Source organism: Cetorhinus maximus, chromosome 9 (genome assembly GCF_964194155.1).
Source record: "Cetorhinus maximus chromosome 9, sCetMax3.hap1.1, whole genome shotgun sequence".
NCBI lineage: Eukaryota > Metazoa > Chordata > Chondrichthyes > Lamniformes > Cetorhinidae > Cetorhinus > Cetorhinus maximus.
In genome coordinates this window covers 39,219,095-39,340,990 of record NC_135887.1, presented here as the reverse complement: position 1 = coordinate 39,340,990, position 121,896 = coordinate 39,219,095, and the positions used below count along the sequence as shown (strand labels likewise).

Sequence of the window (121,896 nt, the reverse complement as noted above, 5' to 3'; positions counted from 1 at the left end):
CGCTTTTGTGAACCCTTACCTCACCTTCTCCAGCCATTGGGTCTGACCTCACTGCAGACTACCTGATACTGCGACGGGCTCCCATTCAAGGAGCTTGCCAGTTCTGTGTAAATGATGCCTGGCACTTGGAATAGTCTGGATCCTGAGCAGTCAGCTGGCTGTCTGCTTAAGTGAACAATTATACCCACCCCACCCCCACAACCCCGCTTCCTTCATTCCATTTCAATTTTCTATTCATTCATTTATCAAAACTCTTACCTGTACAGTTAGGTGGTGCAGAGTTTCATAGTCCGTTACTCAACATTTTATTGTATCCCCTCCCACCAGCTTGAATAAGACTCACAGGTGTACCAGACTGAGGATTTACAGATTGAGAAATGGGCATGGTCCACAACAGGGTCGGACCCACAGGGGGTCACTGTAAAAGGAACAAACAGACATTAATCAAGAGATGTTACAGGGAACATTTGAGCAACTATGGATGTCCAACCAGAGATTAAGCAGATTGACAGAAAGCTTTGTCAATGAGGTGAGTTTTAAGGGGAATCTTAAAGGAAATGAGAGAGATGATGAGGTGGAGAATTTAGGCAGGAAATTCCAGTGTATGAGGTCTGGACGACAGAAAATATAGCTGCTAATGAAGCTAAAGAAACTGAAGGCAGAGGAATGGCGAGCTCAGGGCAGGTGAGTAGTAGAGCTGGAGGAAGTGATAGAGATGAGGAGGAGATCCTTAAGCACAAGGATGAGAATTTTAAATTTGACAAACTGAGGGCCAATAGCCAGAGCAGGTCAGTCAAGACAGGAACGATGGGAAAGTGGTACTTTGTGCAGGATTGGATACTTGCAGATCAGTTGGTGTTTATGGAAAGTGAAAGATCAGAATTCCAGCAAGACAGCACTGGAGTAATTGAGGTTGAGGCAACAAATGCATGGATGAGGATTTCAGCAGTTGATATGCTGAGGTAAGGGCAGAGATGAATGATGTTTTGGAAGTGAAAGTAGGCTGTGTTTGTGTTGGAAAGGATATGGCATTGGAAATTAAGCTTAGGGTTAAAAGGGATGCAGAGTTTGCAAATAGTCTGGTGCAACCAGAGATGGTGACTTGGAAGGAGGTTTGTAGCAGGATCCAAGGACGATGTTTGCAGTCTTCCCAGTGTTTAACTGGAGGGAATTATGGATTATCCAGGACTGGATGCCAGAGAAGGAGTCTGATGGCACAGAGACATTGTGGGCGTCAAGAGAGGTAGTGGGGACATGGAGAATCATATGAGCAGCACAATTACTGTGGTGGTGGTGTGGAGTTTCACACATGAGCAGAGGGATAATTGGACAAAAGCAGGCTCATTAGAGCAGGAATGTTGCAATACAGTGCTTAAGGGCTGATTGTGAGAATGGAAGCTTAGGGTCAAAGTTGCAGGACTCTCAGATAAATGGGAAGTGCTGGCATAGTCACTGCACTAGAGACCCAGGGTAATGCTCTGAGTTCAAATCCCGCCATGGCAGATGGTGAAATTGGAATTCAATAAATGTCTGGAATTAAAGTCTAATAATGACCATGAAAACACTGTTGATCATTGTAAAAACCCATCTGGTTCACTGGTGCCCTTTAGGGAAGGAAATCAACCGTCCTTACCTGGCCTGGCCTACATATGACGTCTTCAACTGCTTCATCAATGACCTTCCTTCCATCGTAAGGCCAGAAATGGGTTAAAAGGGATGATGATTGCACAATGTTCAGCACCATTTGCGACTCCTCAGATACTGAAGCAGTCCATGTCCATAGGCAGCAAGACCTGGACAACTTCCAAGCTTGGGATGACAAATGGCAAGTAACATTTGCGCCACCCAACCATCGCCCCTTGATGTTCAATGGCATTACCATCACTGAATCCCCCCACTGACCACTGACCAGAAACTGAACTGGACTAGCCATATAAATACTGTGGCTACAAGAGCTGGTCAGAGGCTAGGAATAGTGTGACGAGTAACTCATTTCCTGATTCCCCAAAGCCTGTTGACCATCGACAAGGCACAAATCAGGAGTGTGATGGAATACTCCTCACTTGCCTGGATGAATGCAGCTCCTACAACACTCAAGAAGCTTGACACCGTCCAGGACAAAGCAGCCCACTTGATTGGCACCACATCCACAAACATTCATTCCGTCCAACACCAATGCACAGTAGCAGCAGTGTGTACCATCTTCAAGATGCACTGCAGAAATTCGCGAGACTCCTTCGACAGCACCTTCCAAACCCACAACCACTACCATCTAGAAGGACAAAGGCAGTAGATAGATGCAAACGCCACCACCTGGAAGTTCCCTTCCAAGTCACTCACCATCTTGACTTGGAAATATATCGTCAAGTTACTGGGTCAAAATCCTGGAACTCCCTCCCCAACAGCACTGTGGGTGTACCTACACCACATGGGCTGCAGCAGTTCAAGAAGACAGCTTACCACCACCTTCTCAAGGGCAACTAGGGATGGGCAATAAATGCTGGCCCAGCCAGCGAAGCTCACATCCCTTAAATTAATAAAAAAAATAAAAAAGATAAAGGTTGGGATAAAATGTCTGTCAGGGGTTCTCCTAACCTTATCCTATGACTAGGGCCGGTGCAACCATTAAGCAAGCTAGGTAGTCATCTAGGGTGGCAAAGTTTGGCAGCGGAGAGAGGGGGTGGGTGGAAAAAAGGAGGGAGCGCAAGGCTGAAGTTTCTTCTAGGGCACCTAATAATGCTGCACAGGCCCTGGGTATATCTTGAGCTGAAAACCTAGAGGGCAGCACTGATGGCATTTACAATTTCTCTGGGATTTTTGCTGAAACCCTACCTAAGTAACACTGGAAGATTGGGAGAACTGCTCTGGAAATGTTACCCTAATATAATGGTTTTTCACTCTTCGGCACTCCTCGCCTGCTACTCCAGCAGAGTGTAACGGAGGACTGGTACAGTCACCTCAGTGTCTGAGCTTTCATCTGGGGCCTCGTTTAAACAGAATAGGTGCACATCAGGGCCACGTGGCAGTGCACAATAAGGCATAACCCAACAGGGAAGAAGCATTCAGGGCTTCTTCTGGCATCTTGGCGGCACCAGTAACGATAAAGAGGTAAACACTGTAAAATCCTCATGTGAGAAATAGATGTATTTCATTGTTTGTTGAAGCTTGAAATTAAAAATTCCAGCCCCTCTTGAATAAGTGAATGTTGAAAGACATTAGGCCAGCCAGAAACAGTTCTTTATGCTTCTTGATTATTTTGACATGCTTCTTTTGTGAATGTATTCATGCGGGATGACATCAGTATCCCAAGCAGGAATTTGGGTTCATCTGCAGGGGGCCTTGAAAGGACTAGGCAGAAGGGAATCATCGTGGGATCAAGTGGTAGATGCACATGCACTTGTTTCAATATACCAAAGATTGTAATATATTCGTGATATTGGTGCATTTTGAATTTGAAAAACAGGATGAAAGAAGTATGAAGAATGATAGCAATAAAATGAGATGCTTGTTTGAGATTGAGCCATTTCTTTTTATTCAATTTGGGGATAGACTAATGGTATGGTCAGGAGAGGAGGGAATCTAATCTGTACTGAGGATACTATTGTGAGTGGCTCAGCAGAGGGTCAAGCAATTTTTTTCATCAGTTGTCAAGGACACTTAGGATTGTTTCCTCTCAACTGTCTCCAAAAATACCGTGGCTGGGATTTTCCGGTTGTCGAGTGGGCTCGGTGGGGGCGAGCGGGAGCGGCTGCTAATCGGACTGCTGTCCGTGATCGGGCCGCAACCACCATTTCACGCTGGCTGGCCAATTAACAAGCAGCCAGCATGAATCCCATGCTGCAACGCTGCCTGTGTGGCAGGGTGGGGGCGGGAGGAGGGCGAGTGCAGAGGTTCGTGCATGCATGTGGGTGAACGCAGTAAAAGCTCCCTGAGGCACAGAGCTGTCTCAGGGAGCTGAAGCTCTGAACATAAAAAATAAAGAATTAAAAAACGTTAATAACATGTCCCCTCTGTGACTCTGTTGCATGAGCAGGGACATGTTACAAATTAGTTTGAACATTTTAAATTTATTTTTAAATCACTGATTGAATCCTCATCCTGCCCATGGATGAGGTTCCGCAAAAAATCTAAAGGCCACTTGGCCTTTTCACCTGCCCACCAACTGTAAGGTTGGACGGGCAGCGAAAAGTGTCATTTAATTAATACTTTAATGGCCTTAATAGGCCTGTTAATTGCTGGCAGGCATGCTGCCAACTCCCGTGCGCGCCCGCTGACCGAAATATTGCAATGACGTCAGAACGCCCGCCCAACATCATCGCGCGTCATTTTATGCTCGTTTGAGTCGGGCACGCACCCGCCTAATGAGCACAACATTCTGCCTTATGTGATTAAAAGGGGATGGTGGTGCATGACAGACCACAGCCTCTGTTGCTAAATGCAAGAGACAAATAGTATTCAGCAACATTATTTAATGAAAAAGGCCAAAGATAAATCCTTTCTTCACAATATCAACCTGTCACTTTAAGACAGATAATGCCTAACTGGAAATTCAGGCAGCAGAAACACCAGGTTATTAATGGGGGCAGTCTGCTTCTGATCTACACCAATGCTATTGGAGGGAATCTGAATGCAGACCCATTTGGCATCCATTGTCATATAATTTACAGTGCTGCACCTTCTTCAGATGCAGACACCAGTAAAGCCCTAGAGGAAATTCAAGGACAGCGTTATTTAAGTGTTGAATGGAAAATAATGAATGCCTAATTCTTTTTGCATTGTACCCCTAATTTGGGAAATTTTTGGAAGCAGGGTAGAGAATAATCCACCCTTACATTCTAGGTATGTGGTCTAAAGCAGTGTAGTCCAATATATTAGCCGCTAGACTCACAATTAATTAGAAAGCTTGAAGTGGCTATTTGCATTTCTGACTTGTGAATAATAAAATAAATTTTAAAAGACACTGTCCTTCGGCAATATTCATATTCACATGCTGTATGCATGCCTACTTTATCCTTTTTGTGTTTGTTTTAAAATGGCAAGTCAAAAAAATTTGAGAAATTTTTTTAAATATTGCAATTGTTTTGGCTTTTTTAGTTGCTGAATGGTGGCTTGTTAAGTAAATATACACATGAAGTTTTAACACAAAAAGTTATTACATACACATGTACCCGAATTGTGCGAGTGTGTGCAAGGATTTTTTACCAAAATGACTGCATACAGATAAAATCGTATCATGTAGCCACACTTGTGATCAGTCAGCAATTTATATTGGACACTACAAATCTAATGGGTCACAGGCTTTAATTTGGACTGGTGGCTGAACAGTGTCTGAAGAATTTGGTGCTGCCCAGGGAAAATTCATTCAACTTTGTGAAAAGCTAACGGACAGATTTGCGCCATGACTAGATTTGCTCTTCATGTCCATTTTTAAGCCTTTACTGGATCCTTTCAATTATCTGGCAGTGATTCAGTGGCCGCAGAAATGACAGATGTTCTGTCTCAAAGTGTTCAGATGTTTATCCATTTTCACAGAGATGTGAATAAATTGAAAATAAAAATTCCAGGCCTTTGGTGCCTTCGCCAAGATTTTGGCATTATTGACCAATGACACATGAATGTTGCCTACGCTCAGCCATTATATTTGGTGCTGAATAAAATAACCCCATGGCCTAATTTCTGTTAGTGCATAAATGAGAAAGATTGAGGTCCAGAAATTACAGGTGGCTCACCCTACCATCAGAAAGCAGGGTGGCACACTAAAACACAGAAAAATAAAGCTCAGAGTTGCAGATTTTTAAAAATTTAATCTTTCATGGGATGTGGGCATTGCTGGCAAGGCCAGCATTTGTTGCCCATCCCTAACTGCCCTTGAAGTGAATAGCTTGCTAGGCCACTTGAGAGAGCAGTTATGAGTCAACAAAGTCCTGTGGGTCTGGAGTCACATGTAGGCCAGACCAGGTAAGGATGGCAGATTTCCTTCCCTAAAGGACATTAGTGAAACACATGGGTTTTTACAACAGTCAATGATAGTTGTCATAGTCACCATTATTATAAGACTAGCTTATATTCCAGATTTTTATTATTGGAGTTCAAATTGCACCAACTGCCATGATGAGATCTGAACCCCTGCCCCCAGCGCATTACGCTGGGCCTCTGAATTACTAGCCCCATAATATTAACACGATGCCATCATCTCCACAACCAAGTTTTCTGGTGCAAGAAACAATCTCAGTTTCTCTTTGCTTTTTTCTTACACCAGCAGATTTGGTTAATTTTGTACATAAATGTACATGAACTGTAATGTCAGCTTTCTGAAGGCTGGGCCCAATCCTGTAACACCGTACCTTGCACATCCTCCTTCCAGGCACTCAGGTCTACCTGTGGTATCTGGCTGCAGTTTACATATCCTCCTGGGAATGTTTGGAATTTAAAGGCATCCCGAGGAAGAAATTGAATCCTGGTGTTATCACAGATTATCCTGGACATGGAGATTTGACTAAGAGTCTGACATTGGCCAGGAGTAAAATCTCCTTCATTTTCCCACCAGTATCCAAAGGAAGAAAGAACTTGAATTTGTATGGCTCCTTTCACAACCTAAATGTCCCACAGCTAATGACAAACATTTAAATACAGCCACAGTTGTAGATTCAGAAACATAGCAGCTAATGCAAGGTCCCATAAACAACAATGAGATAAATAAGCATGTAGAATCATAGAGTCATAGAGTCATAGAGGTCAACAGCACAGAAAAAGGCCCTTTGGCCCATCGAGTCTGTGCCAGTCAAATAAGTGCCTAACTCTTCTAATCCCATTCTCTAGCACTAAACCAATAGCCTTGTATGCCATGGCATTGCAAGTGTACATCCAAATACTTCTTAAATGTTATGAGGGTTTCTGCCTCTACCATCCTTTCAGGCAGTGAGTTCCAGATCCCCACCACCCTCTGGGTGAAAAAAATTCTTCCACACATCCCCTCTAAACCTCCTGCCCCTTACCTTAAATCTATGCTCCCGGTTATTGATCCCTCCATCAAGGGGAAAAATTCCTTCCTGTCTACCCTATCTATGCCCCACATAATTTTATGCACCTCAATCATGTCCCCTCTCAATCTCCTCTGCTCCAGGGAAAATAACCCCAGTCTATCCAATCTCTCCTCATAACTAAAACTCTCCAGCCCAGGCAACATCCTGATAAATCTCCTCTGCACTCTCTCTAGTGCAATCACATCCTTCCTATAATGCGGATTCCAGAACTGCACGCAATACTCTAGTTGTGGCCTAATCAGCGTTTTATACAGTTCCAGCAAAACCTCCCTGCTCTTGTATTCTATGCCTCGGTTAATAAAGGCTAGTATCCCATATGCCTTCTTAACCACTATATCTACCTGTCCCACTACCTTAAGGGACCGATGGACATGTATACCAAGGTCCCTCTGATCCCCGGTACTTCCCAGGGTCCTACCATTCATCATGTATTCCCGTGCCTTGTTTGTCCTGCCTAAGTGCATCACCTCACGCTTATCCGGATTAAATTCCATTTGCCACCGATCAGCCCATCTGACCAGCCCGTCTATACCCTCCTGTAATCTAAGGCTATCCTCTCACTATTTACCACCCCACCAATTTTCGTGTCACCCGCGAACTTACTGATCAACCCTCCTATATTCAAGTTGTTTATATCTAAATTGTTTATATACCACAAACAGCAAGGGACCCAACACCGATCCCTGTGGAACCCCACTGGACGCAGGCATCCAGTCACAAAAACACCCCTTGACCATTACTCTCTGCTTCCTGCCACTTAGCCAATTTTGGATCCAACTTTTAGTGAAAGCTAGTAAAAACATTGTTTTTAGGGATATTAGTTGAAGGATAAATATTGGCTGGGACATAGAAAGCTTCCCTGAACTTCTTCATATAGGTGCTTTACATCCACCTGAAAGGGCCTTACTTTAACATCTCATCTGAAAGACAGCACCCCTTCAAAGTTACACTGAGGTGTAAATTATGTGTGTAGGTGTCTGGAGTGGGACTTGAACCAATGATAGTTTATCTCAGAGCTGAGAGTGCTGCGAGCAAGCCAAAACTGTCACCTGATTAATCCATGGGAAAATTATCATTGTGATGTTATTGAAATTCCTGAAATAGATAAGGTTGTAATGCGCATAGAGTTAACCACTTCCTGTTGCAATGCCTAGTGCAATCAATCGGTTTGTGTAAATCACTCAAACCTGAGGGAACTGAAAATTATGGGGGAAGCTCTTTGAGATTTGTAAATAATGAAAAGTTTGAGAGGGTAATCAATAAAGGGCTTTCCACAGGGTGTAAAATCAGTACCAACGGGTATAGTTTGAGGGTTAACAATGGAAGAATAATAGTTATGAGAGAATAAATATTTTCACAAAGGGAAAGGGCTGTGAGAATGTGGAGTGCTTTATCATCCATGACCATTAGGCAGAGACAACATACTCCTTTAAACAGGAACTGAATAATTATTTGAAAAGGAATAATATAAAATGATTCAGGTAAAATGTAGGAAAACGGGATTAGAATTGTTAGTTCTAGTTGAAGACCTAGCATTGATACGTGCATGAAGGACCAAAGGGCTGAATGGCCTCCTTTTGCACTGTAAATTCCATGACTTTTTCTAATTGAGTGCAAATGCAGAGCAGATAATGTGCACTTGCTATCATTACAAACATTAGCTGTGGACTTTCTGTGACCCTGGAGATAGTAGCTGTTTAATGAGGGTCAGACAGGAACAGCATTCAATGACTTCAAATGCAATGGCTGGATAACTCAGGAAGGGTTTTTGGGCTCTCTAGAATTGATCCGTAGTGTTCACTGTACAAGCTCGGGTAGCAACCAGCAAGACAGGAAGGAAGAGCAGGTCACCAAGTTAGAAAACTGCTGTCAATGCTTAAACAGTGACTCCCAGCAAACTGAAAACCCAAGCATGCCCTTAAGTGTTTATGTCCTTTGTTTCTCAAATGGCCTCTAGGCCAAAGCCTGAGCTCTATCAACTATATCTTCTGACAAACTTCCAATTATACGTGGAAATATATCACTGTTTCTCAACCCATTTATTGTGAGGTTGGTTCCACATTTTTTTACCTTCAAGTTCCCAGCTAATAGCTAGTGACGCAATCTTCACAGTTTCCTGCACGTTGGTTGTTATCATATTTTCACGCTCTTCTTTTGAAAGATGGCATGAGTGAATGAAAAGATTTGCAGATTGAATGATAACCTGACACTCCTTCCATGTCGTAACTAACTTTGTACTGTGCAATAGGGTTGTTATTGGAGGGTTTTACAGGATTTCACAATCCATATAATTTTGGATTGGAGGTGGAGGACACTGAATTCCAGATTTGTGCTGAATGTCAACCCAGAATTCAGAGCCAGAGCACTGGTCTCCACACACCATGTCTATCAAGGCCTAGTTCAAACCTTGCACATCCTGACTGAAAGGTGGAAATGCTACCATGAAGCCAAAAGTTCACATCATAGCCATCAACACAGTTTTAATTGGATCCGTCCAGTAGCACAATTGATTGACTAAATGCATCACGGTCAAGGCTGTCAGACTGGAGTACCAGGCAACCCAGCGTCTCTGAATCACGATCCCTTGAGTGTGAAAGTCTTATTTTACTGTAATGGAAACCCACAACTCAATGAATATCAAAGATTTCAGTTTCTGTGCTGGTAGACTTGTGCAATACCTGTCTCTATTTCTCAGTTTCTTGAATTGCTGACCTATTAAACAGGCCAACAAAGGGCCCACCTTCCACAAAGGGTTCAGAGATACCTCCCACCCACACATCGATATTATCTGGTGTTCCATACAAGTTGAGGAGTTTCTTTGCCAAATCCATGTTTTTGAGGACACAAGAAAGCGGAATGACATCCTTGGATTGCGAAAGGCCACAGAATTTCCTCCAAGAATTGTAACCTTGAAATTCAGAGAGCAAAATGTAAAAATACATGTGTCAACTACTGTGTGTTAATTATACTAGAAAAAGTACATGTTGAATAATTTTCTATCTAAGAGTCAGTCCTGATTTAAGAATATTTCCTTGCCTTTCCTTGGACTCTATTCCTGTCTCCCTTCACACCAGTCCCAAGAATGGCTGGTGGCTGATCAGCTGAGATAATACCGTCCTGAAGCCAACCTTGCTTGTGGAATGAACTGGAGTGACACAGACCAGCTCAGTGTTAGGGCCACTGCCTTTTTTTTGCTTGGATCTTGGCATATAGAGTAGAATTTGCCAATACCAAACTTGGAGGAGTGGCAAACAGTGAAGATGATATAAACTGCTTGCAATGTGACATAGATAAGCTAGCAGAAAGGGCAGGCAAGTGGCAGATGTAATTTAATACAGAGAAGTATGAGATGGGGGAGAATTTTCATTCTGGCGTGCGGGGGCGGGCCCGGCACACCAACATGTAAAATTACACGCGGTGACGTCGGGCGTGCGCCCCAATGTCACTGCACGTCATTCAGATCCTTTGTTTGGCGGGCGCGCAAGCCGCCTCCGGCGCGCGCCCGCTGAACTGTCAAAGGCCTGTTAAGGCCATTAGGGTGCCAATTTGGATAATTAACAGGGCTGCCCATCCAACCTTAAGGTTGGTGGGCAGGTGAAGAGGCCAAGCGGCCTTCACGTTTTTCAGGAAATCTCATCCATGGGCGGGATGAGGTTTCCTGAAGGTTTAATAAATTCCATGAATATTTTTTGAACAATTCATAAACATGTCCCAGCTCATGTGACACTGTCACATGAGGGGACATGTCTAAATAATTTTTATTTTTCTTTATTTATAGATTTCAACATGAACTTAATTCCCCTGAGGCAGCTCCGTACTTCATGGAGATTTCTGTGCTCTTTTGCGCACGTGCGTGTAAGGGCGCAGACCTCGACTCCCCCCACCCTCCCGCCCGCACAGGTAGCGCTAAGTGCTACTGGCTGTGCGTCATGCTGGGTAGGCCTTAATTGTCCCGCCCACGTAAAATGGTGGCACGGAGCTGATTGCGGGTGGCGATCATCTCCGTGCCCGCCCGTGCCTGCTCCTGACCGGCCCACCCGATATGGGGGATATTCTTATTTTGGCAGAAGGGATCAGGAGAGGCAATGTAGACTTAATGGTACAGTTCTACAGAGTGTGCAGGAATAGAGGGACCTGGGGGTACATGTGAATCAATCTTTGAAGGTGGCAGGGCATATTCAGAGAGTGGCTAGCAAAGCATATTGGATCTTGGGCTTCATAAATAGAGACATTGAGTACCAAGCAGGGGAGTTGTGCTGAACCTTTATAAAATCCTGGTTAGGCCCCAATGTGTGTGCTGGGAGCAGAAACAATCAATAATTTCTAAAGGAAATTGGATGGGTGCTTGAACAAAATAAACTTGCAGGGTTAAGGGGATTGAATGGGAGAATGGAACTGACTCAGTTGCCCTGCTGGGAGCTGCCATAGACTTGATGGGCCGATTGGCCCGCTTCTGTGTCATAAATGACTCTACGACTCTGTGACCTACTGATTTCACCTCATCTACAACCTAAAAAAAATAGGATCAATAAACACGATTTCTCTTTCATAAAACCCTGTTCACTCTCATATTGCAATTTTTTAAGTGTCCTATTACCATGACTTTAATAACAGGTCCTAGCATTTTCCTTACTGCTGATGCTGGGCTAACTGGCCTATAGCTCCTTGTTTTCTCTCTTCTTTTCTTGAACAGATAGGCTACATTTACTACCATCCAATCCACAAGGACAATTCTAAAATGTAGAACCTAGGGAACTCTCAAAGATGAAAAATTGATGCATTTGTTATCTCTGCAGCCACATCTTTTAGAACTCTAGAATGTAGGCCATCAAATCCAGGGGATTTTCTGCCACTTAGTCCTATTAAATTCTCCAGTGCTTTTTCTTTACTAATAATAATTACTTTAAGTCCTCAATCCCATTAGACCCTCATTTTCCCACACTTCCCAATACGTTCTTTGTGTTTTCTACTGTGAAGACAGGCAAAATATTTTCTAATTCTCTATCATAATTTCTCCTGACTCTGCTTCTAAGGGTCTTTTACTTTTTTTACTTTTTTTACTTTTACTAATCATTTCCTTTTTACATGCTTGTAAATTCTCTTACAACCCATTTATATTTCTTGCTAGTTTACTCTCATGTCCTATTTTTCCCTTTTTTATCACTTCCTTCGTAATACTTTGCTGATTTTGAAAAACCTTTTCAATTCCCGGGCTTACTACACTTGCTAGCAACATATTTTGCAAGCCCCAACTTTAATCTAATACTGCCCTTAACTTTTCTAGTTAGCCATGGTTGTATCACTTTCCAGTGGAGCTTTTATTCTCAGGGGAATGTACATTTGCTGAGAATTATGAATTATTTATTTAAATGTTCACCATTGCTTATCAACCATAATATCTTTTATTTTAATTTCTAAATCTAGCTCAGCCAATTTGCCTCTCATACCTCCAAACTGACATTGTTTTGGGCTTAACCACATCACCCTCAAACTCCTAGCCCCTAAAGTTTTTGTGGATTTGGGCCAGCTTCTCAAGAGCTCATGGTTCATGGCCCCGCAGAAGAGTTGTAAACCATAGTCTGGATATGGGAACCTTTTGAAGGATAACTTCAAATGGTCTTACCCTTGCCCCCCAAGCCAAGTCATACCCCCCATGGATTGGCATGGGAAGTGGGTGGAGAGGGTTGTGAGGGTGAGGACTAGAGGGCCTAATATTGAAGAAAACAACTGACTGGATTGCTCTGTAGGGAGCTGCCATAGACTCGATGGGCTGAATGGCCCGCTTCTGTGTCATAAATGACTCTACGACTCTGTGACTTACTGATTCCCCCTCATCTACAGCCTAAAAAAATCCCTTAATAGGATCAACAAACACAATTTCTCTTTCATAAAACCCTGTTCACTGCCTGCTCATATTGCAATTTTTAAGTGCCCTGTTACCATGACTTTAACAACAGCTCCTACCATTTTCCATACTGCTGATGCTGGGCTAACTGGCTGATAGCTCTGAAACGAAGTCTCAGAGAATCGAGGCAGGCCTTTTAACCATCCCACCTTGGCATCGGCAGCCCCTGTGGCCGCTTCCGCTCTGTGTCTGGGAGTGGCAGGTAGCCTGCACTCAACCCCCCATCCCTCCTGAATTAAACTGCACCATCAGGGGCAATTTCCTGAGTCGAGCTATTTGTCTCCACGATGAAATTCTGGCTCATTAATTTAGAAAACCATCTCAAAAGCATTCCATGCACCTGCCTCCAAGACTCTCTTGCCAACTTGGCTTGCCCAGTCTACAAGAAGACTAAAGTCCCACAGGGTTATTGCATAACCTTTGTTGCATGCTGCTCTAATTTCCTGATTTATACTTCATCTAACATATGACTTCTGTTAGGGGGCCTATAAACTGCTCCCACCAGTGTTTTCTACACTTTGTTTTTTTTCCCTCGATCTACCCATATTGATTCTGCATCTTTGTTTTCTAGGCTAACATGATTTCTCACTTTATCTCTTACTTTATTATCCAAACTACACCACCGACTTTTGCCTATCTTCTAGAAGTTAATTTCCTGGAATATTTAGTTCCCAACCTTGGTCACATTGCAATCATGTCTCAGTAATGGCTATTAGCTCAAACTCATCTTTCTCTGAAGAAGGGTCATACGGACTCGAAACATCAACTCTGTTTCTCTCTCCACAGATGCTGTCAGACCTGCTGAGTTTTTCTAGCATTTCCTGTTTTTGTTTCATTTATCTCTATTTGTGCCATTAATTTATCTATCTGGTTACAAATGCTTTGTGAATTAATATATCGGACCTTTAATTTTAACTTTTTTATATTTTTCCCTAATGTAGCCTTAGTTGTTGGTGTACCATTGTTAAACCCTGTCCCTTCCTGGCACAATCTACTTGATTTTGCTCAAGTCACTGCTTTGCTAAACAGACTTGACTTTTTTTCAATCGGAATTTTATGGGATGTGAATATCATGGGCACGGCCCATCTCTAAATGCTCTTGAGCTATAGAGCTTGCTAGGCCATTTCAGAGTTAAGAGTCAATGACATCGCTATGGGATTGGCGTCCCATGTAGGCCAGACCAGGAAAGGATGGCAGATTTCCTTCTCTGAAGGGCATTAGTGAACCAGATGGGTTTGTACAACAATTAATGATGGTCACCCAACTAGCTGTCAATTCCAGATTTATTAATTAATTGATGTCACCAGCTGCCATGGTCCCCAGAGTGTTAGCCTAGTCCAGAAACATTGCCACCAAACCACCTTCTCCCCTTCTCCAGGCTCAAAGGTTTACCCTTACCTGAATCCTCTCTGAACTTTCTCTGCTTTAAAAAAAATAACCCCAGCTTCTCCGTTTCTCCAGGCAACTCATCCCTGGTACCTTTCTTGTAAATCTCCTCTGCAGCCTTGAAATCCTTTCTAAATTGTGGTGCCCAGAATTGGGTGCATATACCAACTTAGGCTTAACCAATGATTTAAAGTTTAGAATAAAGTTAAAAACAAAGCACTGACAGCATCTGGGGAGAGAGAAACAGAGTTGACCTTTCAAGTCCGTATGACCTATAAAAGTTCTTGCTTTTGGTCTCTACTGATAATAACTGCGAGGCAGGAGGTGGGGCATGGGGAAATTCAGTGGTCAGGAAACTGCAAACACCTTTGCTATTCTTTTATTTTTAACTCACAGAGCACTTCCCAGCTCCTCAGCCAGTGCTTACCCAAACGCTACACTACACTGGACACCAATCAGCCTTTCCACATCATTTCTAATCAGTACTGGGGCAAAGCCACCATTCTCAGCGAGTGAAGCCAATAATTCCCTGTTGGCTTCTTGATAATGTAATTCTAGATAATGAAATTATTGGATTAACTGACAGTTTAACAACATGTTTTTCTAAGCTGCATTCTAAACTGTGTTGGTTTTCCTCTTACCTGGGAGTCCGTGATCCCGGGAATGCTGCAATTTCAAAGAACCAAGATCCAGGGCTAAACGAGTGGTCAATTCAAACAGCTTCTCCCGCAATTCACCTGGCATCATCTTGTCCTTTACCTGTAGTTTGGCAGGCCTGCCCAACAATCCTCGAATGAGGGGATTGACGCCACCTAATACACACACACACACACACACAAAGACACACACACACAGAAATACACCTACACACAAATACACACACAAAGACACAGTAAAACATCCTTTGATAATACATTTCCTGGTTAATCATTCCACTCTCTAAACTATACCTCGAAGGAAGTTAGAGTGACCAAGACCTCAACAGGAGCAGCAAAAAAATATCTATGATAAAGATTATTACCCAACAAAAACAGCATTGTTTAAGCAAGACACAAAATAATATTGCAAAAAGTATTGTTGTGAAACAGACAGGCCCCTGAATTTCTGAATGTGGTCTCCCAGCCTCTGTCAGAACTTCAGTGGAAATGCTGCAAAAAAGGCATAAATGGCCAATTTTAGCCATTCACAATATTTCTCCAGAAAATTCATCAGTCTTCCGCTGGGTTGGGGCAATGATATGGAAATTCTGGGTAATGCAGTTCGATTTAGTACTTTAAAGGGGCTGAGAAAATATATGATCATTTGAAGGCTATAAGAAAGAAAATAAATTGTTAGTTTGATGTGTTTGAAACAAGGCAGCTAAATGGGTATAAGGGTATAAGAAAGAGTGTAGTATGGTACAAAAGCAAACTATTGTGGTTGCTGGAAATTTGAAATAAAAACCAAAAATGCTGGAAATGTTAATTTTGTTTCTCTGTCCACAGATGTTGCCTGACCTGCTAAGTATTTCCAACATTTTCCATTTTAATATTTTATGGTAATTTGCTCTTTGTTTCTATATATTTCTCTGTTCCTAAGCTATCTCTGTCAGCTTTATAAAGATATCAGGCTCCAACTTTAAAGAGTAGTTCATCTGTTCTCCTGATTGTGGGAAACATTTAGCAGTCAAGCAAAGCAAGAGTTGGAGATTGAGCTGGAACACTGCAGCACCGATTCTATAACCATTCCTGTTTTCTTATATATTCTTTCACAGGATGTGGATATCTCTGGCTAGACCAGCATTTATTGCCCATCCCTAATTGCCCTTGAGAAGGTGGCGATGAGTCACCTTCTTGAACCGCTGTAGTCCATGTGGTGTGGGTACACCCACAGTGCTGTTAGGAAGGGAGTTCCAGGATTTTGACCCAGCCACAGTGAAAGAATGGTGATATATTTCCAAGTCAGGATGGTGTGTAGCTTGGAAGGGAACTTGCAGGTGGTGGTGTTCCCATGCACCTTCTGCTCTTGTCCTTTGGGGTGGTAGAGGTCACGAGTTTGGAAGGTGCTGTCGAAGGAGTCTTGGTGAGTTGCTGCTGTGGCCATCTTGTAGATGGTACACACTGCGGCCACTGTTTGTCAGTGGTGGAGGGACTGAATATTTAAGGTGGTGCATGTGGTGCCAATCAAGCGGGCTACTTTGTTCTGGATGGTGTTGAGCTTCTTGAGTGTTGTTAGAGCTGCACTTATCCAACCAAGTGGAGAATATTCCATCACACTCCTGCCTTGTGTCTTGTAGATGGTGGACAGGCTTTGGGGAGTCAGGAGATGAGTTACTCTGTAGAATTCCTAGCCTCTGACCTGCTGTTGCAGCCACAGTATTTATATGGCCTGTCCAGTTCAATTTCTGGTCAATGGTAACCCCCAGGATGTTGATAGTGGGGGAGTCAGTGATGGTAATGCCATTGAACACTGAAGAGGAGATGGTTAGCTTCTCTCTTGTTGGACGTGGTCATTGCCTAGTACTTGTGCAACATGAATGTTACCTGGATCTTATCAAATGAGGACTAAGGGTGAAATATTCTGGCCCAGACAGCGGTGGGAATCGTGGTGGATGGGGGATCTTAAGTTGGCGCGAGGCCAAAAATCAGTTTCCCAATGTCAGGATGAATGTTTGAAATTCTGTTCTTGTGACTTTAAAGGTCCCAAGTTTCCCAACAAACAATGTCGGGAAGCTCTTTAGCATGCATTAACTTGTCACGCATGGTCATTTAAAGGCCAGCTCGCTGGAATTAAGTTCTGTGCCAGTCAGAAATTAGGATGTTCACTTCACAACTGCACATAATTGGTCTGCACCTGGCAAGGTAGACTTTTCCCATGATTAACGGTGAGTTGCTGCTGCATTGTCTTCTTTGGGGTGCATCTGTAAATGCCAGCCTATGCTTGAGACTGGGTAGTGGCAGTGCAAGTTGCATGGAGGATGACCAAGGAAGGGAATAAAGGATGGTGGGGAATGGTGGAGCAGTGGCAGTATAAAGGTGGAATGGATAGTGCAGGCTGTCCAGTTGCTTGGAATTTCAGCCCCATAAGCTAACGTCAGGGATGGTGACTTCCTGCCTGCCCCTGCCGGAAGAATCAGCGAGTACTTCGTGGATGCATATTTAACAAGGTGACCAGTGCAAGATCTTGCATGGTCAGCCCTCCCAATGGGAATCGGGAATCCCAGTGGGAATCACTCCAAATTACACTCCCGCCACTGAACTTAGACTTCAGAGTGGAAGGTTCCACCCTAAATGTTGTCCCGGTCTTGCTGCATATGGTCGCAGGCTGCTTCAGTATCTGAGGAGTTGTGAATGGTGCTGAACATTGTGAAATCATCAGCGGACATTGCCACTTCTGACCTTACGACCGAGGAATTGTCATTGATGAAACAGTTGAAGATGGTTGGGCCTAGGCCACTAACGTTAGGAACACCTGCAGTAGTGTCCTGGGACTGAGAGGATTAATCTCCAACAACTACAACCATCTTCATTTGTGCTAGGTATGACTCCAACAAGTGGAGGGTTTTCCCCCTGACTCCCACTGACTTCAGCCTAGCCAGGGGTTCTTGATGCCACACTTGGTCAAATGCTGTCTTGATGTTAAGGGCAGTCACTCTCACCTCACCACTGGAGTTCAGCTCTTTTGTCCATGTTTGGACCGAGACTGTATTGAGGTCTGAAGCTGAGTGACCCTGGCAGAACCCAAACTGAGCGTCAGTGAGCAGTCTATTGCCGAGTAAGCATTGCATGATAGCACTGTTCACGTGCCCTTCCATCACCTTGCAACTTCAGTAGACTGATGGGGAGGTAATTGGCCCAGTTGTATTTGTCCTGCTTTTTGTCAACAGACATACCTGAATAATTTTCCACATTGTTCAGTTGATGTAACTGTTGTAACTGCACCGGAACAGCTTAACTACGGACACAACTAATTCTGGAGCATAAGTTTTCAGAACCATTGCCTGAATGTTGTCAGGGCCTATAGCCTTTGCAATATCTAGTATCTTCAGCTGTTAACCGTTGATATCATGTGGAGTGAATTGGATTGGCTGAAGAGTAGCATCTGTAATGCTGGGGACCTCAGGAGATGGCTTATTCACTCAGCACTGCTGTCTGAAGATGGTTGTAAATGCTTCAACCTTATCTTTTGCACTAATGTGGAGCCTCCTCCTCCAGTTAGTTGTTTAATTGTCAACCACCATTCATGACTGATAAAAGCAAAAAACTGTGGATGCTGGAAATCCAAAACAAAAACAAAAATACCTGGAAAAACTCAGCAGGTCTGATAGCATCTGCGGAGAGGAATACAATTAACGTTTCGAGTCCATTCATGACTGGATGTGGCAGGACTGCAGAGCTTAGATCTGACCTGTTGGTTGTGGGACCACTTAGCTCTGTCTATCATTTGCTGTTTCTGCTGTTTGACACACAAGTAGTCCTGTGATGTCGCTACACCAGGTTGATACCTCATTTTTAGGTATGCCTGGTGCTGCTCCTGGCATGCCCTCCTGCACTCTTCATTGAATACCACTCCTCCATGATGATGAGGGGCCGATGAATTTTTTTTTTGATGCAAAAACGCAAAGAGAAATTTGAACAAGCATCTCAAACTCTCCTACAATGAGTAATGTTATAACAAAATTGGTTTGAAACCATCAGAAATTAAAAATGGATTCCAACTCTAGGTGGGAAATATTAAAATGAATATTATTTAATATTACATGTCTGGATGAATTAGCTAATGTAATTTACATCAATGACCTTGAACTCTACCAACATTGAGCATTCTTCCTTCATAATTATTAAAGGCCCATTCACTGTCTTCTGGGCTGGCACTGGCACTGACTCTGGTACGAATATGACATGAAGACAAAAGGAAGTTAATTTCTTTTCCATCGACTTCAATAATTCCATGTATCAATATCAAATAGAATCACTGAAGTCAATGGAACAGAAAACTGGCAGAGGTGCATATACAGCTGTTCAGCCTGAATGTAACCAATTTTACCCTGTCGCCCAAAGTTAAAACTACCCCTCAATAAGTTTGTGTTGAGGGTGGAAATGAGTATCTGCACCTCCCTCACCCGCTATTACCCGTACAAATAACACAAGCACACAGCTGACATATTGAAGGCAGCAGCTAAGGGAAGCAGGTCCAGCAGAGAGCAAATGAAGGCAACAGAAATTCCAGCAACAGGGACTTGGGTTAAAGTCATCACGTACTAATAGCAGCAAAAGGGCAACTGAAGTGCTGGCACCCTAAGAGCTCCGTTCTGCATTGTTCAAAGTGCAAGCCCTAGGATGTTGCTTTGTGTTATCATTTATCCAATGGAATCATTTGCTACCAGATTCGTTTTTTTCTTTAAACAAGGGCACACTACAGACAAGTCAAAAATCTGAGGTCCACAGTGTTTGCATTATGGGGTGGCTGCTCTATATCATCTTTAGGCTGTGCACTGCAGGGTAAGGAGTATTTAGCTCTAAATCACATACCTCATTCACTCACAGCTAGAATCTAGTTACTGCAAACATGAGCCTATTTGCCCATTCAGGAAGTTGAACTCTGCTCTCAGTATCAGTGCAATGATTCAGGATGGGTGTGCTACAGTAATATTTACTTTTTTTTTTACCTACCTTCCCTGATCAGTCTCCAGGGAGTGAAGAAAGCCAGGTGCAGGTCAAGGTTTTTGAATTCAGGGTGTTCCTGGTAGTTTTCAGCAAGGCGGGACAGCTTTGGCTGAATGCTGAGGTGTCCAAACTGGAAAGTTGCTGTTGAGAAAACATTGGCAATACTGGGATCTACAGATTCATCGTATCCTTCATAAACTGGGAGAAATTTCTGCATTGCTTCAATCCCAAAAACCAGCGGGACAAAATCCCTGTAGTTTATTATCTGTAGCAGTGAGAAAAGTAAATATTCAGTGTAGTTTGATCTAAAAACAATAAACTCAAAAGGGATCAGTGAGTGTTGCATTGGAAAACAATCTGCGCATTGATTACAGGTCTGGCACAGACAGAGAGATTCAGCGTTTCTGCCACTGCTGGGGTTTGGGGGTGAGTGGTACAGAAAATTGCCTTCTCACCCCAGAACCTGGGCTAGTAAAGGGGATTCAGAAAGTAATAATCAGGTTCAGAAGCTCCAATGAATCATGGAATCACAGAATGGTTACAGCACAGAAGGAGGCCATTTGGCTAGTTGTGTCTGTGCCAGCTCTCTGAAGGAGCAGTAAACTTATTGACACTCCCCTGCATTTTCCCCAGAACCCTGCATATTTTTCCTTTATAGATATTAATCCAATTTCCTCCTGAACGTCTCATTTGAACCTGCCTCCACCATACTACAAGGAAGTGCTTTCCAGATCCTAACCATTCGTTGTGTGAAAAGGTTTTTCCTCATGTCGTCATTGTTTCTTTTGCCAATTACCTTTCATTTGTGGCCTCTGGTTCTCGATCCTTCCACCAATGAGAATAGTTTGTCCCTATCTACTCTGTCTAGACCTCTCGTAGTTTTGAATATCTCTATCCAATCTCCTCTCAATCTTCTCTAAGGAGAACAATCCCATCTTTCTCCCATCTATCTATATAGCTGAACTTCCTCATCCCTGAAGCCATTCTCATGAATCTTTTCTGCACCCTCTCTAATGCCTTCATATCCTTCCTAAAGAATGATGCCCAAAATCGAACACCAATCTCCAAGTGAGGCTGAACCAATGCTTTTACATGTTTAAAATAACTTCCTTGCTTCTGTATTATATGCCCCTATTGATAAAACCAATGATGTCATATGCTTTATGCTTCATTATGCATTATTGGCTGAGTGCTCAGACATCCATTACTCTCTTGAAACAGGTGTACCCAAGGGAAAACATTTATTGACTGTCAGCACTTTCTCTGCTTGATTCTGTCAATTGTGCAATGTTTATTTACACAAGATAAAGAGGTTTCAACTGCTTGTAGTTTCTGCTACTGACACTTTTGTTTGGCTTGAAGGGTATGAGGGGCCATAGGGGATTGGTAGGTGGATGGAACATCCAGCCATGTTCCAAAAAAGAAAGTAAAAATGCATTTCCTCATCTTGCATTTAAGTATAAATTCACTGAACTTGGCTTGGTTGTCTTATTTCATAATTGCTTCCAACATAGGCTTTAAGGGACTCCCACTGGTTATTGAATTTTGCTACTGCTTGCGAGAGACTGGGCCAGCTTGCTCCACCGTGTTTTATTAGTTAAAGCTCGACTGCATCACACCAGCGCTGGTATTACTTGCACTATTGTCTCGTTTTGGAAAGGTTGGCAAAGGGGCATGAGGAAGACCTATTGAACTTACCTGTGAAGGCTGGTGAAGCACAAGCCCTTGAGCAGGTGGCCCAACTCCATAAAAACTGGGGAGGGCTAGGAGATACCTCCTCCACCGACATGGAGCTGGCCACATTGGGAGCACAGGGTGTGGGCTCGTGCCCTGTACCAACCTGCATCCTTATCCCATCCTGGTGAACATTGGAGCACAGGGAGTCAACTGAGAACCCCAGAATCGGCTCTGGCTACATTTTCAAAGGTCCATGCGTTCTCCCCAACTTTTTGAAAACCTGATTCATATTCTCATGATGTGGTGAAAAGCTCCCAGGATTTTCCTCGACTCCAGATAGGTCGTATCCCCGCTCCAGTGTGGGTTAAGTCTTTTCAGCTTTCTCGCCACATGATGGTGTTCCCATAGAAATATTATATGGAACGATAAAGTCCCCATTCACACATACATCACTGCCAGATGACAATTATTGTCAAGTTTGCAAGTATTACTTCTACAATATTAATGAAAGAGGGTGAACATAAACAAAAGAAATAATGAATAGGACAAGAATCCGGGCATGGATTCATTAAAGGATGCTCTATGATCGGAGAGGTAGGGAATCTCAGTAGTTTCACAACACATGTGCCTTCTTCAGAATAGTGCCATGACATCATTTACATCCACTTGAGTGAGCGGATGAGATTTTGGATTAACATATCATCTGAAAATGACACCTCTGACAGTGCAGCACTCCCTCGGTATTGCACTAGACTGTCAGCCAGAACTATGTGCTCAAATCTTTGGAATGAGACTTGAACCTGTGATCTGTATGACATACAGCGCAACTGACATTAACTGATGACTAAGGATGCAGCTATCAAATGTAGCTTTTGCCCTGTGGTATCACTCCCATCACTGAATCAAAATGTAAAGCTCCACTCCAGACACCTGAGCAGTCTAGGCTAACATTGCAGTGCTGTACTAAGGGAATGCTAACTGTAGTAATTATGGTTTTATTTAGTATGTAATGTACCTTTAAGAATAATACTTGTTCGGCAAGATCACATGATCTGTAGTAACCAATAGGAGAGCAGTGTGGGCTACCTCAGCAGTCAGTGTAGAGACAGAGTTGGGGTAGAATATTGCTGTCGGCCTGTGGGGGCCGGCCTGACATGCCGACGCGCGATGATGTCGGGCGTGTGTCCTAACGTCATCGCACGTCATTGCGATATTTCATTCGGTGGGGGCGCGCGCCAGAGGCGGCTGCGCCCCCACCGAACTGTCGGCGGCCTATTAAGGCCATTAAAAAAGTAATTTAGCTTGTTAACAAAGCTGCCCGTCCAACCTTAAGGTTAGCAGGCAGGCGGAGAGCCCAAGCGGCCTTCGCCTTTTCCAGGAAGCCTCATCTACGGGCAGGATGAGGTTTCCTGAGGGTTTTATAAAATAATTAAATACATTTTCCACACTTCACAAACATGTCCCAGCTCATGTGACACTCTCACATGAGGGGACATGTTTAAAAATTTTTTTTACTTTATTTATGAAAACGTTTTATTATCTACTTAACCTCCCTGAGGCAGCTCTGTGCGTAAAATGGTGGTGTGCAACTGATCGCGGGTGGTGATCGGCTCTGCGCCCGCCTGTGCCCGTGCCCGCTCCCGCCCCTGCCTGCCATAGGAAAAATTCATCCCTTGGAGTTGAAAGCACACGTGTAGTTGCTGCTGAGTATATTGCAAATAAACTTAAAGTTTCCATCCAAGAAGTGTCTGCAGATCAACTCTATCATTAATAGTACAACTCATCCACCCTACAACACTAACATTGCAGTGCTGTACTGGGGGAATGCTAACTGTAGTAATTATGGGCAGAATTTTGCCCTTGTCGGGCGGGCTTGGCAGGGGTGGTTGGGAAGCTGCAGTTGAGGCCAGAAGGCAATTTCACACTGTGGGGCCAATTAAGGCCCACCCAGCATGAAACGTGAGTGGCAGAGCTCAGCGCTGCCCTGTGTGGGCGAGGGGAGGAAGGCAAGCGGGGTGAGCACGAACTTCAGGCATGCGCGCAAGTGCACGCTTGATAATCTCCCAGAGTCACAGAGCTGCTTCAGGGAGATGAAGTGTTTTAAAAAAAAAATAAAGATATTTAAAATGTTATAAAACATGATCCCTCATGTGACTCTGTTATATGAGCAGGGTCAGGTTATTAATTAAATTTTAACATTTTTACTTTAATTTTATTTGCTTTAGGAAACCTCATCCCGCCTCTGGATGAGGTTTCCTAAAAAGTGCAAAGGCCGGCCTTTTCGCCCGCCTGCCAACTGTAAGGGTTGGGCGTGCGCCCACCCGCCGAGGTAAAAATTTTGCCCTATGTTTTTCTTAACTTTGGACTGTACCTTTAAGAATAGTCCTGTGATGTAAAATCACACGATCTGTGTAAATCAATGTGTTAGCAGCACAGGCTACCTCCACACTCAGTGTAGAGATAGAGGTGGAGTGGAAAGCACACGTGTAGTTGCTGCTGGCTGTATTGTAAATAAATCTAAATTTTCCACTTAGAAAGTTGACTGCAAATCAACTCTATTACAAATAGATGACTTGGCCACACTACAACAAACTGGTGATGAGGATAAATCAAGATAAATCAGAATCGGTACTATACCTTGCCCAGTGATTGTGAGTATCAATGTCTGTTTAAAATAACAGAAGATATACTCACCCAAAATGCCACAATTTGGTAGAATCGATCCCTTTGAGCCAGCTACAGATGATTGGGTTGTGGCATTCTTCTTTCAACCAAACAAAATCACAGGAGAAGAGAAGAGACGAGCGATCCCCTTGAGTACTTGAGGGAGCAAAACCTACAGTTTTATTCAAAGTTTGATAGCACCCAGTGCCCCAGATTGAACGAGTTCAAAGAATTGGTGGACCTCTTGAAGGGAAATTTTCAACCCAAGCCCTCAGTCACGATGCAGAGGTTCTGGTTCAATTTGTGAAATAGAGCCCCAGGTGAGACAATTGCTAGCGACGCGGTGAATTTCAAGCAACTAACAGAACATTGTGAGTTCGGTAGGACTCTGAATGACATGCTCAGAGATTGTTAGTGTGTAGTGTGAAAGAAGACACTATTCAGAGAAGATTGAAAGCTGAAGTGAATCTGGATTTTAAGAAGGCGTTAGAAATAGCGCTGACCATGGAAAGCGCTGTAAGAGATTCACAAGCAATACAAGGGCCGCAAAATGGCACCGTACTCCAAATCGGGCGGGAATAGTCAGCTGAAAGTGGCACAAAAAAGCCAGACTCCGCCGCTAAGGGGGAAACAGCCCCCATTTACTGAAAAATAAGAAGAAATAATTTAGCAGCTAAATTGAAGAACAATATTAATCGATGTGGAAACAATCAGTCTTTTAGCGATTAGCAGTTTAAAAAAGTAGAATGTTACTCTTGTCACAGAAGTGGACATATAATGAGACAGTGCAAAGAGAGAGGTAAACAGGCTTGCAAACAACAGAAGCCCAATGAAATTTACAGTGCAGAAGAGCCTGAAACCAAAAATCCCAACGTTAATTTATTGTTTAACATGAAAGTTGGGAAGACAGAGCCAATATTTGTTACAGTGCAAGTGAATGGAAAACCAGTGAAATGGAAGTAGACATGGGAGCTTCCGATGCTGTAATTGGAGAACACACTTTCAGATATTTAAATAATGGTGAACATCAATTAAATTTGGAACAAACATCTGCCAAGCTGGGAATGTACACAGGCGAAGAAATCCAAATAAAAGGTACCAGCAGAGTAACTGTCCATTATAGAAACCAATCGGCACAGCTACCAGTGATGGTATTGAAAGGAGGAGGACCAAGCTTTCTAGGACAAAACTGGTTAAGAAAAATCAACTTTGGCCAGTGAGATTTCAAAAGGAAGCTGGAAGAGTTCATGTCCTGAAAAAGGAACAAGGCAAAGTATGGCAGAAAGAGTCTGGAGAGTTCAAGGACTGCAACAGGATGAGGAAGGAGTGTGTGAGGACTCAACAACCTGGAGAAATGCAGTCTATCTCAAACAAAAACATGGAAGAACAGCAGAAGAAACCCAAGGAGACCCTGCTGAATGACAGAATTCAAGATGAAGTGAGTAACCTTTGCAAGGAAAAGAAAAACCTGTTGAAAGATCTTCACACACGTCAGGATTCCCTAGGTCAAAGTTTGTGTCTTTGGAACAGTACGAAGAGAAACAGAAATAATTCAGCACCTCTCTGAAGAAAATAAAGAACCAGTTGGCAGAGATGATTCATCAATGTTCAAATTTCCAGGAGGCAGCCAACAAATACAAAAAAGAGACAGAAGAACTGAAGAATCAGCTAAATGAAGTCAAAAAGACTTTGAAAAGTAGAAGAGCTTTCCAAGAGGCGAGCATATAATGATGTTTTGGGAGACTCGGCTACTGAACTAAGACAAGTTGAGATTTCACCTGAGAGAAGTCTGGCCGACAGTGAAGTCAAAATGAAGGACAAGACTAAACTCTGTGGTAGAAAGAAGAAAACAAAAAGGAAGAAGGTTCTGAAAAGACAATAAAATGGTGGCTGGTAGCACCAGGAAGGAGGAGGCAATAAACAAATTATCGAACTGTGCCCTACATTGATATTATTCCAGTCCCTCAAAATGGCTTGTTGGATGATGATGCTGAAGATAAAATCAAAGAGGTACAAGTAGCTTCCAAGGCCTTATCTGGAAAGAATTCTAGATGCTGTAGACGGATATGAAGAATTTAACAGGTGATTCATTGGAGACCAAGCTTGCACACTTTCCTTTTCACTGCACAACAATACCCCACACGATGACAGGAGCAACACCTGCAGAATTGTTGATGAGACGCCGTCTTAGGACAAGACTGAGCCTAATATTTCCAAATTTGGACAGGAAAGTGGAGAAGAGACAAGGAAACCAAAAAGCTATGCATGGCTTGCATAGCCGTGAGAGACAATTTACTGTTGGAGAAGCAGTATATGTAAAGAATTTGGGTGGAGGACCGAAGTGGTTACTGGGTAAAGTAACTTCAGTGACCAGATCATTATCAGTACATGTGGAAGTGGAAAGCACGGTCACCTGTAAGCATGTGGACCATTTAAGAAAAAGAGAGATACCACAACAAGATATGGTTCCACCTGTAACCATTACTGAATCAGTGTTTCCTGTTCAAGATGCTCAACCAAGGACTGACATGCCCAATGTCTCTATCAGAGTGGAAGACACTGAACTGCAAGTGCCCACTGAGGTAACTGATGTTCATGCAGTTCCAGAGAATGTGGGTCCTGAAAAAGAATTTGAAGTTGTGGAGCTGTGATGTTCCACAATAATCAGGAAACCACCTGAAGGACTGGACTTGTAAATTTCATGAACTATGTAAATATTATAATGTCATGAGATAAGTGTACTTGTAAATACAATATGCACAGCAAAGTTAAAGGGGGAGGAATGGCGTAATTATGGTTTTGTTAAATGTTGGACTGTACCTTTAAGAATAGTCCTGTGACGTAAGATCACATGATCTGTGCTAACCAATGTGTTACCAGTGTGGGCTACCTCCACAGTCAATGTAGACAAAGAGATGGAGTTGGAAGTACACGTGTAGTTTCCGCTGGTTGTATTGTAAATAATCTAATGCTTCCGCTCAGAAAGTTGTCTGCAGATCAACTCTTACAAACAGGCGACTCCGCCACACTACAACACTAACATTGCAGTGCTGTACCGAGGGAACGTTAACATTGCAGTGCTGTACCGAGGGAATGTTAACATTGCAGTGCTGTACCAAGGGAACGCTAACATTGCAGTGCTGTACCGAGGGAACGTTAACATTGCAGTGCTGTACCAAGGGAACGCTAACATTGCAGTGCTGTACCAAGGGAACGCTAACATTGCAGTGCTGTACCGAGGGAATGTTAACATTGCAGTGCTGTACCGAGGGAATGTTAACATTGCAGTGCTGTACCGAGGGAATGTTAACATTGCAGTGCTGTACCGAGGGAATGTTAACATTGCAGTGCAGTACCGAGGGAATGTTAACATTGCAGTGCTGTACCGAGGGAATGTTAACATTGCAGTGCTGTACCGAGGGAACGTTAACATTGCAGTGCAGTACCGAGGGAATGTTAACATTGCAGTGCTGTACCGAGGGAATGTTAACATTGCAGTGCTGTACCGAGGGAATGTTAACATTGCAGTGCAGTACAGAGGGAATGTTAACATTGCAGTTCTGTACTGAGGGAAAGCTGCACTGCCAAAGATGCTATTTTTCAGATAAGTTATTAAACTGAGTCCCCATTGCCCCTCTCAGGTGGACATGTTATTTGAAGAAGGGCCCCTCAATAACCCTAGTGTCCAACATTTCGCTGTCAAGCAATATCACAAAAATAATCACACTATCTGCTTATTTCTTTCATTCCTATGGTGGTGAGGGTGAGTACAGATTTGCCAGCAGCAGGCTGGGATTTTATATATAGGGCTAAGAGTAGTATTCATGCTTCTCACAAAATCTTCAACTGAAAACCTGCCTTTACCTGAGTGGCCTTTTTACACATCACTGGTAAGACCGTATTGCATAATAACAATGGATGGAATGTGCATATACACACCACCATGGGTACCTCAAAATTGCAACTGACATTACACCCAATTCTCATTACAAGTATTACAGATAGTCTTGCACCTGGTGTGCCCGGCTGAAGAAAATGGCAGTGATCGTATGGGTAACAGGAACAGGCTGCAATGTGGTGTTGCCAATTTTGACCAGCTAATAGCCTGTTCGAACTGGGTGGCAATTTTCCCAGTATCCTTTATTTTATCTAATATTTCCATTATTTTTGTCTTTGGATGTCTTCCAACCCCTGCAAGATCATTTGTTACATGATAATCTCCTAACACCTTTCAATCTAAATTCCTGTGAAGGGTGTTATACAATTGCAAGGGTGAAGCTGTATATGTGAAAGGAATGCCCTGTATGAAGGTGGCATGTGACAGGATTTCTTGATCCAGCCGTTACTCACCAGCAATAAAACATGGAGTTGAATTTTGACCGGAGAAACAGCCTTCCCCCATGCCTCCACAAAGGTTGCTTGAAATGGTGCTAAATGGTAAATATTCCAATCCATTGTCAGAGTATTCCTCATTGACAGCCAACAGGCCAAGCTCATTGGTGAGGTTTCTGAGTTTGTTGGCCAGACACTCTGTGCTGCCATAGACTTCATTAACATCAAGGAAAGAGGTCAGGGCATTGATCTGCTGACGAGTGTTAAAGTCTCCAAATAATGAGCCCAGTTCACCACTTCCACACGCAGGAGCCGATCGGAAGAAAGGCAAGCAGGTGTTCCTATCCTTGATCCTGGTGTCCTTTGGGGGTATCTGTCAGGAAAGATATACAACACTTTTAGGTGTGATGGGAAGTGGAAGAAACTCTGTATGGAGTCAGTGGCTAGGGAAATTCCACAAGGAGTTGTCCTGTGTCCTGCTGGGTCCAGTCATTGTTTATCTGCTAAGGACACCAAGATACATGGCTTGGTAACTGGTGTAGGTAGGTGAATAGTATTCCACAGTGTTCAAACAGTTCTGAATAAATCAAGTGAATGGGCTAAGGGATTATTGCTTGGTTTGTAGAAATGTGAAATAATGCAGGTTGGTGTAGCAAATATGAACTACACATGGATAATGAATGAAGGCATATTTTCAAATTAAGCACAAGTCAATCATGCGGGAAAAAATATCCAAACAATATATAGCTGTGATAAGTTACAGTATGCAAATCAAGGACAGACACAGCTCAAGGTATTAGAGCAAAAGGAAAGATAAGTCACATTAACTCTAAATAACCCATTGACACCCACAGTTTTTGACCCTGGGCACTGACTACAGAAGGATGTTGCTTTGGTAGAGAGGGTGTAAAGAAGAGTGAAAATCAAGATTTCAAGAGCCCTTCTTCAATGTCCAGAACAAATTATGCAATATATCTTTACTAGAGCAATCCCACTAACCCTATTTCTTTCCAATGGTTTGCAATAGTTGATACCACATTGTTGCTGATCTGAAAGTGTAGTTCTACTCAATAACAGAGCCCCATCTTCATTTTCAGGAATACTTTTTCAATCAGATACAACATTTGATTCCTCACTATTCTTCATATTCCGCTTTATTTAATATTTCAGTTAATAAAAGACTCTATTCCTACTCTCCAAATCTATCACGTGTAAAGACTGCTGTTCAAGCCAGGTTAGAGAGTTTCCTATAGTTGAGAATTTTGAGGTGGATCTCCAGGAAAAGTGCTATTTTTGTAAATGTTTTTAATTTCACTGCTGAGCCTATGTAAAATGTATAGCTCATGGCTTTAGAGGAGGGAAAAGGACAAGTTATACAGAGAACTTCAGGAGCAGAATGGAGGCCTCACCCTTATTGGGAAACAGGGATATCCCTGAACACATGTTCTTTCACAATTGATGCCATCATTGAAGGTTTAGAGGCTGACATACACAGGACTTAAACCCATGTCGTGATTAATCCACTGACCCCACTGTCTAAGCAAATGACTTAACACTGAATCCAAGGGCGTCTTCGTTGGGTAGTTTCAGGATTTTGTTGGACATCTCTCGAACCTGGAGCAGAAGTGTAAAGCATTCATTACATAAAAACAAAACAAGGTTTATCCATCATTGAGCCAACTTTGCTGCTCCTCTGTGACATGTTAGTAATCGAAAAGGGCCCTGACAAAAGCTGAAGACATAACAACACCATACACAACAGGGCAGCTCCAGAGACACCCAATAGGAGGAGATATTTTTTATCCTGACTCACTAGTGCACTAATCAGCATTGCAGCCTTTCCAAATGATGCTGCAAATCTACAGCCAGTTATCACTGCACTTAGGAACAGTTTTGTGCCTGAAATCACAGGGAACTGCATTGACTCGATACAAAGATAACCCATAAAAGAATGTTAAAGGATGAGAAGAGAGAAGAGAGCTTCATCCTATCTGACTGGGCTGGATTTACCTCTAGGTGAAAGGACCCAGTACTAATGCACCTCATTGCCTGTCCCCAGTATGGTGGTGTTCACTACAACTGACAGTAATCAGAAACCTCTTCTATCAATCCCACAGCGAATTGGATTTATTTCTGCCTGCTGTGTGAACAGTTACCAGCGGCAGAGTGTATCCTGATAGTCTTTTATTTGGAGTCCAGCCCAGTGGAAGTGAAACCCCATCCTCATAGCGAGCAGGGAGCCATCAGGTGAGTGCTGGGTTAGACGCTCCCAGGCGAAACTTCCTCCTGGAAATCAAGGAAACAAAACATTCATTTCTTTTCCCCCAATTCGCCTGATCCAAAACTGTAACTTGATTTGAATAAAACTCACACAAGTGGCATCTCTATAAGCGAAGGACTGACAATAACATTCACAAAGTTTATTTGTCAATAGGAAGTTTGGCTAAATGGCAGGCAGGAAGTTTCTGCAGTAGTTTTGCTTTGTAGGAAAATTACAATCAACCTAACATTATAGATTTAATTTCGCTTCAAATATTTTGTTGTAGGGTTTCAGTGATTGGACCTATGACTGAAATTTTGATCCTAAAAGGATCTGAATAAGCAAAGAATCAGGCAGAAGTTTTAGTAGTTTTAGTAGTTTTACTATTTTATAGTTATAACGTGCTAAATGCCAAAACTATTTAGGCGAATATATTTATACAGTTTTAGCAAAAATGTCAATCTTGCTAATTCATGATTGAAAGATAAGATTGCCTGAAATAGCATTTTAATCTTGATAAGATATAAACATGGATGTTCTTGTACAATGTTTTAGAAGTTAAGGCTCGTGTGGAGAAGATACAGCAACTTCAAAGGTTGGAACCATTCAATTTCCATGTCATAATTTCTACATAATTTTAAATTGGTTCAGTAGTTTGAACAGTAAAAATCAGAGATGACAAGGGCAGTCATGGATACGTGAAGGAAAGACAAGCCAGGAAATGTCAGTGCTAACTTGGATTCCAGGGAAAATTCAAAGATTCATGCATCAATTGTGATATTTCAAAGAAGTATAATAACACTAACCACAGACAAGGTGTTAGTTTGAAATTGGAAAAGTGCTGACAAACCAGGTGAAAATTTACAGCTGAATTGCTGGAGGAGATGTTCAGAAAAACTGGGGAATTCATCACCTTTGCATCACAACAAGCTTTATGAGGTTGCTACTTTTCCCATAGTACAGGGGGCCATCATTGCCATCAGTGGGACCCAACAAAACATACTCTAAAATACTTCAGTAGGAAAGGCTCCACTTCCTCAATGTGCATCTACCCAAAGTAAAGAATATTCGTTACTGCAAACATGTCTATGGCTTGATGAAATCTTTTATAATCCACCTTGTTCTTTGCCAAACCTTTTCCTTTTCCACCTCTCGCTCTCTTCCTTTAAGACCCTTGCCAACATTTGAAGGATCCTACGTATCAATGTAATGCATGCATGGCTCTGATGAAAGGTTACGTTAATTCTGTTTCTCTCTCCACAGGTGCGGCCAGACCTGCTGAGTATTTGCAGCATTTTCTGTTTTTATTACAATTAATTAAATGCTTCTCAGGACAAGGTCCATTGATAATTATAAATCAATATTAATCAGAATGAGGATAGAAACATTTAGTGAATGGTTGCATTTTTTGAGCAGTTAATCACTGAAGTAGAGTAGACAGTGGTCACCAGCACCAGCAGTTCCTACCTGTTGTTGCACACAGAAGAGAAGGCCCTGTATCGGTCTGAAAAACAGTCACTTTTACAGGCTGGGGGCTGACGTATGGTTAGACAGCCTGTGACTTGTGCAATGGTGTCCAGGTCACTCGCTGTTAACAAATCTGCAGGAAACATACACTCATTATCAGCTCCAATCAGTGAAAAATTCACACACAAATTGCATCAATTAAATAACAATCTGACTTTCTGTTACAGCTGGAGCACTGACAGGTAGAGTTAGTAAATTCCTAGTGTTATCACCACAATCCAGGTTCTGTGTTGGTTGGTTTGAGCTATAATATGGCCTGCTGTTGTGTGCCACTAGCTGTTTGATCTCTGATCCACATAACCACTCATGTGAGAACTCCACCTGTTCTCAAACAGGCTGCTTACAGGGAATTTTTGTGAGTGTACAGCTTCTCACATTGAAGAACAGATGGAACTGACACTATCTTGTCTAATAGAAAAGCCCCTCACAGGAAATCTACCCTCTCCTCCTGCTGCTGAAAGGATGTGACAGAATTCGGCAATAACAGACTGACTGTAGACCCTCAGGGTAGGAATCTGAAACATGAAGACAAGAACTGAGGGAATCAGTAAAATGTTGGATGACTTTCTCGTGGTCAGACTATATGCAGAAAACTCTTGGTCAGACTGAGTTCAATCACTATCCTGCCTGCTCCATCCCAACCCTGGCCCCTGCCTGCATCATTTTCATGCAGGCACCACTTTTGTGAATGAAAGAGCTATCCTCACATGGTTCAGTTTGTTACACATTCGCAAAGTTACAGCAACCAACAACACAGCTGAGAAAGTGCAGAGTGGAAATAGATAAGGAGACTGGAACGACGAAAACTGTAAGTGTTTCCTCCAGATTTCTTTCCGATGCGAGTGATTAGCAGATGCTTACCTGTGACCAGAGAGGCCATATATTGATCACGTCAACGTCCTCCTTTAAGGTGCAATCAATTCTGTGCTGTTCTCAAAGTGAACAGTAACTGAGAGCCTCCGCCTGATTCCTTCACATCGAATGAATGTGGGATTGCTGCAGCCAGCACTGTGGGAGCGCACAGCTGGAAGAACTCAGCAAATGGGAGTCAAGCTCCAAAATCTTACATATTTTATAAAAAAAGACTAATATGTGCAACAGGCTGCAAAATTTTATGTTTCACCTCCGCATTTTTTTGGATAATAGGGCAGAGTGGCTAACAGTAGACTTGGATAGATCTCTACTTTAACTGACAGGATTTTTAACAACTGTTGAACGCACCAGATAGAAGCTGGCAAGAGCTCCTCACCTGCAGCACTTGGTAGGAAACAGGCCCCACAGACACTTGCTATTCAATTAAGGAGAGCAACAAGGGAGGCCTCATTCACCATTACATGGGAAAAAAGGCTCGGCAGTACTGGAAGATCTGATACCACAAAAAGAGATGGCATAGTCTGAGCAGCCTGAGTTTTACATTCAATGGTGGTTTCCCATTATACTAAGGAAATGTATCAACAGAGAATTAAACCATTCCATGCAAATAATAAGTGCAAAAATCAAACACTCCAAGTTTAATTTCAAATAGAACATAAGAACATGGGAGTAGGAGTAGGCCATTCAGCCCTTCTCCATTATTCATTAAGATCATGGCTGATCTGATTCTGCTTGGTCTCAGCTTCACTTTCCTGTCTGCCTCCCATAACCCTTGACTCCCTTGTCTATCAAAAATCTGTTTAACTCAGCCTTGAATAAATGCAATGACCCAGCCTCCACTGCTTTCTGGTTGGGTAAGTGTGTCAAACTGGATATATTCAATAGTGCTGATAAATAGTATTCAATAGTATTGATAAATGCTCCCAGCCCATTCATTGGTTGGATTTGATATGGACAGCTGGAAAGTGTGCTCAATTTCTATTAGTGCCTGACACATTTCAGGGTTAATTTGATCATTTTTCATCAAAAACTATTGGGAAAATGTATTGGTTTTAATGCTTTCTTTTAAAGTAAAGTGTATTCTCAAGTTTCTTTTCCAAAAAAAATCCACGCTGATGTAAATGAAACACATTTTCTTCATAGATTAAACAATAGATGATTTCTTGGCTTCTCTGAATAATAAATGCCTCTCACCCATTATGTTGGAAAACCTCTTGCTCTCTCTCTCTCTCTCTGTCTATTAAATGAGGGACAAGAAGGCACAAATATCTAAAAAGCAACCTGGGTTTGTCAATACAGAAAGGCAGGCTGAAAAAGGCAGAATACAGAGGGGGTTGTCCGCTTATATAAAGCAACATGACCCACTGAAGTGGGGCACTGTAATGTAGTCATTACCTTCATTATTACAGAGTTAAGTTGAATCGATTGAACCAGGGAAACCTGCTGATAACTATTTCTCTGTGCATTTGCCTTATGGTGGAATATGACAACTTAATTCAAACTAAGCCTCGTCTCATCCAATGTAAACGCAATCCACCATCAAAGAGATTGAAGAAAGCTGTTTGCAAAAGTCATGGATATGTGATTCCGGTTACAAGGCCACATTGTTACACTGTATAGGTAGATTTAAGGACAATTCCCTAAGAGTACACAGGGTGCTTATGGGAACAACTGAATTCAATGATTCCCATCAGTGAACATCCAGTCAATCTACCACAGACCCAAATTCATAACAATGCTTCTTCATAATATGTAGAGAAGTTGGAAATTCGTAAGTGCGGAGTCAGGATTCTCTGCCTGCCTGGAGATAAAGTAGGTGGGGCATGGGCACTAGGGTACATTAAACTACATTCATTGCTGCACCATCAGAGGAACTTTGGTTGACCGAAGGCATACAGCATGAAACAACAGCATCAACCAAGAATAGTAAGCTGACAGAAAAAGGTGGGCAGAAATTCTGAGAAATTATGAGAAAGGTGGCAAGGGCTGTTTGATTTGTATAACACAGCAAATGCAATTGAACAAGTCTGCTCCTGGGAAAGCCAGGGCAGATTTGCTATGGGCAAATTGTGTTTAATTGACTTGCTTCAGTTTTTCGATAAAACAACAAAGAGGGTTGATGAGGGTACTGCTGTTGATGTAATGTACATGGACTTCCAAAAAGTATTTGATAAAGTGCTGCACAACAGACTTGTCAGAAAGTTAGAGCTCATGGAATAAAAGGGACAGCAGCAACATGGACACAAAATTGGTTGAGTGATGGGAAACAGAGTAATGGGGTTAATGGTTGATTTTAGGACTAGAGGAAGATTTTTATGGAGTTTCCCAGGGGTCATTGTTAGGATCCCTGCTCTTCTTGACATATATTAATGACCTAGACCAATGGTGGGCAACCTGAGGCCCATCAGGGTTCTGATTGAGGCCTGCGAGACATTTTGTTGACCGTTGCCCACGTGCAGGATTCCTGTCTGTGTAGTTTTTTCCCTACAAGTATTATTAATGTGATACGCACACAAAGCAGGGGCACGTGAAGTGAGGTGCATGCTGATTGCACACAACATTGACTGTGAGTGCCGTGCGTCCAATTAAAGCGCTGCTACGGTTCAATTGGCAAGCCCCGCAAATTCTAGGCATGTGAGCGCAGTTAGCAAAGTTACCCTATCCTGGGAGACTGTCTTGTTTACAACACTGGTGGACGTAGGATGTTGCACTTTTTTATGTTAATTTGCCAGTAATTTAATTTGCTCCTAATTATATAATGGATCGCACATGCCTGATTTCAATCTTGCAGCACACTGAGATAAAGGAGGGCCACTCATGCGACCCACTCACTACCCTAGATTTCCCATCACTGACCTAGACCTTGGTGTACAGTGCACAATTTCAAAATTTGCAGATGATACAAAACTTGGAAGTATTGTGAACTGTGAGGAGAATAGTGTAGAAATTCAAACGGACACGGACAAGTTGGTAGAAGTGGCAGATGAAATTTAATACAGAGGAGTGTGAAGTGATTCATTTTGGTATGAAGAACAGGGAGAGACATTATAAAATAAAGGCTACAGTTCTAAAGTGGGTGCAGAGCAGAGGGGCCTTGGTCTGTGCATAAATCATTGGAGGATAAGTTGAGAGTGTGATTAATAACCACATGACATTTTTTGCTTTATCTACAGGGTTAACAGGAAGTTATGTTAAACCTGCATAAAACACTGGCTCGGCTGTCCTTTAGGAAGGATGTGAAGGCATCAGAGAGGGTGCAGAAAAGATTCACAAGAATGGTTCCAGGGAGGAGGAACTTCAGTTACATAGATAGATTGGAGAAGTTGGGACTGTTCACCTTGGATTGAGAAGGTTGAGAGGAGATTTGATAGAGATATTCAAAAGCATGAGGAGTCTGGATGGAGTAGATAGGGAGAAACTGTTCCCATTGGTGAAAGGATTGAGAACCGTGGGGCACAGATTCAAAGTAATTGGAAAAAGACGCAGTAGTGACATGGGGTAAAACTTTATTACATAGCGAATGGTTAGGAGTGGAATGCACCGCCTGAGAGTGTGGTGGAGGCAGGGTCAATCAAGGCTCTTGAGACGATTGGATTATTATCTGAAAAGAAAAAATGTGCAGGACTACAGGGAGAAGGTGGGGGAGTGGCGCTAGGTGAACTATTCCTTCAGAGAGCCAGCACAGGCATCACAGGCCGAATGGCCTACTTCTGTGCTGTAACTATCCCATGATTCTATGATTCCTGTTGCTGCCCAGCCACATTCACACCGTCTCTGTTGGGTTCAGCTTAGTTCAGTCTGAACTTCAATTGTCTGTAGCTGAAATCATTTCTAAACTGACCTGATGCATTCAGTGAGCATTTGTGGACTTGGTGAACATTGTGTTGTATGAGGTTCAGGGCAGTTTCCATGTACTCTGCAGATCGCACCGCAATCCTGGTCTCTGCCAGAGGTTGCTTAAAGAAATTCAGAAGGTCTATCGGTTTTAGGGACCTTTTGCTCAGTTTCTTTTTTTGTCTGGAAATGGAAGTGCTTAGATTAGATGGAGGAAGTCTGTTTATGAATATAAACTTAAGATACAATGCCACTCTGTTACAAAAGCAGCTCGTTATATAAGAACACCGATTACAGTCGCAAAGGATTACAGATTCCAGACGCTGATCATTATACAGCTCCTTAGTTCTCTTACCTGGTGTTTGAGAGATCTTGTGTACAAATTGATTGCAATGTTTACCTATATACCAACAGGCACATTTGAAAAATAAAAGTAATTTGTTTGTTGTGAGATATTTTGAAACTCTGGAAGCTTACCAAAGCAACATACTTCATTGATCAAAAACATGTCTAATGGTCACATGGTTTCATTCACTTTAATATTTTAATTGAGTCACTTCCAAGATTAATTTAAAGAGAAAAGCAAGTTACCCTTCCTTAATCTTTCCTCCTAAATTTCTGATAACCAACATTTATTCTGTGCTCCTTTTGACAAAGGAGGAATGTTCTTCTAGGATCAGAATTAATGCCCAAATCCAAAATTAGAGCCTTAAAAAGTTTGAACGCAAAAGGTGCACATTTGGTCACTGTTGCACCAAAATGTTTATCTTCAGGTCCTCGAAACTGAACAAACTGTGAGTAGAAGGACCTGTAGAGAACTGTACGGCTGTATTTATTATGAATGCTGGATTATGTTTTCAGAAATCAATCATTTCAATTTCAGAAAGTGAAATAGATAAATCTGTATTCATATTACAAGCTAGATGTCTCATAGAAATGGTAGTTAAGTCAGAGTTGTTGAGGTCGTTACTTACTGGTCTCTGGTCCATTTATAAGCTTTGCCCATCAGTTCGATGGCTTCACATACAGCTCTTTGTATAAACGGACTGCCCAGGGGTTTCTCAGCATCTGCAACATCTACCATAAAAACATAGCAGCTCTGAGCCGCACAGTATGCATCCTGAGAAAATTGAAATGATTTGTTATGGAATTTATTAATTGGATGAGTTGAATCAAAAACAAATTGGCCGCAATATTGTTGAAAGCATGGCCGAAACCTGCGGGAGTAGCTGCTTTCTGTTTAAACCTGTATGAAAGTGCTACATTGTGACAAGGGTATTAATTAACATGATGTGAAGTTATAACTGTTAATAGATGAAAGCCTAGAAATGTAATAGGGGACCAGGATAAGGCCACAGAGCCTCTGATCGGCATTAAACTGGGACATGCTGCCAGTGGAGCTCAATTTAAACAGCTTAATGTTACATTGAATTTATTGAGTGGCTCTCCTGGCACAAACCTGTAATTTGTTTGAACATCTGTGTCAAACTCCAGGAGTGTCCACAAGCTCTTTTTTTCAGCTATGCTAGGGATTGATCCATTGCCTGATTGATATGTGGCTCAAACCCTACCATAGGCACTTGCTGAACAGTACAAAGAAAATAAGCTGGAAAAACTGAATAAACTAGTCTGGAACAGAGTACCCAGCCTACAGGGTCTACAGAGACAACAGGGATTTAGAAATGCTTGTTTTTTGATGAACTGAACAGCTCTATTTCTATGAGGCATGACAGAAAAAACACCCAGAGCACTTTTACACCTTCCCCTTTGAATTAAATGCTGGAATTGAATATTTCAAACTAATAATCTCACTTATGTTAGACAGCGAAACGTGGTTATATGTAACTTTCTAAAGAATATAATAGAAGCATAAAACATGCAGATGAGTCCAAAATGGAGTCATAGAGTCATAGAGGTCTACAGCACAGAAAAAAGGCCCTTCGGCCTATCAAGTCTGCGCCGGTCAAACAAGTACCTAACTATTCTAATCCCATTTTCCAGCACTAGGCTCATTGCCTTGTATGCCATGGCATCGCAAGTGCACATCCAAATACTTCTTAAATGTTATGAGGGTTTCTGCCTCTACCACCCTTTCAGGCAGTGAGTTCCAGATTCCCATCACCCTTTGGGTGAAAAAAAATTCTTCCTCACATCCCTTCTAAACCTCCTGCCCCTTACCTTAAATCTATGCCCCCTAGTTATTGATCCCTCCACTGAGGGGATAAGTTCCTTCCTGTCTACCCTATCTATGCCCCTCATAATTTTATACACCTCAATCATGTCCCCCCTCAATTTCCTCTGCTCCAGGGAAAATAACCCCAGTCTATCCAATCTCTCCTCATAACTAAAACTCTCCAGCCCAGGCAACATCCTGGTAAATCTCCTCTGCACTCTCTCTAGTACAATCACATTCTTCCTATAATTCAGAACTGCATGCAATACGTTAGATGTGGCCTAACCAGCATTTTATATAGTTCCATCATAACCTCCCTGCTCTTATATTCTATGCCTCAGCTAATAAAGGCAAGTATCCCATATACCTTCTTAACCACCTTATCTACCTGTCCCGCTACCTTTAGGGACTGGTGGACATGCACACCAAGGTCCCTCTGATCCTCGGTAGTTCCCAGGGTCCTACCATTTATCCTGTATTCCCGTGCCTTGTTTGTCCTACCCAAGTGCATCACCTCACACTTATCCGGATTAAATTCCATTTGCCACTGGTCAGCCCATCTGACCAGCCCGTCTACATCCTCCTGTAATCTAAGGCTATCCTCCTTACTATTTACCACCCCACTAATTTTCGTGTCATCCACGAACTTACTGATCAACCCTCCTACATTCAAGTCTAAATCGTTTATATATACCGCAAACAGCAAGGGACCCAACACCGATGACTGTCGAACCCCACTGGACACAGGCACCCAGTCACAAAAGCACCCCTCGACCATCACCCTCTGCTTCCTACCATTCAGCCAATTCTGGTTCCAATTTGCCAAACTGCCTTGGATCCCATGGGCTCTTTTCTTGGTTATCAGTCTCCCATGCGGGACCTTATCAAAAACCTTGCTGAAGCCCAAGTAGACTATGTCAAATGCATTGCCCTCATCTACACACCTGGTCACCTCTTTGAAAAATTCAATCAAATTGGTCAGACATGACCTCCCCTTAACAAAACCATGCTGACTGTCCTTGATTAATCCCTACCTCTCCAAGCGTAGACAATTCTGTCCCTCAGAATTGCTTCCAATAGTTTCCCCACCACTGAGGTTAGACTGACTGGCCTGTAGTTCCCTGGTTTATCCCTTCCTCCCTTCTTGAATAACGTTACCACATTGGCTGTCCTCCAGTCCTCTGGCACCTCTCCTGTGGCCAGAGAGGTATTGAAAGTTATTGCCAGTGCCGCTGCTATCTCCTCCCTTGCCTCACCCAACAGCCTGGGATACATTTCATCCGGGCCTGGAGATTTATCTACTTTTAAGCCTGCCAAACCACATAGAACCTCCTCCCTTTCTGTGCTAATTTCTTTAATTATATCACAGTCCTTCTGCCTGATTTCCATACCCACGTCGCCCTTCTCATTTGTGAACATCGACACAAAGTATTCATTTAGAACCCTACCTACGTCTTCCGGCTCCATACACAAATTACCACTATGGTCCTTAATGGGCCCTACTCTTTCCCTAGTTATCCTCTTACTCTTAATGTACTTGTAAAATAACTGTGGATTTTCCTTTATTTTATCTGCCAATGTTTTTTCATGCCCCCTTTTTGCTCTCCTAATTTCCTTTTTAAGTTCCCCCCTACACATTCTATAATCCTCTAGACCTTCCATTGTTTTGAGCCCTTGGTATCTGCCATAAGCCTTCCTTTTTTTCTTTATCCAATCCTGTATATCCCTCGACATCCAGGGTTCCCTGGATTTGTTGGTCCCACCCTTTGTCTTTACTGGAATATGTTGGCCCTGTACTCTCCCTATTTCCTTCTTGAATGAGTCCCACTGCTCTGACGCAGATTTACCTAAAAGTAGCTGCTCCCAGTCCACTCTGGCTAAATCATATCTGATCTTATTAAAATTGGCCTTCCCCCAATTTAGAACTCTGATTTCTGGCCCATCCTTGTCCTTTTTCATAACAACCTTGAATCTAATAGAGTAATGATCACTATCTGCAAAATGCTCCCCCACTGATACCTCTATCACTTGCCTGGCTTCATTCCCTAAAATTAAGTCCCGGACCGCCCCCTCTCTTGTAGGACCTTTTACGTACTGGCTTAAAAAGCTCTCCTGGATGCATTTTAAGAATTCCGCTCCCTCTAAACCTATTACACTATGACTAACCCGGTAAATGTTGGGGAAGTTAAAATCCCCCACTATTACTACCCTATTATTTTTACACTTCTTTGAAATTTGCCTACATATCTGCTCTTCTTTTTCTCCCTGGCTGTTTGGGGGCCTATAGTACACTCCCAGCAATGTGATTGCTCCTTTCTTGTTTTTAAGTTCTACCCATATGGCTTCATTTGAGGAGCCTTCTAAGTTGTTATCCCTCCTTACTGATGTTATTGATTCCTTAATCAATATTGCGATACCCGCTCCTCTTTTACCTCCTTCCCTGTCTTGCCTGAAGACCTATATCGTGGAATATTGAGCTGCCAATCCTGCCCCTCTCTCAACAATGTCTCTGTTACAGCAATGACATCATAGTTCCATGTGTTAATTTGTGCCCTCAACTCATCTGCTTTATTCGTCATTAAAATAAATACCATCCAACCTTGCCAAACTCCCTTGTGTCTTAACTGGCCTATAATTTCTATTACTTCCAGACTAACTTGCTCTCTCTTCTAATTTTGGCTGTGCATCCCCCCCTTCTCTCAGGATCTCATCCCCCTGCCGTGTTAGTTTAAACTCTCCCCAACAGCTCCCCGCAAGGATGTTCGTCCCATTCCAGCTTATGTGCAACCTGTCTGCCTTGTACAGGTCCTACCAGCCCCAGAAATTGTTCCAATGTCTCTGAAATCTAACGTCCTCCCCCCTGCACCATCTCTCCAGCCACACATTCATCTGGACTAACCTCCTATTTCTGTACTCACTAGCGCATGGCACCGGAAGTAATCCAGAAATTACTACCTTTGAGGTCCTGTTTTTTAATCTGTTTCCTAGCTCCCTAAATTCTGCTTGCAGGACCTCATCCTTCTTTCTATCTATGTTGTTGGTACCAATATGTACCACCATCTCTGTCTGTTTGCCCTCCCCCTTTAGAATGCCATGCAGCCGTTCAGTGACATCCTTGACCCTGGCACCAGGGAGGCAACATACCTTCCTAGAGTCACGTTTACGGCTGCAGAAACACCTGTCTGTTCCCCTTACTATCGAGTCTCCTACCACTATTGCTCTTCCCCTCTTTTTCCTCCCCCCACTGTGCAGCTGAGCCAAACACAACGCCATGAGCATGGCTGTACTCCCCAGAGGAACCGTCACTCTCACTGTTTTCCAACACAGAGAGACGGTTCTCAAGCGAGATGCACCCTGGGAATTCCCTGACTACCTGCCTGACACCTTTCTTCTGACTGATGGTCACTCATTCCCTCTCCGTCTGCACTTCCGTAAGCTGTGGGGTGACCACGTCTAATAACGCGCTATCCGTGAAACTCTCAGCCTCGCAGATGCACCTCAGTGCCTCCAGCTGCCGCTCAAGCTCCAAAACTCATAGTTCAAGTAGCTGCAGCTGGTGGCACTTCCTGCACATGTGGTCGGTCAGGGCGCAAGGAGCGTCTAGGACTTCCCACATGTTGCAGGTGGTACATAACACGGGACTGATCCACCCTGCTATGCCTCTAGTTGAAAAAAAAACCCTTACTTTAAGTTAAATACAGTAAAAAAAGTTAAATTATTTATGTACTTTAAATAAAAACTAGAACCTTTACCTTTCCTTAGCTTAATCTATTTTAAACTGGAGAAAAAAACTTACCCACCACTCACCAATCAGCTCTCATCTTTGTGCTGACATCACTTTTTTAAGCTTCCCTGCACTCGCGCTGGTTCTGATCTCTCCACCACTCTCTTGTGCTGTCTTGCGATGTCACTCTTGTTATTTTCAACAAGAGCTGACTGCAGAACACTCTTCCCAGACTGCTTCACTGCGATGCTGACTGCAGGAAACTCTTCCCAGACTGCTTCACAGAGATGCTGACTGCAGGACACTTCCCAGACTGCTTCACTGCGATGCTGAATGCAGGACACCCTTCCCAGACTGCTTCACCGTGATGCTGACTGCAGGACACTCTTCCCAGACTGCTTCACCGTGATGCTGACTGCAGGATGCTCTTCGCAGCGATATCAGTTGTATATTTATTTCTTTGAAAAAAGTTGCATAGTTGTTATTTTTCATTGACATTTAAAGTGGCCTGGATTTTCTGGTTCCAATAACAAAGAACGCTGACACATTCACTGATATTAAGGACTACAGCATTCAGGGATCCGGCTTTCCCTAAAGCGGAAGTTGAGTATTCCTCAATGGGTTCTGGTGGAGCACACACTGCTCATCCCGCAGGGCCAGTTTGTAAAGCAGCAGGGAGCAGTATTGAGGCAATTTGGGGCTGATTGTCCAGAAAAAGTTATGCTAATTTTCACCAATTTTTTGGGGATTGATGCTAGTCGCTCAGAACCTGCTCAGGTGCACATCCACCAATAGAAAGACACTGGTGGCACAAAGTTGACAAATTTGATGATCATGTTGGTTCTCTTTTTGTATATCAAATTAATTAAAAATTTTCACTGTAATTTGCAAAAGGAAAATGAATAGCTAAATCTTGAGATTCTGCATTACAAATGTGTTGCAAACTGGATTTATAAAGATGTTTATTTAGTTGCACTTTCCAAAGTAATGAATGCAAAATTATCTTTAGATAGCTTAAAAAGTTCACCTTAAAAGTTTAAAGTTAATCAAGCACAGTGACTTTGAATGTTACAGAACAATCCAGCAGGCTCCAAATTAATTTCAGATCATTTCCTGGCTGAAAATGATTGTCTCACAACTCAATGTAGCTGAGGGTGTATTCACTTTACATACATAGGATTACATTGGATACATGGCACAGAAAGAGGCTATTTATCCCAATCAGTCCACGCCGATGTTTGTGCTCCATCCTCTGCATCAGTTAGTAAAATCTGGCTTTCTGAGACAGAATCCTGAACAAAGTAAAACAAAAAACAAATAATTATGAATAGAAATTGCATGGAAGATCTTTGTATCTTTTCTAGATGGCACTGAGTGTGCAGAAGGAAATCTTTGAAATATATTAGCTTACAATGTTGCCAGTTTGGGAAATATGATCTCAGCAGGAGTTCAAATCAATGTTTGAAGTAGGATACACTCACCGATAAGCACCTGTTAACACCATTAAACTATATGCAAGGCTGTCTGTGGAAAGAATGACATGGGGAGATGATTTAATCAGGGATATTAAAATTCAATAAACCATTTGTTTCCCAAAGCCTTCTTTTCTGAAAGTACTTTGTGTTAGTGGTGAAATCTATTTATCTACCTACCATATATATAAAAGTGAAATGTCTGGCTGTCTTTGTTTGTTGACAAACTCCTCTGAGGTCTCAACCAAACTTGGTGGATCATGCCTTGGACCAAGGGGCATATCACAGGGGAGTTTACATCAAAGCACCCCCATCAGGGGCTTTGGCCTCTGAGCAGGGGATCCCACGGCAGTGTCCCCACTGACACTGTAACTCAGTTGTGCTTTAACCAACCTCAACCATACATTCCAAGAAGGAATGCAACAAATTTATAACAAAAACCCCTGGCCTTCTTTCATATTTCATTTGTTTTCACAGCAAAGGCAAGGGGTGACTCTCAGCGACCCCGCCCCACTCAATGCTGGGTCCCTCGACCAGGCACTGAGTGCCTTTGAATAAAGGGTCCTCCGGGCAACCTGCAAGGAGCCCTGACAGGGTTTGCTTTTCGGGCTCCTGCCATTGTGAGTACAACGCCCGCTGCTGGATTAATGCCAATGATGGTGGGATGAGGCCTTTAAGTGGGCATTAGTTGCCCACTTAAGTGCCTCAATTGGCAGTAGGTGGGAAGGCTCAAACCTTCCCCACCCCAGACTCAATCAGGTTAGAGGTGGGAAGGCAGTGGGGTCCCCACCCGCCACCCTCCTGCCAATTAAATGTCCCCTGCCACCAAACTCGCCACAGGGAGAGCATTAAATTTCTCCCATATGTCAGTAGGTGAATGTCTCAGCTTTTTAAAAATTCATTCATGGGATGTGGCGCCGCTGGCTAGGCCAGCATTTATTGCCCATCCCTAATTGCCCTTGATCAGGTCGTAGTGATCTGCCTTCTTGAACTGCTGCAGTCCATGCGATGTAGGTACACCCACAGTGCTGTTAAGGAGGGAGTTCCGGGATTTTGACCCAGTGACAGTGAAGGAACGGCGATATATTTCCAAATCAGGATCGTGAGTGGCTTGGAGGGGAGCTTTCAGGTGGTGATATTCCCATGTATCTGCTGCCCTTGTCCTTGTAGATAGTACTGGTCATGGGTTTGGAAGGTGCTGTCTAAGGAGGCCTGGGGAGTTCTTGCCATCTGCCATACTGGCAGCTGTGTGTACCATCATGTAGATGGAACACACTGCTGCCACTGTGCATCGGTGGTGGAGGGAGGAAATGTTTGTGGTTGTGGTGCCAATCATGCGTGCTGTTTTGTCTCGGATGTTGTCAAGCTTATTGAGTGTTGTTGGAGCTACATTCATCTAGGCAAGTGGAGAGTATTCCATCACACTCCTGGCTTGTGCCTTGTAGATGGTGGACAGGTTCTGGGGAGTCAGGAGGTGAGTTACTTGCTGCAGGATTCATAACCTCTGACCTGCTCTTGTAGCCGCTGTATTTATATGGCTAGTCCAGTTCAGTTTCTGGTCAATGGTAACTCTCAGGCTGTTGATAATTGGGGTTTAGCAATGGTAATGCCATTGAATGTCAAGGGGCAATGGTTAGATTCTGTCTTGGAGGTGGTCATTGCCTGGCACTTGTGTGGTGTGAATCTTACTTGCCACTGGTCAGCCCAAGCCTGGATATTGTCCAGGTCTTGCTGCATTTGGACATGGACTGCTTCAGTATCTGAGGAGTCGTGAATGGTGCTGAACATTGTGCAATCATCAGCGAACATCCCCACTTCTGACCTTATGATGGAAAGAAGGTCATTGATGTGAGTTAGGACACGGGAAACAGAGTTTTGGGTAAGCTCAAGTGTGTGAAATTTTTAGGTGCATAAGTCACACCCTTAGCTATACATTCTAAAAATGTTATGTCCTTTTCTATTGTTTGTGAAGACTAAATTAATTATTTTACAACCTGTTCTCAGAAACAAGGGGAAGAATTTTCCCGTAGGTGAATGGGGGCGGGGCCCACTCACCGACACATAAAATGACGCATGGTGACATCGGGCTGGCGTCATTTAGATTCCTGCTGAACTGTCAAAGGCCTATTAAGGCCATTAAGAAAGTAATTAAAGTTGTTAGAATGCTGCCCGTCCAACCTTAAGATTGGTGGGCAGGCGAAGAGCCCAGGCGGCTTTTGCATTTTTCATGAAACCTCATCCACGGGCAGGATGAGGTTTCATGAAGTGTTTATTAATTAAATAAAAATTTTTGAAAAAGTTAATGGACATGTCCCAGCTCATGTGACAGTTTCACATGAGGGGACATGTCCTTCAAATTTTTTTCACCTTTATTAAATGTTCCAGAGCTTAAACTAATCTCCCTGAGGCACCTCCATGTCGCAGGGGGATTTCCTGCGCACGAAAGATCGCAGGCCCCGGCTCATGGAATCCCCCCCGCCCAAGCAGGGAGTGCACAGCGCATCTGGGTGTGCGTTACGCTGGGTGGGCCTTAATTGGCCCGCCCACGTACAATGGCGGCGCGCACCCTATTGGGGGCACCGATTGGGTTAATGCTTGCTCCCGCCCGCCCCCACACAACCACCCACCCGATGGGAGGAAAATTCAGCCCATGTAGTCCTTTTTCTGCTTTCACTTCATTAACATTGCCATTTAATATGTAATCCACTTTCTTGGTTCTCCATAATCTCATAACTTTACACTTATTCCTGTTGAATTTCACTGACCACCTCTCAATTGATCATGCAAAACCTTTTGGATTATCAAACATTGGTTAGTATCATTGCCATTGCTCTCAATTAGGTGTCATTTGCAAACTGTAGAATTATTTAAGAGTTTGCATTTTACGACTGTCCTCGCATAGTCTCGTGCTCACGGTCTCAAAAGCCAGAAACATTTTCTTCTTCATTGCTAATGCTCACATTAGCTAATTCATTGTTACTTCTCAAAAACCTCATATATAAAACTTTAGTAAATTTTTCCTTTAAGTTGTATTAATTAGATGTACCTCTGCTCTTAATTCAAAGACTTCAACAGACTCATGTTGGACACAATTCCAATCTCTGGATGAACATTCCATTAAGTAAAACCTGATTCAAACTCTTGGTCGCTTTATAAATATCAATGTTGCAACATTGTACTCCAGAACTTGAGCACTACACCTGGGAATTATTACCCACTGCATAGATTAACTCAGTTTGACCAACTATGGAATTTATCCAATGTCCTTATCTAAGAAGAGTGCTGTCAAAGTTTTATGTATCAGCCTTTCCATGTCGTAAATGACTTGGCATTTGTACTCAACTTTTTATTATGACATCTAGTTTCATATATAGTGACAAGAGATTCTTCAAGTTTCTCTGTTTGCTTTCTCCTATTCATCTTATTGCTCCTTTCTCAAGCTGAGGTATATTTGGGGAACACCAGCCTCTTTTATTCTGATGTTACACAATACAATGCAGTAGAGCCAGATTCAATCTCTCATATTCTGTGAGTTTACGTGAGATAGAACAGATCAGTTGGGTTCGGCCTCTTACCCAATGCAACTCCATCAGTCTCAGATAACAAAGTCCCAACGAGCAACACACCCAGGAACCACATGAGTGCCATTCTGAAAGAAAAAACATTCAGTCGTGAGTTAAGGACAAGACTGGTCATTCAGAACTGATGTTAGTAGTTACATTCGATTTAAATGAGTTGAGATGGGAATAAGCTGAAGGAATCCTTTGACACTGGATTTCATGCTACCAACAACTAAATGTTACTAAGTCACTAAACAACTTCATTAACTAATAGGAACTAAAATTCATCTGTGTTATATCAATAATCACTTACAGAAATTTTAAAAAAATCTTATAAATGCTATAAACATGGCTGACACACATAAAGATACATATAAAGATTTGCTTTGCATGTCTAGTCATTAATTCATTGGATATTTTCACTATAAGAGTTCCACTCACCTTAACTATATACAAATGGACCTAAGGTCCTTACAAGGATCAAGTAATGAAAAAATAAATAAATTTGACTCAATAATAAAATATGTGCAATGATTAACAACCAACTTCATTTACGTACATTAATTGCAAAACTTGAGGTTAGCAGCCAGACTGATACTTGCCTTGGAATCCCTGGGTCCGTTCTGCAAGAAAATGTCTGAAACTTCACCTTATAAGTCATTTATGTGTCCCAACATTTGCATAGGATGTTTGAAGTTCCAGTTAATCCAGTTAAGTAACAGATGGAGTACTAATTTATTGCATTTTTGTTTATTATTTTTTAGAAATTTGCTAACTGTGGATTTTTACACATCCTATTATTGTAGGTGTGAAGCAGTTGTTCAATTATTGGCGTCAGAAGTCAAAATTAAGAATTTCAACTTGAATATTAACCCTTTCACCACTACTTCCTGTAACCCAGACTAAGATTCCTCAGTATGCCATTGCTCTGAAGGTAACTTCATATTATATGCTTTCAGCCTGCTTTATTGGTTTGCAATCTTCCATGCTAAAATTAAGCAAATTAATTTTAGCATGGAAGATTGCAAACTAATACAGATCCAAATGGAGAAGTCTCTCACATCAAACAATTTCAACATTCAGACCCCTGCAGGACAAGTGAGTACTCTGTAAAGCAGCCCTTTCAACAGTGTCTTCATATGTAATATTTGCCATCAGATCTGCAAATCATGGTTTGGTTTAACATTACAGGTGAAATGACAACAACATACATGGTGAACAATCGATCTCCTTTTGAACTTTCATCTGTTGAAGCAAAGGGAGAATCCATTATCAGGCATACAAAGCCAAACAAATCTGTGGATCTTAGGGTGATCTAAGAATCTTATCTGACATTGTATCCATCTTTGATCAGGGCTTTCCTCATAGCGTTTATTTCTCTGTTTATCTTTCTTGATGTTCCATTCTGTTGAGCTCCCAATGGCAGGTAGTAGTCAACTATTACATTTTGGTAGGAGAAATAAGGGGCAGAATTTCACCCATGTCAGGTGGGCTCGGCGGGGGCGGGTGGGGGTGGTCGGGAAACCGGCCGCCGCCCGCGATCGGGGCCGGAAGGCAATTTCATGCTGGTGGGTTGGGCGGGTGGGGGGGGGTGCGAGTGGGCCGAGCACATGTGCGCGAGTACCATTTGCAAATCTTCCTGAGGCACACAGCTCCCTCAGGGAGATGAACTGATTTAAAAAAAAAATTAAAGATTTTACAAATGTTATAAAACATGTCCCCTCATGTGACTCATGTGACTCTGCCACATGAGCAGGGACATGCTATTAATGAAAAGATTACGTTTTATTCCATTTTTATTTGCTTTTGGAAACCTCGTTCCGCCCATGGATGAGTGGGTGAGGTTTCCAAAAAAGTGCAAAGGCCGCTTAGCCTTTTCGCCTGCCCGGCAACTGTAAGGGTGGATGGGCAGCGAAAAATGTCTTTTGATTAAATTTTTAATGGCCTTAATAGGCCTTTTCATTGTTGGCAGGCGCACTGCCGACTCTGGCGTCCGCTCGCCGACCAAAATATCGCGCAATGACGTTGGGATGCATGCCCGATGTCATCGCCCGTCATTTTATGCTCGGTTGGGTTGGGTGCGTGCCCGCCCGCCCGCCGAGCTAAAAATTTTACCCAAGGAGATCACATTTTATTTGGGAGCGAAGGGACCTGGGAGTAAAAATACAAAATCACTAAATGTTGTGACGCAGGCCAGTAAGGTCATATCAGAAAAATACAAACACTTGGGTTTATTTCTGGACAGGTAAAACTGAAAAGTAAAAATGTTTTACAAAATGTGTTAGACCATACTTGGAGTACCGTGTACAGTCTGGTCACCATACTAGAAAATGATATAGAGGCACTGGATAGGATGCAAAAGTAATTTACAAGGATGATAACAGAACTATGAAGTTATCCCTATCAGGAAAGGATGAACAGTCTTGGTCTTTTTACCCTTGAAAGGTGACCTAATGGAGGTCTTTAAAATTATGGATGGCTTTGACAGAGCGGGCAGAGAGAGAATGTTTACATTTGCGGAGAAGAGGAAAACTAGAAGCTGACAAATGCAATAGTCACCAAGAAATCAAATTGGGAATTCACAAGAAACTTGTTTATGCAGAGAATGGTAAGAATGTGAAACTCGCTACTGAAGGGAGTAGCGAGGCAAATAGTAGAGATGCATTTAAAGGGAAGCTAATGAACATATGAACATATGAGGGAGAAGGAAATTGAAGGTTATGCTGATAGAGTTGGATGAGGAAGGATGGAGGAGGCATGATTTGAAAATAACCCTGGCCTATTTCTGTGCTGCATATTCTATGCAATCGCTTCAGCCAATATGAGGCACTATGACATTAAAAAAAAAAGAAAAATAAATAAATCTACAGAGAAACAAACATTGCAGGAACAGACAGCAGATCGGTTAGCCACCCTGGAGAGAAAATCTGGTGTAATGTCTTGGCTTCTGAGGTGAGGACTGACATGGCCTGCTCTATATTTTCAGAAGTTTCCATTTTTACTCTAGAGTATTACAAACAGCAACTCCTGTTTATCAAATTAAACTAATACATCCATTTATGTGATGTAAACTGAGCAGCCATTGATAATATATAGGCTATACACTACTTGTCACATATATGCCAAAAGCTCCTGGTGTTTATAATCTATATGTGCCATGACTCCAATAATTCATGTTGATAAACTGCTCAGTACATTCTTGACACAACAACAGACATATCCAGCTCCAGATAAGCTTTAATATGGGGTAATGCTTCATTATGCGCTGAATTATATGTTGATATAAGGTTCTTTCAGGTTCTTTTAAAGTCATTTTTAATTAATTATAATTTATTAATAATAGCACATGTTGCAATTTTGCAGGACCATGTTACACAGGACATAAAAGAAGCAATAATCGGAATTTAAAGCATTGAAGTGCTCCTTAAAGTTTCAAATTGAAGTAAAGGATGTAGGATGGGGCTAAAGTATTTAACACAGAACTAGGATGTGTAACACAGGAGTAAAGTATTAAATTCAAGACCAACTAATTGAATGCTTCCAATGCATTAGGACAATTAAACAACTAATAGAAGGACAGGGGTCCTGAAACATTCCCAGTCTCAATGATGGTGGTGCCCAGCATGTAAGTGCAAAAGACAAGCGTTTTCAACCATCTCCAGCCAGAGGTGCTGAGTGGTCCACCTTGGCTCCTCCTGTGCTTTCTGCCATCACAGAAGCCAATTCAATTTACTCTGTATGATATCAAATGCACTAGATACAACAAAGGCTATGGGCCCTGACAACAGCCCAGGTGTAGTGCTAAGGCTTGGCTTCAGAACTAGCCGTAATTCTAGTCAAGCAACTCCAGTACAGCTAAACACTGGCATCTATCTGAAAATGTGAAAAATTGCCCAGATTAGTCCTGTCCATAAAAAAACAGGACAAATCCAGTCAGCTGAATTACTGCCCCATCAGCCTATTCTCAATCACCAGCAAAGTGATGGAAGGCATCATTCACAGTGCTGTCAAGTGGCACTTACTCACTATTAGCCTGCTTACCGGTGCCCATTTGGGTTTCACCAGGACCACACAGCTTCAGACCTCATTACAGCCTTAAATAAAATCAAGAAGTGCTGGAAATATTTGCAGCAGGTCAGGCAGCATCTGGAAGAGAAGCAGAGTTATTACTGTTTATTATGTTCTATACCTCAATGAGCTCCTGCTTTTGCCACCTTCTTCCTAGATTGATAATGGGAGAAATGGATGAAACATGATCCTGAACATTAGCAACTTGAGTTCTGGAGGAAAGATTATGGATGTTTTGCTGCTCTTGTTTTGCAAAAGGGAGGCAAAAATAATCCTGACAATTTAATTAAGTATGAGAGGTTCAAATCCAGGGGGTCACCGCCACACACAATCATGAAACCGCTTTACTGTATTAAAATATCTGAAGGTGCATGTGGAAAGGGGTGAGAGACAGACAAAAGCTAGGGGAGAGAACCAAAAACTTTGTTTAAGGCATAGGTTTCGAGAAGGCAATGGAAGGTGGGACAATGCTGAATGGTCTGGGAAGAGAATCCCAGAGCAATGGTTGAAGGTTAGAATACAAAATTAGGAGTAAGGAGGGAAATCAGATGGACATTTTTAAACAGCTCATGCAATAAGTCATTGGGTAAGTTCATTGAAGCTAATTGTGTAACTGAGCTCAAGAGGAAGTAAATGGTATCAGATGGTGGCTGTAAAGAAAAGGGATCGAGACATATAATGAGATAGCGTGTAGATGAGACCAAACAAAAATGAATAGGTTTGTGTTCTTACATATATTATAGTTTACAAGGAAGCCAGGAGATTAGAAATATATACCAGACCATTACTTTTCTATAGAGAGATTGTATTTTCTGGCCCTGTGGCTAGGATCCCATGGGACTCTTGGTTGTTTCCAGAAACTGTTGGCTTAGACTCCCAATTGCAAAGTTAATCCATAACTTTGACTCCCCCTGGGTACAGGTTCCACAAACACTGACTCTCACGGGGGGAAGGGTACCACAGGCATGTGGTATAGGTCCCATCACTGATCATTTTTCAGCATATTTGAAAGTAAAATGTTATCAATTTTTGTGTCAAATAATCTGCAGTGTGTAAAAGAATTACGCTGACAACCAGTCAGTCAGGCTCGCAGTGTGGTGCATTTGCGTGTACTGGAAGCTACATATATTAATTAAAAGAACCCTGCTCTTTGAAGACAGAAAGAACATTGAGCCTGTTTCAGCTAAACAAAATAAGTGACAGCCATTCACTGGTTCATTCCCCAGGGCAATGCCTTGATCAATCAGAGTCAATTTCAAACAATACTTGGCAGTTAACGGTTAGTCACCATCCACTGGTGCATTCTCCATGGCAATGCCCCTACCAATCTGAATCCACTTGCCAACCAATCAGCACTCTCTTTTCAGATAGTATAAATATGTTGCTTCCCCTGACATTGGTATTTTTTGTGAATTGTCCTGACGAGTACAAGATGAAAAGCTTCAACAAGATATGACTCTTTTTTCAGCATTACTGTTGTCATTTTTTTTTGATTGGAGAGGTGTCAGTTCACATCCTACCATAGCAAGAAATGAAATTGAAATCATTTGTCATTTGTGAATGAGCCCCAGAAAAAATGGCCATAGGTGTCAGCCTTGGCTCAGTGGAAGCATTCCCACCTCTAAATTAGAAGGTCTTGTGTTCAAAAAATTCTTTCGAGTTATCAACAGTCACAGATTGCAACTCTTTTGAGTACAATCACAGTTCTTGGTTTCCGGGAGTGGGACATGAACCCACAACCCTCTGATTCAAAGGCGAGGGTGCTATGTGTTCAAGTTCCACTCCTGATGCTCACTCGCATAATCTAGGCTGACAATCCAGTGCAATACTGAGAGAGTAGTGCATTCATGTTGCATTCCCCCAAACAACTTCCCCAAACATTTCAGCCTTCCTCTTGCTGCCACTCCAGGCTTGACTCCATTTGATAAGCTTACATCTTCCCTCTGTCCCTCCCTTGGCATTGTCTGAAGGGACTATTGAGGCTTCCATTACTGCCTCCTTACAAAAAGCAAGCTACTCTCTTCTGTCCAGCATGCCACTGGGAAATAATCTTTCTCATCTCCTTCCTTTCACACTCACCATTCTCAGAGCTGACCATGTGCAACCCGCCAATAGATCAACTCTCACTGTCCTTCTCCACATCTCCCTCTAGAATGTGAGCAAAGCTCCTGCCGTCCATGAGCTAATTTTGGATGATTGCTTTGACACTATGGACTTGATGGAAACTTGGCTTGCAGGTGATGACAGTTTCTGCGGTATTGAAGACTCCCCACCTAGCTATGCCTTCACTACTTTCCCTGTCCAGACTGCCGTAATGGCAGTGTAGACTGATCACCCCATCACTTTCAAGGATTCCTTTTACTACCTCTACTCCTCCAGCATCTTTTCTTATCTGGGGTGGGGTGCTGGAGTGTGCCCCCTTCCAGGCATTCGAAGCGCATCTTGAGAAGACCAATGACTCTCTCCACCACAGCCCTTGTGGAGTCGGGGCTCCTATTGTACCGCTGCTCAGCTTCTGTTCCTGGATGGCAGAGAGGCGTCATAAGCCACATTCTGAGGGGATAGCCCTTGTCACCCAGCAGCCATCCATCAAGCCAGGCTGGAGCACTGAAGAGCCCCGGCACCTGGGGGTGTCTAAGGATGTAGGTGTCGTAGGAGCTGCCTGGGTACCTTGCACAGACTTGAAGAATCAGCATCCTGTGATCACACACTATCTGCACGTTCATGGAGTGGAAGCCCTTCCTGTTGACGAAGGCACCGGGCTCACCTGCTGGCGCCTTGATGGCCACATGTGTACAGTCTATTGCACCCTGGACACAGGGGAACCCAGCAATGGCCGCGAAGCCTCTGGCTCGCTGTGTCTGGCTGGCCTGGTCCCAATGGTAGTGGATGAAGGTCAATGCATGGCTGAACAGAGCGTCTGTAACCTTCTTGACACAAGTGTGGACAGGTAATTGTAAGACACCGCAAAGATCATCCACCAACCCTTGGAAGGAGCCAGAGGCATAGAAGTTGAGGGCAGCTATGACCTTTAGAACCATGGAGTGTCCACCCACACAGTTAGCGGAGATCTCAGGGCCAATCATCTGACAGATATAGTTGACTGTCTCCCTTGAGAGACGGATCCTCCTTCGGCACTGCACCTCAGATATATTGAGGTAGTTGATTCGCTGCCTATATACCCTCGCAGCAGGATAGTGGCATCTTCTACGGCCCCTTCCGCCTTGGACTACCTCTTGGCCCTGCACCTCTTGTGCCTGTGCCTGTTCTCCCAAAGGTGGCTTCGTTGGAGGCTGAATGTGCACTCCTGGCCTCCTCCCACTTCTAGCCCTCCCTTCCTCCTCAGAGGAGGTGCCTCCAGGGGAGGGCTCAGCTCCTATTCCCAGGCTAAGGGAAGGCTTCCTGAAACCTGCAGGCCCAATAAAGATTCCTCAATGCAGAGTGCTGACCTGAAGGTTGTGAGTCCAGATCAAGCAGCTGGTATGTGTTTTGAAGTTTTGCAGATCACACAGGCAAGTATCAGTAACTTTGGAAAAACAATATTTGACAGAGCTCACTCATGACCACTGAGCCCTCTTATCCCGCCTGTAAATGAGGTTTATATAAATGTGTCCTACCCGCCTGCCCGTTGTGCCCGTGCACCGACCCAAAGATTGCACGGGCGCCGAAAAATCACCGTCGATTGGCACCCCATGGGCCTTAAGTGGCCTGTTAATTAATGGCGGGTGCGCATCGGATATCAACGCACGCTTGCTCAATGAAATATCGCGATGATGTGCAGTGACGTCAGGACGCTTGCCCGACATCACCGTGCATCGTTTTACGGGGCTGGCCCACACGCCAACAGGAAAATTCTGGCCATAGAGAAGTTTGAGAGGAGACTTGTTCAAAACCATGAGGGTCTTAGAGAGAAACTGTTCCCATTGACGGAAGGATCAAGAACCGGAGGAGATTAACTTAAGGTGATATGCAAAAGAAACAACAGCAAGCACTGAGGAAAACCTTTTACACAATGTGTGTTTGGGATCTGGAATGCATTGCCTGAAAGTGTGGTGGAGGCAGATTCAAACTTGGCTTTCAATGGGAAATTGGATACGCACTTGAAGAGAGAAAATTTTCAGGGCCAGAGTAAAAGGGTGGGGGAGTGGGACTAGCTGAGTTGCTCTTAGAGGGAGCCAGCACAGACATGACAGGCTGAATGGCCTTCCTCTGTGCCTTAAACATTCTATGATACTTCATTTGATTTGATTTGAACGATTTGGAACATCGTGAGATTGTGAAAAACTCTATATAAATGTAAGTTCTTTCTAAATCTTCCAATAAGCTCCAGATGTTGTAAAAAAAACCCATAGGCCCATGAATATTTTTCAAGGAAGGGAATCTATTACTACTACCCCCTCCAATCTACGTGTGCCCTCAGCCCACATTAAGTGGTTGACTCAAAATACTCCTTGAACTAGCCTAGCTAGCCATTTAGTTTTACATTATTTCAGATTGAAGGGCATCTTGGGATGGACAATAAATGTGGCTTTGCTATTCCTTTGCACACCTGGGAAACAAATGTAAAAAAGATAACTGTGTTTGCTAATGCCTATTTCAGTTAACCTCGGGTACATTCCTGTGATTTAACACTTAACATGATCTGTTTTGGGAATCTCCCTCAATAAAATCTCACAGCAATCTGAAGGTCTTGAATGAACTATATTCTTCACTGGCTGTATGATCTTTTTGTTTGGTTCTGTGATATCAGCAAACTGTGCTAACTTCAAAACATCAGCAGCAGAACAAAGAATGTGCTTTCTAGCTTTTCCAAGGTGTGGAAAGTAATTTCTATTGCAACCACAATCCATTAGCTCATGTAAAGCCAAGGATTACAGTCTTTTTAACACTTTTTCTATGTCCCTTCTTTTTAGTGGCAAGGCAGAATGGAAGGGAAGTGTTACATTTCTGTGCTTATGCTCTACATTCCTTGTGTCTAATGGGCCATAAGTGAATCCTGACCCCCTACGAACTAGAATATGCTTTTAGCTATCCAAATATTGTCATGGCCATGGATCACAACCCCGAATTACTAACGGACATATTGGACGTTTAAGTAAGATGTGATTTTTTAAAAAAGGACCTACAACCAAAAGCTGGCTGAGACTGTAAAGGAACCACTTGCTGGAAAATTTCTATCTGGATTACACATGACCAGGGGGAACAGAATTTCCTACCTAAAAAGGTGTCGAGGCCTCCTTCAGATAGAGAAACTTCAAAGAAGGAGATGCAATGCAAAAATATTGATGACCATCTCAGCAGAAACCACCTTCTGTTGAGTCATATCCCAGACTATGGACATGATTTGAGTTGAAAGAAAGCAGTTTCTGGGTGCAAGACATGTTTGTTTATCCCTTCCAGTGGAAGTCTCCTGTGTCTCTGTGTGTGAGTTTGGTGTTCTAGTTCTACTGTGCTAGTGTGTGCTGTGAAGGTCACAGTGAAGAACATCAATTAAGCATTGCAGGTAAAAAAGTCTCTCTCTCTGATTGCTGGAAGCAAGTCACAAGTCAGCAAAGCCACAGTCAAAAAGGAAACAGAACAATTCCTTTCAGCTAACCTGCAGAACCACGAATTGTGGTGGCCTAGACAAATAGGAAACCCACTTAGTACTGAAAGGGTTAATGGAGAAATTGAATTAAATGCTTAGGCCTAAGAGAAAAATACTGCAACCTTGAAGAACAATACCATCTTGTCTGACTACTGTAGGATGAGCCCTGAGACATTCCATGTGTCTCTCTCTCGGGCCAAATGTAGTCAAAGTTGTGATAACCAAGTGTGTAGGCACTGCACCTGTTGTGTAGGAATGGAAATTAACTAAAACATGGATTGGTCAGTTAACGTATGCAAATAAATGGATTGAGATGTGCAAAATTTATTGATTGGTTGTAAAATGCTTTTAAGCAAGTGTTTGTGTATTCTGCTTTGAGACGGCACAATAGCTCTCATTGTATTGTTCTCCCTTGTGCACAAGTAATAAATGGGGTTTCTATGTATTAATGATGCCTCGGTGTGATTAATCTCCGACAGTTTCTGGAGGTCCCACCGAGATGACTAACCCCTGGGATTGAGTCACTGAGCGCCAGCGTTAGGACCTCGCGGTTCAAGGACTCCTCAGTCAGCGGCAGCCCCATTTGGGCTTCTGGGGTTCGTTGGCCTGCGATCTGCCTTCGCCTGCTTGTGGCTGACTCTCAGGGTAAGTCGTCTGTTTAAATATTTGGGAGATTAATTTGGCCAGTAATTTAGTGTAAGTTAGTAGTAGTATACCCAGGGATTTGAGTCCCCTGGAGGTGAAAAAATAGTAGTAGTATTCCCAGGGGTTCGAGTCCCCTGGAGGTGAAAAAATTGTAGTAGTATTCCCAGGGGTTCGAGTCCCCTGGAGGTGAAAAAGTAGTAGTAGTATACCCAGGGGTTCGAGTCCCCTGGAGGTGAAAAGTAAGTAATTTCTGTGTTTTCTTTTGTGTATATTATTAAGTAAAAATGGGAAATATGGCACCAAAAAAACCCCAGGTTCCCCTTTTGAAGGGAACCTCAAATGCTTATATGTATGTCCATTACGGTCCTGAAATTGTCCAATATGTTTCTGATTGGGTTAAATGGTCTCAAAGTAAAGGAGAGAGCTTCCCACCAGCTGGAACTTTTAATCGGGACAGAATTGAGCGCTTATATTATGTTTTCAGGGAGGTAGATAGTTCGCTACTGAATTTTCTGTAACTTAAAAAAAAATGAATTGATCTAAGTTACAAGAGCTGTTTGTGCTGAAGAGAGAGAGAGAGAGAGAGAGGTACCCCTAGGGGGTTAATGAGCAATTGACAAGCAGCAGCAGAGAAAATGTGAGCTTTCATCAGTTTGAAGGTTCCTATAGGTGGAGCCTTCAAGATCCCTTTATTCCCCCATTGCTACTCGAAGCTTCGTTTAGAGTTAAGTTCAATATTATAGGAGTATCGATACATACCTTTATCTCTGTGTTTGTTTGTGTGCAATGAAGCATTTGTATGTGAGCTTTAATGTGTTTTCTTCCCTGAATTGTCTTTTGTGTTTGTAGTTGTTCTTCCCTGAATTGTCTTTTGTGTGTGTAGTTGAGCACTTTAGAGTCGAAAGCCCCATATTAGATTAAAGGAAAAGTTTATTCAAATATTCCAAAGTTTTGAGTATAAGGTTTGAGTTGAGATTTTTGGCAAAAATCGTAATTTGAAGGTAGCGTAAAGATAAAACAGAGCTTGCCTTTGTTTGAGATGAACCAACCCTTGTACCACCCCCTTGCAGACTAGTAAGGAATAACCCTCATCATCAGCTGCCAAACTGATTGGGATTAATACATATGAGTTAGTATTCTAAGATTCTGAGGAAAAAAAAATTACTTGAAATTCAGAAAGATTCTAGGAAAACCAAAAGACATAAACACAAGGTCTAGGTGGTTCCAATGGGTAAAAAGGGGTTTCTTATGAAGAGATGAATTAAATATTAAAGGAAATCTGCTTTCCAAAAGCACTGGAATTTGAATTTGGGACAATCTTGAGATGTAAAGTGCAGTGTAATTTAACAGGTTACTTTTGAATAACGAGGATGCTATCTAAGATAAAGAATGTGTCAATAAACATATGGAAATTATAACTTGGATACAAATCATTACACATGAAAAAGAGGTTATTTTAATTTTGATAGTGTAAATTACAGTTCTTACAAGGTTTAAGAAAATTGAGGTTTGGTTCTTGATAAAGTTCTCAAAAGGGAATTTTCATTTTAAAAGGTTTGACAACAATTGGCACTAATTCGAATGCTGCAAGCTTTAGTGTTTGTATGTCAGTTCTCAAAAATTAAGCTCAAGACCTTGACAAAGTTTGGCAGAAATCTATTTTTTGGCCGAGTTAATGAATCTGGGATAATGCAAAAAAAAAAGTCAGACATAATTTAGTGGGACAATAAGATGTTGTTTGAGAAGAAGATAAGGAAGCAAAACATGTCAATGCTTGATTGCTGTTTTAAAACTGTTATGAGAATACTTTATTGGACTGTAAAGTCTCTCCAGACAACCTGAACAAGATAAGATGGTAGCTGTTGCATGTGTAAACTGGTATGAGGAAAGTAGGAGAAAGATTTAGGGAAAGAGGAAATAACGTACAAACTGTTTTAAGGGAAATGAATTTGATAATATGGCCATCAACTGAGGCATTGGAACTGCGTAAAGATTAAAGAAACATTTTAAACAATCAAGACAATAGAGAAACTGACTTCAAGAGAATCAAGATGATCATGGTCAAAAAAAAAACTTAGAGGTAAAACTATGTGGAATCTGTAGTTCAGGAATTGAAATGTAAGGAGAAATAATACTTAACAACAATTTACCACAAGATGGATACAGGTAAAGGGAAAGCTGGAAAAAGGCTAAATAGATGTATTACTGATTATATTAATGTGCCTGTGAGCTACAAAAAGTAAGACCACAGGATTAACACCTTGATGACAGGCGGAGTTAAGCGGTTCCCAGAGAGAACCATCACTGGAAGTGAAGATACTGAGCCATTGAAAGATAGGATAAGAAGGTGCACTGTAGAGTTGTGTTGGCAGTTTAAGGAATTGAGGTCTGACATGAGACAGCAGCAGGAGAGAGTAAACTGGAAGGAGTGAGGGTGCCTACCCAGATGGATTCAGATCAGGGAACTCATTTCACAGGGAGAGTCATTAAAGAAGTGTGTAATCTTATGGAGATTAAACAGAAATTCCATATTCCTTACCACCCCCAGAGTCCAGGGATGGTGGAAAGGATGAACTGAACTTTAAAAACATCTATAGCCTAAACAATTCAGGAGACAGGCAACAGCTGGGCCACAGTATTGCCCAGCATTCTGATGCGCCTTAGGGCTACACCAAATAAGACTACCAGGTTCACCGCATTGAATTGATAACAGGAAGGGCTATGCAATTACCTGAAGGCATTATAGTAGGAGGTGTAGGGCCACTGAAAGGAAAAATACAGGACAATGTAAGGGAATTAAGTAGGCAATTACATTAGTTGAGAGAGGAAGTTAGAGACTGACAGATGATTAAGGATATGGAAACAGCCAAATCCAAAGAGCAACAACGGACCCCCCAAGTTGGGAATAAGGTGATGGTCAGGGTGAGCTCGGAGCGAACAGGCATGGACCATACGAGGTAATTATGACAGGTGATACATGCGCACTTGTAGATATGAGAACGAGAGCCGATGTTAATGTCTCCACAGATCTACGATCCTGGTCATGGGCGTATCAGTACTGGCAACAAGGTCGGGGATCATCACTGCTCATCCCGCACTGCAGGAGGAACTTTGGTACAGCATGGACAGTGCCGAATGCGACACGCAATGGGGAATGATAAATGTAACAGTAGGAGAACAAGTGCTTTCAAATTGTAGTAAGGGTTTGCTTCAGATCGGGCATGGGAGGTCCGCCCAAAAGAGCCACTACCCAGCCATCTCCCATCTATATTTTAACAGTCCGAGTAGAGATAATTGAAGACCCTCAAACCACACCGACTGACCCATCTTGTCCGACTATGCATCCAGGACCGACGAATGGTTTGGTACTGGTTAATCAGAAGTTTTGTATGATAATGTACACCATGAGCTGGTACCTGTAGTCTTGAACATATCCGCAATCGTCCTGCCCCAGTGGTGCTCAACCCATACCCAAGCACTCTATACGGCTCTGATGTGCCAATTGATGACTGAAGCAGTTCAGTTCAATGGCGAGATGCGATCAGGTTTGGGAGGGAACCGCGTTAAGCGCAGCCTGATAAATGATGCCGCTATGATATTCAATATAGGGACATCAGTGGCTAATCCAAAGCCTGGCTACTGTGCTCGAAAGTCATGCGGGGACTATCAATAAATTAATTGAAATAGGGAAAGATATTTCAGACGAAGAGAGCAGAAATGATGTATGCAGCACCTATGGATCTTGGGCACTGGAACAAGCCTGAGAAAATTTAAGACAGATTAAAGAAGGGGTAATCCCTTTATGGGTAACTAATGAGCATTTATTGAACCTCTCATGACACAAGAATCATGACTTGACCGGTTGCCAGCTCAGAGGTTTAACACGTGTACATAGAATGAATGTTGAATGTATAGTGAATAGTAATATGCTAATAGGCATTGTATTAGTAATACCTGTCATACCTATGTCAATGACATAACCCAGGCAAGACGCCCACAGTGACTGCTGGTACGGGACCCCAGCCATGGGGCCCGTTTGTACACCCACAAATGGACTTTATACAAATGCCTAAATGTATGGGATATAATTATGTTATAGTTATAGTATGTATGTTCTCGTGATGGGTGGAGGCGTATCCCACCCGACGGAATGATGCTATTATTGTTGCAAAATTGTTGTTGCGTGAATACGTACCCAGGTTTGGGATACCAGAGATTTTATCAAGTGATAATGGACCTCATTTTACCACCAAAGTGATAAAGGAACTGTTTTAGGCCTTACAATGCAACCATCACCTTTCCTGCCCATACCACCCTCAGTCTACTGGAGCGGTGGAAAGACAAAATGGTATTCTGAAAAACAAACTAGCTAAATTATATGAAGAAACCGGTTTGAAATGGCCTGAAACTCTACCCTTGGCGCTCATGACTATGCGCTCTCACCCTTACGGTACCACTTCCCTTTCCCCTTATGAAGTTGTAATGGGACGTCCTATGCACCTCCCAGTGGCCCCACCCTTGTCTGCTAGGGAAATGGACATCCACGCTATGGATGAGGGAATGATTTCATACTGTATAGCGCTTACTGATTCTTTCAAAAGCTTGCATATACAGGTAGTAGAAGCTCAGAAAAAGCCCACCATTGAAGATTACCATCAATACCAGCCCGGGGATCTAGTCCTGATAAAGACCTTCAGGAGAAAAGAACTATTTAGAACCTCGATGGGAGGGGCCTTTCCAAGTCCTGCTCACTACCCATACGGCCATGAAGGTTGAAGGACGACCCTTGTGGATCCACGCATCACACGTCAAGCGGACGTTGACCTCAGACGGAAGTGCTTGTGCAAGAACTTTAACTGAGCCGTCAGAATGCTGACTCTGATTTGGATCCTTCCGTCGCTTCACAAGTTAATCAGACTAAATGTTGTATTTGTACTAATTTTCCTGTTAACCCCTCCTCCTCAGAGATGCATTTTTTGGCTTTTCCCTCAGATTCTACATGGTCCCTAGGTAATACAGGGGCCCTCGTTCATCGAACGCCCATTTGGAGACGGGAGCCTACCTTTGTGGTCGCTAAGGGCCCGGCCTGGCTATGCGTCAGGAGGAATTATACCAAGGTACTTGGGTGGGTGAGTTGCCATTGGGTTCCTGTGCCTACCTTGCTGATTCAAGCCAGCTATCTATTCCCTCCCTATGCTCTGGAATCAGGATTCCACTGAGGAAGAAGCCTGGCGACCAGGATACATAAAACTTGGCTAAGGGTGGTGAATTATCCTTTTAGGACAAAAGGGGGGAAGTGTGGTGGCCTAGACAAATAGGGAACCCACTTAGTACTGAAAGGGTTAATGGAGAAATTGAATTAAATGCTTAGGCCTAAGAGAAAAATACTGCAACCTTGAAGAGCAATACCATCTTGTCTGACTACCGTAGAATGAGCCCTGAGACATTCCATGTGTCTCTCTCTCGGGCTGAATGTAATCAAAGTTGTGATAACCAAGTGTGTAGGCACTGCACCTGTTGTGTAGGAATGGAAGTTAACTAAAACATGGATTGGTCAGTTAACGTATGCAAATAAGTGGATTGAGATGTGCAAAATTTACTGATTGGTTGTAAAATGCTTTTTAGCAAGTATTTGTGTATTCTGCTTTGAGATGGCACAATAGCTCTCGTTGTATTGTTCTCCCTTGTGCACAAGTAATAAATGGGGTTTCTATGTATTAATGATGTCTCGGAGTGATTAATCTCCGACAGAATCTCCAAACCTATTGCTCAATTGCCCAAAGTCAGCTCTACCGGAATCATCCAACTTAACGGCCATGACGTTTCATCATCTACTCCTCACGGCCACGCCAAAGACTGATCCATATTTCTCTTTAAACTTCTATTTCTAGACTCAATTCTCATTTCCAATCTGTGTGTATGCGTGCTGCATTTTTATTATTTCTTCTCACGTTTTATTAACTAATAAACTCACTCTTTCTTTGACTTAAGAAAGTCTGATTAAATTGGCTCCTTTTAAAACATAAATACATTTGGGCCGGGAAAAGGTATCCATGAGGGAAGGGGTCCTTTTAAAATTAGCCTTGTTGCGACCAACTGAGGAGGTTGAATAAAGAAGGGGAGCCAGTTTATCCCTCCCCACGTAGGAGCATAACAATTTGGGTTACCTCGTCCAGGATCATAACAAATTGGGGGAACCTTGCCTGGGGACCAGTCGTAATAATGTCTAGGTAAATATAATGAGAGCCAGGAATTGAACTGAGCTCATAACCCTACATTGCCTCACTGAGACATATCATGGAGCCTATATGCTATCAGTTATAAAGCAATAGAAAAAATTGTGGAGCATTCTCTTCAAAATCAAAACCACGAATTTCTCCTCCTGCAATAACTTGAGAAAAATTAGCCAGTGGAATGTGAATGTTTACTACACCTGCATAGCCTCCGCCTAGTCACTGCCAAAGCTGGCTTTGACTCAATGCTGTCTGAATGGAATGCAACAAAGATGTAGCTCCAAAGATATCGTGGATTACTAGAAAATAAAAACTGCTGCTGGGAATTTCTCCAAAGGTTTTCGCATTCAGCTGTCGTAACTTCGGCAGAAGGTCAGCAAAAATTATGGTCCATCTGGGAGTTCTGGTGATCACTCACCAAAGTCCCTCAGTTGCTTGAGAGGGTCCCTGGGGAAATTCTCAGCATGCATTTCTCCAAAATATATTAGCTTGCCAGACATTCACACGATTCAAAATGTGTATGTCCACACAGATTTAGTAATCAAAGGTGGACTGGAAACAGCCCTGCTAGGAACTTGATCAATTCTTTATGTTTTACATGATTTGTGTGATCGATCCCTCTCAAGGACAATTGGTTCTTTCTTTTCATGGATGGCTCCCTGGCAACAGTTGATCCTGGAACCTGAGCAGCTATGGCTTTTTTCTCAAGAACACCCCATCTTCACCAGAAACCCTTTACAATACAACTCGCAGCAGATTGAGAGTTCACATCAAGCAGACATTTGGGATTCTCAACATATGTTCCCATGGCCAGACCTGGTTAGGGGAAGGGACTTTTCCATACTTGAATATGTTGGGAAGATTGTGACCGTTTTCTGTATCAGTACTCCGTAATAATGCACAAAAATGTGGATGAAGAGAACAATGAGGATGTACAATGGACAACAGCTGCAGGTGAGAGATTATCTCAAAATAGACTGATTCTCCAGAATTTGTTCCAAGGGTTTTGTAGTGTTGATCAAAATAACTCCAAAAAACTGTTAACCAGGAGCACAGAGGGCCCTTTAACCAGGTGGCAAATTTTGGGGTGCCAGAGCTCTAAGAAAATGTGTTGGCCACATCATTTCTAAATCTACTATTACATTGTTTTCCTATGTATTAATCATTTGAGTCCCCAAACATTGGTAAACCATGTTTTTCAAGCGAAAAACATTAGGACTGGTAGGCCTTTTATTTCGAACCATGTGGTATTTTAAATCATTAGCATTATGCAATAGTTTAATTATTTAATTCAAGCCTATTAAAAACATGAATTATGGAAAACTTTATTTACTTCTGACTGGGGGATGGTATATAGCAGGCCCACTGCTTTTCTTGATTTATATTAATAACCTAGACCTGGGGGTACAGGGCACAATTTCAAAATTTGAAGATGATGCAAGCCTAGGGAGTATTGTGAACTGTGAGGAGGATAGTGATAGACTTCAAGGGGATATAGACAGGCTGGTGGAATGGGCAGACACGTGACAGACGAAATATAATGCAGTAAAGTGTGAAGTGATACATTTTGGTCAGAAGAATGAGGAGAGATGACATAAAATAAAGGGCACAGTTCTAAAGGAAATGCAGGAGCAGAGGGACCAGGGTGTTTATGTGCGTAACTCAATGAAGGGGGCAGGGCAGGTTGAAAAAGGAGTTAATAAATTATACTGAATCCCGAGTTTTATAAATAGGGGCACAGAGTACAAAAGCAAGCAAGTTATGAATCTTCATAAAACACTGGTTCAGCCTCAACGGGAAGAATGTGAAGGTTTTAGAAAGGGTGCAGAAAAGATTTACGAGAATGGTTCCGAGGATGACAGATTTTAGTTATGTGAATAGATTGCAAAGCTGGGTTGTTCTCCTTGGAGAAGAGAAGATGAAACAGCAACTCAGCTAGACCTACTCCTCCATCTTTTCCATGTAAAATCTTTTCCCTTCAGTAATTATTCAGTTCCCTTTTGAAAATTGCAATTGAATCTGTCTCCACACACGCTCAGGCAAATCCAAACTGTTTGTTGCATAAAAACTTTCTCCCTCATGTCACCTCTGGTTTTTTATTAATCATCTTAGGGTTCTCAACATTTTGCTGATGGGAACAGTTTCTCCCCATTTACCCATCCAGACCTCTCATAATTTTGAACACATCTAACACGAGTTCCCAGAGCTTGAATTCAGGCTGAATGGTAAGTATTGGCTCTTATACAACTGGTCCCCGGGTGAGGTACTCCAAATTGTTATGATCCCGGACGAGGTACCCCAAATTGTTGTGCTCCTGGGTGAGGAGGGATGCACTGACTCCCCTTCTTTATTCAACCCTCTTGTTGCTGGTTGCAACGAGGTTAGTTTAAAAAAGATCCCTTTCCTTGTGGATACCTTTTCCCAGTCCAAATGTATTTGTTTTTTGAAAGAGCCAATTTAACCAGGCTTTCTTGAGTTAAAAAAAGGTGAGCTTAATGGTTACTAAAATGTGAGAAAAAAGTAATAAAAATGTAACACACTTACACACAGAAATGAAAAGTGAGTCCAGAAATTAAAGTTAGAAACATATACAAATCAATCCTTGGCTTGTCTGTGAGGAATAGATGATGAGATGTTGCGACCATTGAGTTGGATGATTCTGGTAGAGCTGCCTTTGGCAGTTGAGCAGTTGGTTTGGAGATTCTTGGTTCTGCATGTTAACTGAGAGGAATTGTCCTGTTTCCTTTTCGATTGTGGCTTTGCTGACTTGTTACTTGCTTTTAACAATCAGGGAGCGAGGACATTTTTACCTGCAAGCGCAGGGATGCCTAGCTGATGTTCTTCAGCTGTGACCTTCGCAGTACACCCTCACACACCAGGCCTGGAGCACCAAAACTAGCATGTAGAGATCAGGGTTGCAGTTGGCTTTTGAACCCTATTTCTTGTGTATTCTTGGAAGGGCGAAACAAACATGTCTTTCACCTAGACAGCTTTCTTTTCAACTCACATCATGTCCACAGTCTGGGATATAACTCACAGGAGATAGTTTCTGCTGAGATGGTAATCAGCCTCCATTATCCCCATAACCACAGGAGATTACAGTTCAGTTTGTGCATTGTATCTTTTCCTTTGAAGTGTCTCTGTCTGAAGTAGGCCTTGACATTTTTTAGGTGCAACATTCCATTCTCTGGTCTAGCTGGTCAAGTGTAATCTACATAGGAATTTTCAAACAAGTGGTCACTCTACAGTCTCAGCCAGCTTTTGCTTGTATGTCCTTTTTTTAAAAAACATATGCCTTACTTAAAAGTTCAACATGTCTGTAAGCAATTTGGGGCTATGATTTGTGGTCATGATGCCATTGACTGAGAGACATTCAGCAGCAGCAAACATGAGGCCCTGGACCCGAGGCATGGCCTTCAATCCACCACCTCCTAACCTCCCCGGGCTCCAGATTCATAGCCACAGTGCAAGCTCCAGACATTCTGGTCAACTCTTACAATCTGGCCTGAATTCAAGCTCTGGGAACTCGTGGCCAAACCTGCCCTCGTGCCCCACATAATAGCGCAGGTAGAAATCACTCAGCATGATCCCAATGCTGGCTGCCTCTGCATCACAAGTGACATATCTCTACGTGGTTACGACAGGATTTCCCTCCAGTTCTGATTGTTGCCATCAGTGAGCCAAACCCCTCTGCATATGGAAACAGGTAGCTTCAATATTGGGGGCAGTGAGGATTAAGATCAACACCAATCTTACCGATTGAAAATCCAGTCAGATAATTAATGGAGTGGATTCCACTGGGCTGGCTCAGACAGTTAGCGCTCATGTTCAGGCTGCTGAGCTGCTCCAGGAGGCCCAGGCTGTTGGGCAGGGAGCTGAGCTGATTCCCAGACACATCGAGGATCCACAGGACCTGCAGGTGGCCTAGCTCGCTGGAGAGGCCAGCCAGCCAGTTTGACCTGAATGCCAGGCTCTGGAGCTGGCTCAGGCTGCACAGCTCAGGAGGCAGTTGCCATAGGCTGGTCCCCAGCTTCAGGTAATTGAGCAGTGGGAGCTGGTACAGCCCGGGGTCTAGGCTGCCCTCCTAGGCCTGCTCCTCTAGCTCTGGACCCTGTAGCACCAGTTTCCATTGCCGCTTGAACAGATCCAACCAGATCTCTGGCCACATCGCCCTAGGCCACTGCTGCCATCACAATTGGATATGGAGCAGCAGAACGGGTGGTCAAACAACAGAGTTTACCATCCGACAGTGCTCAGGAGATGCTGGAGCGGTGCTCCAGTGCGACCAGCAGCACTATGCTCCTGCCATTAGCCATGACATACTTGCCTTTGATCTCTAAAATTTCAATCTCTGTAGTTAGCACACCTTCGATTGCAATCTCTAAATAAATTTCATATGCGGGTGAATTGGGTCGGAGTGGGATCTGTAAATGGATTAGGCTGGCTGAGAACCTGTCTGTTTATTAGGATTAGCTGCTACCTCTAGATTTTGCATTCTTTTATGAGGATCTGCAGGTGTGCTTGGAGCTGTGGCTGCTTCACTGGTAGGAGCTTCTTACCGCTCTTAGGCACCTTTGTACTGACTTGCACAGAGCCATAGGATGGTATCAAAGATGGCATCATGCAGTACAGGCACTTGATGCTGCAGCTCTGCTTGACTCTGTTTGCTGGTGGCTAGATCCTTAGCATAGCCCCTGAATTTGTGCATTCAGAGCACTGACCATTACTGACCTCAGTACCTGCTTGAAGAACTGTTTAACTATCAACACAGCTCCCATTATCTGTGGCGCACTTTCTGTTTATCTCTGAACTTTCCACACCCACAGGTGTCACACCTTGAATAGATGGCCTGCAATCTGTAGGGGGATTGGGATATGACGTTGAAGCTGCACAGGTGGCTTTAGTAGGTGTTAGCAGAAGGCCTGAATCTAGCTTCCTTCTAATCCAATCAGTCCTTTCCATGGCATGGATTGTTCACTGTTCCCAGTGATTTAACTGTGCATTTATCTGCCAATATAAAATGCCCTCAGTGCAGTTGATGGTTAACAATTGAAACTTTGACTTCTTAAACCGTGTAGTGGTGAAGCAATGTTAATTGTGATAAGTAATGTATCCCGACTGCCTGACCTGAAGTTGCTCATCCTGATGGAATGTATCAGAATAGAGATGATAAAAATTCCAGAGGTTGGAGGAGATTGTGGTCTATTCTTGGAAGCAAGGAGGATGTATGAGCAGGGCAGGAATTACCTGGAAAATGCATTAAAAAGAACAACTGGGAAGTAGGAAGTTGAAATCAAACAGTTGCTAGGTGTGGCTGGAATGGGGTCTGGGCCAACACAAGATCAGACTAAGTTTCAAGCATTTAACCCAGGCTGCTTGGAGAAGTAGGCAAATTCAGCAAACATTTATTTCCTATATCCCTCTAACTGTACAACAGAGAATACTAAACTGTATTAGGGACACTCTTCTTACTCAGTCTTGACCAACTGTCCTTATTTTAATTCTTTCATGAAACATGGGCGTCACCAGCAAGGCCAGCATTTGTTGCCCATCCCTAATCGCCCTTGAGAAGGTGGTGGTGAACCACCTTCTCGAACTATCTTGTCAACATGGTTAGAAGGACACATACTCAGCAACATGTCTGATTTGGTTGAGAAATAATATCACATTATTTCGGAAGGTTAATATGCCAGTGACTGAGTACTGGTTTTTAACCGTTGACAAAATCGGCTGAAATGTCAAAAATTACAATTTGCAATCAACATGCCCACACACCTCAAATTCTTCTCCTCATCAGCTGCTTTCAAAAACATGCATGACCTTTAATCTTTGATAAAGTGCTTGTTCCTTCCAACTTTTTGCTTCACTCCCTGGGAGTGACTAATCTCGCTGCCTTTTTTTTTTGCAAAAATATGCTTTACTCGTAAAAGATCTAAAAGAACATTACAAAACATTTCAAAGTAGCCACCACAGAACGTGCAATTACAATCAAATTTTCCGAATAGATCATGTTGCAATTGGAGGTGCTTCAATGCAATTGTGATACCTGTAATATTGGCTGTATACATTCAATGTGAGTCATACAGCTCAAGGAGTTCATACAATTTCCAGCCCCTCGGTGCACTATGGCTGAAAGGCCTTAGACAGCGACCTTTCCCCATTGCACCTCTGTGGCACTTGCCCCAAGCTTTTGTGCATCCCTCAGCACGTAGTCCTGGACCTTGGAATGTGTTGGTCTGCAACACTCAGTCACGGACAACTCTTTGCACTGGAAGACCATCAAGTTTCGGGCAGACCAAAGGGTGTCTTTCACTGAGTTCTCCAGCTGCGGTTGATGTTTGTCTTGGTGTGCATCCCTGGGAATAGCCCGTAGAGCACAGAGTCCTGTGTCACCGAACTGGTCGGGATGAACCTCAACAAATACCACTGCATGTCCCTCTTCAGACCTTCTTTGCAAAGGCACATTCCAGAAGGAGGTGGACAATGATCTCTTCCCCACCATGCCCAAGGGTAACGTGCGAGGGGATGAGACTGGAAGAGGGTGAGGAAGGATCTGAAGGGGAGGGCCTTTCCCACCATTAGCCAAGCTATATCTTGGTGCTTGTTTGAAAGTTCTGGCCATGAGGCATTCTGCCAAATGACTTTGACAGTCTGCTCAGTGAACCATACAACAGGATCCACCATCTTCTTTTCCTGCAGGGTCTCGAGGATGTTACATGCAGACCACTGCCTGATGGACTTGTAGACCTTCCTGCTGCTATGCCAGGGCCAGTCCTACCTCCAAAAATAATGTCAGGACAAAGCATTTGGGGGCAATTTCTCATCAATTCAGAGAAGGCATACTAGACTAATATCTGGAATGTGAGGATTGTTTTATGAGGAAAGGTTGGATAGGCTAGACTTGATTCCGCTGGAGTTTAGGAGAGTAAGAGGTGACTCGATCGAAACATGTAAAATCCTGAGGGGTCTTGATAGGGTGAATGTGGAAAGGATGTTTCCTCTTGTGGGAGAATCTAGATTCCAGAACTAGGGGTCACTGTTTAAAAATAAGGGGTCACCCATTTAAGACAGAGATGAGGAGAAAATATTTCTCTCAGAGGATTGTGAGTCTTTGGAACTCTCTTCCCCAAATGGCAGTGGAAGCAGAGTCTTTGAGTATTTTTAAGGCAGAGCTAGATAGATTTGTGATAAGCAAGGGGTAAAAGGCTATCGGGGTTCGGCGGGAATGTGGACTGTGATTACACTCAGATCAGCTATGATGTTATTGAATGGTGGGCAGGCTTGAATTTCTGCCTCTCTGCTCCCAGATTGGTAAAACTCTTGGAACTCCCTCCCTAATAACACAGGTTAGACAAAAATAAAAGCACCTTTTTAACTCTCCCATAGAGGAGTCCCAGTTTACCTACCTCAGATGGACTGGAACAGTTCAAGAAGCCTACTCACCACCACCTTCTCAAGTGCAATTAGGGATGGACAATACCTTGCCAGTGACACTCACAGTCCATGAACAAGCATAAATACAGAAAGAAAGTGAAGGATCAGATGATAAATCAACAATGATCGGAGGATGCATTGGTTATGTTGGCTCAGTCACAACTGACAGGTATCGGTGATACAACCCGAGGCTTGGAGAGTTGGCAGGCAATACATGATTGGGATATTTTACTGAGAACAGGGGTTAGAACATGCTTGAGGAGCCTTGCTTGAGCTGATGACTCAGCCAATGAGATGTGTGGATCACAGGCAATGTGAATTAAAAGTTGATGAGCTGAAGGGAACTGAGTCACTCTTGCACTGATGGAGGGTGAAAAATTGTTTAAAACAGTGAGAAACCAAGTGAGTGATCCAGTGAAGGATAAAACGTTCTTTGTTAAGAAAGAACAAAATATGTTGAGCTTTGCTGCTTATGTGTGCAGTGAGAATGGCAAATGATGTGGCCATTGTGTGGTCACATATGGGAACATTCCCTTTAGAAAATACAATTGTGTGGAAGTGGGTTCAGCTTGTGGGTTCACTGGAGTCAACGACTGCTGTTGCTTATGGGATTTTACAAAACATAATAAACAGGAACAGTTAGAAATCGAAGCACTGGAGAAGGAGGTTTAGAGATTCAAAGATAAGATGGTTGACCAACCAACAGCAGTGACATATTCAGGAGAATTTATAGTTTCGGTAAAAAGAAACCATCTCGAAACTTGAGTGTGAAAAAGGGACACTTGGAGCATTTGTAGCAGGCAAATATCAGAGATTGCAGTTATGGTGAGGAAACAAGATTGAAGTAACAGACCAACAGACTTTCCTTTGTGCTGCATGTACATTAAATGTACTGTATCTTTAAATGTGTTTTGCATTTTGATTTTTTATAGTGCAGTGGTTTACAGAAATAAAATCAGTTTAACTCTCTTTTTGTCCCTTCTCCTATTAACAGCATTGTAAGCATTTTGATCAATGTTTTTTCCTATGTGAACACATTGATTTATGTTTGTTAATTATTTTTTCAGTGTGTACATACAAATGTTGTATTTGTGACATTGAGTTCTTCTGGTTTGGGCTTTGGAAACTGAAATAAACAGATGGTGTATCTGATCAAAGTATCAAATTATGAATCCTGGCTGTTGATGGATGGTCACTACGGGCAAATTGGGGGTTAAGGTCTGATTCCAGAGATTTGAGCATAGAAATCTGAGTTGACACTCCAGTGCAGCACTGAGGGCTGGTTGCAGAGTTGGAGGTGCAGTCTTTGAGATGAGGTGTTAAACTGAAGCCAGTGTGCCCTCTCAGGTCGATGTAAAATATCACATGGCATTATTTTGAAGAAGAGAAAGAGCAGTTCGTCCCGGTGTCCTGGCCAATATTAATCCCACAATCAACATCACTGAAAAACGGATAATCTGCTCATGATCACATTCCTGTTTATGGGAGCTTGGTGTTTGCTCATTGGCTGTTGCGTTTCCTACATACCAACAATGACTAGATTTCAAAAGTTCTTCATGTGAAGTGCTTTGGGACACCTTAATTACTGAAAGGCACCAAATCAATGCAAGTCTCCCTTCATGTAAACTATGTTGACATTCCTTGTGTTTATGGCTGGTTTGGCACTTTTGAGACAATCAACGCACAGCAAGGAATAAGTATTTTAAGGTGGATGAAAACAAATAAGGTTTAAATGAGTGCGATTAAGGTACATGGAGCTGTTATCGGATTAGAGTGTGCATGTATTTGACAAAATTACTACATGCTCAGTTTAATTTAAGATTATATCCCCAAAGGATTGGGGGATTAAAGGAAGCCCTTGTACATTGTACAAAAAAAAAGTGCAGACTTTTAGCTTTGGCAAAAGTAAAAGCAGCTTTGGAGAGTTACAAAGTTATAGTTTGAGTATTTTTTATCCACTCCATAGCAGATCTGAAACTGCTATTGTGTTGACTGACTCTTCCCCCAAATTGAATGTGTCGTGGGATTTTTCGGCCCCGTTGGTGTCGTGCGTAATGGTCGGGCGGGGGTTGAACAATATGGTGAGACAGCCTAAAATCGGTTTTATGCCATTGTCAAACCAGTTTGCGATCTTCCACTCCACCCGTCAATTGCCTGCAGCCTTTCCCACCACCGCACATCGGGAAGGAATTGTAATATATTTGCACGTAATTATAAGCCCTGATTGCCGGAATTATCTCCCTACGTGAAATTTACCGCCCGCATTGGCATGAGTTCAGAACAGCGTGCTTCACGACTGCCTTTAAAAGGCATGCACTTGGCGACCTGAACTTCGAGGGGAACTCAGAGGTGAGTGCACACAATCTTGGGCAGTGATTGCAAACATCAGCCATAAGACATCAAGGAAGAGGTGCTGAGCATTCGTAGCGGGCACAGGCAAGCTGCTTTTTCTCACCGGCTTTCAGTCCAGTGCCAGGGCAAGGGCTCCAGTGCAGGTAAGGCTGGGGTTGGGTGTTGGGTGGTGGGCAAGGTGGCACAGACTGAAGGAAGTACATAAGCACATGCCAGGGGGCGTTAGCGTTAGGGTGAGGGGGGTGAGGGAAGCGGCCATACACTTGGGAAAGCTTGTCAAAAGTGAGCATTCTTCTGCAGCTGAGACTGTTTAGCTGCAGCTCCATTGACATGCCTGGAGTCAGGCCTCTGAAGCTTATCTGCCCACTCAAACAACACAAAAGCATGAAAGTGTCACCAAATACTCCAGAACTTTTCGCCCCTCGGGCGCAGACTGCAAATTAATGTGCGTTTTAGGGGGCAGCAGAGCAATTGGTCGACTAGGCAAGTTGTACAATCCCCTTGTGAAAGGTGGCCATGCTGCAGTCACTGGTGGAAGCGCTCACAGCCCCTTGCAATGTCTTTATTAAGGTTTGAACCAGTATCCATCTTGTTTCAAGCTAACAGTGCAGCCTTGCAGTGTGGGTTAGGAGAATGCCTACACCTGAGCTGAGAGCACAGCATGCAGTCCAGTGGCCAAAGCTGCCGCCAATCGGTCAAGTGGAGTGGGGCGGAGGTGGGTGGGGTTTCGGACAGCCGATGAGCACAGTACTCACTGGCCATCCAAGTGGTGGCCAGCACTCTCCTGCATGTGTGAAGGGGCCTACAGACTTAACCAAGAGAGGTTCTTAGTATACCCATGCAAACCCACGCGTCTCTTTGATCCTGCTGGAGGAGAACACCAGGATCATGGAGCCTGGTGATTTAGTGGTATGCCTCATGGCTTACAGACACCAGAGAAGAAGAAGAAGAGAGCGGCGGAAGCGACTGGCTGAGCAAAGGGAGGGGCACCTCCTTCAAGATGAAGGGGCGGCAGGGCCTGCTGCTCTCACACTGAAGATCCCCAATAAGCCGGCGCTCGTAGGCACCTCACTAGACCCAGTGTCCAAAGGCGGTGCCTGTTATTCCTGAAGATGACTGACAACCAGTATCGCTGAAGACTGCGCATGTCTAGGGAACTGGTCAGTCACATATGCCACCTACTGCAAGATTTGGCGCCGCAGGGACATGTAGGGCATCCACTGCCAGTGGTCGTGAAAGTGACCGCAGCGCTCAATTCGTACATTAATGACTCTTTCCCAGGGCTCCACAGGTGATCTGTGTGGGATCTCACAAGCCTTAATGCACAAGTGTATCCAGGAGGTCACAGGAGCCATCTTAGCGAAGGCACAGAACTTTGTGCATTTAGCTTGGGACCAGGAAAGCCAGGAAGCAAGAGCGCTGGGATTTGTGGCAATCGCTAGTCTTCCCATGGGTGCAGGGTGCCATCGACTGCACTCACATGGCACTTAGATCTCCATGGCAACAAGCAGTCAATTATGTCAACTGCAAGGGCTTTCTTCAGCTGATATGTGACCACTACAAACACATCCAACAGGTCTGCACAATATTCCCAGGGAGTGTCCACGACTCCTAAATCCAGAGTAGATCTCAGATTCCTGACATCTCCCAGAGTCCAGAGAGGCTGCAGGGATGGCTCCTCAGGGACAAGGTCTCCCCACAGTGGACGTGGCTGATGACACCCGTGCGGCAGTTTCAGACTGCAGCAGAGCGACGGTTTAACGAGGCTTATGCCATGACCTGAACTTTGGTGGAGTAAACGATAGGCATTTTGAAAATGAGGTCCCGGTTCCTCGACAGGTCCGGTGGAGACCTGCAATACAGTCCCCAGAGTGTCGCGCATCATCATCACTTGCTGCGCGCTCCACAACCTGGATCTACAACAGGGGGAGGACCTGGCTGAGGAGGAGATGGAGGAGCTGTACGTATCCTCTGATGAGGAGGACTTTGAAGCAGAAGATGATCATGAGGTCCTTGAAGGCGAGGATGCTGGTGATGAGGCCATCGCACTGGCCAGGGGAGGCAGAGGTGCTTGGGAGGCCCTCATAGCCGCAAGATTCGTGGATGATGATGACAAGATGCAGTGAGGTCAGTCCTGACATCCTCACTCTGCATCTGTGAATGTTTGACTCCTGTGTGGTTGCTGGCAGCGCACATACCCTCAGTGCTCAGGCTCATGTCATGGAGATGCAGTGGAGGCCCTAATAGTCGCTAGATTCCAGGAGGATGGTGATGACATGCAGTGTGTACACTACATAGACCTTAATATTGCCTCTGTGAGTGTCTGACTTCTGTCTGGCTGAGGGAAGCTCGCTTACGCTCTGTGATCAGGGTCATATTATGGAGATGCAGCTGTGAAGCTTTAAATGCACCTGATCCTTTGTCAGCCTTCAGCACCTGTCCCCTTCAGGAGCACAGCATCAACGGACACAGATGCTGAAGGGATGGGGGCCAGCTCCACCTCAAAGGTGCTGAGAGCACACAGAGAGAATGATGGAACTCTGTTACGCCTGCCCGTGACACTCCGGCAGCAATGACCAGCACCATCGATGTGCAGGCAGCACTAATGCGTCCAGTGAGTGTGAAGCCGGACCATCACTTTGGTCTGAAGGTTACACACTGCACAGGGAAGAGGCCCTGGACTGAGACACCTGCTTTTATCTTGTGCAGGAACCAAGGTTTCACACCTGAGTGACACGAACACTGCTCATCAGAATAAAGGGGCATAGGCACCCAGAAGGAAAAAAACAGTGAAAACTGGGAAATAAGAATACTGGTCTGAACTGGCCTTGTATACCTTAAAATGGAACACCAATAAAAACTGGGAAATAAGAATACTGGTCCAAACTGTTTTTTCCTTTTGGGCAAGGAGGCATTCTTGGGAGTTTATTTACAATAGTGAACATTAAGTGTAAACCATGCCCAGGCTGTTCTAATACATAGTCTTAACCTTCCTAATCCTGCGGCTACACCTGTGTGCTCCCCTGACACCCACAGTGGAGGTGCAGGCAGCCTGCTGACTGCCACGTCCTGTCTGTGATGACCGTGATGGGCGTCCTGTGGAGGGCCGAGATCTGGAGGGCCACAGCCTGCTTTCGGGGTCCTGCTGTGTGGGAGTGGCACCCTCCTCGGTTTTAGCAGATTTCTGGTCTCCAGCAGTCCTCCAAGTGCTGCAAACCTGGCAAGTCCCTGCTGCTGCCTGCTGTGGATCAGACAGTGTGATGTGCTCACCAGATTGTGACCTGGAGGCTACTCTAGAACCAGGTCCCACCGAGGTGTGTGTCTCTGCACTGTTAGAGGGTGTGGGTGAGCGCTGTGATGGTTCTTCAATTAGGGTGTCATCAGATTCTTCTTCCAAGGTGTCTTCGGGGCTTGAGTCGAGGGTCTGGCTCGTGGACCCCCTGTGAAAGCAAGGAGAGATAATTAGTGCATGGTAGGGGACTGAGGAACAGGGGAACTCACTCGCAGCATGTTTGTCTGATGGATGTTGCACTGCTGGATCCTCACTTGGTTGAGCACCACCGAGCTCACCATCAGCACAGGAGCGGCCCAGATCCTCGCCGATCAGCTGAATGAGTCTATTTTCAAAGCCCGTGAGGACCTTGATGTCAGGCAATTCTCCACCAGTCTGCGACCTCTGCCTTTTGTTGTGTGTCAGCTTGTCCTGCATGAAGACAGATGGAGAGACTGTAAGCGGGATGCCTGCCAGGCCAGATGAGAAGGATGCCTGGCATGTGTGGGTAGTGAGTGTTGCCATGGACAGGATGAGGGCACAATCTGCAGGGCAGATGAAGGTGTGTGTGAGAGAGTAAATGGTGATGTCCCTTAAACAGGCAGTGAGCGAGATCTTGTGGATGTGTGATGAGTTTGTGAGTGTGTGTGTGTTGAGAGTGATGGGAAAAGTGACTTACCCTGGTGGAACGGGCAGGTGTCCTCTTTTGCAGGGCGTTGGCACTGACCACTGTCTCCCATGCTGGATTGGTGACCTTGCTTGCTGGTCCTCGCCCAGAGTGCGAATAGAGGACTTCACGGCCAACATCCGCTGCATCCAATAGGCACCCAAGGGAGGCATCACTAAATTTGGGGGCAGCCATGACTTGGCAGCAACTTCCGAAGCCTTAGAGAGTACTAGCTCTGTTCAAGGGCACCCTTTAAATATAGCGCCCAGGTCACTGACAGCCTGAGGTCTGCATCAGAGGCCTTCAGTGATCCAGCATGTTTCCCGGGAATGCATTGTTAATGAGGCGAAGCGCCAGGAAGGGGAAGATGTGGCGCGAAAACCCACCATTGCAGCCAGCAAGTAAAACGTCCTTTTTCCCACCCACTACTGCCATTGGTGTAAATCTGGGATGATTCCTCCATGTGTTTTTCTCAGGGAAGAAGTAATTAACCTTTTGTCCTGAATTTTACCCTTGGCGTGTATGTGTGATCGGAGGGCCCGGGACCGGTTGGGAAACAGGCCCCTGACCACGATCGGCTCATGACCGCGATTTCGTGCTGGCTGGCCAATAAAGGCCTGCCCAACGTGAAACGCACCTTCCCAATGGTCAGGAAGGGCCGGCTGGGGGCGCTGGGTCCAATGGCGACTTGGCAGGCGGTTTAAAAACAGCACAGGCAGCTCCTTGAAGGCTGCCAGGGTAGAATCACATATTCTGCATTCTGGAGCGTGAAGCTGTGGCCTCAAAAGTGGCTGGAGATGCCAAGCAGGAGGACAGGTCGTGTGGGCATTCGGCCCCTCATTTTTTAGATGAGTACGTCGTGTTGGTCCTGGAGGAGGGGGCTGTCAGGAGGGACACCCTGGTTCCCAGAGGTGGAAGGAGGAGGCCACCACACCTGACAAAGAAAGCTTGGGAGGAGGTGGCAGCCAAGTTCAGCAGCCACAATGTTGTACAGCATACATGGGTGCAGTGCCGCAAAAGGCTCAACGACCTGCTGTGCTCAGGAAGGGTGAGTACAGTGTTAGTATGGATCAGTGAGGTGAAGTGTTAAGGGCTGGCTGTCCCCTGGTGGAGCTCAGGGGTGTTAGAATCTGAGTGTCAACTGTCAATGATGCCGAAGCTGGCCAAGGGGGTGAGCCCTGGCTGCTTGGGCTGAGTACCTTGCGGCTCGAGGGCCACGACTCGGATGTGCCCTGTGAGGTGGTCCTCAGGTGGGGTTGGCCAGGCTGCAATGGTGCTGCAGGTATAGAGGGGACTAATCAATGCTCCTCTGTCCTTTCAGGAGAAGATGAGCCATAACAATATTGAGAGGTCACGGACAGGCGAAGGTGCCCCAAACCTCCTAATACTGACCAGGTTCGAGCAGGAGGCCTTGGATCTGGAGAGGTGCCACACACCTCGGTCAGCCGGTCGTGGAGAGGCTGGGGTATTAGATGAAGGTAAGTGTGCAGTGCACAGAGGTGAGAGTTTCAGGTTCTAGTGTAGCCCCTTAATTGATAGGAGCCTCAAAACTGGAGTCCCCATCGACCATTGAAAGACTATGGCACCATGTTGCAAATCTCCATTGTCTCACCAGCATGCCTGGCATGTACAGTGACAGTGTGATGACTTAACTAATGACATGTCCTTGTTTTCCCTTAGATTCACCAGCTGGCACTTGTTTGCAGGACCCCGAAGAGCCACCCCTGAGGACTGCCAGAGGACCGCTGGGCTTCAGCTGCACCTGCACACCCCCTCTCTGAACCAGGCACCAGCACAGATACCAGCACCTTGGTGGGCGTTCGGTCAATGGCTAGAATGTCAGTGCACATTGGTGAGGCCGCTTCACACTCGCTTGAGGAGCAGGCGGAGGCAGAGAGTGCCCAAGGTTCTGGCTGTTGGAGGACTGGTGGAGACCAGAACGATGCTGAATCAAAAGCAGATGATGAGCCTCTGGAGTCGTCCATTGGGCAGCAGATGCTGGATGTCCAGTGGATGTGCGGGAGGATCTGACGGAGATCCATGGGGGTATACGTGGCATTGTCTCTTGTGGAGGAGTCCAAGTGGATCATGAGCACTGCATTGACCCTCATGGCCGAGCGCATTGCCTCCTTCATTGAGAGAGTGGCGACTCCATGGAAAGGCAGCTCCAAGGACAGAATCAGGGGTTCCTGGGGTTGCACTTGGATCTGCAAGCCCTCACACAGGCACTGACCTCAGTGTGGGAGATGGATGAGGCACCCAGTGTCCCAGGTAGGTGCCTGTCCATCAGTGGCGAGCAGGGAGGTCTGGAGCGACCTCACATTGGTGCACGAGCTGCCTATCGTCTCTGTGGGCTCCTCTCAGGACCCTCTGGATGACGGCAGCTCCTCCGCCCCTCTGATGAGGCTGTGGTGACTGGGGAGAAGCCAGCCTTGGCACTGGCTGCTCCCTCCCAGGCGGGGCCAGCACAGGCTCCACTGACCAGAGGACAACTGCCAAGGTCATCGAGGCCAACAAGACAGCAGAGTGAGCAGGCTGCCTCCAATGCCAGTGCCAGCGAGGGGGGAGCACCAAGACGTGGCACTCACAAACCTAAGTTTAAGGCACCATGAGCACCAAATGGACTGTTCACAGGTGATCTTCTGTTCTACAATGTTTTGTTTATATGTTTACTGGTGTGGGTATAAACACCAGAGAAGGTAATCTTAATTTGTTTTGAGTGTGATAATTTTGTAATCTTTGCTTTTGTCGTAATGGCCTGAGTATGCTTCACCTTTACTTTTGGTGCAGGATACGCCAGTATGTAACGCTGGAAGCGAGTAGCTCTAAATTTTATTGCACAGGCACTGAGTGGGCTTTGGGTTCAAATGAAAGGGTCATTTCAAACATTGGGATGGAGGTGGCAGCCCTGGCATGAGATGGGAGCAGATCTTTGGCAGCCTCGCTGAAGAAGCGTTGGATCAAGGCGTCCCTGGTGTCCCTGCCTCCCTGGAGGTTACAGAGGTCTGCCTCCATGCCCTCAGCATTCTCCTCACCATGCTCCTCTTCTGATTCACTACTGGATTCATCCTCTGTGGCCTGTGGAGCTGCCTCAAGACCCTGTTCCTCCAGTTGGACCCCCCTTGCCAGTGCCAGATTGTGGAGAGCACAGCATGCAACCACTATCAGTGACACTGCTCAGGGGGGTTTTGTAGTGCTCCCCCTGAATGGCCCAGGCATCAGAAGCACATCTTCAGAAGACCTATGTTCCTCCCTATCTCCACCCTTGTGGAGGTATGGCTCTTATTATAATGCTACTCTGCCTCTGTTCTTGGGTGGTGGAGAGGAATCACAAGCCACCTTTTCAATGGATAGCCCTTGTTACCCAGCAGCCATCCATCCAGTCGGGCTGGAGCACTGAAGAGCCTCGGCACCTGGGGGTGTCTCAGGATGTAAGCGTCATGGGAGCTGCCAGGGTACCTTGCACAGACTTGCAGAATCTGCATCCTGTGATCACACACTATCTGCACGTTCATGGAGTGGAAGCCCTGCCTGTTGACGAAGGCAATGGGCTGACCCATTGGCACCTTGATGGCCATGTGTGCAGTCGATGGACCCGGGGGAACCCAACAATCGCTGCAAAGCCTCTGGCTCGCTCAGCCTGGCTGCCTCATACATATGGAAATGAATAAATGTCATTACCCGCCTGAATAGAGCTTCAGTCACCATCTTGACACAACTGTGGACAGCTGATTGGGAGACTCCACACAGACCAGCCACTGAGCCCTGGAAAGAGCCGGAGGCATTGAAGTTGAGGGCAACTTCAGAGCCTTTGGCATGGGGTGTCCACCCACACAGTCAGAGCTGATCTCAGGACCAATCATCTGACTGATGGAGGTCACAGTCTCCCTTGAGAGACGGACCCTCCTTCGGTATTGCACCTCGGACATATTGAGGTAGCTGCATCACCGCCTGTAAACTCTGGCAGCAGAATAGTAGCATCTTCTGCGGCCCCTTCCGCCTTGGACTACCTGCTGGCCCTGCACCCCTTGTGTCTGTGCCTCTCCTCCCATAGGTTGCTCCCCTGGAAGCTGCATTGGAACACCTGGCCTCCTCTCCCTTCTGCCCCTCTCCTCCTCTTCAGAGGAGGTGCCTCCAGCAGAGACCACAATCCCCATTACCAGGGTAACGGAAGGTTGTCTGATACCTGGAAGGGTCCACACGGTCTGAATCCTCCGGGGTTCTTGGAGACACCAATGCTTCCTGAAATGAAGCCTGGAAATGCTAAGACTGAAGCTCAGAACAGAGATAAAGCTGTCAAATTCAAATAAGCAACCAACAGCAAACTATCTCCAAAACTCCTCACTACTCACACTGGCAATGCTGCTGATCCTTTTTATCCTGCCCTTGGATGAGATTTTGCAAAAAGAGGGCAACCCGCCTGCCCATTTTGCCCGTGCGACAGGCACGAAATTGGATGGGCAACATAAAATCGGGATCACTTGGGTTTTTAATGGCCTTATGTGGCCTTTTGATTGATGGCAGGTGGGGCTCTGATACCTGTGTGTGGCTGCTGACCTGAAGATTGCGCGCGTGTGGGATGATGTAGGCACACTCGCCCGATGTCATCTCGCGCGATTTTGCGCACACCCGTGAGGCGTAAAATTCTGACCACAAACACTGGCCCCTCAAACACACACACACACACACACTCAGCCCTTCCTCTCTTACACACACTCACCTTCTCTCTCTCTCACACACTCACCCTCTCTCTTTCTCTTACACACACACTCAGCCCTCCACCTCTCTCTCATACACACACTCACCTTCTCTCTCTCACACACATACTCAGCCCTCCCTCTCTCTCTCTTAAACACACTCAACTTCTCTCTCTCACACTTCACACTCACCCCTCATACACACTCAATCCTCATACACACACACTCACTTGTCTATCACACACACACACCCCTCCTTCTCTCTCTCACCCACACACACTCACCCCCCTCACACACACACACTCAGCCCTCCCTGTCTCTCTCTCACTCTCACTCACCCTTTCTCTCACACACATAGTCAATCTTCTCTCTCTCACACATACACACACTCACCCCTCTCACACACACACTCACCTTCTCTCTCACACACACACACACTCATCGTCTCTCTCTCCCACACATACTCAACCTTTCTCCCTCTCACACACCCACACACACACTCACCACACACACACACACACACACACTTGTCCCTCACACACACGAACACTCAGCCCTCCCTCTCTGTCTCACACAGACACACACCCTCTCTCTCTCCCACATACTCACCCTCTCTCTCGCTCTTACACACACACTCACCCCTATCTCTCTCTTACACACATACACACACACTCAGCCCTCCCAATCTCTCTCTCTCTCACACGTACTCACCTTCCCTCTCTCACACACACACAAACTTAGGTTTGTCGGGGCTAAAGGATCCGGGTTGCACGCTTTTATTGGGGTGACTGAGCTATTACAAAGACAGAGAACATCAGGAGGTTGTTGTTAAAATAAACACATGCTGTTTATTTACCAACTAAACTCTGCAGCTGTGTTTGTGTGCTCACAATATAAAACTCTGTCTTCACTCATCACTGACTTACTCAAGACTCTGCACAGATAGGTAGCCTGTGCTACTCTGCTCTTGGGTATTAAGATCATGCGACCTTACATTACAATATTTATCTTAAAGGTATATTACATATGAGATTACTACTCACATTCACCCCTTCTCTCTCTTACACACACACACCTTCACTCTCTCTTCCACACACACACTCACACTCAACCCTCCCTCTCTTTCTCTCTCACACAATCACACACTCTCCCTCTCACAAACACACATACACTCCCTTACCCCACTCTTTCACACATACTCACCCCTCTCACACACACACACACTCACCCCTCTCTCACACACATGAACACACACACCCCTTGTACGCACACACACCACCCCCTTATACACACATACTCTCTTTCTCACACACCCACACATACTCACCCCTCTCTCACACACATGAACACACACACCCCTTGTACACACACCACCCCCTTATACACACACACACTCTCTTTCACACACACCCATACACACTCACCCCTCACACACAAACACATTCAACCCTCATTGTCAGGAAGATATAGGGCAGAATTTTACGGCAGCGGGATTTTACGCTCCCGCTGAAGTCAATGGGGTTTAGAATGTCTCACTGCATTTAATGTCCCTGGCCCCGCTGAAAAGAGGCCATAAAATTCTGCCCATAATAATTTTCACAATGTTACTGGAATTTATTGTAAAGCAGAGTAATAGTGGGATATGTGTCTATGGTTCTGTGTGGCTTAATTAAATTAAAGGCAGCTGGTCTGAAGGCTTTGATGTATCAGAAGACAAGCTAAGTTTAAAATGTTAAGTAGGTAGACATGGGGGAAGTTTTAGAATGTGACGTGTAAAGGGGACATTTGCATTTTTAAATAAACCAGACTAGTTTGAATTCAAAAGAGGGAGTGAAATATTATACCTAGCCGGGAGAAGTTAAGAAACAGTGTGTTTATTTTTCCCAAAGATTACTGGTAAAATTGGTACTATGATAGATTATTATTAGAGACGTAAAGTCCAAAGACATAGTGAAACAATGGGATTTTGCATTCAAAGGGGAAATTATGTATATAGGAGAGAAGGCTAAGATCTAACAAGTGTGAAAAGCCTCCAGTATCCAAGCCTCAAATTACTGTCTACAAGGAACTGAAGCTGAGAAAAGCTCACTTTGAATTTAGCTGCTCAGGGTATTGTCTATAACTTTGCCTGTGTCTTTTAACATCTATGTGTATCACTGTTGCCTTAATGAAGGTGTAACTGGGGTTTAGATTAATGAGGGGATTTAGAAGTTATCATAGTAGTACTTTGTAGACCTATGTATGTGCTTAAAATCATTTCTTCTATTAATAAAGGTTTAATTTAGTTTTGTAAAAAGCCTACAAGATTTGGTGGCCTTTTTACAGGATTCAAAGCCCACATCCCAAAATAAGTACAAATTGCAAAAATAGTTGTGGCAGTTGCTTCAGGTTTCCCTCTGGGATTTTGGCAGCTTGGCATTTACCATCCACCTGCCATAACACAAATAGGGGGCTCTTTACGGGATATATTTGAGATTCCTTGATTGGTTTGGAGTTGGTGAATCTTAAGGTTATGAGTATGAGAAGTATTTTGAATTCAGGAGTTGGTGTGAGGGATTTTAAGTGGTGAGACTGCAATATGGCTTTGGCAGCTGCTAAGACTTGTCTGGGAGTTGAAGTTATAACTTTGGCTGGTTTACAAAGGGTAACTAAAGTTAAGTTAATGGAATTAGTGGAGAAGTTACAATTGGGGTTATCTGCAGGGGCATGGAAATCAGATATAATTGAAGGTATAGCACATCATTTAAAGTTGGAAGTGATACCTGACACTAGTGAGTCACAGATGGAGGTAGTGAGACTTCAGTTAGAAATGAAGAAGCTTGAATTTGAACAAGCAAAGGAACTGAAAAAATTGGAACTAGAGGCAGCAGAAAAAGAAAGGGCAGAAAAAGAAAAATGGAAGGACATTTCAAAGGGAGCAAGCAGAAAGGTAGGAGAAAGAAAGGAAGCTGGAAATGGAATTCCAGACAACAGAGAAGGATAAAGCAAGAGAAGCTAGGGGCAGAGAGAAGGAACGAAAAAGGGAATACCAGCATAAAAGGCTGGAAGTTAAAAAAGAGATCTCAGATTCTGAGGAAAGTTCTGATGATGAAAAATCCTTTAACTTAAAACCCAGTGGGGAGATGTTTAAATTTGTACAAGCTCTTCCAAAGTTTGAGGAAAGGGATGTTGATGCATTCTTTATTTCATTCGAGAAGATAGCTAAACAGATGAAATGACCACAGGAAAACTGGACATTGTAGTTACAATCCAGGTTGGTGGGTTGAAGACATGAGGTTTCTGCTTCACTGTCAGAAGATATGTCGGTGAACTATGTGGTGAAAAAAAGGCTATTCTGAATGCATATGAGTTGGTTCCTGAGGCATACAGGCAGAAATTTAGGAATATGAGATAACAGCCTGGGCAAACTTATATTGAGTTTGAGAGAGTAAAACAAAGCAATTTTGGCTGGTGGATACAGGCATTAAAGGTAACAATGACATATGCAGCTCTTAGAGAGGTAATTTCTTTTGGCAGAATTTAAAAATCCAATTCCTTCAGTAGTGAGAACTCATGTGGAGGAACAGAGGGTTCAAATGGCAAGACAAGGAGCAGAGATAGCTGATGATTATGAATTAGTTCATAGAGCTAAACCTTTTTTTCATCACCTTTTTAGAAGAGTAGAAAGTGGGAAGGTGAAAGGAAGGAGGGTAGTCAGGGAAGAGGAGTAGATGGAAATTCCCAGGAAGCTTTTTCTTAAAATAAAAAGGAAGGTGCTGAGGGTAGAAGTGACATTTGAAAATTGAGGAGTTTTCATTGTAATAAAGCTGTACATACAAAGTCAGTATGTTGGAAATTGCAGGGAAAATCTGTTGGATTCACCCCTCACCCACATGCACTCATGCCCCCACCCACCCCCCACACACACTCTCAGCCCTCCCTCTCTCTATTTCACACACACACTCACCCTCTCTCTCTCTTACAAACACACACACGGTCAGCCCTCCCTCTCTGTCTCTCATGCACACACTCACCTTCTTACTCTCATACACACTCACCCTCTCTCCCTCTCTTACACACACAAACACTCAGCCCTCTCTCGCTCTCTCTCTTACGCACACACAATCAGTCCTCCCCCTCTTTCTCTCTCTTACGCACACACTCTGTCTGCCCTCCCTCTCTCACACACAGTCACCCTCTCTCTCTCTTACACACAAGCACACACACTCAGCCCTCCCTCTCTCTTTCACCCTCTCTCTCACACACACCATCTCTCACACGAACACACACTCACCTCCCTCTCTCTCTCTTTCACACACACACTCTCATCTTCTCTCCCTCTCTCTCTTAAACACACATACACACACACACACACACACACACTCTCAGCCCTCCCCCTCTTTCTCTCTCTTTCTCTTACACACACTCACTCTGCCCTCCCTCTCTCACACATACTCACCCTCTCTCTCTTACACATAAACGCAGCCCCCTCTCTCTCTCACCCTCTCTCTCACACACCCTCCCTCTCACACACATACTCTCTCTCACACACACTCACTCTCTCTCACACACTCTCGCATACACACATGCCCTCTCCCTCACACAAACACATACACTCTCACCCCTCTCTTTCACACACACTCATCCCTCTCATATACACCCCTCATACACACACACACATGCACACACTCATCTCACACACGCACTCACCTCTCTCACATACACCCAGACTCACCCCCCATACACACACACATACGCATACGTACACATGCAATCCTCCCTCACACACATACACACAAACAGTCTCACACCTCACACACACACTCTCACACCTCACACATACACACTCAGCTCTCTCACACACTCACCCCTCTTACACACGCTCAGCTCTCACACAATCAGTGCTGAACCAGACACATACACAATCACCCTTCACACAAACACTCACCCCTCACACAAACACATACCCCTCACTTCTCTCTCTCACACACACACACACACACACACACACACTCATCTCTCACACACATGCACAAATACTTGCCCCTCAAAAACGCACTCATATAGTCAGCCCTCCCTCTATCTCACACACACAAACACACATTCATTCTCTCTCACACACACTCAACCTTCTCTCTCTCCCACACACACACACACACAAACCCCCCTCTCTCACACACATGCACACACATTCACACTCACCACTCTCTCACACACACTCACCCCTTACACACACTCACCCCCACACACACAGTCACCCCTTACACACACACAGACACACATAAACACACACACTCATACAGAAATAACTCACCCCCCTCACACACACACACACACCCTCTCTCTCTCACAGACACACTCACCCTTCTCTCTCTTTTTGTCTCTCTCACACACACATACACAAACACTGTCTCACCCCTCTCTTTCACACACACTCACCCCTCTCACATACATCCCTCTCTCTCCCTCTCTCACACACACACACTCATCTCACATACACACTCACCTCTCTCACACAAACACACAGACTCACCTCTCACACCCTCACATACAGACATGCACACACACAACCCTCCCCCTCTCTCTCACTCGTGTGCACGTGCATGCACGCACACAAACACACTCACTCCTCTCTCTTTTACACACACACTCTTCTCTCTTTCTCTTTTTGTCTCTCTCACACACATACACACACTCTCTCAGCCCTCTCACACACACTCACCCCTCACATACACAGACGCACCTATCACAGAGATACACTCACCTCTCACACAGACACACCCGTCACACACACTCACCCCCATCCGCACACACACACACATACCCCTCATACTCACACACTCACCCCTCACAATCACACAGTCACCTCTCACACATACACATTCACCCCTCACAAACACTCATCTCTCACACATGCACACTCACCTCTCATACACACACACTCTCTCACCCTTCTCACTTACACACACTCTCACCTCTCCCACACACACACACACTCTCTCACCTCTCCCACACACACACACACTTTCTCACCCCACACACAAACACTTACCCCACCCCCCACACATGCACACACACACACGTGCACGCACACACACACACACACACACACTCACCCCTCATACTCACAGACACTCACCTCTCACACTCACCTCTCACACATGCACACACTCATCCAACACAAACACACACTCACTCCCACAATTAACATTATAACAGTGGTCAGCCCTGTATTTGGATGGGTAATAATAGTAAAAATTAGATCAGTCAGGTATCTGGATTGGATATTTACAATAAAAATGATGACAGACAATCTTAGTTGAAAATCCACCTGCTACATGGCTCAGGGACACTGGGCAGAATTTTCCCATCCCACCCACAGCAGGTTTCACGGTGGGTGGGAGCAGAGAATCTAGCCGCAGGCAAAAAGTCAGAAATCCGCCAGCATAAAAACAGTTTGCAATTCTCCTGACGGTGGGTTAATGGTGGGTCAGTTATTCTGCCGACTAGTGGTGTGAACACCATTTGCATTCATTAACATCTCATGAATGCTCATTAAAACAGCTGCTCACTGGAATTTTGTCACGTCTTCCAATCTTGCCTCCACTTTCAGACAGTGACCAGTACTGCAGCCGGGGTTGGGGAGTACAGGGGTCTTCCACTCTCAGTGGCTGAGACTATTGCCCACAAGGACACCATGATGCAGTGGTAGTCAGGCAGAACTCCACTTTGCAAACTAGCTCTTCAACTGGGGGTGGGCTGTGAGGTGAGGGTGGGGATGATGAACACAAGGTGGGCAAAGGGGAGGGGAGGTTGTGGAATGGCAGTGAGGGGGAGGGGCGAACACGAGGGGGCAAAGGGGAGGGAGAGGGAAGAGTGAACAGGAGGAGGACAACGGAGAGGGAAGGCTATGGAATGGCAGTGAGGAGGAGGGGTGAAGACGAGTGGACTTCTGGGGTCGCCCTCGAACATCTTGTTGCTGCAGGAGTGAACAGGAGTCTGCTTAGAAAGAAAGAAGGAAGACCTCCTTGCGATGAAAGCCATTGGCTTCATTAGCACTGTTAAAGGGCCGCTCAGAACTCAGTGGCTTCACATCACAGTCGCTGCATCTCAAGAGTAACACATAGGAATGTGGAATTTGGGAATGCAGGCAATAGCGAAGGAGGCATGGCTATATCATGTATGACATTTCATTAATGAAGGCTGCCAACTGTTCACCAGAATTGACACTCCTAATGGACCAAAGAGCATCCACTCATTGACCATGATCAGCTGATTGGTCATCAATATACCACACCAGAGACTGGAGCACAGAGCTACATTGGGTCACTCATCTCAATTAAACCTTAACATCCCACGCAGGGCTCAAGATGTTGCATATCTGCAATACCATCATGGTCACCTCGACGTGTATGCTAGTGTCTCAGGGACAAGGCGGCATCAGCCACCAGGCAAGTAGGGCAGAAAAAACTACGGATCCTTACAGTTTCCAAATGTGTCATCTTCTGAGCTTCACTTTGTTGCCCCTTGAACCACTAATGTCTTCAATGTTTCCTTTCAGAGAGAAGACAAAAGCAGATATGGACCCAGGACTCAATGCTGCCTTTGTCAGAGACCTAATGCAATGGAGGAGGCGAAGGAGGGAGAGGTGACTCCGCACGCAGCTCCAGAAGGAGGCTTTGCCTAAGGGACATGGTCAAGAAGAGCCAGAGCATGAACAGGAGGGTCAGGAGGAGAGACCCAGAAAACAGAGGTGAATTACCAGACCTAGGATTTATCGTAGAAGAGTCTCCTATTTACAAATGAGCGAGAGGCAATGCCATGCGTGTCTGTGCTTGTCCCGAGCTCTGGTACATCAACATATGCCACATTCTTCGAGAAGACCTGATGCCACATGGAGTTGGAGGGTATCCCCTGCCAGTGGCTTTGAAGGTGACCAAGCACTCAATTTCTTTGCCCCTGGGTCTTTCCAAGGATCAGTAGGGGACCTGGGCAGCATCTCTCAGTCCGCAACACATCGCTGCATAAAGGAGGTCACAGATGCCCTTTACAGGGAGGCCCATCATAATGTCAGGTTTGTTCTGGACGAAGATAGCCAGGCTGAGAGATTCACCGGCTTCACCACCATTTCAGGCTTCCCAAGAGTGTAGGGTGCAATAGACTGCACCCCTGTGGCTATATGGGCTCCATGGCAGCAGCCCTTAATGTTTATAAACCGCAAGCATTATCATTCCATCAATGTACAACTGGTGTGTGATCACCGGAAGCACATACTGCACGTTTGTGCACGGTACCCTGGGAGTTGCCATGACTCCTACATCCTGAGTCACTCCCAGGTGCCTGAGATTTTTGAGGGGCATGAACATCTATAGGGATGGCTGCTTGGAGATAAGGGGTACCCACTGAAACACTGGCTGATGACACCAATGCGCCACCCTCAGAGTCATTCTGAGAAGAGGTACAAAGCTGCTCACAGCTCCACATGCTCCCTTAAAGAGCAGCACATAGGGCTTCTGAAGATGCGTTTCGGATTCTTGGACCGCTCAGGTGGCTCACTGCAATACACTCCTGACAGGGTTTCCCACATCATTGCAGTGTTTTGCACCCTGCACGATCTGGCAATGCAAAGAGGTGAACCCCTGCCAGAGAATAAACTGGAAGAGGATGAGAGCTCATTGGAGGATGAAGGTCTAGAGGCCCAGGAACCTCAGGAGGCTGCTGAGGATCAGTATGAGTGCGATCACGCCATGGAGGAAGGAAGACGTGGGAGACGTGCCCATGATACGTTAATTGCTGACAGGTTCCAGGAAGAGTAAAGTTAAGTGAGGGCATATGGCCACATCTCTCCTAGCCCTCAAAACCATTTCCTTTCATCTCAGGGGATGTCCAACCACTCGCAGCTAGACGGGTCCCACATTCACACTTGTGCATTCTGGCCTCATGAATCACCAGGCAATGATCTTTGCTTTGGTCCATGGTGCCTTGTGAGCGAGCTCGCTCTGGGAACTGAAAGTCCACTGAGGAACCAAGAGCGATGTGAGAGAAGACTTGAAGCCTTCGCTACCGTCTAATGATGTAACACCGCTGCGACTGAGATGTGGATATGCCTAGGGATCTCCTCCTCCCGTGTATGTCGTTTCTTTTTCCACTCCCACTGAGAAGACACAAATGCCACTAGAATATCAGTGATGATGAGATTTTCTCCAGAAAGTGAGCCCGAGCCTAATCTATATCTGTGCCCTACTGACGTGTGTGTCTCTGAGCTGGTGGAGGGTGCGTGTGAGTGCTGTGACAGTTTTTCCAGAGCTTCCTCTTTGGACGTTGGCTTGGACTGGTGCTCGACTGCCTTGTGGGCCTTGATCTGCTGGTGCCTAGAAAATAGAAAATAGAGTTCCAGTTAATGAGTTTGAGCTGTATAAGACTGCATGTGTGGCACTGTGATTGTCAGGATTGACGTGAGGAAGCTGTGGTCCATACTAGATTGCTGTGTTATGATCCCAGCTGATGTTATTACTGGACAAGCCAGATGTCAGGGTGGAACCCGGCTTGGTAGATCCTAACTTTTATTTTTCCTTTAGAAACGTGGAGAGTGGCTACTGAACAGAGTCACAGGAGTCAGCTGATGGGCTTCTAACAAAAGAATAAAACATTTATTAAACAAGAAAAAATGAACAAATATTACAATGCTCCTTCACACACAACCATACCTTTATAGCTATATATAGATTTGTAAGGATAGTACAAGGTACAAAAGCTATCTTATACTCTAATGTTCATGGTAAGTACACTGTCTATGTAAACCAATAGACAATCTGTGGTCAGACACAACATGCTCTGAAACCAAGTGACAGATGCCACCCCAACCAGATGCTGTGGATCTCTCCCCAACTCCCCCCAGATGCTTGTCACACCATGAGCCAACCGGTCTCACTGAACTCCATCATACACACGAGGGATTCCAATCTCCACTCTTGAAGAACTCGCCTTGGAATCTTCTCCCAAAGCAACGCTTTCTCTCAGACGCCCTCCACAAGGGTCCACCTCCAGGAGTTTGAACTCTCCTTCTGATGTTCCTCTTCCCTGGATCACCACGTGCATTTCTTCCATGCACTCTCACTGATTCAGCGGTGCTAACAGAACACCACTGCTTCATATACTCAAAGTAAAGAGTTACAGACCTTCAGCTGTCCCCTTGGAACTTCTGACTTCTTGCAAGCCTATATTGCTTTATATCTGCATCCTGCAGCTTTCTTTTCTTTATGCTTGAAGCGCGGAGCCTTTGTCACTTCTCCTCACTCTTAACGTCACTTAACAGGACCCTTCCATATTCCTGTCCTTTGACTAGGCAGTCCTCTTGGGTCTTTTCCTGTTCCACTCCCCTGGATTTGAGGACTTTCTCTTTAGTTTCTGCGACCTCAGTTTCCTCTCCTGTCCAGCTTCCCTGGAATCCTGGTTTCAACAGAGCTGAAATCGCTTTTCTAGTTTTCTCTGTCTCTGTGGGTCCCTCTCTCTGGACCCCTGTTTCTTGGCAACAGCAGTTTTTTCTACTTTGTTTTAACTTCCCTAAACCATTACCTCCCTTGATAATACAGCCCTCCACTTCAAGGGTCACAAAACTCATTAGAATGCACGCACACCCAAATACACATATAACTTACTTAAACTATTTCTACTTCCTAACAGCTGGGACCACTCACCCATCCACCCTTTCAACCACACACTCACTCTCTCACTCACCCACTCAGTCACCCACACACCCTCTCCCCACCCTCATCCCCTGACTCATACCCTTACCCTCACTCACTCTCAACTATCACTCATTCTCACCATCACTCACTCTCACCCTCACTCAGTCTCACCCTCACTTACTCACCCATCCACCCTCACCCATACTCACTCACCCACAGTCGCTCACTTACCCACCCTCTCAACCTCACTTACTCTGTCCCTCAGTTACTCTCACCCTTACTCACTCTCACCCTCGCTCACCCCCTCACTCACTCTCACACTCACTCACCCCCTCACACTCACTCACCCTCACACTCACCCATGCATCCTTTCACTCACTCACTCATTCACCCACCCTCACACTCACCCATTCACGCATCCTCACACTCGCTCACCCACCGCGCACTCACTCACACATTCACCCTCATTCACTAAATTGGCTGGGGGGTGGGTGGGGTGTAGGCGAGATGAGAGCAGGAGAAAGACCTGTTGCTAGGCCTGAGGCCTAGCTGTGCCTGAACGTGGGTGCCCACCAAGGGGAGCGCCGATAGCTGGAGGATTGTGAGGAGAACTCGGGAGGAAGCGGGGAGAACTGAGGAAAATGGGGAGAACTGGAGGAAAGTGGCCAGAGCCGGGCTAGAACACCAAGAGCTGGGGAAAGTGGCCAGAGCCACAGAAAAATGTGGTAAGTGGAAGCCTTACACACTCCAGAGTGTTTCTCGCTTTCTATCTTCACACACCTGCAGTTGCCAGTGTTTGCTGCTCCTCCAATCACAGCCTGTTTCTCTCTCATGTTTGCTGCTGATAGACTCACTATTGAGCCTATCAGCAGCAAACATGGGAGAAAAACAGGCTGTGATTGGAGGAGCAGTGCCTTGCAGAAATCTTCAAACTCGCTGACCCGCCTGACCAGCATTTTCAACAATCACTCCAGAGGCCACATAGAGGGGCTTGGTTTCATGGTCATCATTAGACTTTTAATTCCAGATTTTTATTGAATTCAAATTCCACCATTCAGTATGGCGGGAATCGAACCTGGGTGCTCCCAGGTCCCCTGGGTCTCTGGGTTACTTAGTCCAGCGACAATATCACTACATCATTGCCTCCTGGGCTGCCAGTTGGGAAAGCCTGAACTAAAGGACCCCCAAAAGACTTGATCTATATTGGAAGACTGGTTCAGAATCAGGTTGAACTTTTTTATTCATTGAATGGAGTTCATGTCATTTTGGCATCAGCCTACAGAATCCATAGATCACTTCGTCAGCAGATGCAGAGAAAAGGGTACGTACTGAGATGTTTCAAACACAGAGCTAGCAGACAAAATTGTTGAGTTGGTTATCGCATCCCCATGGAAACATTGCAGAAAGATCTGCTAAACAAGCCCAAAACATATATCATTGAAGAGCTACTCAAGCGTGGACGTAAGTACGAAGTGATCCTTGTAGGATCTTCGACAAAGCTTACAAGATGTAAATGCAAACCCAATCGTTGACACACTCACTAGAACACCCAAACCTAGCAAGACATGTGGAAGGTGTGACCTTCTGCATGCACCAAAGGAATGGCCAGCTCTTCATCAATCCTGCAAGGCATGTGGCAGAAAGGGCCACTGGAAGAGGCAGTGCACTAGAGCAAAGGCTGATGCAGCTACACAGAGCCGTGTGCTCATCCAAACAGACCATACACAATGGGTACCTTCAGGCAATAAGAATAATCGTCCGGTATCCCCTCAGAAACATATACATAAGGTGACTGACAAACCAGGACATGATGACGATGATGTGCACGATGTGATGAAGGGGGATGAGCTCGTTTCACACCGTCAATTTTGTGGAAAACATAAACGCCATCACAATGTCCAAAGCATTTGCTAAGATTCAAATTATTTGCCTTAAGAAAGTTGGTAAATATTTGTTGTTGACCAATGTTGACACAGGGTTAAGTGTCAACATGTTACCTCCTTACATTCTAAAAGACATGTACCTACAGATGTGCAAGGCCATGGCAAAACTTACAGCTGTGAAACTTTCAGCATACAATGGTTCATTAATTCCATGTGCAGGATCCATAGTCCTGGAGTGGCAGTACGATCAACCCTCCTGGGTGTCTACATCATGGAAACTGAAGGACCAGAAATTACAGGTATACCGGCATGTCATGACCTCGCATTAGTAACAATACATGGAATCAGTCAGACATCATACGGCAGATCAACCTCAGAAACTGCTATCACCTAATTTCATGACCTAACATTGAAACACCCAGTATGTTTTGACAAAATTGGCAGTTTCAAGGGAGCTGCAGCATTACATTCGCAAGAGAATGCAAGTCAATTGATCCACTGGGTAAGTGCAGCATCCACACACAAGACAAATTGAAAGTCAAACTAGACAAAATGGAGAAAGATGGCATCATTAGATCAGTACAACAGCACACAGATTGGTGCAGTTCAATCACATTTGTCATAAAGAAGGACAGATCATTGAGAGTACGCCTCAGCCCGTGACATTTAAACACGACTCTCAAATGTTGTCCTTACAAAATACCCACATTAGAAGAGTTTTTTCAACCTTGATGCCAAGCTGGCCATTACATCTTGTGGATAAGTCTTAAGAGCTTACTACATTTCGTACCCCATTCGGAAAATACTGTTTTCAATGACTCCCTTTCGGGCTATCTGTTAACCAGGATCTGTTTCAAGCTCACATGGATTGCATAAGATGCACTGTGCCAGAATGCATCTGTATTGCAGATGATATAGTTATTGTGAGATGAACAAAGCAAGAACATGACCATAATCTGTATTTATTCTGATGCAAGTGGCACATAATGAAGGATTGGCATTGAACAGTCTGAAATGTGACATCAATGTGCAGCAGATCAATTTCTTCAGTTCTATTTCCTCCAGTGCTGGCATATGTCCCGCTCCAAGTGAAATAGAGGAAATTAAGGCCATGTCAACTTCTCAAGATAAGGACAATCTTCAAAGATGTCTAGGTCTCTTTAATGTCTTGCCTCCATGCATTCTGAATTTTGCTCAGAAATCTTCATCGCTAAGGGAATTGTTGAGAAAGGATGCGTCGTTCCTATAGCATGAAGACCTCTAATACCTCACTGAAGCACTGAAACAGTCATCAGAATCATCGACATTGCAATTTTACGATCCAAGGGACACAACTACACTGGAGATAGATGCCTCACAGAAAGGTCTGGGAACATGCACACTACAAAAAGGCAAACCAATTGCATTTGCCTCAAAATTCCTGCCCATAATGCAATCAAACTACTCCAACATCAAATGGGAAACATCAGCTTTAGTGTTTGGAATCATGCGTTTTCATACCTATCTATTTGGCAAAAGATTTGTGGTAGAGATCAACCACAAGCCACTGGAGATGATTTGGTGAAAACCATTGACCAGTGCACCACCAAGACTGAAACGTCGCTTGATAAAGATTCAAGATTATGACTGTGAGATTAGGTACAAGCCAGGTAATCTGATGGTCACATCAGATACACTTAGCAGATTGCCTAACCCAATGGAAACAGAAGATGTGTACTTAGATCTACAAGTTGACTTCATTGACATTGAACTTGAAGGCGTTCTCCAAATTGATCAGTGCATTTTGTGCAATGCAAATTCCAGCAGCTACAAGAAAAAATGGCAAAAGATTCTATACTACAGAAACTGTGGAAAACCAACATCGAAGGATGGCCTGATTTAATTCAGCATATCCATGAACAAGTCCCAGGGAATCAATTTTAAAGGCAGGCATAATATTACACCAGAATCTGATATTCTTCAACAACTTCATCACTCACTTATGGGCATATATCAGACAAGAAGACAGGCAAGAGAGACAGTCTACTGGCCGGGTATCAATGATATCATTGAAGTCGTCGTCAAGTGTGCAGTATGTCAAAAGCATATGCCAAGTCAGCACAAAGCACCACTGATTCCACACAAAGTTCCTATAGATACTTTATCCAAAATTGTATCCGACCTTTTTCTTGTCAATGGCACTGCCTTCATCATCATCGTTGACTACTTTACCAAGTACCCCATCATTAAACAATTGCACAATACATCAAGCACAACTGTTGTGCACATTCTTAAGTTCTATTTTCAGTTTATTTGGTGTGCCTTGAGAGATCATTACAGATAATGGTCCGCAATTTGTCGGTAAGCCATTTGAGGATATGTGTGAGAAATGGAATATCAATCACACTACTTCTTCTCCTCATTACCCTAGATATAACGGCCTAGCTGAATGAATAGTTTGCATGGTGAAATCCCTAATTCGCAAATGTAGGCAGACCAAGCAAGATCCACACATTGCAATGTTACATCTGCGAGTGACACCTTCAAGTCTAACTATTCCATCACCAGCAGAGCTCATGTTCAGCGGACCAGTGCATCCCAATTTACCTAATCACACCCATTCTACTCTCTCAGAAACTAGAAAGCAACTCTTAACACTAAAATAGATGACCAACATGTATGATAAAAATGCAGGTACATTATTGCCAGGTTTACAGTTGGGACAAGTTCGCACCTAGGATCCCACAGAAGGTACATATCAACCAGCCGAGGTGACAAGGATTTGTTCAGAATCAAGATCCCATGAAGTCATTACACACAAAGGCGCAACAGTGAGGTGTAACTGAAGACAAATCAGATCCATTCCAGCTCCTCAACCACCGTACAACCTTGATGAATCTAGGACATGATCTCAAATGCAACCAGGAACAACATTCAGGAATGACAACCCCATATCACTGTGAACAATTAAAGAAACCTCCAAGCAAGATTACCATTACAAGATCTGGGTGTACCAGCAGATTAACTCTATGCTTTAGAGGCTCATCAGTCCTGTACACTTACGTAATGGTAACTAAACATGAACATAATTTGTAAATAGCTATACTTCTTTGGATGGGGGAAAGTACCTTTAAAAAGAAAGGGGGATGTTGTATTATGCCTTTAAGGCTTAAGCATGACATCACTAGATGGGAAATATGTCATGTAGTCCAGTATTACTTTCACTTTTGATTTGAGAAGAGCACATGCAGCTCCAATGTCTTCAAGCCTTATACCCATATAGAACTGTTCTCATTTACCAAGTCTTAATAAATTAACCCATAATGTGTTTACTCAATCCCTTATGAGTAATTGGTGCCTTGTGTCTTGTGCCCAAGGTATTATATCATTATAATAATATGACAGCCAAATGAAATACTGCCAATGGTCCCAGGCTGGGTCTTTTGGAGTAGGGGAGGGGGTGAGTTTGTGGTCAGCAATGCAGCACATCAAGGTCAGTTTAAAAACAAAAAAAAAATCTACTTCTGATGCCTGCCACCAGTGGTTCCTATAAGAACCAATGATTAGGCCATAGAAGATTCTGAATAACTAAGTAAGCTAACCTGCAAGTGCTAGCTCCACTCAATTTCCAATTAATTTTGGAGTGAACAGGAGTTAAACTTTCATTATTATTCACCTAATTAAGGAGGAAACTAGAGAAGCCTGTTTATTACTTGATCCAATATGGTATTGGATAACAAAAACAGAATTACCTGGAAAAACTCAGCAGGTCTGGCAGCAACGGTGGAGAAGAAATCAGTTAACATTTCGAGTCTTCATGACCCTTCGGCAGAACTGAGTATAGTTAGGAGAAAGGTGAAATATAAGCTGGTCTAAGGTGGGGGGGTGGGGGGAGAGAGAAGTTGAGGGTGTGGTGATTGTGGAGATAAGCAAGCAGTGATAGGAGCAGATAATCAGATAATGGTACTGGATGTATATCAGATGCTTTTGGTGTGCAGGACATAACCCCATGAAATTGTGCACCTCATGAAAAGACCCAATTTTATTTCTCGCATATCAAATATGAACTTAGAAAGATATTTACAGAAAGTAAAGCTGTGATGGTGAATAAAATTTGTCTTGTTTGCAGACAGATCTTTGAAGCTGGAAATTTAGCTGGTTGGTATTTTGTGATCTTCTCTCGCAATTAGGTAAAACTGCCTTTCAGTTTAAGATGGGGTAGGAGTAGCCTTCTGGATGCTTTTTTGCATTTATATTATCATTTCCTTCTGAACCATAGCAGGGTAGAACTGAAAACAAAGGTAGCTCCTTAATACAACAGGAACTGCACATATAAAAACAGCACTACCAGAATGAGAGTGCAGTGTTCTTTATTGTGTATCTTGCAAGTTTCCAAGCAATCAATGTATCAATATACATACAATTAAGTTTTTATAAAAACAACCATTTCAAAAGGACAGTCACTCTGTTAGGAACTGATTCTTTACGATTGCTTGTTCATAATATTCAGAATGGTGAATTCCAGGCATATTTTGTAATTTAACATGTACTGATCAGTCCCATAGTCCCACGTTAATATTTGGCCCCAAACAAAATTGAGAGACAGGTCAAGTGAAATGTTTTAAATCAGACAAATCCAGACACAAAATGAATATGAAGAGGAAACATTTTCTTTAATATTTTGACTTTTCCATAATTTGTTATCAGTCACACTGGGTAGTAACCGGCAGGCTCTGGGGTCCCAGACAGTAAGAGGCAGGGCAGAGAAGGGCAGGACCCATCGCAAACTGTAGCCAGTGGAATCCCACAGGGTAAGGGCAAGACCCACTGTCATTGATCTGAATTGTAAGTCTAGACTTTTTACATCCATTTAACAATGGCTTTGGTTTAGGAGTAGTCATGAAGGAGAGTTCTCATTGGTCAAGAGTTGTCACATAGCTTCAGCTAGCCTCTGTCAAGGCTGCTGTTATGAAGCTTGTATGGTGACAGATCACAGCATAAAATACATAAAAATGGACATTAATAAATGTCAGCAGATCCATCAGTGTAATTAACTCAAATGATCTTTCACATGATTAACAGCATTTGGAGTGTAAACCCCTTATATTAATTATTTGCTAAAAAAAGATCAGTGATGAACAACATATGAGTAAGGCTGCATGTTCTATTGAAGTAGAATCTGGATTACAGCAGATACACTTGACCATTGTGTCCTTAATGCCATTAACATCTCAGCCCATCTCGAGTGACTGTCTGTTATACTGACCCCATGACCTAGTCATCTATATGTCACACAGAAAGGTTACTAGATGCTATCATAGCTAACTAACCAACACCAGGTATGCCAATTAGGTATGGAAATATAATATGTAACAATCTTTCAAGTTTTTAATTGTAGAAGCACTCACCAAATGGACTGGCCCTTGAAAATGTAGAAGAAATTTTAAATGTTTAACTTTTGAGTGATCTTATCCTGTTCTGAATGCAGATCTTTCTGTCCTAGAGGGCACACAAAGCTTTAACTCTGCTTGATGTACATACATAGAGGTGGTTTTATAGTGTAGATGTCTGGAACTATTACTGTTCAGCCTGTATGTGCTTTTGGTTTGATTTTACTTTCTCACTATGCCTATCTTTAAGAAAATCATCTCTTCAATCATGTGTAGATGGAGTTGATGAAACAAACTTGGCCTGCCTTTGGTGTTGACAGGAGAGGTACAGTTATGGAATTCACAGGTAAAATAGGACTACATTATAATCACTTTTTAAATCTTTAAAACTAAATCGCATTGGTGATGTTTTTTTTACCTAGGAGATTGTATTCGTCAGTAATCCTAAAATAAAATATGAAAGTTGTGAGATGATGCCACCATCAAATAAGGTTCACACAGAGATTAATAAAATTTGATACACAATGCCTGTTTTTAACGAGCATAGTATGGACATTTGAAAATCAGGTGTCCAGTAAAGTCACTTGATTTTGTGATGCCATTCTGGCCCGCTAAAGTTGTCAAGTAAACTTTATCTCCAACATCTAGTGCCAGGACAGCACCTCCTGCTATTGATTGATAATTATTTTGATATGCCTGGTAGGCGACAAAAATGGTCATATCATTTTTCTTTAATTCAATATATGCATTTATTCTGTTAACTTCACAGTGAAATGAAAAGTAATACACACCAGGTATAGCAGCTGTGAACATGCCTGTTTCAGTAGAATAAAGTTCTTGATCATTGTATATTACATTTCTAAATACAATTGGCATATTTGGTTCTGGATAATTTAAGCCTAGTGACACACAGAATGCTGCTGTTACAACTTCAATGGGTGGCAAAGGACCTGGTGGTCCTGAAAGTCCAGCATCTCCTTTTTCTCCTATTGGTCCAACTTCTCCTCTAATGCCCATTTCTCCCCTTTGCCCAGTAGCACCTCTGTTGCCATTTGCACCTGGCCTTCCATCACTACCTTTTTGACCTGGAGGACCAGGTGGTCCTCTTGGGCCTCTTGGACCTGATGGTCCAGGTGTCCCAGGATAACCTGGGAGACCTTGCTCTCCTTGCTGTCCATTTGCCCCTGGTATGCCTGGTGGCCCCCTATTTCCATTTGCACCTGGATCACCTTTTGGTCCCACTGGTCCAATGGCACCTGCATCCCCTACTGGTCCGCTTGGAGCAAGAATGGCTGTTCAAAAAAATAAGTTTGTCATGTTTAGTCACAAAACCGTCAAATGTACTATGTGATGAAATAACTCATGTTATTTACATATTTGGCATGATGCCCACTGGCAATGTGAACACCCTTAAATTGTAAAATATGAAAATGGTGTTAGACACTGATTGCATGCATGGTTTGATCAAAAGGGGAATGTTCATTTTCTGCACAAGATTGGAATTCAATCCTGAAAATTGAAAGGGAACAACTCTAAGGGAACAGTGGGTCAAGGAAATCAGCTAATTGTAGCTCTGGGTGGAGGTGAAGCAGCTCTGTCATGGAATAGAGACATGTACATTTATTTTAGTTTTCCCAATACCTCAAATTTAAAATAATGTTTGAATCTCTCCATTGACTCATGGCTCCATTTTTTCTCTGATGTTCTCAAACCCTACACCCCCACCCCGAGCATTCTGATCCTCTGACTCTTGACTCCTATACATTCCCCCCAACTCCCAATCCCACTTCTTTTGAGTCACCATTGGTGATCATGATTTCAGCTGCTTAGAGGAATTGTTAGGAATTCCCTCCCTAAACTTGTCTGCCTTGTCATGGTATCCTGGGGAATTTTGAGCTCCTGTCAGCATAGAATTGATAAATTAAGTGAGCTTTAGATGTAGAATTTACTCCAGAAATAGTAGAGCAAGATTTGCTGCCCTCCCTCCATTGATTTTTTTGATGTTAATTAGGACAACAGTTGTCAAAAGATGTAGGAAGTGGCCTGCTACACCTTGCTTCTACTGGTACTTTCACCTAATACTTAGCAGACTGCAAACCTGCTTGTGGGTAGGCATATTATAAGAGGATGAAATTAGTGAAACACATCCTCCAACACATTTTTTATTGATGGCAGAGGCGATGGTTGCCGCGGATTAGAGAGTTTTGATTGTTTTAATTTTTTAGCAGGCAGGAGAGGGAATTTCAACGTTTTTGAAAAAAATACTTTCACAAGCAGCCAAGCACTGCTAAACGCCATCCCACCCTGACCTGACTCCCCAGCAGAAGTGGAGATAATATGCCTACAATATGTTAAAAAGATCCTAAGACCAGGGAATCAATTGAGATCAGAAGTGCATCTTTGTAGTCAGTAAAGGTCCCACCAAAACAGGCACTCTCCCCAAATCTGTAAAAATGGAAGATTATGGCGCAAATGTATAGCTCTGCAGACTAAAAGCATAGGCCGGAATTTTATGGCCCCAGGTCAACGAGGACGGGCCATAAAATGTGGTGAGCCATTCTAAACTCCATTGACTTCGGCAGGAAGGTAAAATCCCACTGCCGTAAAATTCCGCCCATAGTGTTTTTACAAACTCCTTTCATACTTTATGACTCACATTAACATATTGTCCATTTATTAAACTTTTGAATCTTAGAATCTTAATATACAAGAGGCCATTTGGCCCATCGTGCCTATGCTGGCTGCTTGAAAAAGCTGCATTGGAAAAGACGAGAGTGTATTAATACTTACGGAGACAGCGCGGTGTAAACCAATCCCATTTACCAGTGGCAAGAAAGGTGAGTGTTTCCTTCCCCAGAAGGTAATAACCACGTGCACAGGAATATTTCACAGAATTTCCTACACGTTTGTAAAATCCATGCTTGATTTTTACAGGTGCTGGGCAGTCAATTCCTATAATATAAAATTAAGAATAATTGTAAACGTTACACAATGTGAAGCCACAGAAAGGATAAGTCAATGACTGAGAATTATCTATTGTGTATCCTGACACACTACAGAAAGAGGTATTTTTTATTCATTCATGGGACGTGGCCGGCATTTATTGCCCATCCCTAATTGCCCTTGAGAAAGTGCTGATGAGCTGTCTTCTTGAACTGCTGCAGTCCACGTGGTGTAGGTACTCCCACAGTGCTGTTCGGGAGGGAGTTCCAGGATTTTGACCCAGCGACAGTGAAAGAATGGCAATATATTTCCAAGTCAAGGTGGTGAGTGGCTTGGAAAGGAACTTTCAGGTGGTGGTGTTCCCATGTGTCTGCTGCCCTTGTCTTTCTAGAGGGCAGTGGTCATGGGTTTGGAAGGTGTTGCCTAAGGAGTCTTGGTGAGTTCCTGCAGTGCATCTTGTAGATGGTACACACTGCTGCCACTGTGCGTCGGTGGTGGAGGGAGTGAATGTTTGTGGATGGAGTGCCAATCAAGGGGGTTGCTTTGTCCTGGATGGTGTCAAGCTTCTTGAGTGTTGTTGGAGCCACACTCATCCAGACAAGTGGAGAATATTCCACCACACTCCTGATTTGTGCCTTGTAGATGGTGGACAGGCTTTGGAGAGTTAGGAGGTGAATTACTCGATGCAGGATTCCCAGCCTCTGAAATGGTCTTGTCCAGTTCAGTTTCTGGCCAATGGTAACCCCCAAGGGTGTTGCTAGTGGGGGATTCAATGATGGTAATGCCATTGAATATCAAGGGGTGATGGTTAGAATCTCTTTTGTTGGAGATGGCCATTTCCTGGCACATGTGAGGCAAAATGTAACTTGCCACTTGTCAGCCCAAGCCTGGATATTGTCCAGATCTTGCTGCATTTGGACGTGGACTGCTTCAGTATTTGAAGTCGCGAATGGTGCTGAACATTGTGCAATCATCAGCGAACATCCCCACTTCTGAACTTATGATGGAAGGAAGGTCTTTCATGAAGAAGCTGAAGATGGTTGGGCTGAGGACACTACCCTGAGGAACTCCTGCAGTGATGTCCTGGAGCTGAGACCTCCAACAACCACAGCATCTTCCTTTGTGCTAGGTATGACTCCAACCAGCAAAGAGTTTTCCCCCTGATTCCCATTGACTCCAATTTTGCTAGGGCTCCTTGATGCCACACTCAGTGAAATACTGCCTTAAAGTCAAGGGCATTCACTCTCACCTAACCTCTGGATTTCAGGTCTTTTATCCATGTTTGAACCAAGGCTGTAATGAGATCAAGAGCTGAGTGGCCATGGTGGAACCCAAACTGAACATAAATGAGCAGGTTATTGCTAAACAAGTGCCACTTGATAGCACTGTTAATGATCACTTCCATCACTTTACTGATGGAGGTGTCAGCTGTGGCTCAGCTCATAGCACCCTCGCCTTTGAATCAGAAGGTTGTGGGTTCATGTCCCACTCCCGGAAACCAAGAACTGTGAATGTACTCGAAAGAGTTACATGCGATCTGTTGATAACTTGAAAGAGAATCACTTTACTGATGATAGGGAGTAGACTGATGGGACGGTAAATGGCTGAGTTGGAGTTGTCTTGCTTTTTGTTTACAGGACATACCTGGGCAATTTTCCACATTGTTGGGTAGATGCCAGTTTTGTAGCTGTACTGGAACAGCTTGGCTAGGGACATGGAAAGTTCTGAAGCGCAAGTCTTCAGTACTATTACTGGAATATTGTCAGGGCCCATAGCCTTTGCACTATCCGGTACCTTCAGTGGTTTCTTGATATCAATTGGAGTAAATCGAGTTAGCTGAAGACTGGCATCTGTGATGCTGGGGACCTCTAGAAGAGGCTGAGATGGATCATCCACTCAGCACTTCTGGCTGAAGATTGTTGCAAATGCTTCAACTTTATCTTTTGTACTGATGAGCTGGGCTCCCCCATCATTGATGATGGGGATATTTGTGGAGCCTCCTCCTCCCGTGAGTTGTTTAATTGTCCACCACCATTCACGACTGGATGTGACAAGACTGTAGAGCTTAGATCTGATGTTGACTGTGGAATTGCTTAGCTCTGTCTATCACTTGCTGCTAATGCTGTTTGGTATGCCAGAAGCCCTGTCTTGCAGCTTCACAATTTGGCACCTCATTTTTAAGTGTGCCTGGTGCTGCTCCTGGCATGCCCTCCTGCACTCTTCATTGAACCAGGATTGATTCCCTGGCTTGGTAGTGATGGTAGAGTGGGGGATATGCTGGGCTATGAGGTTACAGATTGTGGTTGAGTACAATTCTGCTGCTGCTGATGGGCCACAATGCTTAATGGATGTCCAGTCTTGATTTGCTGGATTTGTTCGAAATCTATCCCATTTAACACGGTGGTCGTGCCACACAACACGATGGAGGGTATCCTCAATGTGAAGGCAAGATTTCATCTCCACAACGACTGTGCTGTGGTCACTCCTACTGATGCTGTCATGGACAGATGCGTCTGTGACAGGCAGGATGGTGAGGATGAGGTCAAGTATGTTTTTGCCTTTTGTTTGTTCCTTCACCACCTGCTGCAGACCCAGTATAGTGGCTATGTCCATTAGGACTCAACCAGCTCAATCAGTAGTGGTGCTACCGAGCTACTCTTGGTGATGGACATTGAAGTCCCCCACCCTGAGTACATTCAGCGCCCTTGCCACCCTCAGTGCTTCCTCCAAGTGGTGTTCAAAATGGAGGAGTACTGATTCATCAGTTGAGCAGGCGTGATACATGATAATCAGCAGGAGGTTCCTTTGTCCATGTTTGACTTGATGCCATGAAATTTCATGGGGTCCAGAGTCGATGTTGAGGACTCCCAGGGCAATGCCCTCCCAGCTGTATATCATTGTGTCACCACTTCTACCGGGTCTGTCTCTCATACCTAGGGATGGTGGTGTCTGGCACATTGTCTGTAAAGTATGATTCCGTGAATATGACTATGTCTGGCTGTTGCTTGACAAGTCTGTGAGACAGCTCTCCCAATTTTGGCAAAAGCCTCCCACATATTAGTCAGGAGGACTTTGCAGGTTGACGGGCCTGAGTTTGCCATTGTCGTTTCCGGTGCCTAAGTTGATGCCAGGCGGTGTGTCTGGCTTCATTCCTTTTAGGGTTTTTAGTGGCCTTGATACCACTGAATGGCTTGCTAGGCCATTTAAGAGTCAACCACATTGCTGTGGGTCTGGAGGCACAAGGATGGCAGATTTCCTTCCCTAAAGGACATTATTGAACCAGATGGGTTTTTAATGACAACCAACATCGGTTTCAGGGTCATCATTAGACTTTTAATTCCAGATTTTTATTGAATTCAAATCCCACCATCTACCGTGGAGGGATTTGAACCTGGGTCGCTAGAGCATTGCCCTAGGCTTCTGGGTTACTAGTCCAGTGCCAAAAACACTACACCACCACCTCTCCCATGCATTCATATAACGCCTAACTTGCCAAAATAATCGTCACAAGGTGCTTCACACAATGAGTGGAAAATGCAATTTGTGCCAGAAAAAGAGAAATTAAGAAGGGTAGTCAAAATCATGGTTGAAGAAATGGTTTTAAGGGAGGAGGGGAAGACGTGCAGGGGTTTAGAAAGGGAATTCCAGACCGTAGGACACAGGAATGCTGAAGGTAGAGACACAGATAGTGTGATGAAGAGAGGGGTCAATGCACAAAAGGCAAAAGTGAGTGTTTATAGCATTTTGGGAAGAGTAAGTGTTAATCTCATTGTATTTCCTGTTAGTTTGGGCAGAATTTTCGGGTCAGCGAGTGGGAACGGGGTCCACTCGCCGACACGTAAAATGATGCGTGGTGATGTCGGGTGTGTGTCCCGACGTCACCACGCGTCATTCAGAACTTGAGGTTGGCGGGCACGCACCCGAGTCGGCTGCGCGCCTGCCGAACTGTCAAAGGCCTGTTAAGACCATTTAAACACCAATTAAACTAATTAACGGAGCTGCCCGTCCAACCTTAAGGTTGGCAGGCAGGCAAAGAGCCCAGGTGGCCTTTGCATTTATCATGAAACCTCATCCACAGGCAGAATGAGGTTTCATGAAGGTTTTTAAAGTTTAATAAGTTTTTAGTAAAATTCATTGACATGTCCCAGCTCATGTGACACTGTCGCAGCTCATGTGACACTGTCGCAGCTCATGTGACACTGTCACATGAGGGGACATGTCTTAAAATTTATTCTTTTTCTTTATTACACTTTTCCAAAATCAAACTAATCTCCTTAAGGCAGCTCCGTGCCTCAGGGAGATTTCTGCGCTCTTTCGCGTGCAGACCCCAACTCAGCCTACACCCCTTGCCAGCACAGGGAGCGCACAGCACTTCCGGGTGTGCATCACACTGGGCGGGCCTTAATTGGCCCACTCACATAAAATGGCGGTGTGCAGCCGATCGTGGGCAGCAATCGGCTACGCGCCTGCCCGCGCCCGCTCCCATCCAACCCCCCTGATGGGGAGAAAATTCTCCCCTATGAATAATATTAACTACAGGGAAGCCAAAAGCCTGCACCATACATATCTGACATAATGTCAGCACTTGTACTGGGAAGGTCACGAACTGTGCCTGGAACTGAATATGGTGAGACCTGAGTCTCTGGCGGGCCTTGTGGGGATAGAGCTATTGCTTGCCCCAAATATGGTCATTAGCTCAGCAGGGGGCGGGACCAAAGAGCAATGATTTGCTATATCAGGGGTTCCCAAAATCCTGGCCTCAGAACAATGGTGGAGCATCAGTAGACAGTACACTTGCTAAAACTGGGTGTATCAGGCTGCTGATTGGTGGATTTTCAGCCAAGCTTGGGCAATCAATGCTGGGCGCAGCATACAATGAAAACTTCTCCTGTCCGCCCCTTTATAAAGGGGACTGATATGGGCGTTCTTTAAGTAGGGTGAGGCAGTGGCAGTGGTATTGTCACTGGAATTGTACTCCAGATACTCAGGGTAATTCTTCAGGGACCCAGTTTCAAATCCTACCATGGCAGATAATGAAGTTTGAATTTGATGAAAAATCTGGAATTAAAAGTCTAATGATGACTATGAAATGATTGTTGGAAAAACCCATCTGGTTCACTAATGCCCTTTATGAAAGGAGATCTGCTGTCCTTACCTGGTCTGGCCTATATGTGACTGCAGACCCACAGTGTGGCTGACTCTTAAATGCCCTCTGAAATGGCCTAGCAAGCCACTCAGTTCTCAAGGGCAATTATGGATGGGCAATAAATGCTGGCCCAGCCAGAGACACCAATGTCACATGAATGAATTTAAAATTGTGGGAAGGGCCATCACTCTTGCTTGGCTAACTATTCTTCCACCACAGTTTGCAGTTACCTGGGGAAGGTCAATGTCCCAGCAGTTGTCTGAGTGAAATGGGGCCTGACACTCATTATAGATGCCACAGAATTTTACAGAACTATCTGATTTGAACCTGGGAACGGATAGGCAGCGGGGGAATCCCTACCTGTTGTTGCTGGTAGGAGACCTGAGCTTCTTCAACAACTGGGCCACATTTTCATGACTCTGGTGAGCTGCACAAGCAGGATTTCTGCCAGAGCTCATTAGCTCCAGGCTGACACTATACTGAGCAGTATGGATTCAGAGATGGACAACAGGCAGATAGATAGGTCTGGAGATTGTGGATCTGATTGTGAAGGTGGGCTATCCCGGGAGAGCAGTGGTCCACAGTGTTCTTTTGGAGCCTGGGGAAACACTCTGGCTCCTTCTGACCTCACAAAAATAGTTCTGTGCATTGCTTTTGGGCCTTTTATGCTTCACTGCCTTGTATAATTGGCAGAGTGCTCAAATATCCCTCGGGGTTTCATTGGGATCCACTGTATGCTATATGATCTTGATATGTATGTAGTAATGAAGTTCCCACTGATTCACTTTAACCACCCAGTAGAAGACCTGGAAAAGGTGGCAGTCTGAATTGGAGAGTGTTTAGTAAGTGAAGCCATCTTAAGTCTTTTACCACCCATTTCCATTGGATGGACCAATTTAAAATTGGCCCTATTAACTGGGATGTGTAACTCTCTATGTCAAATCAACTGGAAAGCTAAATGTTTGGGGATTGCCCTTTCACATTTTATCCTTCCCAGAAACATGTTGTGGGCTAGATTTCCCTTCCGAGTGGTATCGGACTAATTGTACGTTGTGGCAAGACATCTCACAACTGGTCATTGTAACCTCGATCCATTTTCTTAAGTCAGGATCAATTATATGCGGAGGGCAGTCTCTGTGGAGGAGTACATCAAATGGGAGGAAGTACTGTGGTGCCACAGAGGGACACTGGCTATAGCACCAGGAAGGAAGAGGTGCTACAGTTAAAGAAAAGAGTGATTTTGTAAGCAACCGACACCTTTCCCCACTCCCACATTGCCAATTTCTGGGTGTTAAGGGGGCTTGGAAAGGGAGACATTGCCAAAGCTTGATCCCTGCCCTTCTTCATTGACTTTGCTGAACTTCACATGGGTGGTTAACATCTCTGTGAAGGCAGCAGAAGGGGAATACTAAATTTAGGGTGGGAACTCAGTAGTGGACCTCCTTGCCCCATATTCATTGCCATTGCACAAACGCACCACCTGAAATAAGACAGCGTAATTGAAGAAATCACAGGGCATATCAATCATTTAATGTTCCAAACATAGGCAATTAAGTTACTTACGTTTGCATTTTGGTGGGTCACTGTCCCAACTGCCTGAGTCTTGACAGTGTAGTGTTGCTGATCCTACCATTACATAACCAGGATTACAGGTGTATGTCACTTTGTTGCCAGTGACATGAGCTTCTCCACCAGGGACAGCAGGTGGTTTACCACAGTCAGATACTGAATTAAAGATAAAATCATTTGAGAATCATGTACAATAAGAACAACAATGGCAGGGATTTTCTGGTCCCGGCCACCGCAGGAATTGTCGCAGGAGGGATGAAATATTTGACAGACCAGCAAAAGGTTTGTTGACTACAGGCGGACATTTCTGGCCCTGCAGCAGGTGGAACCATAGAACCCCAGTACTTTTAACATAGGATGATGTACCAAGACCCTTAAATGAGCCTTAAAAACCAGTGTGAAACTAGGGGAGGAATAATTCGGAGAGAAGACAAACACCTTGACTAGTTGGCTGTTTTAAGAATATTCTTAAAACAGGAAAGTTATTAAGAGATCTATGGAAAGAAGTCCAGCTATAGAAGGCACATCTGCCAATGGTGGGATAAATGGCGTGAAGGGGGATGTCGGGTTGTGGGAGGTGTTGTACCTGAACATGCTGGAGACAGAGGAAATGGAAGTTCAGGGTGGGGTTCTGTAGGGCTGGAGGAGGTTACAGAGATATGGATAGCAGTGATGGAAGAGTGGGAATTGGCCTGGGATAGGATATGGAAAGCTGAAAAGTGAATGGGCTGATGTTGATGGAAGATGGAGCATGGGCAGTTGGACAGGACAGCACCGGAGTTATTGATAGTTTTGTATGGAATGCATATCAGGTGGGCTGAGACCAAGCTTTATTTTGATGCTCAGGACTCATCAGCATGTAGGAGGCCAGCTGCCAGCTGGTAGGTTGATTGCTACTTAGGAAAGTGTGACAAATGGCTGGCCTACCACTTCCTAAAGCCATCAAGTGGGAGTTAGAGTTTTCAGTGGTGATGAGCGAACAATATGTTCCAGAGCAATGATCATTTAGGACATGCTAATTTTCAGATATTGCTGTTGAGTTCCTGTCAAGCCAGTGAGGACCAGGAAAGTGGTCTTCTCTCTTTAAGGTGGTCATAGGTCCCACTAGTCAACCTCATTTAGTCCAGAGGTGACAAAGGATTGTGAGGATCTCAGCAGCAGACAATCTGAGGTCGGGGTAAAGGCGGGCAATGTGATGGAGGGAAAAGATGAAAATGATGGGTAGATTTTTGTCTTTGCTTCCTCGGTATTACTCTTCCATTGTGAAATGAAAGCCAGACAGGTTCTATGAAGGGCAGGTGATTCGCTGTCCCAGATTTATCACCCAGACCATCAAGTTGAAAATCTTTCCCGTCGTTAGGCCAGAAACTCAACTTGGGATCACATACTGTATACACTGAAGCTAATGAATGGATAAATCAAGGATAATTAGTTACTGAAAATTGCCTGCTCTCTATCTAATTAAGGCAATCATTGACTAAAGATTATATGCTATGCGTTCTAAAGGTTAAATTACATATAATTTACAAATTGAAGTTCTTCCATGGGTTTGATTAATTCAGAAATCACCTGGGGACTAAACAGCCGCACACCTAAATGCAATGCATCTGCCTCAGACCTGGGATTGCCTCTTATTTCTGTCAAAAGTTGAATGACCCGGAATCTGTTCAAGCTCAGACCTACCCCAATTTGCCTAGCGCTAGACGGAGGGGCGGAAATTCAGAGCCCTGCAGCTTCCCCATACCCTCTTTATGCAGGAGGTTGGCAAATGGGAAATCTCGTTACTGTTTAAGCCTTGGAGGGACGAGGAATAAAGACTCAGGTTTATCTTCAAAGCTTTGGCCTGCACCTAGTACCAGAGAACATCTAAAACATAGTGGAATGCAACAGTTGGGAGAGTTTGGACGTTAGAAGTATGGGCTTAAATGGGTGTGTTAATGTACTGGAGAAATGAGCTTATGATGCAATAGGGAAATCAGAGATTTCAGGGGTATGCCATAGCATCACCATTTTCAGGGAACCCTGATATTTGGGCAGCCAATGAATTCTTCTATTGAAAAAAAGATGCAAGAGGCCAAGAACACCCTCTCCAGCTTCATTAGGTTTCATTTTACCCCACAGAGAAGTGCTAGGAATCCTGGATCATCATTAAAGGGTTCAGACCTGGCCTTAAATCTTGCTCTTGGGTGATGTGCACTTTCCCAGGTGCAAGGACCAGCAAAATTGGCCATATGAGCTCTCGAAAATGAGTCAGATTCCAAATAATAAACCTTATCCACCGTACAGGACCCTGCATAAATACCATAATGAAATATATGAACCACAGGAAGTTACGCACAAGTTTAGGAACATTAGACAAATGTGGTTATGTGTAAGCTATAATGTTAAATATGTAAAATTGCAATTGCATTCTAGAAATTAGTAATGGCAAGTGAGACTTGTTTCTTTGGAATTAATCACGCTGATACTAACCCTGGCACCAAAGCCCATCCTTCTTCTGCTTTGTAATCTATTATGCTATGAATGCTAATCAACACCAGAAATGTAATACTACTACAGGGGGCTGGGAGGGAGAATTTCCATGGGGCTTCTTCCAATATTCCACAAAAACTTCAGCAGATAATCCATGGGGAACACAGAGAAATAGATTTAACAGTGCTTGTGCAATCTCCCCTCACCTGATTATGTTAATCCCTTCATTTTGACTAAAAAATGTTTCTCAACTCACTATAATCACGTTTTTGGAGGTCAACACGATCCTTGAGGTCCAAAGATACTGGAATTATGCTGTTGTTAAATAAAGAAAGAACTAGATTAAATACCTAATCAGTGGAACTTTGGGTACAAAAAATAATAATATACAAGAGCTTTTGATGAATTCATAATGCACATTTGCTAATGATGCAATAGGTAATTTCAGGAACTTTAAAGCAGAAGAAAAGTATAAAATGAGACAAGGTCATTCAATGTATTAATGTTCATGTTAATTCTCTCACTGAAGTTCATAGTTCTGGTGCCCTAATGCTCTCGTCAAAGTTCACCCTCTAGTCCATTAACTGTTTGATCAAAGCTCATTTCTCTAGTACATTGATACACCCATTTAAGCCCATATTTCTAATGTCCAAACTCTCCCAACTGTTGCATTCCACTATGTTTTAGATGTTTCCTGTAGATGTCAGATTATGCCAAACAATTTATCATTCTATGTTTAAGGATTTTCATCCTGATAATACAGTCAAGTTGCTGAAAAGTGAAAGTAGGTTTATATTGTAGGATCTGTGTAGAAGATGGCTAAGCTGATCGTCGCACTGATGGGTTAACCAAAATCAGAGAATTAGTCCTCGTGCACTTATTACAATTGGGATTATAAAGTATCGGGATGGGAATTTCCATTATTTATGTGTCATTTGATTGAATGAGTACTTAATTCATTTGAACAGTTTATAACTGAAGCAAAAACCTTTTAGCCCACAACAAATGGTTTCCGCTGTTAGACTTGTGCCTGCCTTTATAATATCGCCAATATTTTGCCCTGTAAGCTATTGGAAATGTGAGGTGGAAATGGCATGACACTCTGTACCAGCTTCTGGGATCTGAATGAACAGTGTAAGTAAATGCATATCTCCTCAGCCAAACAGATCGAAGGGTCCTGAAATTAGCAGTACAAAGGCTGAGCAGCAAGTGCAAGTCAGAATGATACATTTAATGTAAAATCAAGTACAGAAAGAGAAACAAAGGGCTGGATTTTACAGGGTCCCATGGTCCCCAATCACGCCTAGACTAAAAATTCGGAAGGGAACCCGCCCACTATCCAACCATTGCCCAGCAACAATTTATTGCTGAGAGCAGTATCAATTGCTTTAAGGCGAGACTTTCCCCCATTTTCCTCAGGAGGAAGTTCTGCCTTAAAGAGCTGCCAGCCAATCAGATGGCCTGCAGCTCTGTAGTCCCAATGGCCACATTGCTAGACACAGTGGCCACTTCTGTGACTACAGATGGTCCCCAATGCTGAGAAGCCCAGGCAAGTCCGGCGTAAAGGGTCTCAGCGCTGGGTAGGGGGGAGGGGGGTGGGGAATGGTGAGGGACCTGGTTCAAGCAGCCAGAGAGGTGGGGGTGGGCACTGATGGCTCCAGGGTGCCTACAAAGGAGGACCCACCCACTTTCCTTACACCAGCTTGTGCAGCTAAAACTTCCAGGCTTCCTATATGGAGTGACCCTCAGCCCCCCCACGACAGCCGGACAAACACTGGCGACAGTGTGATGAGGCCCTTAAGTCCTTACATGGCCATTAATTGCTCACTTAAGGGCTTCAATAGGCCCAAGGCCAGCAGGCTGCCTGACACCTCCTCTCCTCCCCGCCACTCCCAGCCCTCCATAAAATTTCAGACAGTTTGGGATGGGTAGGCAGCAGAAAGGCTGTCCACTGGATTTCACATGTGGCCCTGCCTTTAAACTTACTGGTGGGAGAGCCTAAATTCCAGTCCAAAAAGGGGGAAAGGAAAATTGGATTAAGAGAATGAGGAAAAGACACAAAGTAAAAGGGCAAAGAAAAATTGTGTAATCTTTTATGATATGGTAGATCTTTTATGATTGTTTCCCGGTGACACATTGACATTTTTTTAAAGTCACGAGTTTTCATATATTGAGAGATTTATAAAGAACACAGAGAAACACTGGCTGGTGCATTTTGACAGAAAATGCCAAGTTGACCCCAAGCCAACCAATGCAAAGAATACTTCAGCACAATATCTGTGACAAAATTCACTATATAGCCACTCTGAGAAGAATCTGAAAATAAACTAGAAGATTTTCTGTCCAACAGAATGGATCCCTTCAACTGCCCGAGTGTTTTTTGAGTTGATTTGCATTCCATTAGTATCTCAATGAGTTCATACGTCCTATAAGGGAGGTAGATAGTGTCTAATGTATCATTATATTTTCATAAAAGGAATGGCTATACAATAATGTACAAATTCTGTTGGAAGGAATAAAACATTTTGTTTCACTTAGTTCTGTAGCCATCTACAAATCACATCCACTTTCTCCCCTGTTTGTTAGTCTGTTTGTAAACAATATACCTCAAAAACTAAAGTTCAGATTTCAACTAAACATAGCACACATATATGGTATGGCCCGAGGAAGAATTGATTAGTTTTTGGCGAAGATATGGATCCTGGAATAATTTAAAAGATCCTTTAACATTGAGAAATAGGACAAATTGAATTATACATTTAGAATATCATGAATTGTTTTATTTAGGATATTGCTGCTAGCTTTAGAATGTTGTGGATTGCCTCAGCTGCTGCGAGCCAGCGTGACACCAATTGCCACAATTGTCAAAATGTGAGCAGAGTTTCCAGAGCAGGTTGTTGGATATGGATTGGTCTGAAGCATCCTCAGTAAATTGGAAGCCCTCATAAAATGTTTTCTTTTTTCAGTGTTGTAGTTAAAGAGCATCAGCCAGGTAGGGAGAAAACCTCAAGGAAGAGCTGCACAATTGTAATCATGTTGAATTAACACAGTGCGGTGGGGGTATGCACTGTAGTGGCTTGTTTCAATTTGTTTTCAAGAATCTGAGGCATTGTTTAGTCTAATCCCAGATCACATAGAACAGCAGCCCACAGCACAAATATAATCCTAACTCAGCACTTATTGTGTAGTCTCTACTCTCAGAGCTATAAGAACAGTTGGTGTCACGCTGGCACAGTACAACTAGGCTTCCAGTCCCAGCCTTGACTCACTATTGACCTGGCTGACCTCAAGAGACTAGATTTCCTGTCTTCTGGTTAGCATACCACCGGGAGTTTTTCAGGGTGGCAGGGTGTCCATCCCTGTGGAAAGGGGGGAGAAGTCCCTCAGTGCCTCATCAGCTGATTTCCCTCTCTTTTTGATTGGTTCCATTGAATGTGTTTCAGTGATTGTGATATTTTGGGGTTCCCATTTTGCAAAGCACAGTCCCACCCTGAATCTACAGTTATTACTGTGATTGTCACCATTTACATACAAACCAATGTGAGAGCAGGGCTATTGAGAGAAACATCTACCTGTCACTGTAGTGGTAGCTTCTCCTCACTAGACCAATGGAGTCCTCAGCGTCTACAGAGAGATCAGAAGTACAGACTCAAAGGTCTAGTTGCAGAACAAACCCAAACAGTTTTGATGATGCTGTTTATTCTTCCATTTTGGTGTTTATTCTTCCATTTTCTCTTAAATGTTATGTACGTACATGCAAAATACCAGATGAACACAAGGAAATTGGTAAAGCTTCAACATTGATCAGTTCACGTGGGAATGCATCTCAGTTCATATTACAAAGAAATAGGAACTATAACACAGAAATAGAGCTCTAAGGTTTAACAGTCTCTAGCAGGAGACTGCAGAACTTTAACCCTGAACTTGTTTCCTGTTACTTTTCACTCAACAGTCACCTCATTAGCTCTCAGTAACCTGCTTTATTCCGGTGAGCTGCACTTTAATGGGGGAAAGGTTATACACCAAAAGCAGGAAACTAATTCAATATTTGAACTAAAATATTTTGGTAAAAGGGACTTTGATTTGTTTCTGCAATTGGGTGGGTGGTAGTAGTTGTAGTAATGCAGCCCACCTAATGGCAGCAGTAAGAAATCGGAGACATTTTGGTGCCTGGGCCTCATTAGCATGTGGTCAGTGAGTTGTATGCACCAGATGAATGTACGAGGCAGCTGACCGGTCAAAAAGCAAAATTGTCTGGACCCACGCCAAGCTATCTGACAGTGCAGACCTTGAAGACAAAGATAATTCTGGGAGAGGGCTCTGCAAGGATGGGGATTACTTGCATGGGGCTAAATAGGGCTCCTCCTGACTCCACAGAAATTAAAGAAAAAATTGGCTATTTTTGGAGAGGTTTGGGGTAGCTACTTTAAGAAAATATTCCATGGTACATTCATGAACAATGACTGGGAGCTATCTTGTTAAATCAGAGAGGGTTAAGGGGAGTTTTAATAGATGTACTCAAAATGATCAGGAGTTTTGATAGAGTAAATAAGAAGAAATTGATTCCACTGGCAGGAATATTGATAGTCAGAGGACCCAGGTGTAATGTTATTGTCAAAAGAACCTAGAGGGAGATGAGCAGAACTTTTTTAAGCAGTGAGTTGTTGTGATCTGGAATGCACTGCCAGAATGGTGGTAGGACCAGATTGGACAATAACTTTAGAGGAGAATTGGGAAAAATAATCAAAATAGTGCAAGAAAAGTGGAGCTAATTGAATAGCTTGTTTAAAGAGTTGGCATGAGCACAATGGGCTTCCTTCTGTGCTGCAAGGTTGTATGCCTGAAAAATTACAGTGACATATTGCAATGAAACCCACTGCCATTGGCCACATAATCAGCTGGTCAACTAATTGTATTGGTGTAGTGTCTGCCACAATAGTGGATGGTGGAGCCCGCACATTTTTGGTTGGTACATTATTTTACATGTGTAATGTGTTTAGGACTTGCATTATTTACCCTGTGGGCTGCAAAATTACTCAACAAATTAGTGTGACCCTGACAGCAATCTAATGTTATATGACAGCAGTTAATACTTCATAAAATATTTAGATGAATAAAACCCCAGAAAATAAATGTTCCCATCCCTGACCTGCTGGGCTCTGGGCTAAACATTCCTGCCAAAGGTATCTTGAAGATCGGACATCCATTAAAAAAATGGCGGAACGAGAGAAACTGTGAATAGACTAATTGTCCATATTTGGCACTGCTCAAGCATACACACCATTTAAAAATGGGTTAACATCACAAAAAGGAAGAAAATGGGACTGTTTCTTTATCTTTTTCAACTCATTAATAAGACACCTGTGCAGCATTCTGCAAAGTCAAATCAAAAGGTGAGGATTTTACCGGCCAGACTTAATGTTAGCGAACTGAGCAAAGGGGGTATCTCAGTGCAACAGTGAGCAGAATATGGAATAATGACAGTACATCCAGATGGTTTAAAGAAATCGTCTAAGCTGGGAACAGTTTAAGGAGATAAATTTAGCAGGTGCCATTACTGACTGAGCAGTGTCAGATTTAGGATATGCTATGGCATCCTAAGGGAAGGGATCACATGCTGCTTTAATGCTTCATGCTTCATGCTTCATTGGTAAATTGGTCTTAGAAACCAATGTACTATTTTATAAAGCACATAGGGTGATTTTATCTCCCTCCACCTTGTGGAAATGAAGTGGTAACTGAATTAAAACCAAAGTGGTCGACTTAATTCTCAATCTATCATATCGTGAGGTCCAAGCAATTTTGGGTCCACATTTTACTTTCCCTCGACCAAAAAGAAAGGTGAGACATTTTTTTTTACTTGGCTTTCATTGATGACCAACACATGATGACTTAAATTGATGGAGCATTTAAGTTGCATGACACTTGTATTAAATTTCCTTAAGTTGCCAGTATCGAGACAAACTCTACTCTGTGACATTACTCTGAGGAGCCATGTTCACCTTTTCATTTGACTTTGCTTCTCTTACCTGTAGGAATTCCATAGGTCTGAGGGAGGAAGAGCCCCGCGAGGCACAGCAACCAGACGGGCGCCATTCTGAAAGAAACACATTCACTTCATGAATCAGGGCTGATAGCTTAGTGATAGACTCAGAAATAACAAAAACTCAAGCACACTTTTAGAGTGGAATTAAGTAATTGTCAGAAGGAGACTAACTACAGGATCAAACTCCTTGAGACCTGAAATTTTACATCAAAATGATCCTTATTTGAAAATATTAAACTAATCTCGAGATTAAAAGTGAAGCTTGTTGTTTTCAAAGCTCTTCCTCCCTTATCCCAATCCTATTATTGCATCTCCCCTTTCAGAATTCTTATTTATATGTCATTATCTCAGCTATCATCCTAATTCTAATGTTGATATAACAAAGGCCTGCAGGTTGTCAGCGAGTGACCTACACAGCCCGCAGGCTGGGAGGCAGACTGTCACTCACCTCAGGCTTTCAGAATCTCTCTGAAAATATTTCAGGATCCCAGCCTTTTAAATAACTTAGCCCTTCCCACAATTTGCATAATTTGGTCCCTTTCTGGCTTGTCATTTTGCACAGTGAGTTATATGGGGTTATGCAATGCCAGGCACTGAGAGGAATCAATTACTCAGTATCACCAGCTTTAAAGGGACCTTTCTTATTCTGATGGCGGGAAGTGCAAATGAATGTTTGAGGTTTTATTCAAATCTACTATCATTTCTAAAAGAAATGAAAATATTTTGCAATTATTTGCAAAGACAAGGTCTTTTCTTCCAGGATATAGATGGTGAACAGCAAGATGTATCCAGTGAGACAATACAAAGGAGCTCATTCTAAAGTCACTTATGTTTTAGACTATGTGATGCCGAATGTTATGACTGCCTGCATCAATAGAGGAAGGGTGAATTTACTAATCATCAGCTAAATCTTAAACTCATCAAACTGGCTGGATAGATTATTAAATCTACTGATCTGCTTGGCTGGACATTCTTGTAATGTGAGAAAGCATGAACTGAAAACTGGTATCTCAGCCATCAAACTAGTAGTACCTACCATCTTGAGTGCCAGGGATGCCTCCTAACCTATTAAATCAGCAATAGACATTACTAGGCTGGTCCTGAAATTCTAGAACCTCTTTCAAAACCCAATTATCTGTATATTCCAATTCACTTTATTATCTGATATGGGACATTATGCAACTGTAAAGTTAGTGTCCTCGCTTTTGCACATTCTGCTGTAAAATATGACAAATATTTGTCATCTAATGCTTATTTCAGCCTTTTGAGTTTCCATATGTCTATTTGTCTGTCTGACTCTCAATGATATAACTCACATTTAGCATGAATCTATAAAGCACCAGGCGATTCACTTCAGATGTCAACCCCAGGTTTTGGAGTCATACATCAAATGTCAGGTACAAGATGTTACACAATTCATTTGATACATAAACCTGCCCGTGTGAGACCCCACACACCAAATACAATGCTTTGTTTCAGATATAAAAGAGACTTTTAAAAAATAAAGTCAGTCATTAACTTCCCAGAGCGTGAAATTTACAAGCAATTTAGTGGCCGCTAGTTCAGCTGATACAGCTACAATTACTTAGATACTCACAAGCATAACTTCAGCAGTGCCTTCAAAACATAGATCTGGTTTTCAGGTAAACATTGTAAGCTTACTCCAGACCACAGAAGGATCATAACATGAGATCCACAACTGGCCCTTGCTGCCGTGATGATTTTTGAATAAACCAGTTATCTATCTGTCTATCTGCCTATCTGTCTGTCTGTCTGTCTGTCTGTCTGTCTGTCTGTCTGTCTGTCTGTCTGTCTGTCTATCTGTCTATCTATCTATCTATCTATCTATCTATCTATCTATCTATCTATCTATCTATCTATCTATCTATCTATCTATCTATCTATCTATCTATCTATCTATCTATCTATCTATCTATCTATCTATCTATCTATCTATCTATCTATCTATCTATGTCTGTCTATCTATCTATGTCTGTCTATCTGTCTGACTGTCTCCTGTCAGTCTATCTATCTGTCTGTCTATCTATCTATCTGTCTGTCTATCTGCCTAACTGTCTGCCTGTCTTTCTATCTATTTATCTAACCATCCATCTGTCTATCTATCTGTCCTCCCTCCTCAAGTATTCACAAACGATCCAAAGTATCAAACTTTTAGACACCCACTTGACCCCGACCCAAATCATCAAGACAGGCCCATTTACGTTGTTGGAGTCCGAGGCACATTGCTGTAGAAGTACACTGGAGGCACCTAGTGGGGTCTTGGAGCAGCACCCTGCTGCTCCAAGAGGAGGTAACTGAGATCTTAATCTTCAATTTAGATTGAGGAGCAAAGAGTCAGTCATGGAACAATAAGCAATCCATCAGTAATCACTTTTTTTTTCTTGTGGGCCATTCTAAGGCTCAGTATGAAACCCTGCTTGCTCTCAGCCGGGATAGGTTCCCCTGGTGTATTGGGCAGAAATTCCAGGGTAGCATGCATGTGGACATGCCTGGGTAATCTTGTATAGATTACCCAGGCATGCCTGCACAAACAATAGTGAATCTGAAGTAGCAGGTAAAAGATTTACCTGTCCAGTATTCGTGTGGGCAGAAAGCTGGTGGATCTGAGTTTAACTCTGAATTCTAGCCCTCTCCTGGAATGATCCCACAAATTTTGCCCTTCCTTTCCACCTTACATTTTTAATCGAGTTCAAATTATTTCTTGGGGATAAGATCTAATCTTTATTTTAAAACAGGCAGCCTGTTTTAAA

At 43.8% G+C, this 121,896-nt stretch overlaps 1 pseudogene across 1 annotated transcript; it reads right to left on the bottom strand.

Annotated features, from left to right (window-relative positions):
- Positions 1-283: 283 nt before the first annotated feature.
- On the bottom strand, positions 284-69,387 carry LOC144684301 (eosinophil peroxidase-like; annotated as a pseudogene). The gene is made up of 16 exons (XR_013577472.1): positions 69,349-69,387; positions 68,366-68,639; positions 68,107-68,214; positions 49,266-49,321; positions 38,122-38,267; positions 37,155-37,330; positions 32,381-32,513; positions 30,810-30,939; positions 30,063-30,267; positions 28,650-29,026; positions 21,962-22,096; positions 19,987-20,249; positions 14,977-15,147; positions 9,711-9,951; positions 6,345-6,566; positions 284-418 (listed from the first exon to the last, which is right to left on the bottom strand). The product of XR_013577472.1 is annotated as an eosinophil peroxidase-like (transcript).
- Positions 69,388-121,896: the final 52,509 nt, after the last annotated feature.